The 144,179-nt window shown below is 43.1% G+C and overlaps 2 protein-coding genes across 9 annotated transcripts; both read right to left on the bottom strand.

Moving 5' to 3' along the window:
* Nucleotides 1-14,919: 14,919 nt before the first annotated feature.
* LOC117347433 (polymeric immunoglobulin receptor-like) lies at nucleotides 14,920-56,868 on the bottom strand. Its single transcript, XM_033918378.1, has 11 exons — nucleotides 56,697-56,868; nucleotides 36,950-37,085; nucleotides 34,194-34,535; nucleotides 33,421-33,750; nucleotides 28,760-29,086; nucleotides 24,760-25,077; nucleotides 22,386-22,476; nucleotides 21,254-21,363; nucleotides 19,496-19,621; nucleotides 17,960-17,982; nucleotides 14,920-16,131 (listed from the first exon to the last, which is right to left on the bottom strand). Exons 2-11 carry the CDS (start codon nucleotides 37,005-37,007, stop codon nucleotides 16,057-16,059), a joined length of 1,800 nt encoding a protein of 599 aa, XP_033774269.1. The 5' UTR covers nucleotides 37,008-37,085; nucleotides 56,697-56,868; the 3' UTR covers nucleotides 14,920-16,056.
* A 12,941-nt stretch (nucleotides 56,869-69,809) lies between these two features.
* Nucleotides 69,810-106,249, bottom strand: LOC117347432 (polymeric immunoglobulin receptor-like). Of its 8 annotated transcripts, none has more exons than XM_033918370.1 (14): nucleotides 105,228-106,249; nucleotides 99,123-99,254; nucleotides 93,002-93,343; nucleotides 88,175-88,504; nucleotides 87,508-87,837; nucleotides 86,694-86,834; nucleotides 84,211-84,339; nucleotides 82,840-82,950; nucleotides 82,351-82,491; nucleotides 80,957-81,094; nucleotides 79,938-80,067; nucleotides 74,893-75,008; nucleotides 74,645-74,773; nucleotides 69,810-70,437 (listed from the first exon to the last, which is right to left on the bottom strand). In XM_033918370.1, the coding sequence occupies exons 2-14, from the start codon at nucleotides 99,157-99,159 to the stop codon at nucleotides 70,400-70,402; spliced, it is 2,112 nt and encodes a 703-aa protein (XP_033774261.1). In that variant the 5' UTR covers nucleotides 99,160-99,254; nucleotides 105,228-106,249; the 3' UTR covers nucleotides 69,810-70,399. The 8 variants fall into 8 exon arrangements, with proteins under 8 accessions (XP_033774261.1, XP_033774263.1, XP_033774260.1 ...); XM_033918372.1 differs by lacking the exon at nucleotides 105,228-106,249 and adding an exon at nucleotides 104,935-105,111 and having other exon boundaries at nucleotides 74,645-74,770; XM_033918369.1 differs by lacking the exon at nucleotides 105,228-106,249 and adding an exon at nucleotides 104,935-105,103.
* Between the last annotated feature and the right edge of the window lie 37,930 nt (nucleotides 106,250-144,179).

A 144,179-nucleotide genomic window follows, 5' to 3' on the forward strand; every position in this document is an offset into this window, starting at 1 on the left:
TAGCTGTCTCCAGCATTTTGAATATCAGGTGGTATTTGCCTAGATTCCAGCAAATTAAACCGGTTCAAATATTCTTGCAGCTGTACCGCCATCAAGGATTCAGCAGCTTTGTCCCAAAAAGGAATGCTATCAGTCTATAGTTTGAACAATCACTGAAAGATTTTGAAAAACATGCAAGTTTCGTGTTTATAGCAAATTTTCTGACTGACTTACAATGTGCGTTAAAAGGAACAAGTAGTGCAAATTCAGTAGCTCCACCGCCCTCCCCACCCCCACCCATCAGTTACCTGAGACCCAGTGAGGCAAAGAACTGGGAAGCAAATGTCAATGAAGTCTCTAATGCATCCTGAAGCAGAAATGCTTCAAGGTCAGTCTTAAATGTGGACATTCTTGCATCTAGCCTTAGAATGGAGGGAAATATGGTCCAGTAACATTAAAGATACAAGTCCATAAGTCCATCTTGTATCTAAACAGATGCATCTAAAGTAGGGGTTAAACAGACCGTTTTGGGGAGTGGAACATAACGTTCTAGAAGGCGAGTATGACATATTTAGGTAGGATAAGTTCAGCGGTTCACCAGAAAGAGTCAAAATAACAGATCCAGTTGCCAGGGGAAAGAGCCAGACGAGCCAATCCAGAGGCAGAGAATCTTGAACTCTGCTTCGGAGAATTTGGCCGGACATAAATGTGGGGCAAGGGTCCAAGACCCGGGTATCTCTTACTCAGTTTACTCCTATTCTGAACTGGCAGGGGAAGAGGGAGAGGTGCTGATCAGAGCCCTCTTCCGACCCCCCTACCCCAGCACTGCACTGATTCTAGTAGTGCATGAATACAGCACGGACAGGTGAAAAGAGAACTCAGGAAGGAGATTCTTCTTTATAAAAGTGTGCACATTTTATTCCTAAAATACTATAAGTGAAGAACATAAGAAACAGGACTAGTGAAGCAAGAAGTGAAGCTAAGGTTTTCAATTCACCTGTGATTCTATTGTAGGGATATATAGACTAGCAGTGGCTTAGTGGGGGGTGAGCAGTGCCTGGGGCGGTGATGCCCTTCCCCACCCCCCTGCCATGCATGCGCCACCTCCTCCGTACCTTTTTAACTTCAGTGCGAGCAGCCACTAACTGGATGCCCCGGTCCCAGAAGTGATGTCAGAGAGATCGCCGAAGCCAACGTGGGCAGCAAATTGGTGGCTGCTCGCACCAAAGTGAAAAAGATACGGGGCAGGGGGGAGGGGCAGAGAGGAGAGGGAGTGCTGGTGCCTTGAGTAAGACGGCGCCTGGGGCGGACCGCCCTCCATCCCCGCCTTCCCCTTCCTACACCCCTGTAGACTAGCACAGAGTGGAAACAACGTGTTCACTCCAATCCATCCTTCTATCTTGCAGCATTCTGAGCACTGTTGCTTCCTCCATCAACTCTTGCGGTTCTATGTGGGAAAGATCTTTCGACAATACAAGGATAAAGATTCCCACACCAGGCACCTGGCTAATGCCCTCCTCAGAATCGAGATGGAGCTGTGGAAATGTGTAAGTACAATGACCTACCGGGATTGTAGGGCCACAATGTCCCCTCCCCAAAGAGCTTAGGATTCTGCCAAACCATCGTGCAGTGAGGTGAGTCTCGCTTTAATCACCGTGTTGCAAAAGGCACATACAGTACTGCGAAAACCAGCAGAGTTCACCGGGGTCGGGTACTGTCAAGGCAGAATTAAGGCATAGGTTATCTGAGCACGAGGATCCCTCTCTGGCACGCTCTAGTCCCGCAAACGAGTTGGTGCAGTGGCACACTAAACCCAGTGCCCTGGCCAGAAAGCCTCTGAGATCTGCACATGCGCAGAGGCCCTCCGCGACCCTGAATCTCTCACTTCACTGGTGGGGGATCCAAAGGGAGAGGAGGAGAGTCATCAACTCTGTCTAACTGCCTAAGGACATGCCTCTCGCTGTAGTCAGCTGGTGCTGGCACCTCTCCTCCTTAGGTCACAGCTGGAATCTGCCGCGGCACACAATTTGAGATTCACTGCTCTAGGATGTAAGCTGCTGGCCGAGAACCGAAGCCTCCACTGTCTGCAGAGGTCTATTTCCCCTCACGCCCCACTCTCCCCACCCTCCACTGTTCCTCCTTGCTTAGGACCCACTAAAAGGTTAATCCTTTCCTGGATACTGTGTGAAAAGTAAAAGTCCACAGCTTCAGTGTGTCCAAGTTTGTAATCTTTTGTTTCGTTTTTGGTGTTAGCATGAAGATATGGTTTGCCAGTGTGAAATGGAGCCCACAAAGGGTTTTCAGCTGTTCCTGGAGCAGTTTAAAAAGGTAAATCAGATTTTGTGTTGCGTCAGTGCTTCAGTTTGCTATGGAAGGTACTTCTTGTACAGTCATGTGTTAACAAATATGTCCACTCAGTGGTGTAGCAAGGATGAGAGGCATCTGGGGTGGTGGCATCCCTCCCAAGGCCTCGTTTCCATCCCTCCCGCTCCTTCCCTGATTCCCCCTGCTGTGTGCTGAGCCCCCTTCCCTTGCCCTGCGAGTAACAACTTCCCCTCGTGACTCTGCCGGCTCTCCCTCTGATGCCACTTCCTATACGCAGCACCTGGAACTGACATCAGCGGGAGAGACGACGCGGTTGCAAGGACACGTTAAAGTTGTTGCTCATGGCAGTGAACAACCAGAGGTGCGAGAGAAGGGGCGCACGCATGGTGAGGGGTGGAGTGGGAAGAGGCGATGGGGGTGCCGGTGCCCCCCCCAGCATGGCACCCAGGGCGGGCCTCCCCCTCCTTTATCATGGCACTGTGTCCACTGGAGGGCCACTCATTCAACAGGTCAACTGAAATTGCATTTTCCCACTGGTGCGTGTACTGAAGATTGCTCTGTCTCAATCCGCCATGAAGAGATTGTCGGTGCATGGTGTGTTATGTTAAAACACAAAAAAACAAAAAGGGAGACCCAATGATCCACAGTAAAAACAATCCAAAGTTAAAAACGACAGACTGTGGATGTCCTGAAAGATGATTTTATTCACTCTTCACAATAAAAATACAAATAAAAGTCTGAATTAGTAATACAAGTATGATTGCCATGACGGACCCTACACGGTCCGTTTTTCAGCGAGACCGCCTTCCTCAGGGTTTCGGATGATGTTGGGTACAAAGATAAAAATATGAGCAAAACAATGTACGTGTCTTTGAGCATCAAACCTGAAAATGGCTTGAAACAAGAAGAGTGGCATGTAAAATCACAGTGAGAAACCACTCTGCTTGTTTCAAGCCATTTTTAGGTTTTATGCTCAGACACGTACATTGTTTTGCTCATATTTTTATCTATGTACTCTACATCATCTGAAAACCTGAGGAAGGCGGTCTCGTCGAAACTCGGACCATGTAGGGTCCGTCAGGGCAATCATACTTGTATTACTAATTCAGACTTTTATTTGTATTTTTATTGTGAAGAGCGAATAAAATCATTTTTCATGACATTCACATCCACAGTCTGTTGGTTTTATCTTATGTTAAAGCACCCCTGAAGCAGCTGAAGAATCGGCGAAACAAGGACCCTTGTTGGGAAGTTATGGATTGTAGCATTTTTCTGATGACTTTTGGAGTATATGAACACAAGTACGTACTGAGAAGCAGATAAGTTGTGTCATTTTGAGACGTATATCACAGTTTGTGAGTGGAGTCTTTTTACACCAATGATCTTAATTAAGACAGATTTTTTTTTTTTTTTACTAAGTGTAAGATGCTGTCACATGTCTGAGGCTTTTTTCTCCACTATGACCTTTTGAATATGTGTGGAGTCTAATGAGTGGCCCTCTAGTGGACATATTTGTTAACACATTTGATTGCTTCCTCTGTGTAACTCTTACACAGTGCCATAAATATGGAGTTGGCAATCATCCATCATCCCTTTTCTGCAGCAATTACTAAGGAAACGGCATAAGCCAGTTTATTATTTATATTCTGCCTTCAAACAAGGTGGATTACAACCATACATACATAAACAAAAACAAGCAGACATGTCAAAAGATGTCAACATTATCAGTTCATATAAAACAGTCCAATAAAAGGCAAGGTAGACGTCTATTCAACCAATGAGAAGATCTTTATTCAATAAATGTAGTCCCAACTAGGATCCAAGTTTCGGCAGAATCAAAATGCCTTCATCAGGGGATACTCATATAAAACTCACAGAACGTGCTAAGGAGCTATAGCAGGCAAACTTGCATCAGCTCCTCAACGCATTCAGTGAGTTCTATACGAGTGTCCCCTGATGAAGGCGCTTTGTTTCCGTTGAAACTTGGATCCTAGTTGGGACTATATTTATGAATAAAGATCTTCTCATCGGCTGAATAGACGTCTACCTTGCCTTATATTGGACTATCTCTATTCAAGGCGAGGTGTTCTTCTTTCTGCCTGCAATTCATACACAAGGCATCAGCCATCATACTTCATTTTACAAAATAGATGATGTTTTAACAACTGTCCAGGAGACCTGGGAAAGATTTCTAAGGCAACAGTCTTCCATTTCATGCTAGCCAGGGCTAAAGATGTTACAGAGGGAACAAGAGATGCCATTTTAGACAGCTTCCCCAAACCCTCCCTACATTTCTAAACTCAATTAACAACAATCATTGGCTTTGGCTATCTTGGTTTTCCACGTCTTGAGCCACCCAGACTACTGATGGTTACACATGTGTCTCTTCCTTATTTTAGCTGGACCTTGAGGCAGCCATCGTCAAGGCCATCGGGGAACTCGACATTCTTCTGGACTGGATGAGAAGTATTTCTCAGAACCGACGGGCAACAGTGTGAATTGAACAAACAAATAGGAACAAAGGGAGAAAGCTGTCATAGAGCGCAATTTCCTCTGCCTCTTTCCTGTATTGTATTTAAGTGGCATTAGCTCCTGGCCATTTAAATAACTTGGTCAATTCAAAACTATCAAGTTTTGAATGTAGAGATCAAAAGTAAATCTATGACCCGTATTCAAAATTCTATGTTGTTAAATTATTATATTTAAAGTAATAACGTGCTCAGAGATGTGTAGCCTTGCCAAAGGCTGAAGCCCCTATAGCAAGACCCACCACCCAATCATTGCATATGTAATAATGTGCTGAGAAAATGCTTTCAAATATATATTTTTTTAATAATTTGATTAAATACAATGAAGTCACAATTTGAAAACATTTTCTCAGTACATTATTACATATGCAATGATTGGGTGGTGGGTCTCGCTATAGGGGCTTCGGCCCTTGAATATAGTTATTTAACAAAATAGAATTTTGAATAGGGGTCATTATACCATACATTTAACTAACTTGTCCAGGGTTAACTGGGTGCATTAACTGCTGAATATACCCACTTAGCACTTAAGCAGTTTAGAATTTGTTTTTGTCCTTGGGATCTTGCCAGGTCCTTGTAGCCTGAGTTGGCCACTGTTGGAAATGGGCTTGATGGACCTTCGGTTTGTCCCAGTATAGCAACTCTTATGCTCTTATGTGGGTGGTCCAGATGCAGAGCCATCACTTATCCAGTTAAGTTAACCAGATAAATAGTATGTCTGTCAATATTCATCAAATTTCTTCAAATATTCAGCTTAGGAAAGACTTAAAAACCTGTTTTAAAATCAATATTGTTAATTTTAATTGAAAATATTTTTTTCTTTTCTTGTTTGTCTTTTTAAAAAAAAAAAAAAAAATCAGTTTATGAATTGTAGAATCTCTTCATATGAGAAGGTTGTCTTGATGTAATCTGCCTTGGAGCCTTGATTTAAGTGTGGAATAAGACAGAACGATAGAATAGAATAGACCCCATAAAATACAGTCCAATCTTTATCTGGTTTTCTGAATATTGCATTTACTAAGCCCTGGAGAAATTCTATGAGCATCGGAGCATTTCACACTCTACCACGGCTTAGTAAAAGGGGCAGTTAACTCGGTGCCAAGACGTGGCTCAGCAATGGATATCTAGGGATATAGCGATGGTGACCAAAAACATGGCGATCGCTGCTAGCTGAATATCGACCCCCCCCCCCCCACAGGTCCGTGAAAAGCATGTGTGTAATACTGGGTACTGGACTGTGATCTCTCATGATATCCAGAGTTAGGGGACAATCTGAAAAATGTGAGTTGAAGAAATCCTTGTGTTCAATTTCTACCTAAATAATTTAAAAATATTTATAGTTTATTTATGGTTTTAAATATACAGATGTTATGCTATATGTAACTTATATTAGGTTAGGGATCAGAAGAAAGAAGATTAACGGGTGCCATCCTTTGCCCCATTTATTATGGAGGTGGGATGGGGGGGGTTCACCATAATTGTACAGCTGGTCTCTGGCTGCCATTCCAGAAATCTCCTTTTAGAGCCATCTGAAAAATATGACAGAGATTTTCAAGGACCCAAAGGGTAACCCCTGTCCGACCAGCATTCTTCGGATCGTGTGCCTGGTGATGCTGTTGTAACACTTATTCCATTGCGCTCTATTATATATGCCATTATTTATTTAATTTACATCTTTGTATTTATAGAGTATTTATTTATCACTTTAATGTTTTTATATGTACAATTTAATGGATTTTTACTGTTTGGCACAACATTCACTGTAACTGCTGCTGTATTAGTTCCGTTCAGATTACACAGGGAACCGGACCATAGGCTTGATCCATCCCCTCCCCCCCCCCCCTCAGCCTTTGGCTAATGAGCTGCAGTTAATTTCTTTTTGCTTGCACTCCGATGTATGGCTTGTGGCCAGTGGATCTGAAATTGTGCAACCTCTCTCTTGCGCTCTGATTTGCAGTAGAACCTCAACGTGACCATCTCTGATACCGAGGAAACCTCGTACTTGATCCCACTAACGCAAGGCTTTGACACAGCCAGCCAGTCAGGTTTTCAGGATTTCTACAATGAATATGTATGAAACAGATCCATATGCATTGCCCACCCTTTGTACGCTAACCTATCTCATGCTTGGTCATCGTGGAGATCCTGAAAACCTGACTGACTTTGAGGACTCCTGCAGGGCTGGAAATGGCTTTTGTAACTCTGATATACTGTTGCATTGTTAATTGTCTATTTAAAATATGTTGTGGAAGGTTATATTTATTTGTTGAAATAAAGTTGATTTTGATTAGTAAATAAACCTTTGCTTTTGCCTGTATATTTCTTTCATCATAGAAACATAGAAACATAGAAAATGACGGCAGAAAAGGGCTATAGCCCACCAAGTCTGCCCATTCCATTTATCCGCCCCCCAGAGTTCACTCCCCTAGAGATCCCACGTGAATATCCCATTTCCTCTTAAAATCCGTCACGCTGCTGGCCTCAATCACCTGCAATGGGAGGTCATTCCAATGATCCACCACTCTCTCGGTGAAGAAGTACTTTCTTGAGTCGCTACGAAATTTCCCTCCCCTGATTTTCAGCGGATGCCCTCTGGTGGTTGAGGGTCCCATGAGACAGAAGAGATCATCTTCCGACTCGATACGTCCCGTGATGTACTTATACGTTTCAATCATGTCTCCCCGTTCTCTTCTTTCTTCAAGTGAGTACAGCCGCAACTTTTTTAGTCTTTCTTCATACGTGAGATCCTTGAGCCCCAAGACCATCCTTGTCGCCATTCGTTGAACCGACTCGATCCTCAGTATGTCCTTACGGTAGTGTGGTCTCCAGAACTGAACACAGACTAATGTGGATTTGTACTCCAGGTCACAAGTACCTGGCAAAAACCCAAATGATAACAACATCCTACCGATCCAGGATAACCAGTGTCTTCCCTCAAGTCTGTCTCAATAGCAGACTATGAGGGGTATAATCAAAACTTTAAAATGTCCAAAAATCTACCTATACAATGTTGACCGGGTTGCCCTTGTCTATCTGCCTGTTTACTCTCTCGAATAAGTGCAGCAAGTTTGTCAAACAAGATCTGCCTTTGCTGAAACCATGCTGGCTGGTCCTCATCAGACCGTGTCCGTCAAGGTGATCAATGATGCCGTCCTTTATCAGCGCCTCTACTATCTTTCCCGGTACCGAGGTTAGACTCATCGGTCTGTAGTTTCCCGGGTCTCCCCTCGAACCTTTTTTGAAGATTGGCGTATCATTCGCCACCTTCCAGTCCTCCGGAATCTTTCCTGATTCGATCGACAGATTGGCTATTAGTTGAAACAGTTCAGCTATGGTCCCTTTCAGTCCCTTGATGACCCTCGGATGGATGCCATCCGATCCCGGGGATTTATCACTCTTAAGCTTATCAATCTGCCTGCATACCTCTTCTAGACTGACTGTTAACCCTGTCAGTTTCCCGTTTTCACTTCCAGCATATAGCATGATGGGTTCCGGTATGCTCTGTATGTTCTTATGTTCTATACATATCAAAAGAATCATGACCAATTGCTTACCTTTTTTTTATGTCAAATCACTAAAAGTCATTTCTAACCACAAAATAAAATTACTACACAAATATTTCCAGTAATGCTTATAAATAATCAATAAAAACCAATTATTACATGGTAGCTGGTTGGTTTATGCTGGTACAAAAAATCACTATTCTGTATTAAGGATCTTCAGGGGGGACGAGTCAATGCTGGAGCAATATGATGAAGCTAAGTCTTTATTTTGCACTTTAAAGTAATGGTATTATAAGAATTTTTAAAATAAGATAAAAGAAAAAAGTAAATGAATTAAAGTTTGAAACACTGTGAACAAAGCCATGGGACTGGATAAACTGCATCCCAGAGTACTTAGGGAGTTGAGAGATGTCCTTGCAGAACCGTTAGCTACGCTCTTCAATCTTTCCCTGAGTACAGGAAGAGCCCCATTGGACTGGAAAACAGCTAACGTCATTCCGCTGCACAAAAAGGGATGCAGGACGGAGGCTGAAAATTACAGACCGGTAAGTTTCACATCGATAGTGTGTAAACTTATGGAAACATTGATTAAACACAAATTAGATACGATCCTAAACGATGAGAGACTAAGGGATCCCCACCAACATGGATTTACTGGCCAATCCAATCTGATCAGTTTCTTTGACTGGGTAACAAAAAAGCTAGATATGAGAGAGTCCCTAGATATTGTGTACTTGGACTTTAGTAAGGCTTTTGACAGTGTCCCACACCGTAGGTTATTGAACAAGATGAGTTCTTTGAGATTAGGGGAAACATTGACAGCATGGGTTAAAGACTGGCTCAGCGGCAGACTTCAGAGGGTGGTGGTAAATGGTACTCCTTCCGAAACGTTGGAAGTGATCAGTGGAGTGCCGCAGGGCTCGGTCTTGGGTCCCATCCTATTTACAGGACCTGCCTCACAGACTTCAAGGTAAAATTGCATTATTTGCCGACAACACTAAACTGTGCAACATAGTGGGCAAAAGCACAATGCCCGACAGTATGACGCAGGACCTACTCTTACTGGAACAACTTGGCAACTGAGTTTTAATGCCAAAAAATGTAAAGTTATGCACCTTGGCAGCAGAAATCCATGCAGTACTTACACTCTGAATGGTGAGACCTTAACAAGAACTGCTGCAGAACGGGACCTAGGAGTAATCATTAGTGAAAATATGAAGAGTGCCAATCAAGTAGAGAAAGCTTCATCCAAGGCTAGGCAAATGCTGGGATGCATCCAAAGAAGTTTTGTCAGCCGGAAGCCCGAAGTTGTAATGCCGTTGACAAGATCCATGGTGAGACCTCATCTGGAATATTGTGTTCAATTTTGGAGGCCACATTATCAAAAGGATGTGCTGAGAGTGGAGTCGGTTCAGCGAATAGCCACCAGGATGATCTCAGGACTCAAGGATCTCCCGTATGAGGAACATCAAGGTAAGTTGCAGCTATACTCTCTCGAGGAAAGCAGAGAGAGGGGAGAAATGATAGAGATGTTCAAATATGTAACTGGCCGTATTGAGGTAGAAGAATATATCTTTTTCCTTACAGGACCTACGGCAACAAGAGGGCATCCGTTGAAACTCAGGGGTGGGAGATTTCATAGCAACACTAGGAAGTATTTCTTCACTGAAAGGGTAGTTGATCGTTGGAATGATCTTCCACTTCAGGTAACTGAGGCAAACAATGTGCTCGATTTTAAGAAAAAATGGGATAAGCATGTGGGCTCACTTCATGGAAGTGCTTAGAGGGGAGGGTCCTTAGAGTGGGCAGACTTGTTGGGCCAGTGGCCCTTTTCTGCCATCATATTCTATGTTTCTAGGACACTAATGAGGATTGCAGCCGTCAGGCGTTAAGTTACACTCATGGCAATCTGAAGATCCTCAATACATAACAGTGATTTTTTTTGTACCAGCATAAACCAACCAGCTACCATGTAATAATTGGTTTTTATTGTGTTATACTTAAGAACTGTGAAACTGATAAAAATTGTGGGAGTTGTTTAAATAATCAAAGAATGCTTATAAATAGCATACACTGTAGGATAGTTCAAAGAAGCGTGGGACGAACACAGAAGATCTAGAATCAGAAAATAATATTAAATATTGAACTAAGGCCAGTACTGCACGGTCTGTGTCTGTATATGGCCATTTGGGGGAGGATGGGCTGGGGAGGGCTTCAATGGCTGGGAGGGTGTAGATGGGCTGGAGTGAGCTTTGACAGAGACTTCAGGAGTTGGAACCTGAGAACAGTCCCGGGTAGAGCTTTGGATTCTTGCCCAGAAATAGCTAAGAAGAAAAAATAAAAAAAAATTTAAATTGAATCAGGTTGGGCAGACTGGATGGATCATTCGGGTCTTTATCTGCCGTCATCTACTATGTTACTATATGTTATTATGATTAAATAAGTAACTGGAGAAACAGTTGATTAAAGTTCTGTGATCTCAAAAAACTCGAAGTGTTTCTGTAATTTTGGCCACTAGGGTATGTTAAATTCTTCATACACTTAAATGGACATTCACACACAAGGTGCCCCTTATGCAAAGCCTCGGGAGCAATTCCCCTGTGGCAAATGCACGGAAAACCATTCAATTCCTATGAGCTTTGGTGCATTTGCCGCGGGAGAATCGCTACTGCAGCTTTGTAAAAGCGGCCCAAAGTTACTGTTGCTTTGGAGTGGTTAAAATGCTATTTTATAAGGTAAATGTGCATAAGCATATCTTGTTTTTGAGGAGATGTCTTGGTGAATGGAGACATTTTGAATTGAGCGCAGGGTAGGGATTTGGAAGAAGTTTTCCTGCTGAGCCGCTTTGAATATTAATCAACATGTCAAGCTGAAGCATCTGTTTGCCTACAGTTATTCAGATAAGTGCCTGGCTTCAACTTAACAGTGACATTTCAATATAATTTCATTTATAGTGGGACCTGGAAGTGTGACAATGGACCCCATGAAAACTTACCAGTGGCTTATTTAGGAGTTCTGGGTACTGAACACTTTATATGCACAAAGGGATTGTTTGTGTTAGTTTGTTTTTAAAAATATTGAAATTTTAATGGGAATACATCTTACATTGAAAGATTTGTTTTGTATCAAATAAATGCAACATGGGCAACAATGTCCTTTCCCTGCCTAGGAGCTTTCTTTTAAAAATTACCCTCCCTTTGCAATGTTTTCTGTGTTTCAGCACCAGGGTCTGGACAGCTCCTGAGCTCACGCAGCAATGCAATGGGGAGTGTGTTATCAGGCTGGATTTTGATTTTTTCAATTTTAATACAATATCGTTTTTACACATATGAGCAAGCAAATCAGCCCCCTGCTAACGATTAATGCGCGCTAAATGCTAATGTGCCCATTATATTCTATGAACGCGTTAGCATTTAGCGTGTGCTAATCATTAGTGTGCGCTAAATCAGTTAACGCACGGTAAATCAGTTAGCGCGCCTTGGTACAAGGACCCCGTGGTAACTTAAAAATTCCAAAATCAATAAAAACAATTCACATACATATTGTGACACAGACCACATCATGGGGTCCTTTTACTAAGGCGTGCACGCCAATTTTGCATGCGCTAAACGCTAATGCATCCATTATTGAATTCCATTCCATTCCATTGGTGTCTTCTATCCCGCCAATACCTTTCAGTTCAAGGCGTTTACAAGAGTTGGCCTGGGCATTTCCAGGGAGAATACATGGTTAATAGATGTAGTATGCGTCAGGATCGGTGGAGGGTCGATCAGGTTTAGTTAGATCATTTGACAAATTTCTCGAATAGAAAGGTTTTAAGATCTTTCTGGAATGTTTTGTAGTTGGGTGTCATAGTCAACAGATTGGAGAGGTGGTGGTCTAGTTTCACTGCTCTGGTGGCTAATAGACCGTCGTATAAGGAGATGGGGAGAGATGAAGGATATGGTAGAGACATTTAAATATCTCAAACTTATAAATCAACACTATAGGTGGTAATTCTTTATAGCTTAAAGTTAGGCATAAGGATGATGCTCACTGGTGTAAACTCTGTATCTGAAATTATGCATACAACTGCTTAAGTCCGCAGTTAAGTTTGTAATTTTAGGCACGAGTTCATGGGCTAGCTCAACGGATGGTGGAATTGCTCCCTCCATAGGCTGCCCAAGTAAGTGCTAAGCCTGCCCCCTGACCCTCCCGCTGGGGAAGATGCAGCGATAACATTGTCTATGGCAGTGGTTCCCAGCCCTGTCCTGGAGGACTACTAGGGCAGTTGGGTTTTCAGGATAGTCCTAATGAATATGCATGGAACATATTTGCATGCCTGGAACTCCATTATATGCAGATCTCTCTCATGCATATTCATTAGGGCTATCCTGAAAACACGACTGGCCTGGTGGTCCTTCAGGACAGGGTTGGGAACCATTGGTCTATGGAATCATGTTTGCTAGAGCATTTGAGGATGCTAAAGAACAGATAGGAAAAAATACGAGTGTGCTAATAAATCTTCGCAACAACAAAGCTGGAAGAAAGGTTTACATTGACTCCTCCCACAGGCTCCGTTGCTGAAACATGGCCAAATCAAGTATTCCTTATTTATTCTCCTCGCGAATAAAAATTGGCTGGTTATTCTACTTCATTACTGTCTGGAGGCCTCCTGTTCACCTTTTTGGTCCGCCCATGCCATCTTCCAAGCCACTCTCCTTTGCAGTTGTGCACTATGGATTTGGCTGCATATTTTGTAGAATAGCAATCCAACGGCAGTTCCATGCTTATCTTATAATCAATGCCAATTAGCACCAATTAACAGTGATTATAGCTAATTACTTCTCACTAACATCAATCAACAGTTTATTGTTACATGAAGTTGCAGGCATAACTGCCACTGTTCTAGAAGAACATGAAAATGAGTGCGCAAGTGTATAGAATTAGGGGCTATATGAATAAGTGGCCTGTCTACCACTTTTCAGTGGCACTGTCTGGATCCTGCTAGGGTGGAACAAGAGACAAGGGTGGACATTCCACCTAAATCTATGGATAGCGGTGAAATATTACCACAATCCGTACAGACAGCAGTTACTGCAGTCCACGTATATTCACAGTCAAAATAGAGGTGTTGATCCTACATAATAGATTTAAATGCTATAGCCAGCTTGAAGTAAATCTATTTTCCAAATATTTTCATAGAACTAATTTGCCACAATTTGTGTGTTTCAGCCGGAGAATGTGGTCATTTGCTGGGTTTCAAATGGGAATGAGATTCTGGAAAATAATGACTGTGCAATGCTTCTCCACTAGATGGCCTCACTTCATTACAGCAGCTACAACTGGAAACTCACTCGAATTTGGGTTTCTGCCAGGTATTTGCAAACTGGATTGGCTATTGTGGAAACGGGATACTGGGCATATTCTTTGGGATTTATATCCTGTCCTCCTAGAAGAGCTTGTTATAAGGCAGATCATTTCATATTTGCACTCACTTTATTTGTCTTCCCATCTGCTAAAAGCTATTTATACTGTATATAAGGTGTCTCAGGAGTTGCATTAGACAGTTTAGAAATGGCCTTTTACAATTAACCATTTCAGTTACTTCAGGGTCTTGGTACAGAAAGGCTTTTTGAAGTTTTCTGAACCTGAGACAGTGGTCACAAGATCTTAGTGTAAGCGGTATTGGTTCCAGTATTTTACTAATTGATGTTGGATGGATAAGCTAGACTTTATATTGTTGCATGCTGGGAATTTTAAGTGGAAAGGATTCCTGGTGGACTCCCTGGAGTAGGCGGGACAATTCCCTCTTAGGATCTTAAAGGCAGTGAGGCCTAGTTTAAACTTGATCCTTGCGGTCATGAGCAGCCTAAGTAGGGCTGTTCCATTGCATAATCGTCCTCTCTAGCCACTTAAGTCACTCTGAATATCGGCCCCTTAGATTAGGGTTACCAAAACCGGACCCTTAGACCTGTCCCCCCCCCAGGCCTGCCCAGTTCCACCCATCGCCGCCCTGTCACGCCCCCATCCCGCCCCAGCCCTGCACCCCCAAAGCCTTCCAGACCCCCGGACATGTTCTCAACAGGAGGACGTGTCCGGTGAAATCCGGCCGTCTGGCAACCCTACATTAGATCCTAGGTGTAGGCCTTAATCCTTCCTGCTACTTTTTATCATTTCGATAGCTACTAGACATTTGCAATGCTGTAGAGCACACACGTCAAACTCAAGGCTTGTCTGGCCATTTTACGTGGCCCGTGGTGACTGCCGCATCCAAGTGCCTGACCGTTCAGCCCCAGTCCCAGTGACGATCCAAGCGCCTCCCCGTGCTGCCTCAGTACTCATTTGCAGACAGAAGGACCCAGTCCCAGTGTAAGAGCTAGGGCGCTCCACACAAATGCCTGACTGCGCTGGTTGTTCTTTTCAGAGCATGATTAATGCATGAGGATGGCAGGTGAGGGTGAGGAAGGATCTATACTTCTACTAAGACTAAGAATCTTAAGATAAAATTCGGCCCACAACTTAGCCTGGGTTTTGTGATTTCAGCCCCTTATGTGATTGAGTTTGATTCCTCCACACACAAGATATGTCCAGGAAGCAAGTTCTGCTGCTGGAATCAGGACTCTTTATTAGCAGTTAATCAGCTCACTCGGTGTCATTTCACAGAAAAAACAATAGAGTTTTAAAATCAGGATCACAATCAGATCAGCAGAGGTTAATGTTACTGATAATAACACAAATAATCACCTTTCATTGGCTGCATGCTAAATGTTATTGCTTATATTTTTGTTTTTTAATATAGATTAGCATATTTTGGGATAATATCAGTTCTTCGGTCCCCTCACACTTTGGTATTCCTGTGGTTATGGAAGGAATGCTTATATTACAGGAAAAAAAAAATTCATTTGTGGATCTAGAAAACCAGATTAAGGCAGGCAGATGTGCGCTTACCACCGCCTAAAAACGGCGCTAATGGGCTGCATTCAGGAGCCATGTGCTAACTGCAAGTTTGATGTGCTACAAATTACATTTTATTCTTTAGTGCGAGGGAGGGTTTGGGGGCGGAGAGTAGACATGCCCTGCATGAATTAGCATGTGGGCATTAGCGCACACTGACCAATTAGCAAAAGATTAGCGTCAGAGCCCTTATCGCCTACAAAATAGGTGGCAATGAGGGCACATGCGCTAATCTCGAAATGAGCACGTCACCATTAATAGGGAAAGTCGAACTTCAGCCATTTTAGAGCCAAACTAAAAAGTGGCCTTGGCGTGTGGGCAACCCACATGCTACAAATAGCACAGGACACTTTTTAGCATAGTCTAGTAAAAGGCCTCTAGGCAAGACTCAGGGAATATCAGTGGGACCAGGACGTCTCCTAAATCATAGGCCACCACCCTGGCTACACTGAGCTCCTGTTGCACAAATAATGGTGAGGTCAGGGCTAAAGTTATGCACTGAAATGTCACTGATATTAATCATCACGGTTGATTTTCTAGGTGTAAGACAGGCTAAGTCCTGTGTAAAGTCTAAGAAATCAACCTTGCCCATCAATTACACATTAATAATCCTGCTGATTGTAACACTGTATAAACTGTGTGAAAATCAAAATGGAGAAGATAATTGTGTAGAGAACATGGGAACAGAGCCCGTCCCCCCCGCTCCTGCTGTGCCCTGTTTCCAAGGGCACGACTTGCTAGGCTGTGGTCTTCTGAATTAGAACTTGGTCCAGGCTAATTACTCCTTAGTCAGTGGTCTCCTGAGGACCTCCGTCACCATGAATCAGGAAAGTGGTATAGGTGAGGTCTTCCTTGGAACCCTGTGGGCAACAATGGGACAGGTTTTGTTCTTTTTGCATTTTATGTACAGGAAGAAGTTAGCCGACCCTCTCTCTCCTATTTCTTAATTCAGGAATGCATTACATTACACTAACCTCCAAAATGCAATGAGTCTGGGTAAATTAATTCAGATTACATCAAGTTCTTGTCCAAATCTCTTTTGGCACTCTCATTTTTCCTCTTAAAGCAGAGGAGAATGGAGGGAAGAAAGGCTGAATTCATCTCTGAAGGTTAAATCCCATTGGGCCGCAGCAGGGGACTTGAGTGCTGCTACTGCTGCTGGAGGCCTGAGCTCTTCTGGTCTGCTACAGAGTGTAACTGCCTGTGGCTGCAGGGAAACAATTTACCAAGGATCTACAAAGCAGCCACAGGAAATGCCTGCACAACTTTGGAGTGTTCAGTGCGGTGGTTAGAACACAGCCCCAGCCCCGCTGTTCACTTTCTTCTCCAATATTCATTGACCCTTCCTATCCCCTCCTTAGTCCATCATCTGCCATTCAGCCCTTTCTTCTCTTCAAACTCCTGCATCTGTCCTTGCTTCATCTCCCCCCCCCCCAACAATATCTGTTTTCCTTTCCCTTCTCACCCCTTACCCCAGTCTCAGCCAGCATCAGCCCGTTTCTATAGTTCTTTAGTCTAGTCTAGTCTAGTCTTTGGTTTATATAGCGGGTCATCTCCTAACGGAGCTCGACTCGGTTCACAAATGATTAAAGACCAGAATGCATAAAAATGAGAGCATGAAAATGTAAATTTTACAGTGCCACCAATTCGTTAGTTCAGTAGGTAAGCCATTTAGATATTGTGTAAACAGCAAAGTTTTTAGGACTTTGCAAAATTGTTGTAGCTGACCTATCAGTTTAACAGAATTAGGAAGTCTGTTCCAAGTTTGAAAGCAATGGATTGGCTAAGCTTCCCGACAGATTTGATTCTCCTAAAGGAGGGGGAGCAATAGTTAATATTTCTGTGTAATCCTTGAATGGCAAGATCTAGAAGTATTCCAATATAAGGGGACCAAAGGTCAAATATTGCATAGAGAAGCATGAAGATAACACATGCACATTTAAACTGGATCCTAAAACGAACTGGGAGCCAGTGAAGCTTTCTCAATAGAGGAGAAACATGATTGTACTTTCTTTTCCCGAAAATGAGTTTAGCTGCCGTGTTTTGTATTAATTGTAGTCGTTTTAGACCACCCTGCTTGATGCCCATATAAACAGAATTACAATAGTCCAGCTGGGCACGCACAATGGACTGTACCAACACTGAATAATGTTCTTAATGGAATAATAATCTCACTTTTCTCAACATACGCAGACTAAAAAAGACTAAAAAAGTTTATTTGTTCATGGAATGTGAGTGATGAGTCCAGGATAATACCCAGAATTCTGGAAGAAAAATCTTTATGTACCGAAATACCTGTTTTCAATGTGACAGCGGCAGGGAGTTTTTCCAATCTAGGTCCGAACCAAAGCAATTTCATTTTAGCAGCGTTCAATTTCCTTTGAATGGACAGCGCCCACATCTGAAGTTTAAAAATGAAGTAATCTATACCTGAAACTAAATTGCTGAGGTCGGGGGTCGACTTCCAATAAAATAAAAATATCGCCTGTGTATTGTCTTGGTGAAAAGAGCGTTAGCTCGTCAAAGCTAATCAGCAATGGTGGTTTTAGTCCAACACAAGCATCTCTCAGCTATAAATTTCTGTTGACTTTTTCTTTTTTTTACATATGGAAAAGGACATATGGCAGTCACACTATTTTCTCCACATTAAAAAAGGGAACGAAGAAATACAATTACAGAGTACTTCACCTTTTTGGAGCTCTTGGAAGCATCTGGAACGGTAGAGGACAGTCCATTCAAAAAAGAAAGAAAGACACTTCTTAGTACATAGAAGTAATGCAAATTCCACTGTATTTTCTTCACTCACACTCTACACAGTTCACTGAAAGAGAACCGTTAACTTCCTATCCAGGTTACCCTTGCAAATGACTTATGATCTGCTCCTGAGCTCCACACAGGGGACTCGATTATGCATCTGGCAAAGTGGATTCTTATTCTTGAAATCTCATGGTTTGTCTGTAATGTGCCACCAGCCTATAGAGTAACATGATCTCCAAACCCCTGCCCCCCCCCCCCCCGGAAATTTTCATCCTCATGGCAGATACTAGACCGGTCACAAGAAATGGAAATCCATCAACCTCATTGGTCACCATGAGAACGGGCTACTGGGCTCGATGGACTATCGGTCTGACCCAGTAAGGCTATTCTTATGTTCTTATAGTCTGTTATTGAGAAAGACATGGGGGAGGTCATTGCTTGCCCTGGATCGGTAACATGGAATGTTGCTACTATTTAGGGTTGTGGAATCTTGCTTACTCTTTGAGATTCTATCTGGAATCTTGCTACTCTATGGGTTTTGGCCAGGTACTAGGGACCTGGATTGGCCACCATGAGAACAGACTACTAGGCTTGATGGACCATTGGTCTGACCCAGTAAAGCTATTCTTATGTTCTTATAGTCTGTTATTGAGAAAGACAAGGGGGAAGCCACTGCTTACCCTGGATCGGTAGCACAGAATGTTGCTACTCTTTGGAGATTTCACATGGAATGTTGCTATTATGGACCTGGATTGGCCATAATGGGTTAATGGGCTTGATGGACAACTAGTCTGACCCAGTAAGGCTATTCTTATGGTCTTATAGTCTGTTATTGAGAAAGTTATGGGGGAAGCCACTGCTTGCCCTGGATCGATAGCATGGAATGTTGCTACTCTTTGGAGATTTCACGTGGAATGATGCTACTCTGGGGATTCCAGAATCTTGTTACTCTCTGGGATTCTAGGATGTTGCTACTATGTTGGATTCTAGAATGCTGCTGTTCTTTGAGATTCTGTTTGGAATATTGCTGCTCCTTGGGTTTTGGCTAGGTATTAGGGAATTGGATTGGCCACCGTGAGAACGGGCTACTGGGTTTGATGGACCATTGGTCTGACCCAGTAAGGCTATTCTTATGTTCTTATTTGATGAAATGGATCTTATCCTCAAAAACCTATATGTCAATCAATCAGTTTAGTCTAAATTAAGGTGACACCTGCCTTTTTGTTATTTTTGCTGCTACAGACTAGCATGGCGCCCCCTCTGGATGGTATAAGTAATAACCAAGGCTACTGTTTCCCCTTCAACATGTTTTCTGTTAAATAAGGTGTTCTCTAATACAGTACTTGGGGGTATTTTTTGTTTCTTTACTCATTTACTCATTTCTTGCTTTTATGTTTCAGTTTTTGTGTTTCATGCTGTCTTAACTGATCTCTGAAATGCATTTTTATCTGTTTCCTGTGACCCGACCTTTGGTGGAAGCCATTTCGGTTTCTTGGGTATGTTCAATGTCTATATTATCCTTCCCAGCACGTTGCGAATTGTCCAGATCTGCCAGGCTGATGTCAGTTCTGTAACTCCCAACAGAAACCAAATCTGTAAAAAAAAAAAAAAAAAAGTGCAAAATTAAAGAACTTAGAAAATATAAAGGCACTTTTTCTCTTACACGTTGGTCTTAACTTTTAGTGATTTTCACACAAAATTTTGACTTGGAAAATATAATAGTGTTTCTTATTATTGAAGCCTTTTTCTGACACAGGCTGAACATACCAAAAAGATTTTCTCATTTGGAGAATAATTTTATAAAGTCATTTTTACACATGAGGTCACAGACATACATAAAAGGGCTCATAATATATCAGCTGGTGACACATACTGTAATGATTTAGCTCTGTGGATATGATGGATCTTGTACAACTTTTTATATTTTTTTAGATGTTTGCATGTAGTAAGAATGTAATCTAGATGGATGCAAAAAATAAATTGAAAAGGAAAATGAGGGAAGAAAGGGATTGCAGAAGAGAGGTGTGGGAGAGGGAAGGAGAGGAGAGAGATGCCAGACCAATGGGGGTGAAAGGAGAGATGGAAGGGGGAGGCATACAGTTTCTGGAAGGGGCATAGAAGGAGAGAAGATGCCATATAGGAGCAGAGAGATGGCAGACAGTGGATGGAAGGAAGAGACTAACAAGAAGATGAGGAAAGCAGAAACCAGAGAAGACAAAGGTAGAACAAAAATTTTCTATTTATTTATTGCTTTAGGAGACATGTGTCACTGTTTTTGTGGTGTTGCATTGTATGCAGAGTCCAGCTTCTTGCTGGTTCAGTTTAACCTTTGTCTATGTATTTCTATTTTATCCCCCCTTTTACAAAACTGTGGAGCGTTTTTTAGCGCCAGCCGTGGTGGTAGCAGCTCTGATGCTCAGAATTCTATGAGCGTCAGAGCTGTTACCACCGTGGCTAAAATCCACACTAGTTTTGTAAAAGGGGGAGGGGTTAGTTTGTGATGACATATTCCATACTAGGCGAAGGTGTTTTCTGTGTTCTGTGTGTTCAAAAGACATGGTTTTCTGTTAGGATTGACAGTGTAGGATTGATCTGTACTAGTCTGGCTTGTTTAGTTTTACAATGGGTGTATTGATGTTGTACTGTTCACTGCAGTATGTAAGATGCTGCCTTTTCCTAGGTACTCATGTGTGACATGTGGCTTGTTACTAAAAATTATGTTTTTTGTACAGATGTGGGGGGGGGTACCAAAAAAATGATGGGCCCCAGGTGTCACATATGCTAGGTACACCACTGCTTTTGCTAAATTTTAATTTCTAGAGTGGTGCAGTGGTTGAAGCTACAGCCTCAGCACCCTGAGGTTGTAGGTTCAACCCCCCCCCCCCCACCCATTGCCCCAGGTACATTAGATAGATTGTGAGCCCACCAGGACAGGGAAAAATGCTTGAGTACCTGAATAAATTCATGTAAACCATTCTGAGCTCCCTGGGAGAACAGTAGAGAAAATTGACTAAATAAATAATTCACATGGGAAAACGGCTTCATAGAACTGATGCTAAGGTGTGTTTCCAATTTTTACTGGCGGAGTCTAGCACAAAGCATCATCTGACACGTGACTGTTCTAATAAGTGAGTAAACGCTGCAGATTTGTAGGTGCTGAGCTTCTGATTCCTGATAGTTCCCATCTAGTCTCTTCATGCTTTTGACATCAGGGTCTGCACTTACCCGAATTCTTTTTCAACCTAATGAAGAGGAAAACCGCTGCAGCCAATAGGATCACAGCACAGATTGGCAGGACAATTGAGAGCACCAGTTGGGACCGAAGCTCCGAATGGCTGCAAAGATAACAGGACATTTCCTGAGGCGGTAACAATGATCAAATCCCTGGAATCTTATCTGTATCAATGACTGGGGAATCATTCATCAGACAGTGGAGGGTTAAAGTCAGATGGACGACTTCCCTATGAGGAAAGGGTACAGCGGCTAGGGCTCTTCAGCTTGGAGAAGAGCAGGCTCAAGGGTGATATGATAGAGGTCTAGAAAATACTGAGTGAAGTGGAAGGAGTAGATGTGACTCACTTGGTCACTCTTTCCAAAAATACTAGGACTAGGGGGCATGCGATGAAGCTACTAAGTAGTAGATTTAAAACAAACTGGATAAAATATCTCTTCACACAATGTGTAATTAAACTGTGGTTTAAAAATGGTTTGGACAATTTCCTACAATAGAAGTCCATACGCTATTATTGAGGTGGCTTGGGGAATTCCACTGCTTATTCCTAGGAAAAGCAGCGTAGAATGTTTTGCTACTTGGGATCTAGCTAGGTACTTGGGACCTGGGTTGGCCACTGTTGTAAACAGGACCTTTGGTCTGTCCCAGTATAGTAAGTCTTATGTTTTTATATGAGCCAATTATAGGACAATCAAACCATTGCAACATCACTGATGAGGTTGGCTCTTAGGCATTGGGGAATGAGGCTTTATGACATCACAATCTCAGCTCTGGAATGTTACTACTCTTTGGGTTTCTGCCAGATACTTGGGACCTAGGTTGGCCACTATTGGAAACAGGATACTGGGCTTGATGGACCTTCGGTCTGTCCCAGTATGGAAGCTCTTATGTTAGCCAAGTATAGGACTATGAAGCCATTGTAACATCATGGATGAGTTTGGCTCTTAGGCATTGGTGGAATGAGGCTTTATGACATCACAATCTCAGCTCTGGAATGTTGCAACTCTGGGTTTCTGTCTGGTACTTGGGACCTGGGTTGGCCACTGGTGGAAACAGGACACTGGGCTTGATGGACCTTCGGTCTGTCCCAGTACGGCGATTCTTATGTTCTTATTGAGATCTGACCTTGATGTAGGTGCTTCTTGTTGCCAGTCATTCTGGTCTGCTGCTCTGTTCCCAGGGATGCTTTTAGATCGTGTCCCGTCCTGTGGCACAGCTGAGGAAAAACAAATATTTGGCAATATCTTCAGATAAAGTCATGAAAGAAAATGGCGAGACTAAAGGTTAACCTGCTGCCCCTCTTGGTGGAAATGCCTATTTCAAAAGGGTTGATTCGGTCCTGGTTTTACCCCATTGCATTAAGGACTTGTGGTCTTCCTTTGCTTAGGAAATGCAATGGTGAAATCAGAACTACAAGTCCCAGCATGCAATGGGACTGCATTTCTTTAACCTTGGGCAAAAACCCTACCACATCTATATCCTGCTGAACCAGAACGTACGTAGATAGGGCTAATCTCAGTCAGGGCACTGGTCTTTGACCCAAGGGCCACCGTGGGAGCGGACTGCTGGGCACGATGGACCACTGGACTGACCCAGCAGCGGCATTTCTTATTATCTTCTTAAGTACCATTATCGATTATCTGACAGCTGTTATTTGACAGAGTGATTCATAAATGCAATAAATAAATAAATTCATAAAACTTAAGAACATTGAAGGGGAAACTTATCAAGATGTGGTAAAGGGTGAGCTTTTACCTCATCTTGATTTAAAACAGGAGGTCATAGAAACATAAGAGTGGCCTTACTGGGACATACCAAAGGTCCATCAAGCCCAGTATCCTGGAAGAAACCCAAAGAGTAGCAGCATTGCATGCTACCAATCCCAGTCAACAACTTTGGTGTCTTGCATGCTGCATTAGTCCATCACACCAGTGCAATGGGGCTCAACACCCCCCCCCCTAACAAAATGCCCCTCTAGGGCACCATTACCAATCCCACCCCTCAAAGTGACCCCAGAACAGTCCCCCCCAATCTGACTAGCCCCCTTAGTGATAGATCCCGCCATGAACCACCTCCCTGAGGCCTGAACCCCCCACCTCAATCCTTCCTCTAGCATTCTATAAGCCCCCCTCCCAGTAGGTCCAGAATGATTCATTGTAACAAATTCATCGCGGCCAATTCAGCATGTTTGTTTCAATGAATCATCCATGGCAGCGTGAGCTCTTGTGGGGAGGCTATGGCCCCCCATCCTCCAAAGTAGTAGCACCCCTAGCACCCCTTAAAATAAGAGCCACCCCCCCCCCAAGGTAGGAGTGCTTCCCTGGCCCACATACCACCCCCTGCATCCCCCCAAGGTAGGAGCACTCCCTGGCCTGCATACCTCTTGAAAAGTTTGCCAGTGCGAGTAGCATCTTCCAGCCCATGCTTGAACCATTCTCATCTCACCTCTGACATCATGTCCTGCTCCCATGGTGTCAGAGGAAGTGATGTCAAAAGGGAGCCAAGGCCACCAAGCAGGGGATGGAAGATGCATCAGCAAATTTTCAAGAGGTATGCAGGGGCGACATAGAGGAGGAGAAGCACTAGCGGGGAAAGGGGGTAGAAAAGAGGAGAGGCAGGCATGATTGAAGAGGGGTCAGAGAGGAGGAGAGGCACTGGCGAGGGGGGGAGGAGAGAGGAAAGGCAGGCATGATTGATCGCGATTGACCATAGAGAGGACAATTCATTGCAGCCGTTTCATTGCAGCCATGTTGAAATGTCCCGTGATGAAATGGCCGCGATGAATTGTCCCATTCTGCTCCCAGCCTATTGCAGATGAAATGTTGGTGGGTAATGGTCAAGTCAGGAAAGATGCCCAGTTGCTCCTGCCTTCACTGGTACCACAATCCAAAATGGTGCTGGTGATCTCTAGTGGTAGTCTCACAGTACTACCAATAAGGACATGCTTTTTAATTTACTCAAGAGTCTCTTAGGAGGGATGTTCTCAAAAGCCTTCTGAAAATCTTTAGCCACTATAGCAACCAGCTCAACTGTACCCATGTATTTATTAACACCTTCCAAATAATCTAACAGATTGGTAAGGCAAGATTTCCTTTTGCTAAATCCATGCTGGCTCATCCCCACTGAGCCATGTGACCTGTGATGTAAATTCCACCCAAGCAGCTCCTGCCATGTTGAGAGGTCGAGGGAAGAAGAGGGTTCATTTATAGTCACACCTGGAGCTTTGGACATGGATCACACTCACATTCTGGGAGCCCTTTTAGCCATTTCACTTGGGGATTCCTAATTTGATCTTCTGCCATTGCATGTGACTTAACTTTAAGCACTTGGATGTGGATTATTATTTTTTTTTTTTAACTAAACCTTGATTTATCATCATTCCACTGTGAGAAAATATCAGTTTCAATGAAAATAAACACAACAGTACATTACGATCTCATCCCATACGCCAGCCCTCAGGTATTGTAGTTCACCGTTTGACACAAGAAGAATGGCCTACCTTCATGGCCTATTTTCACCAGCACTGCCAACGTTTCTCCATAGCGACCAGCCTGCTTGACGCCACACCAGTACCACCCTTCATCTTTGGGTTTGATCTGGTCTATTGAGAGGGTGAGAACTCTCTGTTCCTTGTCACAGTTGACTGAAAGCCCACTTTCGTCGTCTTCTGATGAGGCCACAGGTGTACAGATAGAATTCTCCCACTTACACCAATATTTCTGATACCGGCTATACTTGCAGGGGTAGTAGCACGGTAGTTTTACCGACTTGCCAGCCGGCACAATCACAGTTTTTGAACCATTTAAGCCCGGTTGCCCTAGTTTTGGAGAAGACAAGATCACATGTGATTGACCAGACATACCAAAAAAAAAAAAAACCCCAACACAGTCTGCTTTCAGAACAAGAGCTTTGTCTTTTTGGTTCTCTGATCCCCCACCCCAGATTCCCTTCTGGTCCTCTGTATTTCTGGCCTGATCAGAACCAGTGCTGGAAGTTGTCACATTTATTTATTTATTTATTTGGCTGGTTTTATATCCCGTCCTCCTGGGAGAGGTCAGAACGGGTTACAAGTTTACATATATATCTTAAAGTGTATTTGTACAAGCTGATGGCAAACATGGCATGGCAGGACATTGTCTGACAGAGATGGCAAAACACAGTTAACAAAGCACGGTTAAACATAACATCGCAAAACATAGCTACATGTATTATTTATTTAAATAAAGCATATTTTACAACTCTATGTGGATTACAAATGATTCAGGTGCTCAAGCATTTTCCCCTAACTGTGCTGGTGGGCTCCCACTCTATCTAATGTACCTGGGAAAACTGGGATTAAGTGACTTGTCCAGGGTCACAAGTAGCAGTGTGGGATTTGAACCCACAACTTCAGGGTACTGAGGCTGTAACTCTAACCACTGTTCCACACACGCCCATGTATAATAAAATCTTTGCCATGCTAACATAGAATAACTAAAAAAACTGGTGGAACCTATCTATAATCCAAGAATGTCCAAAAGACCAATAAATATCAGATAAGATATTATCTGTTATTATTGCTTCTGATATTACTTATATACCAGAGCTATCCCAGAAAATACCTCAAGACGCCCAAGTGTTTGAAGTGCTATATGCAAAAACACTTTAATGGGGCTACGAACATCATGATTGGTCCAAAAACCGGGTTTACTTTTTTTCTTTTTTTATCGTGTTAATCAAAACTAATTTATGCGCACTGGAAAACATTAACTGTTGTAGTTATTAAAGGCAGTGTCAATATGATTGTCAAAAATTCTTTCTTGATTTAATGTCAGCCAAATCACGGAAAAGCCGACTGAATGTGAAAGGGCAGTATACAGAGTGCACTAAAAATTAATATACCGATTGAATACGCAGAGTCCAGCTTGCAACATCGAATAAGCACAACCCCCGAAGAAGCCGTCCTGAAGTGAAACGGACTGGCCTAAGTTCCATTGGAAGCAAGCTAAGTGCTATTCTTATTAATTCTTGAGGTTTTAAATATCTAACATTAGATCAGGGGTGGGCAACTCTGGTCCTTGAGGGCCAGAATCTAGTCGTGATTTCAGGATTTCCCCAATGAATATGCATTGAAAGCACTGTATGCAAATAGATCTCACACATATTCATTGGGGAAATCCTGAAAACCCGACTGGATTCTGGCCCTCAAGGACCGGAGTTGCTCACCCCTGCATTAGATACTAAAAGCAAGGCCTCTGTAATGTTCCTGGTGCAACCAGCAATCCCCAAGCCACTGTTGCGGCATCGCACAAGCATCGGCTCTTCCTCTGATGTCACTTCCTGGACCCATGCCTAGGAAGTGATGTCAGAGGAAGAGCTGACGGCAGCATGGGGGTCGCTGTTCGCGCCAGGAACATCACAGAGGTATGGAGGAAGGGAAGCGTTGCAAGCGCGGTAGGAGGGGGCGTGGAAGAAGCATGTGGAGGTCGGGGATGGGAGAGGGGCACCTCTCACCCTCACTAGGCCACTGCGCTCAGAGCCAATATTCAGAGGTATTGCCCATTAAGTATTGCTGAATATCAGAGGTTGGGCGGTTCCAAGAGCGATTTTTAAGCAGGGAGAAGCCTCTCCTGACCACGTAAATCACTTTAACTATCAGGCAGCATTTGAATACACTTCTCCCTCCGGATCCACAAATACTGAAAAAACGCAAATAACTGTTTTATATGTTATTTGCTGTTTTCTATTAAAAACCATCGTGAATATGGTGAAACCGCGAATAACATGGTGGGAGACCTGGCCTGTTCCTGAAGGAGAGGCAAAACACGGTGGGAATCAGGGATTTGCTCTGTAAACGCTTGGAATCAGCGATTTCTCTAAGCAAGCTGCTGTAATGGGGGGAGGAGCCAGCAAGCTAAAAACCGTGAATAATCAAAACCGCGAATACTGAAACCTTGAATACGGAGGGAGAAGTGTAGTTGCAAGGTCTGAGTATTTATGAGAAATAGAATGCAAGAGACCATGAGGCTCATTTTCAAAGCACGACGTACCATGAGGTTTCTACGGTACTTTGTGTGTCTAAGTCAGTGTCCGGCAAACTTTTCAGCCGGCGGCACATTAAAGCCAGTGCCCCGGCCGGAAGGCACCTGAAAGTGTGTGGATGTCACCGTGATGATGTCACATGCATGCATGATGTCATCACGTTGATGTCCACGCAAGCATGGAGAGGCCATCCGGCTGCACCCCTGAACCTGTCCCTTCGCCGGTGGGGGGGAGGGAGGTGCAGGGAGAGGAGGAGAGTCGTCCTATAAGCAGTCAGCCAGCGCCTTTCCTCCTTACTGGCGTCTCGTCGGGGCATATCTGAAATCTGCTGTGGCCCACTGTTAGCGATACATTGTTCTAAGTCAGGGGTGTTCAACCTGCGGCATGAGGGCCACATGCGACCCCGGGAAGTATTAAGTGTGGCCCCGGTCGAGGGCGATGCAGTGTTTTCCTCTGCTGCCCTCAGGTGTTTACCGTCTTGCCGGCTCCCTCATCTGTCTTGCTGCAATGTTTTGTGCGGCCCCAGAAACTTTTTTTCGGCCAATGCGGCCCAGGAAAGCCAAAAGGTTGTCCAGTGCTTTGAAAATGAGCCTCTTTGTGTCAAGACTTCATACACAAGAGATTTTTTTGAATAGATTGAAAAGCAACATTTCTTTCCCGATAATAAATCAGTTCTTGTTGATGCACAGCTATGAGAGAATAATCCAGTGGTTTCCAACCCTGTCTTGGGGGACCAGCAGCCAGTCGGGTTGTCAGGATATCCCTAATGAATATGCATGAGAAATCTGCATACCTGTCACTTCCATTATATGCAAATCTGTCTCATGCATATTCATTAGGGATATCCTGAAAACCCGACTGGCTGCTGGTCCCCCAGGGCAGGGTTGGAAACCACTGGAATAATCCATAGTCTGTCATTGAGAAAGACATGGGGGAAGCCACTGCGTGCCCTGGATCGGTAGCATGGAATGTTGCTACTCTGGAGATTCCGGAATCTTGTTACTCTTTGGGGATTCTATTTAGAATCTTGCTAGTCCTTGGGTTATGGCCAGGTACCAGTGACCTGGATTGGCCACCGTGAGAACGGGCTACTGGGCTTGATGGACCATTGGTCTGACCCACTAAGGCTCTTCTTAGGTTCTTAAAGCTATGAAGCAAATTTTTTCTAAGATTTGAACTAGTTTGATCTCATCTTGTATTGTAGCGTTTCTCAGACTGTTTGGCAATGGATCTCTTCCGCACTAAGAGTATGTGGTGCAGTGGTTAGAGCTACAGCCTCGGCCCCCTGAAATTGTGGGTTCGAAACACTGAATCCCCATTGCCCCAGGTACATTAGATAGAGTGGGAACCCGCCATGCTCGAGTACCTGAATCATTTGTAGAATATGTGGACTATAAATTATTAAAGAAAACAAAAGTACTGTAAGTGGCCTAGAACCTATTTAGACAATGTATGACGCATAGATTAGAACTCCTTACCTTCTGTAATTTTCACTTGGACAGTGGTAGTGTAGTCAGTGGTGCCATCACTGGTGCCGCACCAGTACCATCCCTCATCCTCTTTTTTCAGCTGGTTCATGAGGACAGTGAAAGTACCATTCTCCGGGCTGTCGTATATCATGATTCTCCCTTCAAAGGCATCCTTTATAAATCCGTTCGTGTCCATTAAGTCGGTGCAGCCATGTTCCCTCCACTTGCACCAGTGTTTTCTCTCATAGGTCACGTTTGGTGTGTAATGGCACTCTGCACTGATTGAGCCTCCCACAGCTGCGGTCAGAACTTTCTGCGTGTTGGCGATATCCGTCTCTAGTGGAGTACAAAACAGCGCATCATGCTTTCAAAGGACTGGAGCGCAGATACGGCTTCTGGGTCCCCAGAGCAGGAAAGGCAAACTGGAAATCACAATGTCACAATGGCAAAAGCAAGCAAAACTGTCCTGACGTAATGGTGTCAACGCATGGCATGAGTGTGAAGGACATTCCTATTATACCGAAGGCTTGTGAGTGCCTTGTGAAGTTCTAGTTCAGAGTTAGGATAGTTGCATAACAGCCTATGGAGCAGGTAGGACCAATGTCACAATGCACAGAACTGTAAAATAGAGAATGACATGGGGACAAATTTTTCCCCTTCCCTGAGGGAACTCATTTTCACGTCCCGGCGAGTTCTTTTCCTGTGCAAGCTCCGTCCTCATCTGCACAAGCCTCAGACCCTTTAAAATCCTAAGTAGCAACATTCTAGAGCTGAGATTGTGATGTCATAATGCCTCATTCCACCAATGCCTGAGCTCCGTCCTCATCTGCACAAGCCTTAAACACATTAAAATCATAAGTTTTCAAGGCTTGTGCAGTTAAGGCAGAGCTTACAGGAATGGTGCAGAGACAGGGACAGGGACAGCGATAAAACTTGCAGGGATGGAATGTGGAAATTGAGTTCCTGCGGGGATGAGGACAAATCTGTCCCCATGTCATTCTCTACTTGGAAACCACCTAATGTTTAAAGTACCCATGAGATCTTCAACTCATACAAACTCAGTCGACAGAAGATCAGCCTATGGGCACACCTATATGGTGTTTGAATAGCATGTAAGTGGCGTTGAAGTGCCCTCTCCATATTCATTGCATTGCACAAGGCAGTGCGTTTAGTAATTGGGAAGATTTTTATGCCGATGACGTTCACTTGATCCCTGTTTCTGCACTGCCCAATCTCTGCAGGATAGTGATGGGTCTCTGAGGCTTTGTCCTTCCAATCTTTGGCACTTGGCCTTGTGCCCGCTCAGAGATATGCGGTGAGTAATGGACTTCAATCGACGAGAGCGGGCAGTGGGGGGGGCGGGGCTAGGGTGGGATTAGGGCGTAATGGGACGGGGATGGATGGAACTGGGCAGGTCTAGTGATCCGGATTTTCCAAACCCTATACATGGGGTTTTGGATAAAGCTGTGTAACCAGTGGATATTCGGGGGGAATGGGATTTTTGAAGGGAGTCGGAATTAAGAAGAATGTGAAGGGTCTGACAGCAGTGATGGTGTGGAGGTGGGAGCAGTGCCTGAGAGGATGCCTGCACTTGAGTAGAGGACGTCCACGGCTAGAAATGTACCTGTGTGCGTACCAAAGGAAGGGAATTGACCCAACTGGCTATTATGCTTCCTGGACAGATTCCTTTGAACACTGTCCTAATACAGCCTTCTCTCTGTCTAAATCCTTTTTGTTTATTTTTATACATATCCAGGACAAGGTGGGGGATATCTTTTTGGTTTAATTCTTGATGAAATTGTTGGATGGGAGGGGAGGGATATTTTTCTTCCGCATTGTTATTGATGGAATTTAAGTGCTTATGTTGATTATTAATGTCTGTATAATTCCTGGCACTTTGTATTAGTTTTGAAAATTAATGGTTTCAAGTTTTATTTTGTTTTAATGAGTCACTTATTTAAATTTACTAAGCGAGACACAATTTTAATAAAAAATATAGGCATGTCGTTAAATATTCCATTTAAATTTTAAAATACTGGGTTAGACCGACGGACTTACAGACTAATTGGTACACATGATAAAAAAGGGCAGAACTACAATTCAATTTAAAAAAAAGAAGAAAATGAATTAAAAAAAAATTTTGTTGCTTCCGTTTGAGAAGCTTTTCTCACAGGTAAAACTTTGTAAATATATACCTGGGACGCATCATCCCTTGGCAATGACTTAGCTGGTTCTTGACTCTCTGCTGAAGAGCTACCAAGTTACCCAGCTCCTGGAGGGAAACTTTTTGGCCATGCCAGTGGTTGAACTTACCTCACAATTCAGTGATATCACCCAGTGAAAGCAGCACTTCATGTCCCATAATGCAGCAGGACAGGGTTACAGAAATCTTCCTCCTGGAACTGGGTAACTTGGCAGCTCTGACCCTTAAACCTCTCTGTCTGAGGTGTTTTCTTGCATTGTTTTCTCTTCATCCACGAAGCATTACTGCCGCCATCCCCACAGACAGGCTCTGCACCCTCTCTGCTGCTTCTGGAGAAGCAAAATGTTGGGGGGAGGGGGGATAGGGAAATCATGGTAGGGCCTAGGCCCTAATAAATGTTCAAAGAGACCAATTTATGAGCATTAACTTTCAAAGGTAGGAGCATAGGCCTGAATTCGGTGGCACGTCAAAAGCACGTCAGACATTGGTACGCTGACATCTGCCTGCAGGACCAATGCATGCCGCCGGTTCCACCGCTTTCACGCCTTGCTATTAGCGTTTTGAGGGGGTGGGAGAACTCCTCCCACTACACTTAGAACTGCTCACACTCACGCTGTGGGGGGGGGGGGAACACCCCCCCAGTTCACTGAAAACTCCCGAACAGTGAGAGAACGGAAGTTTTCAGTGTACTGGGGGGTACCCCCCCCCCCCCCGAATGCTACTGCTAAGACATGAAAGCGGCGGAACCGGTGGCATGCATTGGTCCTGCATTCAGATGTTGGTGCTCCAAAGTCCTGCGCGCTTTCGTCAGTGTACCCTGAATTCTCTAACTGGCGCCATTGTCAGTGGCAGCCTTAAAAGTGGCCGCCAATCGCATGTCAATCACGTGATGATGACGGTTAGAGAATCGCGGCTCCGGCAGAGGTAGGCACCAGAACTGTAGGCCAGGGGTTTCCAGGCTTACATTTCCGGTGCCTACTTTTGATGTCAATCGCGCCTCCATAGGCGTTTTACAGGGCCTATCGCCGCCTCTGACATTAGCCACGCCTGCAGTGGCCTCAGGCACCGTAAAACGCCTACTGAGGCACGGTTCTGGCACCGCCTTTTTAGGCTCCAGTAGGTACCTTGAAAATCAGTTTAAAATGTTGCTTAAATGGCGTTTTTCAATGAGCTTGGGCGCCATTTAAGCGAAACTAAAACTTAGCTTTATATACCAGGTCATCAACCAGAGGAAGCTCGACTCAGTTAAGAATAATTAAAAGCAATGCTCAAATTGCAAGGAGATTAATTTTCAAAATATTTAGCACATAAAAGTTTTTCATGATTTGCGGAAGAGTTAGAAAGGTTAAAGGGAGTTCATTCCATAATTGAGAAAATTTAAAAGCCAAAGAAAGGCTAAAGGTCTTGACTCCTTTAATTCATTTCCTAAAGAATCCAGGACGCAGATCCTATTTTACCATGTTACATTCAGATACAAAAGGCAATAAATATTACCTGCATGTCCTCACCAGGGCATTATATCCTGAAAAGCTTTAGATCAGGAGTACAAGGACCAGCCCTCAAGGGCCACAAACAGGCCAGCTTTTCAGAATACACTTCTCCTTCCGTATTCGCTGATAGGGGATTAACAGAACCGCAAATACAGAAAAACCGTGAATAACTTTTTCATATGTTATTCGATGTTTTCTATTAAAAACCATCGTGAATATGGTGAAATCGCGTGGGAGACCTGGCCTGTTCCTGAAGGAGAGGCAAAACACGGTGAAGAAAGTGCTGGGAATCAGCTAATTTCTCTGTAAAATCTTGGAATCAGCGATTTCTCAATGCAAGCTGATATAATTTGGGGGGGAGGAGCCAGCAAGCTAAAAACCGTGAATAATCGAAACTGCGAAATCGAGAATACGGAGGGAGAAGTATATGAATAGAGATTCATATATAGAGGTCTCTCATGCCTATTCATTAGGAATAACTTGAAAACCTGACCTATCTAGGGTTTTCATATGGCTCCAGAAAAAGGAAGACAGATTGACAGATTGTGTTCAATGGAAGTAAAACCTGGATGTCTTAATCCGTCCTCCTTTTTCTGGAGCCATATGGTAACCCTATCAAGGACTGAATTAGAGAATGACACAGAGACAAATTTTTCCCCCGTCCCTGCGGGAACTCATTTTCCCATCCCGACACGTTTTTTTTCCTGTCCCATTCCTGCAAGCTCCGTCCTCATTTGCACAAGCCTCAAACACTTTAAAATCATAAGTTTAGGCAGAGCTTACAGGAATGGGGCGGGAACAGGGGCAGCGACAAAACTCATGGGGACGGGATGGGGAAATTGAGTTCCTGTGGGGACATGGAAAAATTTGTCCCCGTGTCATTCTCTAGACTGAACATGTGCTCTCCTGCTTTAGATGGAGTAGGAGGGATTCAAGCCTCTGGTTGGGTCACTGATTCCCCACCATCTTGCTCTTACCTTCAGAAATCCGTAGGTCAATCACTTTGGATTCTCCAGGTGCTCCATAATTGCCAATTCCACACGAATAGTACCCAGCATCCTCTTTCCTCAAGTGAATCAGCCTGATTTTAAATGTTGCTGGGTTTAGATCATTGTGGAGCATAGTTCTTCCCTTGTAAGCTTCACCAACCGCACCATAGCTGTCTATTACTGTCATACAGTTGTGTAGACCAATTTTGCACAAGTACTTTCTTGAAGATGAAAATTGCCCGTCAAATTTGCAGGTAATTAGCACGCTTGACTTCAGCTGTCCAAAGATAAGGTCAGCGTCCTCAGGCACGGTTGAATCTATTGGAAAATGATATCATTTAACAATAATGTCAGGTCTAGGGTTGCCATATGGCTCTAGAAAAAGGAGGATGGATTAAGACATCTGGGTTTTACTTCCATTGCTTTCAATGAAAGTGAGGAGGACAGACTGAGACATCTGGCTATACGTCTAGTGAAAGCAATGGAAGTAAAATCCGGACGTCGTAGACGTAATCCATCCTCCTGTATCTGGAGCCATATGGCAACCCTACAAAGCAAATTATGTTTGGGCGTTTATAGGTTATAAGCAAAGCTCCAATTCTTAAAACACAGAGGAACAGTGTAAACGTTCATTTGTTTCTCTGCTACGTATTTTTTTAGAGAATGGGGAGGTATAGGTGGGAGGTAAGGGGAGGGGGAATGGAGAATTAGGCAGTAGAGGTTAACTGGGGCATGGTTTAGATTCCACAAGCAAAAGTTACCTTCAGTAACACTTAAATATATCGAAGAAAAGAGGCCGAAACTGTTGAGACCAATTCCACACTTGAGGTTGCCTTGGTCTTCATGTTTTAGCGCTTTCAGCTGTACTATAAAGACCCCTTTATCGGTTGAATCCTGGATTGTAGCTCTCCCTGCAAAATTTGGACTGACGTAGCGGTTCGTAGAAATGATGGTGCTGCAACTCCTTTGATGGGCGGTTTCCTTGCACAGGAACTTCCTGTCATACTTGTTGGCCTTGGTGACAGTAGAGTAGAAGCATTGGATAGTCACCTCTCCGTTGAGAATACCGGTCACCTGTTTTGGTCCAGCAATATCAGCAGATTCTGGCCAGAACCACAAATCCGAGCAAATGAGAAGAAGGAGGTGGCCATTAGTCAAGTTTTGCAACATAATCTTCAGTTGAAATGAAACTGAAGCTTTTAATAAAGTCCTCTAGTTCAACTGAGCTCAAAAACACACATTTTAAGCTAGTCACTGCTAAAAGTCCCCTGTGTCTTTTTCATTCTTAAAAAAAAAAAAAAATCTTTATTCATTTTCAAATCAAACAATAAGTGCACAAAAATATATCATAAAAGTAATTTCCATATAGCACTATAATATCTAACACATAAAATCTAATAGTGTAAAATCCCCATCCACCCACCCTTCAACACATTCTCAACTAAAATGGAATATACTATATTATACAACATATTATAACATATTGTATTAAATTACATGCCAAATCCACCCTCCCCCTTGAGTGTGCTAGATAAAACTAAGAATGAAAAAGAAAAGGAACAGAAAAGAAATGATGTCTATTCATCACAATACTTTTCCAATGGCCCCCATATCTTTACAAAGTTATTATATGTCCCTTTTTGTACCGCTATTGCTCTTTCCATCTTAAAAATATGGCCTAACGAATTCCACCAGAATGTGTAATTAAGATTCTTGTGATTTTTCCAATTTTTCATTCTAAAGAACCCCCTTGGCATCTGGATAACTCTGGAGGCTTATCGAGTCCCCCATCTAGCCTTATACTCTCATCTATGAATATTCATGAGAAAGGAGAAATCGCCAGTCCCTCCTATCTTGACATTGCTGTTTCTCACAATGGAGCCACCCAATCAGCCAGTGCCATTTTGGACATTTTGCTGCATAACAAAATGGTGCCAACCTACCTGTTATTACACTGCACAGCGGATTTTGAAAATGGCACCAGTTTTAACTTAGTTGGCACAGTTATGAGAAATAGCACCGACGGAACAGGAAAGACCTGAGATTCCTTCTGCCCTTGAATATCTCATAGATGAGAGAAAGTGTATGGATTGGAGGGGAGAAGGGAGAAGGGAGAAGGGAAGGGGCAGCCTAAAGCCCTGGGAATATTTTTGCAAATATAGAAGTGAGGTATTTTCTCCCACAGAAAGAACATTTTCTTGTTTTTCTTGATCTATTTTGTAAGTAGCGGTTGTTAGCGCAGTGAGCCACATCGAATGCTCCACGCTGCTCCCGATGTTCATAGGAGCTCTATGAGCGTCGGGAGCAGCGCGGCTCCCTGCGCTAATAACTGCTATCGTGGTGAGTGAGGTAGGAGCGTCGGCACTGGTTGCAGAATCCGGCCCCCTTACTGTCTGCTTCTGCAGATGAAACTTCAGGTGATATATAGGGGCATTTTCTTTTCTTTTTTTAAACTTTATTTAGTTTTTAATGCCAACAAAAAGTGCAATACAATTTACATATAAATAATAATAATCAAATAAGCACTTATAAACAATCAGAATCTATACAAAAGATAAAAATTCCCTCCCTCATCCATCATTACCATCAGGAATAATACCAGAACAAAAGATATACCCCCCCTCCCCGGATGTGTGGGTGCAAAACAACGGAAAATAAAGGTAAAGGACAACTATAGCAAATCTACAAAAGACGTCAATGGATCCCAAACCAATTTGAATATCTTATTATGCCCCAGCATGTCAGCATTTATTTTCTCCTACTTATAAGTTAAGCATAAGCTCGCCCACCAGAAAGGAAAACTAAGGCGATCCCAATTCTTTTGAAAGAGCACAAGCTATTGACGACAAACAGGAACATATGACATTTTGTGTTTGTTTTCTTTTTATAATGCCATAAAATTATATGGGACGTAGGAATTTGGAATGTTGTTGACAGTCCCTAAGTCATTTCAAGCAAATGGCCCTGGAAGAGAGTGGCATAGTGGTTGGAGCTACAGCCTCACACCCTGCGGTTGTGGGTTCAAACCCACGCTGCTCCTTATGACCCTGGGAAAGTCACTTAATCCTCCACTGCCTCAGGTACATTACCCTGTTTCCCCGAATATATGACACTGTCTTATATTTTTAAAAACTCCAAAATATGCACAAGGTCTTATTTTCAGGGGGATGTCTTATTTTTCCATGAAGAATACAGTACACATTTATTGCCTGTCGGCGATTACGAGTTTGGGGGGAGGGGGCTCGGGGTTCCGACAGGAGGAGTTAGGCATTCTCCTGTCGGTGATGGGACAGGCGGCTGCAACAACCGCGGCCGCTATACATATTGCAGCAGGGAGATTCCTTGCTGCCATAAGTATAGCGGCCGCGTCTAATTTAACCCGATTCCCTAAAAACGCCGGTTACAGAATCGGTGTTTAGAGAAAACTGGATTGTTTGCATGGTGTGAAATTGAAGCTGAAAGCTGAGTTTTTCAGAAGTTTACCCTTTTTGTCATTCTGGCTTATTTGAAGACTCACCCCATCCTTGTAGTAGTGGAGCCAGGCTTATAATGAAGAAAAGCTCGAGAGATGCCATCGTAGCAAAATAAGCATCACATTAAGGCCAGAGCAAACAGCAGTGATGACAGACAACTCTTCTCTTTTGTCCTGCAACCTGGAAAAGAAGAATGCTATGAAATGCAAACTTTCCTTGGCATAGGGTGATTTGATCAGGATTATGGTCTCTAAATGGGGTTTTTAAATACATTAATTAATGAATAAAAATGTAGTGGAATTCTGGGCTGATATTAAAAATATTTAACCAGGCAGGAAAGGTTCCTGTTTGGCTTAATTTGGTCATTTACTCATACAAGAGGCCATATCCCACTAAATGCGAGAAATACAAGCAAAAAGTATTTATTAATCCAGGAAAAGGCCTCAGAATTGGAGCCTACGCAAAGTCCTATCATGGACTAGACTGTCAGCGTAGTATTACCCCCTCCATGCTCCAATCATAGGCCAGAAAAACCTGGAACTTGTAGAATCTCTTAATTTATTATTCTTTTTAATTTTTTAATATTTTTAATTTTATAATATAGGTTTAAACCTTAAAATCTATACTTAAAACTTCATTTTAAATTTTATTGTGGTTGATCTTAGAATTATTTTTCATAAATAGAACCTAAGAAAAATAATCTACTGTTACAACCCTGCTGTGACTAAATATTGTTTAACATTGCTATACTTGCAAAGGTAGAGAAGTTAAAGGTAACTAAATTACTTATCTTAAGCAGTTTTCATTATAGCTTGAAAGTCCTATAATGACTGTGCAATGGCTATGCCGCCAACACGGCCAGCGTTTCGTGGGCAATAAGTACATCCACTGCTTCAGGGCTAATGGCCAAAAGACATCAAGGCATTACAGTCTTTAAAACTGCAAAACTTTCTCTGCCAAATTTGATCCCCAGATTTTCAGGAGCACATAAGCAGACAATGCCACCGAACATCAAGAGACCATCTGGTGAGTGCCAGGAAAGTCCAGAGCAGAGTCTGAGCAGGTTGCAGGCACCGGCCAGCTCTCGGGTCAGGCACCTGCGACCGGGGCTCACAAAAAGATTCAGTGGAGAAGGAAACCCTTTTTCTTTACAGGGCTGTTCTGGTAGAAGGGATGTAGGCAGGATCATGGTTATTGAGTTTAATTACCCAAATTTGGGGACGAAGGGGGGGGGGGAACCTCGAGGTCTGAATGTTAATGAAAGGTGACAAAACGCTGAAAGTTTGCACAGGGTGTGCAGCCAGATAAATTTCGTTTTGTGTCATTTTCCATTTCATTTAAAGCAGGCATTTACAGTCAGGTTTTCGGGATACCCTCAATGAGGGGGGAATTCATCCACGAGCGCTAAGGAATTTAGCGCATATTCTAAACTCATGAGCTGGTCTTGGGCCGGGGCTGGATGAAAATCAGTACTAGAGCTCCAGTGGGAGAATCAGGATAACCAAAATCGTAGAGCGTTCTCCTCACTCACCTTTTATACTCTTCCCCCCTCCCACTCAGGCAAAGGGCCTCCAACTTCTCCCATAATGTTCTGCTATCCACAAGCACGCACTCAGGGGGAAATTCTATGAACGACGCCCTAACTTAGGCTCCTAAGTTAAGATGAAAACACAATTTCAAACAGTACTTAAATAAAATTTCACGGCGCCTACCGACACCTAAACAAATGGCACCGGAATCGCATCTCCAGAGGTGCCAACTGGCATCTAACGCCACTGTAGGTGTGGCATTAGGCGTGATTCTTGGCAAAGGTAGGCGCTAGAAAACCCTGGCCTACATTTGCAATGCCTACTTTTGCTGGAGGGGTGATTCTCTAAACAGCGCCATCACGTGCTTGGCGGCTGCCTTTAAGGTGGCCGCCGACAACAGCGCTGTTCAGAGAATCCAGGCCTCGGTGACTCCCCCCCAATCCAATAGCCTCTGCTCTTTGGTGGTGGTGGGGGGGGTCACACAGGATTTACCCAGTTTGCTGACATTTTCAGACCATAATTTATATAAGTGCCCAGAGCAAAAAGGTCGACATGACTTTATCTAGCCAGTTATCCAGATAAAGGTCTGAAAATGGATTGGTACCTGTATATATCTTCCAGCCCAACTAATCAGCACCGGAGCTTGCACTAAACCCAGCACTACACATCCGGCTCTGGCAATCAGCTCCTTTCAGACCACACTGGGCTGAATATCACTCCATCTGTAGTATTTTGGTTTCCAATGTGTGGATGCATTTAAAAGGTTAACTAAAAACCTCCGTAGTTCTCAAATCAATCCTCAGGAGATTCCAGCCAGTCAAGTTTTCAATTCAATATGCATGAGATTGATTTGCATGCGTTGTCTTCATTGTGTGCAAATATATATTTCAAGCATATTCATTTGAATATCGCAAAAACCTGACTGGCTGGGTGTGTCCTGAGGAGTGGATTGAGAACTAGAGAATGACACGGGGACAAATTTTTCCCCGTCCCGTCCCCGTGAGTTTTGTCGCTGTCCCTGTCACCGCCCCATTCCAGTAAGCTCTGCCTCAATCACACAAGCCTCGAACACTTATGATTTTAAACTGGTAGAAATTTGGAATAGACTTCCAGATTCTTTAAGACTGTTAGGTCAATTGCAGTTTTGAAAAAGCTTAAAAACTTGGTTGCTTGCACAATAGTTATCCAAGATATTAGCTGACAAACAAAAATTAAGTAATTAAATATATTTTATTTTCACCTTTAAAACATCTGTCTAATCTTAACTAATACTGTACTATTATTCTTTCTATACAGCCAATTAGTATGTTTTTTTTTTGTTTTTTTTTAATGACCTGTAAACCGAATCGAGCTCCTTAGGGAAATGATCCGGTATATAAATTGAAGATTAGATTAGATTAAAGTGTTTGAGGCTTGTGCGGAAGAGGAAGGATCTTGCAGGAACGGGGCAGGGACAGCAAAAGAACTTGTGGGGACAGGACGGGACGGGAAAATGAGTTCCCGCGAGGATGGGAAAAAATTTATCCCCGTGTCATTCTCTATTGAGAACCTCTGAATTAGAAGGAAGGAAAAAGAGAGTTTCAAAAGTTTTGGCTTATGTATGCCGTCTGCACGCAGAGCAGGCCCTGACAACATCCCACGCTCAGAACATTTGGAGACAGTGCGGTAAATTGCTCTCATTCAAACCACAGCATTTGGAGCCATGGGTGGGCTTGAGTGAGCTAAGGCCCCATTTGGAGTCAAGCTCACCCAGTGAGTGGCAGAACGGAGAACTGGGGTTTGTGCCCAGCCCTGTTAACCTCAGACCCTACCAAAAATCGGTTCTGGCTGCAGCACTGATTGAAGAGTTTGTATTAATGTTTATTGAGAGTTTCTATACCACGACTAATGACCGGAGAGTCAATTCAGAGCGGTTTACATGAGCTTCTGCAAGGTGTTACAACACATGGGCTCTATATTGAAATAGACGGAACTCTGTGGTGGTCTTTAATAACGGCATGATTAGGCCTCGCTGTCCATCATCCGACTTATAAGCACACGTTTATACCAAATCAATCATCCTCCGTATATACCAGGGGTAGGGAACTCCGGTCCTCGAGAGCCGTATTCCAGTCGGGTTTTCAGGATTTCCCCCAATGAATATGCATTGAAAGCAGTGCATGCAAATAGATCTCATGCGTATTCATTGGGAAAATCCTGAAAACCCGACTGGAATACGGCTCTCGAGGACCGGAGTTCCCTACCCCTGGTATATACACATATCATACTAGGTTTACTATTGCAGCTAAGTAGACAACATTTATACACTTCCTAAGGAGGTTGGCCATTTCAATGAAATATAATCTATTTACAGTTTCCTCTTTCTGTCAGCTTCATCTGAGAAAAGGATAGTCTTTATCTTCTTGTGAGTGTCTGTAGCCCTTTAAATGTAAGTGAGGAGCAATAAAACCTCACAAGAACCAGGTCAGAAAGATGTATATTAGGCAGATGTGGAGACTAAGTTGAAATGGGGAACCAAGGATAAGGGGGCCGAATCTAGAATGGATTTGAAACAGAGGCAGGCAAATTTGAACACGAGGGGCTGCCAGTGGAGTTTTTGGTAGTAGGGAGTTAGGTGTTCCCATTTTTTTAACCCAAAAATCAATCGGATTGCCGAGTTTTGGATGATTCGGAGTCTTTGAGTGATGAACAGGAGGGATGCGGTCACTTTCATTTTCAGCCTATTTCTACTTCTTACTATGGCTGTTCTCTAGCTGTATGGGAGCTTGGAGTTTATCCAAACCAGTTCACCTATAAGAATTACCGCTGCTGGGTCAGACTAGTGGTCCATCGTGCCCAGCAGTCCGCTCCCGCAGCGGCCCTTAGGTCAAAGACCAGTGCCCTAACTGAGACTAGCCTTACCTGTGTACGTTCTGGTTCAGCAGGAACTTGTCTAACTTTGTCTAACATCCCTTGAAAGTAGCCGGTTTCAAGAAATCTCCATCACATATCATAACGAGACTTGGGGGTAATCGTCAGTGAGGACATGAAGTCTGCCAATCAAGTGGAGCAGGCTTCGTCCAAGGCAAGACAAATCATGGGTTGCATACGAAGGGGTTTCGTCAGCCGTAAGGAGGAAGTCATTATGCCATTGTATAGATCCATGGTGAGACCCCACCTGGAATACTGTGTGCAATTTTGGAGGCCACATTATCGCAAGGATGTGCTGAGACTGGAGTCGATGCAGAGAATGGCCACCCGGATGGTCTCGGGACTCAAGGATCTTCCATACGAAGAACGGCTTGACAAATTACAGCTATACTCGCTCAAGGAGCGCAGAGAGAGGGGAGACATGATTGAGACGTTCAAGTATCTTACGGGCCGCATCGAGGCGAAGGAAGATATCTTCTTTTTCAAGGGTCCCACAACAACAAGAGGGCATCCGTGGAAAATCAGGGGCGGGAAACTACGAGGTGACACCAGGAAATTCTTTTTCACTGAAAGAGTGGTTGATCGCTGGAATTGTCTTCCACTACAGGTGATTGAGGCCAGCAGCGTGCCTGATTTTAAGGCCAAATGGGATCGGCACATGGGATCTCTTCACAGGGCAAAGGTAGGGGAGGGACATTAGGGTGGGCAGACTAGATGGGCCGTGGCCCTTATCTGCCATCTATTTCTATGTTTCTATAATGACTGAGTTTAAATTCTTATTCAAAAGATCTCCAGCAGTGAAGATCTCCCTGCTATGACTCTGTAAAACTTGCTCATTAGAGGGATCCATCACCACAACAAGCTAGGCAAGTCAATCCTTTATTGCCCCAGGTACAAAAAAGTACCACTTTGAGTGTGGTTCTATAATTACAAAAAGGCGATATACAAGTCCCAACCCTTTTCCCTTTCGCTAAATATTCATTCAGGGTCTGCCATTCCTCCTATCGCTGCCTTGGTCTTTCTGGGATGACCAACCTTACACAAACAAGTGCCTCAATAAAGAGTCTTCGATATATGTGGTTGTGGCTTTCTGCTGGGTCGGAAACTTTCTAGACGTGTTTTCTTACCCCCAGTGCAGCTGGAGTGGAGGGTGGCCCCCAGCTGCTGACATCCATCTGGTACTTTTTTTTAAAGAAAATGACTACTGATTTGACTTCCTTGTAACCATGCTTACAGCGTGAACTAATGTAACAACGCTGGAGAACTTTTCTCTCAAGGCAATCGGCTTTTCTGAAGACGCTCTGCAGAGCTCCCTGTATAGTTCAGAAAGAGATTTTAGGATAAATAGTGATGGTAACAGTATGGGAGGGAAGGCAGTAGTTGGTTAGTGTGGCTGGTCTCTAATCCCCTCCCTAAACATTAAGAAGAGTACCTGGCCCTGACGTCTTTTTCAAGCACAGAACAGATCTTTGATCTTATTATTGTGGATTTTTTTTTTTTTTTTTTCGGAAGTGTTGGGTTTGCAGAGTTTTACAGAATAGAGCCAAGAAAAGTTAAAACAAACAACTTTTATATGGCATCAGCAGCATTACACGGTAATTCCCCCTTCAAAGATTAGAATTTATTTCCTCAATTGCCTTCCAACAGAAACTGTATTGTTAGGTTCTGAGTTTTTGTCTGCCACTTCAGTTGCTCAACTTCATCTTACTTTTGGCCAATTATTAACTGCTGTGATCATGCTTCACTTAAGAGGTGTCTAGGTAGTATGTATACTTTGCAGACCTAAGAAACCTTTACCTTCTGAAAAGAAATTTTTGTGGTCATATTGTAACCCAACTGTTGTTGAGAAATTGTCTAAAGACTTCTTTTGTTTGCCTTTTCTCCTTCAGAGGGAATGGGCAGCTGGAGAAAGAAGTCAAGAAGCACTTCATCAGCCACAGGCTACCCATTAACAAAGATTGTATCTTCAAAGGCCTAGTAATAACGCACAAGTCTCTAAACAATATGGCAGCCAGCTACATATCAACCAAACTTCCTCCATACGTCCCAAACAGACCACTACGCTCCCAGGAGGAAACACGTCTGCAAATACCGCCTGGTCGCGCCCTCCAACTTCAGAGCGCCAGACGCCCTACCTACTCCCACTTCCTACCAAGCTATTGGAATCAACTGCATTCTCACATCAGATCCCTCAAAGAGCTTCTGAACTTTGGGGAAAACAATAAAAACTTAACTCTTCCCATAAATCCAGTCTCTCCCTTCCAACTATATGTATTCTAATGTACGCTGAACTAGATCCACTTTAGTTGTTAACTGAAGATGGAAATAACCGTTTGTTAACTTAAAAAGACCAAATTGTATGCTAAACTTGACTCTGTGCACATGTAAATTCATAATCTATCTATGCATTATGCATGGCAACCTAATTACCCATTTTGAGCTCATTGGGGAGGACAGGATATAAAACTAACATAATTGGCTTCTTACTCAACACACCCAAATTTGAGCACGCAGTTTTGAGCCCCATATGTAGAATCTGGGGGTTGTAATTTTTGACATGTAAATCATAGCGTCTTCTGTATAGCAATGCCCCCTAAATGGGTTCTGTCAATTCTAAAGGTAACCCCCTCTCCCTCCATCCCCCCTTTTCTGCCGTCATCTTTCTATGTTTCTATAAGAGGGCATCCGCTCAAACTCAGGGGCGGGAAATTTCATGGCGACATCAGGAAGTATTTCTTCACAGAAAGAGTGGTTGACCGTTGGAATAAGCTTCCGGTGCAGGTGATCGAGGCCAGCAGCGTGTTGGACTTTAAGAATAAATGGGATGCCTATGTGGGATCCCTACGAGGGTCGATCTGAAGAATTGGTCACTAGGTATAGACTTAAGAGGATGGGTCAGTAGAGTGGGCAGACTTGATGGGCTATAGCCCTTTTCTGCCATCATCTTTCTATGGTTCTATGTTTTCTATGTTTCTATCTGCTTACAACAGAAGCCGTACATACAAATCAACCTCCTATGTATGCAATGTGGAAATCTTGAAATTTGGACTGGGTTGTGGCTCTTGAGGACTTTGGTTGCCCATCCTTGCCCACGTCCGAGCCTTGCAATGAAGTGATCCCAGAGGTGATCGGCAGAGTTCCAGTGAGTTTCTGGTAACATTTGTGGTGGGGAATTTTCACAGAGAAGGTCTAGCAGATACTTTCCTACTCAAGGAAAGAAATCCTGGTTTCCCAAGAGAGGAACAAGGAGAGAATGTTAGAACATAAGAATAGCCTTAATAGGTTGTTAGACCAATGGTCCTTCTAGCCCATCTTCACGGTGGCCAATCCAGGTCACTAGTACCCGCAAAAAACAAATAGCAAGATTCCAACCAGAAACCCAAATAGCAGCAAGATCCCAAAGAATAGCAAGATTCCAGAATCCCAAATAGCAGCAATATTCCATGCTACCGATCCCAGGGCAATCAGTGGCTTCCCCCATGTCTGTCTCAATCGCAGACTATGAACTTTTCTTCCAGGAACTTGTCCAAACCTTTTTTAAAACCAGCTACATTAACCACCTTACCTCATCCTCTGGCAACGCATTCCCCTATATGCACATTGCATATGCAATTTACAGGAAACCCACTTAGAGCGCCCAAAGTCAGGCGTCGTTAAGTGCGATTTGTCAATAACTTAAGCCCTAAAAACCCTGGCCTACATTTCAGGCACCTATGTTTGTGATGTCATAATGCCTCATTCCACCAATGCCTAAGCTCCGTCCTTACACTTTCAAATCCTATGTAGCAACATTCTAGAGCTCAGATTGTGATGTCATAATGCCTCATTCCACCAATGCCTAAGCTCCGTCCTCATCTGCACAAGCCTCAAACCCTTTAAAATCCTAAGTAGCAACATTCTAGAGCTGAGATTGTGATGTCATAATGCCTCATTCCACCAATGCCTAAGCTCCGTCCTCATCCTCACAAGCCTCAAACCCTTTAAAATCATAAGTGTTCTAGGCTTGTGCAGTTAAGGCAGAGCTTACAGGAATGGGTCAGGGACATAAATTGCGACAAAACTCATGGGGACGGGATGGGGAAATTGAGTTCCCGCGGGTATGAGGACAAATTTGTCCTCGTGTCAATGTCTACTTCATGGAGACTACATTTGTGAACTGCTGCTCAGTCTGTTTATTTTGGACTTATCGGAAAAATGTTGCAGTGGGACAAGCCCCATCATGCGCTATTCGGTCATTGGATTTTGTTATTTCTATCTTTTTTTTATAGCCGAGATGACTAAAGCTGCAATCAGTTCTCCCTATATTCAGCTTGTGTGCTTGGAAAACCCCAGGGCTACTTCAGAGCCAGACAGTCACAGCATCAAGGAAGAAGTGGCAGCCATCAGCTCCACAGCATTACAGCAAGTAGCATTCACGGATCTCCATTTGATGTGGATTTGGGTTTATCCAGCTTTGTTGCCGAACGTCTCTCCACCCTGCACTGCCACGGGGGTGATGTAGGATTCTCATCAGCACAGCACACTAAGGAGGTAAGGAGCTGAAAATGGTGTCCATGTTAACTTCTGAGGCATTCATCTGTGATCTCTGCTCCACAAAAGTCCTGAGCTGTGGAAGTGGTCAAATCTCTGCAGAGGATTCACAAAGATATTTGGGCCAGCTTGTGTTAGGGAAATATGCAGCCATGTCCTAGGGCAGGGGTGTCCAATGTCGGTCCTCGAGGGCCACAATCCAGTCGGGTTTTCAGGATTTCCCCAATGAATATGCATGAGATCTATTTGCATGCACTGCTTTCATTGTATGCTAATAGATCTCATACATATTCATTGGGGAAATCCTGAAAACCCGACTGGATTGCAGCCCTCGAGGACTGACATTGGACACCCCTGTCCTAGGGCAAGGGTAGGCAATTCCGGTCCTCAAGAGCCGGAGCCAGGTCAGGTTTTCAGGATATCCACCATGAATATGCATGAGATGGATTTGCATGCACTGCCTCCTTGAGATGCAAATTTATCTCATGCATATTCATGGTGGATATCCTGAAAACCTGGCCTGGCTCTGACTCCCGAGGACCGGAATTGCCTACCCCTGTCCTAGGGAGACTTACCTGTACTTCAGGGTGATTTTAAAGTCTGTCTAATTCTTTCTGAACAAAAAGGAATGAGCAGCCCAGAAATTTTCATTTCCCTTAATTTCCCATGTTGTGTTTGTTTTGTTAGACTTTCATTTCAGGAGCAGTAGTAATTAAGATTGTGTGCTCTTTGCAAAAAAAACCCCAAAACTGTTCACACTCTTTTCCAATATTATTGTTCACAGACGAAAAAACATAAAATGTGTTTTTCTGTTCATTTTCATCTAACGACCCACCATGCCACGAGATCTATGTTTCCAAGGATCATCACTTAATGCAAATCTTTCCCCAATATGTTATAAAGGTTTTTCAAAACCGTTTCTATAATGGTATATCGTGAGCCATCAGAATCAGCACCCCAGACCCATCAAGTATTCATTCAAGGGGCTAAAATGCCGCTAATCCTTCCTCATCGGCTCTTGGACCACAATAATATAATTTAGTAATTTCATACTTTTTATCTTGTTTAATCAATAAATACTAATAAATATTTCAGCTTAGCATGAACTTATTTATTTATTTTTTTTTTTTGCAGTCCTGGTTCTGAAAAAACTAACATCAGGAGAAGCAACGCCAACGCCGAAATGCGTGTTTCGTGCGTTACTACTGCATCAGGGCGTGGCAAAAGATGATTAGTTAAACAACTCTCTAAACATGGCGGGCATCCACACTGCTCCAACGAACAGGAATCTTTCGCCACGCCCTGACGCAGTAGTAACACACAAAACACGCATGTCGGCGTTGGTGTTGCTTCTCTTGATGTTAGTTTTTTCAGAACCAAGACTGAAAAAAAAAAATAAGTTCATTCTAAGCTGAAATATTTTTTAGTATTTATTGATTAAACAAGATAAAAAGTATAAAATTACTCAATTATAAAAATTCTATGAAGTATTATTGTGGTCCAAGAGCCGATGAGGAAGCATTAGTGGCATTTTAGCCCCTTGAATGAATACTTGATGGATCTGGGGTGCTGCTTCTGATGGCTCTCGATATACCACTATAGAAACGCTTTCGAAAAACCTTTATAACATATTGGAGAAAGATTTGCAAGAATTGATGATCCTTGGTTTGATTGCAAATCTATAATAAAAATCTCAGCTAGTGTAATTGATGAGATCTATGTTGGCATTTCCCGTGTCTTGCTGCAATTGACAGCCCATCCCTACGGCTCAGGTTTTCCTTTTGCTGAGTCTCGGGAATTTATGGCAGCTTACAGATGAAGATGGCCCAATTATTTTGGAGGGTCCAGCCTGGGTTTGAAGAAAAGAACACTCTGCACTATGCCACATTTTCATAACCCATTCTTTGTTCTTAGGGAGTTGTTGCTAAAATGTAAAAGCCCTGCGTAAACTTTCACTTGGCGAAGCGCAACATGTCTCCAGCTGCCCTTTGAACAGTTCTTTCTGCCAGGTCTCCTTGGAAAGAGGAGGTTCAGCACTTTATTCTTGATAAGAGCTCCCAGCTCTTTGTATGCAATTTAATTTATCTTTTTCATTTTGCAATGACTCGGCTTTGATTCAATTCGCATGGTATCTTCCTTACATTTATTTAAAAAATTTATATGCCACCTATAATCTAAATGGATTCCGTAAAATAAACATGCATAATTATAAATTCAGAACATAAAATTGACAGACTCCCAGTCACTCCTAACCTAAAATGACAAACTTCACTCACTCTCCACAGACAACTAATTCACAGCATAAAAATGTATAACAATGTCTCGCAAACTTTTTCAAGCCGGGGCACACTAAACAGTATTGGGGTTCAAGAAAGGATTAGATAATTTCCTGAAGGAAAAGGGGATAGAAGGGCATAGATAGAGGATTACTATACAGGTCCTGGACCTGATGGGCCGCCGCGTGAGTGGACTGCTGGGCGTGATGGACCTCTGGTCTGAGCCAGCAGAGGCACTGCTTATGTTCTTAAACCTAGTGTCCCCGGCTCGAGACACCCAGAAGTGCGCTGGCATCAGCATGATGGTGTCACGCGTATGCGCAAAGGCCCTTCAAGCGGGCCTTGCGCCGAGAGGCGAGAAGGGCCGGCAGAGAGAAGACATGCTTACGGGAAGGACACGCCTCTCCTTGCTAGAATAAATTACACTAAAGCACACACTTTTACAAATCCAACTTGGAATGAGACCATTCAGCATCAACTAATTGTAGAACAATAAGTTTTTGTTCCACCTCCAGTTCTCATCCACACAATTTTTCATGTGCGTTTTTATGACCCTCAGAAACACCACCTTCTACTCTTATAATTCATTGTCTTAGGCTTTAAGTGTTGTTTCCTCACCGGATCTTATTCATTTATATTAACACTATAATTTAAATATATATATATAAGTGATTTAGCATTGGTTGAATAAATAACTTATCTTATATGTGGTCTTCCTTTCAGGGATAACTTTGCCAACATGTTTCACACAGACGTTTTGTCAAAGCCGTTCATCATGTATTGACATGTATTATGTATTAACATGTACTAACATGCTGTGGTCAGTCGGAGTAGCGCTGAGCTTTCTTAAGGGATGAACGGCCTTGAGAAAACTTCTGTGTGAAACATGTTGGCAAAGTTATCCCTGAAAGGAAGACCACATATAAGATAAGTTATTTATTCAACCAATGCTAAATCACTTATATATATATAGTTCAATTATAGTGTTAATATAAATGAATAAGATCCGGTGAGGAAACAACACTTAAAGCCTAAGACAATGAATTATAAGAGTAGAAGGTGGTGTTTCTGAGGGTCATAAAAACGCACATGAAAAATTGTGTGGATGAGAACCGGAGGTGGAACAAAAACTTATTGTTCTACAATTAGTTGTCTCTTTGCGAGAAGCACGTCCTGTAGACAATCAGCTGGCACCGGCATCTCTCCTCTTCTCCAGTGTAACGTGGCACTCCTGAAATCTCAGGAGTGGCACACCGTGTGTGATACACTGATTTATAACATAGATCAAGAACCGCCTGCTTGAGGACTTATTCCATGAGGAGCACACTCAACCTACGCTGGCTTGGCTCTACAAATAAGCGTCCACAAACAGCTTTGTTTCTTAAAACTTAACGATCAGGACATAATCTTGACTGCTTATTCCAGAGAGACACTCCAGCAATTGAAAACGTTTTCGATTTTGTGGTCACATATCTTACACCTTCTTCAGTTTTTGCTAATAGTGTCTAATCTTAGAGCTCTGTTTGGCCTTTAGACCTCCCAAAGAAACTGAAACCAGTAAGGGGCTGATTGATACCAAATCTGGTAAACCAGAGATAACACTTTGGACTGAACCTATTGTTGAATAGGTAAGTTTCAGATTGGGGGTAATGTGTGCTGTCCTCGTAGCAACACTGATCAGTCTAGCTGCCGAATTCATTAATACCTGTAGTTAATCCCAGAAATAGAGAATTGCAATAATCCAACCTGGGAAAAATCAAGCAATCCCCTGGAACTGGTTTCCAACAGGTTTTGCAAAGTAGCACAAGATAGCTGGAAGCACCTCCAATTCTCGTAATTTTGAAGGAAGTCTCCCAGTCTATAAAGGGTTGAATCATATTGGTGTGGTTTGTGTATCAGTTCATGCATTAAAGGAACACTGGTTACAATATGGCCCTGTCAGTCAATAAGGTTTGTAGGAGGGGGTGCTGAAAAGTTCTCAGCCCCACCAAGAAGAGAATGGTGTGGATACGCGTCAATCAATGATCTGAAACAGGGTCAAACAGAGAATTGTGTTCCTGCAAATTGGCCCTTCATGAAATAAGATAACACTTTTCAGCTCCAGTGGCAAAATAACGCTCGGAATTTAGGAAGTTGGACCCCATCATATAAGAACTTAAGAACATAAGAAGTTGCCTCCACTGGGTCAGACCAGAGGTCCATCTCGCCCAGCGGTCCGCTCCCGCGGCGGCCCATCAGGTCTATGACCTGTGAAGTGGTTTCTGACCCTTTCTATGACCTACCTCTAGTCCTATCTGTACCCCTCAATCACCTTATCCTCCAGGAACCTATCCAAACCTTCCTTGAACCCCTGTAAAGTGCACTGGCCTATCACATCTTCCGGAAGTAGGTTTGAATGAATGAGCTCTTTACCAAAGGGTGTCACAATCTTTGCTTTTATCCAGGACCACACAAACCACTTTCGCTGCACCTATCACCCTATCTTCAATACCAGCCTCACATGTCACCTCCATTAAAGTGATCCTAGGCTCCATTTTGTCCTTCATTCCTCAGATCAGACTAGTCTTTCAGCGTAAAATCTATAAACTTCGATTAATTCGTTCAGTACGAAATCTGCTTCAACCTCCAGCCACTAACGCTCTCATCCATTCTCTTGTTATAAGTCACCTCGATTATTGTAACTCCCTATACAAAGGCATCAAACTCAAGGACCAGAAACACCGCCATCAAATTAATCCCTGGGCACCACAAATATAGCCATGTCGCTCCTCTTCTCAAAGCTACCCAGTGGGATCCCCATCGCACATCGTATTACCTACAAAATCCTTAGGCTTGGGTTTAAGCTTCATGCCATTAACACCACTTCCTACTGATCTAAACTCCTCATTTCACAATGTCCATCCAGAACACTCAGATCATCATATCAAAACTGCCTCATCTCCCCCAATTTCTGCGAGATTCCCTTTGATACTGTCTGCTGCTCAATCTTCTCAGTAAAAGATCCCTAACTATGGAATGCCCTCCCAATTTCTCTTCTCTGGAAAAGATTTGATGCTATATTAATGCCTTTGAAATATTGAAATATTGAAATGTCTGTATCATATCACTCCTATCTCTCCTCTCCTCCAGAGTATACATGTTGAGGTCTTCTAGTCTCTCTCGTACTTCTTTTGATGCAAACCTCTACCATTTTTGTTGCTTTCCTCTGGACTGCTTCAAGTCTTCTTATATCCTTGCGGCCTCCAAAACCGAACACAATACTCCAAGTGGGACCTCACCAATGACCTGTACAAGGACATCAACTCCTCATTTCTTCTGCTGATTATACCTCTCTCTATACAGCCTAGCATCCTTCTGGCTACAGCCACTGCCTTGTCATACTGTTTCGTCACCTTCAAATCCTCAAGCATTTTCCCAGTCTGTCCTGGTGGGCTCACAGTCTAATGTACCTGGAGTAGTGGAGGATTAAGTGACTTGCCAGTGTCATAAGGAGCAGCATAGGGTTTGAACCCACAACCTCAAGGTGCCACGGCTATAGGTAAAAAAAACTGCACCACATCCGACTCATGACAGACCCACAAGACACAAGGTGGCTGAATATATGGAGCTCATGAAGGGCTACAGAGGGAAGAAGCAGACATGGAGGGGCATTTTCAAAACCTACATCTAAGTCCAATTTGGATGGATGGCGCTAGACATCCAAAGTTGGCAGTAAGAAAATGCCCATTTTCGAAAGGCAAATCACCATACATCTGAAACTAATTTCTTTTGAAAATCCTCTATTTGGACGTCCAGATCGCCACTACATTTATCTTTAGACCACATTTTTGACCAAACGCCCAGAACAAGACCATTTGGAAGTGGGTGGGGCAATCCTGTAATGGCAACAGAGCAGTGGATTACCCTAGAGGACACTGCTGCGAATTTCACAAAAAGGGTGCCAGATAAACATCTCACCACAACTCCCTTATAGGTCATGGTGAGCCCTCCAAAACACCCCCAAACCCACTCTCTACAACCCCAATAGCCCTTATGGCTGCAGGTGGCACCTATATGGCAGTAGAGGGGGGGGGGGGGTTGACGCACATGTTCCACCATAAATGTAGTGGTTAGAGTGACTTATGGGCCTGGGTCTTCCTCTATGGTTCACTAGCCCATGTTCCAGGCTACTTAAGACACCTGTGTGCAACTCTACTAGGCTTCCCCTTACCAGATGCTGCTGTTTTAGAGACAGGTATGTACCTTTTTATTCTCATTTTTGTGTGATGGAAGGGGGTCAGTGAGCACTGGGGCAGTGTGGGGGTGTCTTACTTTGATGCAGTCAGTTTGGGCACCTTTGTGGCACTTAGACCCTTCTAAAACAGGTCTAGTTCGAAACATAAAAGTTCCGTCCAGGATGTCTTGCAAAATGTTTGATTATCGTTGCAAGATGTCCATGTCTAACTCACCTTTGACACTGCCCAAAGCCCACCCATAACACGCCTCCACCACGCCCATCTTGTGCTCTGAACTTAGAGGCTGGAATACCTTGCTTGATGTACAAAAAGATGATTTTGATTATCGGCACATGGACATCCTGGCAATCAGGATGTCCAAGTGCTGATTTAGAATGCTTTTTGGACATTTATGTTTTTTTGATTATGTTTTTTGATTATGGGTTTTTGATTATGTTTTTTGATTATGAGTTTTTTTATTACAAGTTGGAGGCATTGGGACCTAAACACAGCGTCGAAAAAGTGGGCTTCGAGCCTGGATTTGAATACCACCAGAGACAGAGCCTGGCGCACTGATTCAGGCAGGTTGTTCCAGGTGTATGGCACAACAATTCAGAAGGGGCGGAGTCAGAAGTTGTCAGTAGAGGAAAAGGGTACCCAAAGAATGGAGTTCACGTGGCTGGGGTGTAAGGAGAGATAAGAGAGGAGCGATATTGAAGAGCTGTAGAGAGGGTACACTTGTAGGTCAGTAAGAGGAGTTTGACCTATATGCAGAAGCGGACAGGGAGCCAATGAAGCAACTTGAGGATTCATGAGCATAACGACCCTGGTGAAATACAAGGCATGCAGCAGAATTCTGAACAGATTGAAGGGGGGGAGGGGGAGAGATGAGTTAGTGGGAGACCCGTGAGAAGCATGATGCAGTAATCTAGGCGAGAGGTGCCGAGGGCATGGATAATGGTCTTGACAGTGTGCTCAGAAAGGAAACTCTGGATTTAAGCAACGTTGTATAAAAAGAAGGACCTGAAGCCGAATGGTTTTTCTAGAGGCAGGTCTTATCAGATGAATCTGACTGGATAACCAGAAAACTGGATCACGAGAAAAAGCTAGATGTGGTGCATTTAGATATCAGCAAATCCTTTGACACAGTTCCACATTAGCAACAAATAACTAAATGAATGACCTTTGATATGGGCCTTAAAGTGGCTTCCTGGTTAGAAACTGGTTGAGTGGAAGGTGACAAAGTGTAGCTATAAATGGAACTCATTCTGAGGAAAGGGACGTTACCAGTGATGTTCTTGGTCCAATTCTTTTTAACATTTTGGTACGTGATATTGTGCAAGGTTTCCCTCTTTCTGGACGATACCAAAATCTACAACAAGGTAGACATTCTGGCTGGTGTGGCTAACATCAGTGGGGATCTAGTTAATCCTGAAGCTGTAGAATTTGGCAGCTATGATTTAAGACTGTGTGAACTGAGGAAATTAAATACTTCAGTACGTGAAAGAGGAGCAGGACTTGGGGGGAGCCTATCTGATGATAATGGATAGAGACTTGTACACTGCCTTTTTGTAGTTACACAACCACATCCAAAGCTGTTTACTTACAGGTAGTTCAAGCGTTTTCCCTATGGACTCACAATCTATCTAATGTACCAGAGACTCTTGAGGATTAAGTGACTTGCTGGAGGTCAAAATGAGCAGTGGGGGTTTGAACCCACAACCCCCGGGTGCTGAGGCTTTTGCTCTATCCACTGCACCACACTCTCCTCCTGGAGCCTACTTGACTGTCATTTATTTTTCTATGGTGCTATTCTGGGATTCAAGGGCAAGTTGGATGTATATCTTCATGCAAAGCACATTGAGGGACACGGGTGAACAAGGTGTCCATTAGAGAACACCTAGCTTGGCCTCTGCGTGTACGGGTCGCCGGACTAGATGGACCTAGGGTCTGATCCGGTGAAGGCATTTCTTATGTTCTTGTGTCTTAGACATCCATAAACTGGCATTTAGATGTTCATAACACATCAACATCTAAATCCCCAATTTTATAAAATCGAAATATGAACATCTCAAGCTGAAGAATGTCGAAATGGCAAGTGTTCTAGGCATGTGTTGGGCAGGACCACAATATAAATACTCCCCATTTCAGAAGGAGAGTAAACATTTATATTCGAAAGACGGACATCAGGATTTAGACTTGCTACCCAGGTTGTCCAGGTTTCCCAAAAAACGCTGATATACAGCAGTGCAGTGGTTGGTGTCCAGCAAGGGATTGTTCATCTGTTTGCACTATGTATTCAAATTAAAAATAAATAAAGAATTAAAAAAAAAAAAAAAAAGACTGGGTACATACTTGGGAAATGGAAGATATGTGTCATTTCATAACAGACATTCATGGCTGCCATGGAGATGGAAACATTGCTGTGACACCCTGTTGACATTATGAATGAGTGAGACCGGTGACGGTTAGATACTTAAATCCCTATTGGCAATGACATTTTGAGTCGTTTAGTATGATATCGCTGTGGTCTCTGAAGACGTTAGAAGAATTAGATTCACTTTGAGGTAGGAATCAAGAGTTTGGCTTTGCTACCAGTTTTCTACATCTGAACAGCTTAGAGAAGATCCAGTTGGAGTACACTTCTCCCTCCATATTCGCTGTTTTCTATTAAAAAGCATCCGCGAATAACATGGTGGGAGACCTGGCCTGTTCCTGAAGGAGAGGCAAAACACGGTGAAGAAAGTGCCCGGAATCAGCAATTTTTCTCTATAAATGCTTGGAATCAGTGATTTCTCTATGCAAGCTGATGTAATTGGGGGAGGGGGAGGAGCCAGCAAGCTGAAAACCTCGAATACAGAGGGAGAAGTGTAGAGTATCCTATATATATTTCTAGAATGAGCATTATTGATGCGTAAGTGCCTCATTTTCCATGTCCCCTAAAACTCAAAACCCTAGCTATCAACGCTGTATCTTCATTACAATTACTCGGAGTCACTTTTGATAGCAAATTCAATTCTCACCTTCATATTAGTACAGTGGTCCAGCGTTGCTTTTACCGGCAGTGCATGATCAAAGCCCTGTCTAAATTGCTAGAACCAGCCTCTTTGAACATTTTGATTCACTTCCTTGTGATCTCTTGTATAGATTATTGCAATGCCCTTTATAAAGGCATAACAAAAATGGAAATCAGAAGACTTCAGATAGTACAGAAAAATCATATTTAATGCAAAAAAACATGACCATGTTACTCCCCGTTTACATAAAGCTCACTGGTTACCAGAACACAAAATCACCTATAAAATACTTCTGTTAACTTTCAAAATCCAACAAAATAACCAACCAGAATTCATTAATAATCTTCTGAACCCCCATAACCCTTCTAAGACCCTTCAGTTATCAGCCCAAAATCTTCCCTCTGTTCCGTCACTACAGTACATAAACACAATGAGATGTTCCATTTTTTCCATGACTGCTCCTTCTCCCAGCTTACTTACGCGAAGAATCAATCTTAATCAATTCAAGCCAAAGCTAAAGACATTTCTTTTCATCGATGCCTTTGAGATTTAACTGCCCTTTTAAGGGCGACTTAGAATGATTTTATTTCTACTTCCCCTCCTACTGGTTTTCCCCTAAATTGTTATCTTTTACCTTCAAAATTGTAGTTCTTGCCCATTTTCCTCTTGTTCCCATTCGTTATGGTTTTATGTCTCCAAAAGTCTTTGTCGCCCCCTGTCTTCTTAAATTTGTATTTCAGCTATTGTATACTTTTATGATTTTGTACACCGCCTGGAAGGCTGATTAGGTGGTATAAGAAATTTTAATTAAACTTGAAACTTGAAAGGGTTATATATTGACAGATCTGATTGTAAGACACTAGTGGGCTAAGAGAAAGCTTTGGCACCTCTTTCTCTTCCTGTATCTGCACCCCCCCCAACTTCAAACTCAACATGCTGTTAATTCAGTTCCTCATAAAACTTCATCTGCCTTTACCTGTCTTCCCTAGATCCCCATCCAAAAGGGATATTCTATGTTAGGTATGGTGTCCCTTTCAATGTTGCGACACGGTGTTTCCATATGCCTCATTTAAGCATAAATGAACAAAACCTGGTCTTCTGAAAATTTAAAAAGTTCTTAGAATGGGTTTTTGGGAAAGAGTGTCAGGGACAATATTAGCTTAGGAGACACTGAATTCAAGAAACTTTGCCAGAGTGGAGACATCAGCTAATTAAATTCTTTTCTCATCTGAGATCCAGAAGCTCCCATTGCTCTCTCCTCGGGTTTCTTTACAGCTGAGAAATGATATAAGGTGAGTGTAGCAAACTCTCTTACCTGGAAGGCACTTTGCATGCACTGATAAGTTTCCTCAAAGTTCAGGCAGCCAAAACTGTACCGGGACTGGCAGAAGACTGACACCCTTCTGCTGTTCAGTGTTTTATGGGGATAGCAGGGTTGGCAAAAAGACATGCACCTGGAGGCAAAAATGAAACTAGTTTGCAAAGCTCTCAGCCCTCCTCCCTCCCTCCCTTCCTTCAAAGCAGGTTTGAGACTAGTTTCAGTTCTGAGATGCAAGCAGTGCTTGGGCTTCTTCTGAAGGAAATGATTTCCATTTAATCCCCTCCAGCAGGTCCACTCCCCATTCTCCTCCTCTGGCTCCCTACTTGAGTCTGAATTAATTCAAGGTTTTGGCCTCTTTCTTTCTCCTCCACCATATCTCAATTGAAAATCCTAGGAATATTAATTGATACAGATCTTTCATTTCATAGTCATATAAGTGAAATAGTTAAATCTTGCTTTTATAGATTGCGGCTTCTTCGATCTATTTCCTCCTTTTTAGATTCCAAATCAATCAATATTCTAGTTCACTCACTAATTATCTCAAAATTAGACTATTGTAACTCTCTTTTGATCAACATAACCCAAAAAGAAAAGAGACGGCTTCAAATAATCCAAAACACCACAATCAAACTAATTCATAAAGCAAAAAAATATGATCATGTAACCCCATTTTTTATTAAATCATACTGGCTCCCTATCTCTCATCGAATCACCTTTAAAGTTATATTCTTGGTTTATAAAACATTAATCTTTAATGAGCCTCAATTCATATCAAAAATGATTGTCCCATATAATTCTTCTCGCTCTCTTCGATCGTCTTCATTGAATCTGCTTTCAATCCCGTCTTTGAGGGTTATCGGCACAAGACGAAATGATATGTTCTCAGTGGTGGCACCTTCCTTGTGGAACGCCCTTCCAAATTTTATTAAACTTGAAAAAGATATCACTTCTTTAAAAAAAATTTTAAAAACATATTTATTTCAAGATGCATTTGATTTATGATAAACATACTCCAATTTCCTGCATTCTTATAATAATCAACTAAAATTTCCATCTTTTACCTAATGTGCTTCCCGTTTTATGTAATTTCACTAAATATTACAATTGTAACTTTTTCCCCTTTTACCTACTCATTCATGTATGTCCAAATCCTCTGTCTAATGTCTTGTCCCACCATATTAAATGTAATACCAAAATCCGTTGGTTTTTAATTTGTACATCGCTTAGATATTGTAATAAGCGATCCATCAAATGTAAATAAACTTGAAACTTGATACCCCTAATCTCTGTCTCCGGTGTCCTCGTGTCCCTTTTTCAACCATTCTCTTCATTCTCTCACATCTCCCCAGTTAGGTCCCATCAGACCAGATGTGCCCCATCCCCACAGGAACTCAATCTCCCCATCCCATCCCAATGAGTTTTGTCCCTGTCCCTACCCCATTCCTATAAGCTCTGCCTTAACCACTCAAGCCTCGAACACTTATGATATTAAAGTGTTTGAGGCTTCTGCAGATGAGGACGGAGCTTAGGCATTGGTGGAATGAAGCATTATGACATCACAATCTCAGCTCTAGAATGTTGCTACTTAGGATTATATAGTGGTTGAGGCTTGTGCAGATGAGGATGGAGCTTAGGCATTGGTGGAATGAGGCATGATGACATCACAATCTGAGCTCTAGAATGTTGCTACTTAGGATTTTAAAGCGTTTGAGGCTTGTACGGATGAGGACGGAGCTTAGGCATTGGTTGAATGAGGCATTATGACATCACAATCTGAGATCTAGAATGTTGCCACTTAGGATTTTAAAGGGTTTGAGGTTTGTGCAGATGAGGACGGAGCTTAGGCATTGGTGGAATGAGGCATTATGACATCACAATCTGAGCTCTAGAATGTTGCCACTTAGGATTTTAAAGTGTTTGAGGCTTGTGCAGATGAGGGCGGAGCTTAGGCATTGGTGGAATGAGGCATTATGACATCACAATCTGAGCTCTAGAATGTTGCCACTTAGGATATTAAAGTGTTTGAGGCTTGTGTAGATGAGGATGGAGCTTTCAGGAATGGGGCAGGAAAAGAACTCACTGGGATGGGACAGGAAAAAGAGTTCCTGCGGGGATAGGGAAAAATTTGTCCCTGTGTCATTCTCTAGTCTCCAGCTTCATCTGTTGAAATTCCCCTCCTCCATTTTTTAATTTGTAGGGTAGAAGTCTGGGTGCTTTCATTGATGTTACTAAACAGAAAATCACCATAAAATGATTTATTCTGACAGATGTTGAGGTTCGAATTCCAAGCTTATGGACATAGCTCTCCTCACTTAGGATCACACGACCTTCAAGGTTCTTATTCCACTCTAGGTTCATATAATCTGAGAGGACTCCAATCACGGCCTGCATTAACAGTGTTGCTGGGTCACTGGAATTGTATTTGTCACAATATCTGTATTATTATTATTATTTCTAAATGGATAAGAACCTAAGAGCTGCCATACTGGGACAGATCATAGGTTCATCAAGCCCAGTATCCTGTTTCCAACAGTGGCCAACCCAGGGTCCTAAGTAGTAAAACAGATTTAATGCTGCTTATCCTAGGAATTAGCAGGGATTTCCCCAAGTCCATCTTAATAATGGCTTATGGACTTCTTTTTAAGGAAATTATCCAAAACTTTTTTAAACCCCGCTAAACTAACTGTTTTCACCACGTTCTCCAGAAACGAATTCCAGTGTTTAATTACACATTGAATGAAGAAATATTCTGATTTGTTTTAAATCTATTCCGTAGTAGATTTAGCATGCTCCCTAGTCTTAGTATTTTTGGAAAGAGTAAACAAGCGATTCACATCTACCCTTTCCATTCCACTCAGCATTTTATAGACCTCGATCATATCACCTTTGAGCAGTCTCATCTCCAGGCTGAAGAGCCCTAGCCATTTTAGCCTTTCCTCATAGGGAAGTCGTCCCATCCCTTTTATCATATTTGTTGCCCTTCTCTGTATCTTTTCTAATTCCGCTATATCTTTTTTTGAGATATGGCAACCAGAACTGCACACAGCATTTGAGGTGCGGCCATACCATAGAGCGATACAAGGGCATTATAGCATTTTCCTCTTTGTTTTCCATTCCTTTCCTGATCATTCCTAACATTCTATTTGCCTTCTTAGCAGCCGCTGCACATTGAGCCGAGGGTTTCAACGTATCCTCAACGATGACGCCTAGATCCTTTTCCTGGTCAGTGACTCCCAACACAGAACCCAGCATCATGTAGCTATAGTTCAGGTCCCTCTTTCCCACATGCATCACTTTGCACTGGCTCACATCAAACGTCTTCTGCCATTTTGACACCCAGTCTTTGATGCCACCAGAGTAAGCAAAAAGTTTAAGAGCTGAAAGTAAGTTTGTCCTGAGTTGTGAGGAGAATTTTGTAAGACATGGGCGGTGGACTGTTGAATTGGCAAAGAATGATTGGAGAACACAGCATTCAAGAATACAATGATACTGTAAGTACAGCTTGTTCCCTGCATTCCTTGCTTAAGTTATTAAAAATGGCATGTTTGTGAAGGAATCACTGATTTGTGACTTTGAAAGAGAGAGGCGTGACCAGTAGAAGAATGTGGTGGTGGAGAGTAAAACTGTGACTGAGTTCAAAGAAGCGTGGGATGAACACAGAAGATTTAGAATCAGAAAATAATAGTAAAGATTGAACTAGGCCAGTTACTGGGCAGACTTGTACGGTCTGTGTCTGTGTATGGCCATTTGGTGGAGGATGGGCAGGGGAGGGCTTCAATGGCTGGGAGGGTGTAGATGGGCTGGAGTAAGTCTTAACAGAGATTTTGGCAGGTGGAACCCAAGCACAGTACCGGGTAAAGCTTTGGATTCTCGCCCAGAAATAGCTAAGAAGAAAAAAAAAAAAAATTTAAATTGAATCAGGTTGGGCAGACTGGATGGACCATTCGGGTCTTTTTCTGCTGTCATCTACTATGTTACTATGTGTTGATTCCACTGTACAGATCGATGGTGAGGCTCCACTTGGAGTATTGTGTTCAATTTTGGAGACCATATCTGACAAAGGACATAAAAAGACTTGAAGCGGTCCAGAGGAAGGCAATGAAAATGGTAGGAGATTTGCACCAGAAGACGTATGAGGAGAGACTGGCAGCCCTGAATATGTATACCCTAGAGCAGGGGTGTCCAACCTGCGGCCCCGTGAAGTATTTTTGTGGCCCTGGTTGAGGGCGATGCAGTGTTTTCCTCTGCTGCCCTCGGGTGTTTACCGTCTTGCCGGCTTCCTCCTCTGTCTTGCTGCAATGTTTGCGCATTTGTGCAGCCCCAGAAACATTTTTTTTGGCCAATGCGGCTGAGGGAAGCCAAAAGGTTGGACACCCCTGCCCTAGAGGAAAGGAGGGACAGGGGAGATATGATTCAGACGTTCAAATAATTGAAAGGTATTAATGTAGAACAAAATCTTTTCCAGAGAAAGGAACATAGTAAAACCAGAAGGAATAAGGTTGAGGGTGGTAGACTCAAGAGTAATGTTAGGAAATTCTTCTTTACATAGAGGGTGGTGGATGCCTGGAATGTGCTCCCGAGGGAGGTGGTGGAGAGGAAAACAGGGACAGAGTTCAAGAAAGCATAGGATGAACACAGAGGATCTAGAATCTGAAAATAATGGTATATATTGAAGGAACTAAGGCCAGTACTAGGCAGGCTTGCACGGTCTGTGTCCTGTATATGAACATCCAGTTGAGGACAGGCTGGGGAGGGTTTTGATGGTTGACATGGTTAAGATGGGCTGGAGTGAGCTTTGATGGAGACTCCAGTAGATGGAACCTAAGCACAGTACCGGGCAGGGCTCTGGGTTTCTGGCCCAGAAACGTCTAAGAAAAAAGACCATTTAAATTACCGGTAAATCAATTTATGGAGCATATATGGTTGGGCAGCTGGATGGACCATTCAGGTCTTTATCTGCCATCATTTACTATGTCATGTTACTATGAACTATGACCTAATGAGTATGCATGGAAAACACTCAAATAAGGAGGTTTTTTTAAGCTGGTGAAGTAGTTTCCCTCTCTAGTACTGCCTGCAAGCTAAGCTCCGGTAGCATATGGAGATCTGAGGCTTTTTTCCTCCCGTTAAAGTGTTTATTAAGAGTTCCTTTCATGGCATGGAAAATTACTAAACAGTGAAAGTATATTTTGAGAGGTTTATTTTTGTTATATTGATCGGTCCTCTCAATAATCTGCCCTAAGACTTATCTACTCACTGAAAAAATACGACCACATCACAGAGGCGTATCATGATTCACACTGGCTCCCTATACAAGCCAGAGTGCAATTAAAATCCATCTGCTTATTATTCAAAGCTATAAACGGAGACAGCCCAACCTACTGGAACAATAGATCAACTCAATCCACCTCAACCAGACACAGAAGGACCCACACAATAGTCACATGCCCACCTATACCAAAAATGTCAAACGAAGAAAAACGTATGACAACCTATTGGCCTCCAAAGCAGCAAAACTGGACCAACAACTCACCAATCTGATGACTTTGACCACAGACTACAAAACCTTCAACAAAGAAACAAAAACTCTACTTTCAAAAAAAATACATAAAACCAATATAACTCAACCAAACATGCTCCAATCTCCTTCTACAATACCAACTACCCATCAGCAAACCAGGAAATGTTCAATCTATTCCCTAAATAGTTCTTCTATCTTAATTTCTTAACCCTATATACTTCTTAATATCTTAATCAATTCTTATGTAATCCGCCTTGAACTGCAAGGTAAAGGCGGAATAAAAATCACTAATGTAATGTAATATTTGTTGCTTAGATTGAACCCCGCTATTTACCCTTCTCCATTGAGAATATTAAAATGGATAAATTCTCTGCTTTTCTTGTCCCAGCAAAGCCACGTTCGTGAGATCCAGCTCTGTGTGTACTCAACACTTGCAATATTGAGCAAGATCCTTCATGGTGTCAGAAAGAGTAATTAAATTGTATTTGGCACGCCTAACCATTTTGAAATGCTGGTGCCTACAGCAATATCACACTTTTAAGCTTTGCACTCACTCGGGATGCAGACCTAGGCACTAACCAGAAGGCAACCAGAGGATCTTCTGGTGTCTTAGTCCAAGATCACAGGATTTCATTCCGCAGCTGCTGGATTTGGATATTAAATCTAATTTCTGAACTTTTCCTAATCCAGACTTTAAGGAATAATAATAATAGTAATAAACTTTTTTCTTATATACCGCCCTGCCATAAGTTCTGAGCGGTTTATATAATAAGAACACTGAACATTCAGGAATGCATACAAATAATTAAAAAAAAAGAAAAACCCATCAAATTTACATAAGAATGAACGCTATACATTCAATGAAGGATACAAAACAGTTAAAAAAAAGTTTGTCAGATATCACATTTTTCAAATAATTAAGTTTTTAATACCTTCCTAAAAGAATAGTAAGAGTTCATTTTCCCTGCCTGGAAAACAAACGTTCGTTCATGAAATCTCTTATATCGAACAGATTTTAAAGATGGATCCATAAACATGTTGTTATTTCGAGTATTCCTGTTAAAGTGAGAGGAAAGATATTCAGGAGCTAAGCCAAATAATGCCTTGAAGCAGATACATCCAAACTGAAACAGAGTTCTGGCCTCAAAAGGCAACCGATGCAGCTTTTGACAGAGAGGGCTCATATGATCGAACTTTCTCAGACCGAAAATCAGTCCAGTAATATCCAAAGTCTGTGCTTGAGGATCATCAAGTACTGTAGCTGGATTTTTCAGGATACCCAGTCAGTCTGGTTTTCAGGATAGCCCTAATGAATATGCATGAAAGAGATTTGCATGTAATGAAAATGATAGGAATGCAGATCTGCCCCATGCATATTCATTAGGACTATCCTGAAAACCCGACTGGCTAGTGGTCCTCCACGACAGGGTTGGGGGGGACCACTGCCCTAATGAATATGCATGACACGTATTTGCATATAATTGAGGCAGTAAATCTAGATCTCGTGTGTATATTTATTAGGGATTTTCTGAAAACCACACTAGTCACCAGCTCTTGAGGTCTGATTCTGGACTGGTTCCCCTGTCCCAGAGGGCTTATCCTCAAAAAAGTGTCAGTGTGAGGAGGACGTGAACTTTGGTTTCCCTGGTTGTCGGCCAGCAGCTCTGGGCTGTTCATAGTCACTTGTGCTTGTACATTGCTGTGTATACTGAAAATTTGATACAGAGGCTAAATATACAGGCCATTAAATCGAAGCACTAAAAGCAAACCTCCCCTGAAAGGGTTAAAGCAGTAGTGCTGTGTAGCAATCATTTCAGAATGCAATTCATTTGCATAATTTCACCACCAAGGAAGTGCTTCTGGAGTCAAAAGGACAATGGGTAAAGCGAGCCAAAGGCTCTGCCAACCTCAAAGAGAGCCAAGGTCCTGTAACTCAATATATGAGATCATGAACCCAATAGGCAGGCTGTCGAAAGCAGAATCCCTTCTAATCCTCCAGATCCATTTTCCAGTGACGTAAAACCAGCCTCTCCTGGCCGCAGAGAATACTGAACTGTAATGCACCTTGAGCTTGGCTGGAAAGGATGAACAAGTCAACACAGATGCCAAAACACATTCAGGGCAAGTCTGTGATTGGGCCCCCGCATTAATGCACCTCGCACACGAGTAAATGGACAGGTACCTGCACATTCGTGATAAATGTATAGTTAGGCATATAAGTGGCAGCAAAGGAACTATATGCTGTCCTGAAAAGGGACATACCACGTAAATGTGAGGAGATGATCGCATGGGTGGGGCAGATCACATGGCTGGAACTACTACCACCGCTATCTATTCAGTCATGTCCAACCCTTGGATACTCTGTAGGCCAGTCCTTGCCATGCTTTCCTGTTTTCCACGGCTTTTGTTATTTGCTTGATGTTCACTCCTGTGTCATTCTTGATGGTATCCAGCCAACAAGCCTTTGGTCTCCCTTGCTTCCTTTTACCACTGACCATTCTGAGTAGCACCTCCATTTCTAGTGAATTCATCCTCATGACATGTCCAAACTAGGTCAGTTTCTATCTGGTAATCTTGCCTTCCAGGGACATCTCTGGGTTTTTATGATCGAGACCATCTTTGTGGGTGACCCTAGCTGCCCATGAGATTTGTAGACGTCTTCTCCAGCACCATAGCTTGAAAGCGTCAATTTTTCTTCTATCTGCTTTCAAGAGTGTCCACGTCTCGCAGAAAATAAACAATGAAGGTGACTGATAGATGTTCAATTTCCTTTATTTGCAATGACTCGACATGATCATGTTTCGGCCCCAATGGGCCTGCCTCAGGAGTCTGTATGTGGATAATGCAACAGTCAACATAAACTGTTCAAGGTCTTCAAACGTAAATACTTCCAAGAAATGTTCTAACATCCAATGTGGAGGTAAAAAAAAGTATGCCGCTGTCTCTGAGAAACAAAACTTAGCCATAGGTTGCGATTGGGAACACAATGGCCCTGGTCGGTGGCTATTTGGGCTCCTGTATGGGACACTTTGACCCCTAGAGCTCGAAGTACTCTATTGAATTTTTGACATTGGATTGCTTGGGAGGGTGGGAGGGGGTGGGTGGGTGGAGGGCGGCAGGTGAATTCTTGGTTTGCTATTGTTGATGCCTTTCCCCCTGTTTTACGAAGCCGCTCAGCAACGGCCCTGAAGCCCTTTAAATCTCTATGGGCTTCGGGGCCGTTACCGCAGCACAGCCGCTAGCGTGGCTTTGTAAAACAGACCCTTTGACTCTCTGTGAAGAAACCACATGGTAGACTTTCTTGTCTGTTTGGTCTTGTGGTACGTTGAATATTGTTGTGCTCATTGTATGATTTACTGCACTATAAAAATTTTCGTGATTTAAATCAAGGGAAAAAAGACCTCAAAATACCCCTAAAGTGTGATCAATGAAGTCACAAATATTTTGGGGTTAGGTATCATCACTGGTCAAAAACCCTTGAAGTATTTTAATATTTTTACTTTTAATTGATTTTTAATGTTTTTAAAATATTTTTTCTATTAATATAAATATAGTGTATATCTTTTTTGTATTAGCGTTTTCTTTCTCTGAACAAATGAGCATATAGATGACTAGCAACTATTGGTTCAATACCAAGATAATTATCATGCTTATATGTGAATGATAATAAGCACTTATCTTTGATAACCCAACGGGGGCCCAGTCCGTTTCGCACTGATGGGCTTCTTCAGGGGTAATGAAAAGGCTTGTTAGATTGCCAGTTAGATTTCAACTTTGCTCAAAAATCGGTGGTGAGACTTTCATCGACTCCTCACTGAGGAGCCTTTTCATTACCCCTGAAGAAGCCCATCAGTGCGAAACGGACTGGGCCCCCGTTGGGTTATCAAAGATAAGTGCTTATTATCATTCAGTAAAAATATTAAAATACTTCAAGGGTTTTTGACCAGTGATGATACCTAACCCCAAAATATTTGTGACTTCATTGATCACACTTTAGGGGTATTTTGAGGTCTTTTTTCCCTTGATTTAAATCACGTTATATACATCACTAGTGCTTCATCTATTTTTGTTACATTATATGATTATTTGGACACTATTTTGTTTTCCATTCTTCCATTCAGTTGATACTATAAAAATTTTCAAAATAAAAATGATTCTATTAAAAAAAAAAAAATATATATATATATATATATGAAAACCCCCAAACCAAATGGTTACTGTAGTGAACTGAGAATCAAGGGACCCAGGTTCAAGAGCCACTTCAGCTTTTTTTTAAATTGTGAACTCTCTGGGTACTGAAAAATACCTGCTGCAAGCCTGAAGACCATTAAGTGGTGGACATTCAAGTAGAGTAGGTATTTTTAATTTTTTTTATTTTTTTTTTAAACCCCAGCTGAAGTGGAATTTGAACCTGGATTCCCTGATTCCTAACTTACTCCTCTAGCCATTAGGCTGTCAGTTCAGCCACAAAGCCTGAGATGCCGTTGGCATTACCACAATCCCAGTACCGTGTAAGGCCTTGTTGACTATCTCAAGAAGACTTTGAATGCTTGAGTGTTTGGAACGTCATTGTTAGATGACTGCAACAAAGTGAACGTGTTTGGCTGTTAGCGAAGTGTGTTAAATTGATTTTATTTATTTAAAACATTTTTAATCCGCCTTTACCCAAAGCGGTTCACAGTAAAGTGCAGATAATGAAGGTTCATTTAATAAAATATTGCTAGATTTTTTGCATAAAATGTCTTTCTGTCGACGTATCATTACTGAGTGTGAAAACATAAAAGTTATAGCTACAATAATATTATAACTCAAGAACACAGGGAACCTTCTATTAAGGTGCACTAACTGATTTAGTGTATGCAACATTCATTCAGTTTTCTATACCCTTCTCCCAGGGGAGCCCAGAATGCTTTACATTTATTCAGGTACTAAAGCATTTTTCCTTGTCTGTCCTGGTTGACTAATGTACCTGTGGCAATGGGGGGATCAAATGAGTTGCCCAGGGTCACACGGAGCAGCGAGGGTTTGAACCCACAACCTCAGGGTGCTGAGGCTGTGGCTTTAACCACTGCGCCACTCTAGAAATCAAAATGTAGCAAAAGGGATCCAAGTGTAGGACAATCGAGACATTGTGACATCAGTGATGAGGTTGGCTCTTATTGGCGGAATGAGGCATTGTGACATCACTGATGAGGCTGGTTCTTATTGGTGGAATGAAGCCATTGTGACATCACTGATGAGGTTGGCTCTTATTGGTGGAATGAGGCATTGTGACATCACTGATGAGGTTGGCTCTTATTGGTGGAATGAGGCATTGTGACATCACTGATGAGGCTGGTTCTTATTGGTGGAATGAGGCATTGTGACATCACTGATGAGGCTGGTTCTTATTGGTGGAATGAGGCATTGTGACATCACTGATGAGGCTGGTTCTTATTGGTGGAATGAGGCATTGTGACATCACTGATGAGGCTGGTTCTTATTGGTGGAATGAGGCATTGTGACATCACTGATGAGGCTGGTTCTTATTGGTGGAATGAGGCATTGTGACATCACTGATGAGGTTGGCTCTTAGGCATTGATAACCAGAGCTAATATTGTGACATCATAATACCTCATTCCACTAGAGGCTGAAACTTTTCACGCTATTTATTCAAATTTTCTATACCGTTCTCCCAAGGGAGCTCAGAACAGTTTACATGAATTTAGTCAGGTACTCAAGCATTTTTCCTTCTCTGTCTGGGTGGGCTCACTATCTTATGTACCTGGAGTAATGGGGGGGGAGGAGGGGGGAGGGATTAAGTGACATGCCTAGGGTCACATGGAGCAGTGAGAACTTGAACCCACAACCCCAGGGGGCTGAGGCTGGAGCTTTAACCACTTAGCCACACTCTCCCCACGCTAAATCAGTTAATGCACCTTAATAAAAGGATCCCACAATACCTTAAACTAACCTTTCCATCTCCGCAACAAATTCAAAGGAAAAAGCTTTTCAAGTCTACTTTCAAATTCCAGGCACTCAAAACACGGAAAAGCCTATTATATATTTGCGTCAACTCTCTTATTACAATTTCAGGAAAATGTTAAAGACGTATCTCTTCTCCCTGTGTTCCTCATGATCTCTGAATCTCATAAATGTAAAGATAGATCTTGAAACCTTATTGTAAACCACAATGAATCCTTGCTGAAATTTTGCGGGATATAAGAAACTTTATGGTATGGTATAGTAATAACAGAAAATTTTATTTATATATCGCTATACTCCTGGGAGTTCAATGCTGTTAAAATTATCTAAAGCACAGGTGTCAAAGTCGGTCCGCGAGGACCGCAATCCAGTCGGTTTTTCAGGATTTCCCCAATGAATATGCATGAGATCTATTAGCCTATAATGAAAGCAGTGCATGCAAAGAGATCTCATGCATATTCATTGGGGAAATCCTGAACACCCAACTGGATTGTGGCCCTCGAGGACCGACTTTACACCCCTGATCTAATTGGTGAACAAAAGTGGCACATAATCCTGGGCTTGATGGACCTTCGGTCTGTCCCAAGATGGCAATTCTTATGCTCTTATGATCTAAAGCAGGGCTGCCCAAGTCCGGTCCTTGAGATCTACTGGCAGGCCAGGTTTTCAGGATATCCACAATGAATATGCATGAGAGAGATTTGCCTGCACTGCCTTCTTGGTATGTAAATCTCTCTCATGCATATTCATTGTGGCTATCCTGAAAACCTGGCCTGCCAGTAGATCTCGAGGACCGGACTTGGGCAGCCCTGCTCTAAAGGCTGGGCAGAGTCGAAGAAATACCAAGAAATTTGCTCCATTAAGCAAAAATCATTGCAAATTTTAAGAAATCTGGAGCTTTATATAATCAGTGGTTTTGAGGGACCCCAGGATGGGCTTTAAAAAAATGTTTTTAAATTATTCTCAGATCAAGCACAATCAAATGTACAGGAAAAACTTCAATTTGCAGTTATTCCAACTTTAGATTTTTCTGGTCAACCCTAATGTCCTTTCTTTCCTACCTGTCTGTTTATAATTTATACCTTTCAGTTTGCAAAATGGATGCTCATGCTGCATGTTTCTAATACATGGATGTCCATCTCATGTATCTTAGAACTGTAAGAACATAAAAGTTGCCATACTGGAACAGACTGAAGGTCCATCAAGCCCAGTGTCCTGTTTCCAGCAGTGGCCAACCCAGGTCCCAAGTAGTAAAACAGATTTTATGCTTCTTATCCTAGGGATAAGCAGTAGATTTTCCCAAGTCATCTCAATAATGGCCTAGGGACTTCTCTTTTAGGATGAAGGTCCATTTGCGATGTTCTAACTTGGATGTCCTTTCCCAAATGCCACTACAAATTAAGCCTTCCAGCACAGTGTGAAGAATCAGAAAATAATATTAAATATTGAACTAAGGCCAGTTACTGGGCAGACTTGCACGGTCTGTGTCTGTGTATGGCCGTTTGGTGGAGGATGGGCAGGGGAGGGCTTCAATGGCTGGGAGGGTGTAGATGGGCTGGAGTAAGTCTTAACAGAGATTTCGGCAGTTGGAACCCAAGCATAGTACCGGGTAAAGCTTTGGATTCTTGCCCAGAAATAGCTAAGAAGAAAAAAAAAAAAAAAAAAATTTAAATTGAATCAGGTTGGGCAGACTGGATGGACCATTCGGGTCTTTATCTGCCGTCATCTACTATGTTACTATGTTACTCAGAACATCAAGCTTTTCGGATTACCCACACTGATGGATGGATCTCCTCCTTACCACTGAGTGAGCAGGAGAACTAGTCTTTGTGCCGATTCTTTGGAAATTCATTTCTGATCGTTCCAAAAATCCCGAAGCAGAGGTCTGTCTGTTTCAGATTTTTTTCAGTTCTCACTCCGAGATTGCTCTGGCAAGTCCATTGGGAAAAATCCAATAGAATCTTCCCCAAAGAGTCAAGGAAAAAAAAAAAAATCTGATTTCTGCCAACAAACCGGAAAGGTTGAAACCCACATTGGTCCTCATTCCATCGCAAATTGTTTGCACACCGGTAGTGGTGATTTTAAGTCATGAATAGTACAGATCTGAGCTGTCACATGTTGTGGAATCATCCCCAGGCAAATACTGCGACATCTTCTATCATGACTCGGACATGGAGATGTTCTGAACCTTCTGGTGCAGGAGAGTCAAATTTACGGACAGTCTGATTCCTCTGGATCTTTTAATTGTCCTGCAGCAAAGAAAGAAGAGACCCATGTAATTATCAAGGCACATTCTGAAGGATGAGTGAACCTAGGGTTTCCAAATTTTATGTTAGTAAAATCCGGACCCCTAGACCTGCCCCCAGTTCCACACATCCCCGCTCCACCCTCAACTCTGCCCCCAGGCCGGCCCCGTCTGTTCGGCGGGAAGGAAAGGCATCCACGCATGCACAGATGTAACATGATGACATCACGCTCATGCATGTGTGCCCGTGACATTACCGCGTCGCATCTGCGCATGCAAGATGCAATGCGATTTCTTTTCAAAACCCAGACAAAGTGCTGGGTTTTGAAAAGCCACCCAGACCCCCGGACATGTCCTGAACGTCATGGTAAGCCTAAGCCGAATGCTTTTCAAAGTAGGTGCATTGGTTTTGCTCAGAGCCCGGAGAGGCATCTGTTAATTGTGGATGTCAGTCGGGAAAGAGAGTGAATTCTGGCCCACCCAACAAGGACAGTGAGACCTAAGCTAGACTCAAACATCAGTTGAGCTCAATTAACCTTCAGTGCAAGCTTGATCGGGGAGCTCCAGTTCAAAGAAAGACGCTGAAAGGCAAAGAAGTATTCAGGGGACACAACCTTGGGAATTAGAACAGTGAAAGCCTAGTTTTGGTTGAGATTTTTGAGTGATTTGACAATTAAATTGCCTTTTTGCCTTTGTTTATTGTTTGTTCTTACTTATATCTAGTTTTGGGTTGTTGCTTTTTTTTTTTTTTTAAGAATTTGGTTCTATTATTTTTATTTACTATTCAACAGCCCCACCCCCACCCCCAAATTAAATAAACTCCTGTTCAGAAATGTCTTACACCACAGCAGAAGAAAAGGAAGTAGACTCAAGAGGTGAGGGCTCTTCAGCTTGGAGAAGAGATGGCTGAGGGGAGATACGATTGAAGTCTACAAAATCCTGAGTGGAGTAGAACGGGTACAAGTAGATTGATCTTTCACTCCATCAAAAATTACACAGACTAGGGGACACTTGATGAAGGTACAGGGAAACACTTTTAAAACCAAGAGGAGGAAATCTTTTTTCACTCAGAGAATAGTTAAGCTCTGGAACACGTTGCCATAGGATGTGGTAAGAGCGGATAATGTAGCTGGATATAAGGAAGGTTTGGACAAGTTCCTAGAGGAAAAGTCCATAGTCTATTATTGAGAAAGACATGGGGGGAGCCACTGCTTGCCCTGGATCGGTAGCATAGAATCTTGCTACTATTTGGGTCTTTGCCAGGTACTAGTGACCTGGATTGGCCACCGTGAGGATGGGCTACTGGGCCAGATGGACATTGGTCTGACCCTGTAAGGCTATTCTTATGACAGCAAAATCAAATGCACAGTCTTTATTAACCGTGAAGGGTGGAAGGTGTAACTAGGAGACTCAATACGGCAGTGTTTCAGCTGGTCAGCCTGCGTCAGGAGTCGTTCAAACCTTCAAATGTAATACGAGACAACTTAAAGAAATCGTCAATAAATAAAATAAATACAAATCTGGACTTGCTGAAACAATCCAGAGTATTGCCAATGTGGAATATCTAATCCTTTTCTGGTCTCCCACTAAAATCTCCTCTTCTTAACCATTTCTTGTAGGACCAGCCCTTTGCTGCTACCTCCAAAGAAACCTTAGATGAGACAAGTGGTGCCTCTGCTGAGCTTCATCTTGCAACACCATCTTATTGTACAATCAGTCTCCGTGGACTTCATTTTGCAACTTTTCAAGTACTCGGCCCATACCAATTGCATTGTGTCTGGTGCTGCGCAAGGCGGACCTGCTCATGGCATGTAGGAGGCAATTAAAAATATATCCGATTAAAAATCTATGCAAGACTTCTTGTGTATTGCACTTGAATTCAAATTCTGAGAACGAACGTGTAGGTTGTTAGCCTTGTTTGCTTATTTTTATTATTTGTACGATCATGTGTTACATTTGTAATCCACCTAGAACTGTAAGATTGTATAGATTAGAAATGTTATAAATAATTAAATAAAGAGATGTCGGAGTCCTGAAGAGAAGCCACCAATGATACTCCAAAAGACTGAAGGGAGCCCACTCTGCCTGGCCCAAGGGCAAGACAGCTAGGAATGCTAGGGAGTTTTTCTTTACCCAGCGTGTGGTGGACACCTGGAATGCGCTTCCAGAGGGCGTAAAGGGCAGAGCACGGTACTGGGGTTCAAGAAAGGATTGGACAATTTCCTGCTGGAAAAAGGGATAGAGGGGTATAGATAGAGGATTACTGCACAGGTCCTGGACCTGTTGGGCCGCCGCGTGAGCGGACTGCTGGGCACGATGGACCTCAGGTCTGACCCAGTGGAGGCATTGCTTATGTTCTTATGCTTATGTTCTTATGGGGGATGAAGGAAGGAAATGAGAAGCCCAATGTCATAGGGGAAAGGTAGGAGAGCATGGGGGACAAAGGGGAACAGGATCTAAGGACCAGGGAAGAAAGGAAGGGCTTAGAATTGAGGGAGCGAGGACCAGGCTGAGGAGGAGAGAGGGTCAAATATGGAAAGGAGAGGATTGGTTCTTGGGTGGGAGGCAAGGAGAAATAACCCATGATGGAAGAATGGTGGCAATAGAGAAGACTGGGGAGAGAGGACCAATGAGGGGAGGGCAGGAGTGATCCTGGAAAATAACTTAAAGAGAAAAGGATATGGAGTGGAGAGCATCAGAGAAAAGAGGAGAAATAGAGAAAGGGGAGGGAGAAAAGAACAAAGAACATGACAGAGAAAAAGAAAGTAAAAAAAAAAAAAAAATTGAGAAGGAAAAAGGACATCAAAAGAGAGAAAGAGAATAGAAAAGGTTAATAAAGATGAGGATAAAACATACAGGACAGGTTTAGCAGGAAATTTTATATGCCGTAACTAATCATTAAATATGTCTCTGAGCTGGACATGTTGGAAATAGTTGGATTTGTTTATTGATTTTGTCTTTCTGCTAGGTAATTCATTCTTTTACACAGGACATATCCAGTAGCCCAAAGAAATTTTTATGCTGGGTCCAAAATGTTCTGTATTAAACTTGATGTGGATTTAGGTGTATTTTCAGAATAAATGACTACAGTTTTCCATCAACTAGGGAGGTGATTATGTATATAAGTAAACCACTTGATCACAGCTCTAATAAATGCTATTCACTAGAATAAAAGTGAAGTGCTTGGACCCTACAACCCACTGGGACCATCACTGCCTTTACGGTCCCACTCCGCCCTACATCTCTGGCATTGATCAGTACCAGCACTTTCAAATGATTTTCAGTCTGTGGCTGCCACACCTGTAAAGATCGAACTACCTGCCCGATTCAAGAGATAGGGCAGGCTTAAGACCTACTATGCTTGAGTTGTACATGTGTAGGAGAGGTGAAAGGTCAGGACTAATATGAGGAAGAAGCAGCTTAGTGGTTAGAGCTACAGCTGCAGCACCCTCAGTTTGTGGGTTCAAACTCCACACTACTCCCTGGGACCCTTAATCCGCCACTGCTCCAGGTGCATTAGATAAGATTGTGATAGGAAAAATGCTTAAAGTACCTGTCGTAAACCGCTTTGAGTGTGATTGCATAACTACAAAAAGGTGGTCTACAAGTCCCCAACCCCGTTCCCTGATGTCATAATGCCTCATTCCACCAATAAGAGCCAACCCCATCAGTGATGTCACAGTGGCTTCATTGTTCTATACTTGGCTCATTTCTGATCTTGTATTGGAGGAGAGTGTGGTGCAGTGGTTAGAGCTACAGTCTCAGCACCCTGAGATTGTGGGTTCAAACCCTCTGCTGCTCCCTGTGATCCTGGACAAGTCACTTAATCCTCCACTGCCCTAGGTACGTTAGAGAGACTGGACAGAGACAAATGCTTGAGTTCCTGATTGCAAACCACTTAGATCACCTTGATACGCAGTATATAAATACCTAATAAGATTTTAAAGTAAAATCTGAGGAACAGACTAGCTGAAAACCGTCTCTAAAGTGCAAGACAAATTATGAGCCACAAGTTGCTTTGCTGGTAAGCAATATGCAGGCACAGGTTGTTGTTTTTTTTAATTTGCCGCAGTTAAGTGAATTTAAACATATCCTGTTGTGTTCTGGAACCAATATTAATCACTCACTACAGTTAAGTGTAAACAATCTCTTTTATGACAATCCAAAATAAGGTGAACTTTTTAAAAAATATACCCAGGCAGGGTACTTACTCATCTCATGGGCGACATCTGTTTCCTGCTCTTCCCTGCAGTCCGCACCTTCTTCCCTGTTTCCTTCACGTAAGCTCTGCACTTCATCCATGGCCATCTTGGTCCCAGTGCTTTCGGCAGGTCTCTCTGCTGTCACACAAGCACGCAAAACATAGTTAATCTTGGAGAAGGGAATTCCTTATCCATGTTTTCTCTCTTAGACGTGTGCTGACCGGAGAGAATGAAGACGCTTCGCACAGCTGACCTACCTCTCTGCTTCCACAGCTGTAACTTGGCCAGCAGCACCAAACCAGCAGCCAGAAGTAGCGTCAGCACCAGCACCGGAACCAGAATTGAAAGCAGGTCCGGTCCACTCCTCAAAGACCTACAAAGACACTGTCAGTTACTTATAAGACTCAGGCTCCACATTCAACATTCAACAATTATATGAGAAAAGGCTCATAAAATCCAAATTTACCAGGAAGTCCCTGTCCAGAAAAATAAGCCTCCTTTTTCTCTTTTTAAAGCAAATAGTTCCTCTCTGTAGAACTCTGTGTAGTCAATATTTACAATGATTTCACCCAATAGAAGACAGTCCTGCATACAGAAGTCACCCTGGCCTGGCCTGGCCTAGAACAAATATTCAGTTGGAGTAACGCTGTCTATCTGTTCTGACCACCCGCAGCTCTAACTGGTTAGTGCCAGGACGGCATAGGAGCAAAGTCAGAATAAAGCTAGAAGTTACCCGGCAACTGACAATATTCACTAATGGTATTCGGATAACGTAGGAGAGAGAAAACACTGTCCAGCATTATATGGGTAGCTATCCAGATACTTCAATGAATATCAGTGGTACTTGGGTAACTCCTGGTTGCTGCCTTATGCCCCAGATATTCAATGCTACTACCCAGGACATTTGGGTCTAATTTAGCCACCTGGATAGAGAGATCCAGAGCAGCCACGACACCCAGATCCAGGAGGGAAACTTCTTAGGCAATCCTGGCTTTGAACTTACATTCTACAGCAGTCTGGTTCTAAAGCAGACTCTGATTCTATTTATTGAAATCAGTGCTATGGGTCCCATAATGCACCAGGTTGAGGTCGCCAGAAATCTAAGACTGAAAATCTTAACTAGGTATTTTGGCAGCTCTGTGGAACTAGGTTTGGTAGTACACCGGGAAGGGCCTGTAATACAGGCCAACAATTTTTTTTCTTGGTGCCTTGGGTTTTTGACGTGTTCTTGGGGTTATTTGGGGCACTGATTCAGAAAATTGCATTGGATAAACCACATCAGCTCTAGTTTCTTAGATATGGTTGAATTTATGTCTTTGGTATACTAGAGCCAAACATGAACATTGGGCAAAGAAAGATTAGCATCCAAGGGAATATATGGTGGTTGGAGGACACAATGTAATCAATGATGATATAGAATCATATTGCCACCACTACATATAAAGCTAGGCCTGATGAAACAATTTGAAAAGGCTTTGAATAAAGACGGTTCATGCACTGAATACATAGCTCATATGTTACCTGGACTTACCATGGAAAAACTGAAGGCAGGAATTTTCGATGGTGCACAGATCAGACAATTTATAAATGGCCCACATTTCATAGCATCAATAAATGAAATCAAATCATGTGCCTGGGCTTCATTTGTTCTTGTTGTGAAAAACTTTCTTGGCAACAAGAAGGCAGACAACTACAATTATACAATTATGCTCTTTCATTTCAACAGGCTTGGCTGTAACATGAGTGGTAAAGTCCATTATCTGCACAGTCACTTAGATCGCTTTCCAGAGAACCTTGGCGACTTAAGCGAAGAACAAGGTGAAAGATTTCACCAAGACATAAAAACAATGGAAGCCAGATACCAAGGAAGATGGGATGCACACACGATGGCAGACTATTGTTGGAATCTTATGCGGGATTGTCCTGGCAGATCCCTCTCTCGGAAGTTTTACAAAAGGAGCTTCTTGGATGTCGAATGACTGGAAAGTTTGTATCATAAACTTGTGCTTTTAGTATGAAATAAGTAGATTTTCATGTTGTACACTTTTCTTTTAATTATCGCGCAGCCGGTACTGGGCCCTGAGGCGGGTACCCTGGCTGAGCGCAATCACTGATCTTGGCGTGCCCTCAAAAGGTGAAAGCACTGCTTGGGTGATAGTCTTTAGACTGGCAAAGTTCAAAACATCAATAAGGCTGCAGCTCAGCCACCGGTAAGATAAAGTAGGCTTTATTTGTGTACTCACTCAGCCAATGTTCAAAACATGTAACAACAAAAATTAGAATTAGTCCAGTGGTCTGGCTACTTCCATTCCCTGTAAATCAGGGTTTCACAGTCTCTGTTACAAAAGCATCCAAAATCAAGACAAAAACCATACAGCACGTTTTCTGGCGAGTTGCCCTGCAGCCCCTCTAGCTGCCGGGTCAGCACATGGCTGGCCACACTCTTGCTGCAGGGTAAGTCCAGGAATCTAACTTGCCTGCTTTCCAAGTTAAAAAAAAAAAAACATAAAAATTCAAAACAGGTAAACTATTCCACAGTCTATTTAATCACCAACTTTTCCCTACCAAACTCACTGTGCCTGTTTGGATACAGTCAGGCTCCCCGACCAACCCTAGTAAGTCGGTGGGGGTGGGAATTGCTGAATCCACTATCAAAACAGCTTTGTAGGCACTGCAATCCCAACCCTTTGGATCTTATGTGGATTCTGCCCCACAATCCCCCCTGTAGCAATCAGTAGCTTGTAGCTTCAAAACAGGGGGGAAACCCCCCACAATACAAAGTCCTTTTCAGGCAGGGCAGCTTTTCCCTTCAATTGTCTTTTAAATTCTCCCCAAAATAGCATTTGGCTGTTTGGTTCCAAAAGCAGCCAACAAACACACAGTTCTTTCTTTCAAAACACAGTGCAGTTAATAGCCTCTCCAGCCAAGGGAAAATTTAACTCTCATCCATCCTGTCACAAATTGGTTGCAGTACAAAGTCCATAGCTTTCTCTGGCCTCAGGCAGTCTGGCTGGTTTACAGGCAAAGATTCCTCCCAATCCTATATTACAACCTCATTATCTTGCCTTACCTCTGGAGCACCTTGCCATATGTCTGTTTCCTCTGCTTGCTCAGCCCTATCTCTCCCTGGCTTGCACTGTTCAAACTGCCTTTCTCTGTAGGAACCACGCCCAAGTCTGTGTGGGAGATGGTCAGGCTTCAGCTTTCCCTGGGCTTTCTCCTGCTCTGCAATTAGCAGGTGTGTGCTTACAGGGGCTAGAGCAGGGGTGTCAAAGTCGGTCCTCAAGGGCCACAATCCAGTCGGGTTTTCAGGATTTCCCCAATGAATATGCATGAGATCTATTTGAATGCACTGCTTTCATTGTATGCTAATAGATCTCATGCATATTCATTGCTAGATCCTGTTTCTTAGGCTGTGTCCTAACAGTGACTGGCCTAGGTTTAACAGAGTTTTTGTCCTCATAATGTCCCGACTCCTCCCAGGGCTTCTACTCTTGGGAAACCGTCCCAGAATCAGTCTTGGTCCATGCTAGTGGGAGAGCTGCTGCACTGATCATCTCTCTTCAGTTTCAGGGCTATGTTTCTATGCTTTCTAGCTGGAACAAGGCTAGCTGTAATGCTGGATTTGTGACAATATGTTTCCTTCATGCTTAAAATATATTAATTTAAACACTACATTAAAATATTCTGATTTTTTAATGGGCGGCAGAGTGAAGAGTGGTATATGGCACGTGTTCAGTATCTTAAAAACTAGAGCTGATAGAAAACTGGTGCCATTTTTTGAATAAGGAGGTCAAATATACCCTGAAACAGGTCAAATATTTGAGGCACCAAAATGAGTAATTAATCCAGTGTAATTAATCCAACAATCATGCTCATCCTAATACCATCCTAGCTCCCGCCCACATGCACACACATGAGGGTAATTTCCAAAATCATGTACCCCTAGGTAAATGGGCTGTTTAGCTATCTTTCTTATTTATAATCCACTAGTTTAAATTAAAAACTGCCCATCCTCCCTGCAAGTCACCAGATTTGCTGATGATCTTTTCAGCTGTCTGGCCGCTGCTCTTTTTGCTTTTCAGAAGTCCCCCCCCCCCCCTTCCACGTGATTGCCTTGCTTTGCCTAATGCTTAAGCCGGTCCTGTCTGGAGGAGAGATCCAGACGGTGCTGTTGATGACACTGTTCTGATTTTCACATATATCAAAGAATTCAGTTTGGCAGCTTGGGGAATGAACTGTGAAACCAAAGTGAAGCATCAGACTTCCTTCTGAGCCCAGTTCAGCTGAGATGACTGGACCTGACTGCTTTTTATCCAATTGCGCATAGAGACATTATCTTGATTTTTTTTTCCCCCAGGGAAAATCTGAGTTTACAAGTTTCTTTATAATTTGATATACCGACCATCGACAAGTATCTGGGCGGTTTACAAAACTAAAATTTAAATTATTGAATAAAAATAAAGTAGGGCAAAATGTGGACAGGTCAAAGACAGAAGCATTGACAAGATAGATACGAGAGGTACTGGGAGAAGGGAAGATTTAAAATTACATCAAAAAATAAAACTTAAAAGGTGGGAAGGGAATAAACAGAGAGGGAAGGGAAGTAGCTTCTTAAAGGCAGTTCTCATTATATGTGGGAGATGGCTGGAGAAAGGATCTTATCTGGTATTTTGGGAAGCATCTTAAAGTAGAAAAGTTTTAAGTTTGGCTTTAAATTTGTCGAGAGAGTTTTCATGGCGGAGATGTGATGGCGTTGCGTTCCAAAGGGCGGAGAAGATGGATAAATTCAGTGGGATAAAACTAGAACTGGATCAGCCCGTTCTGCTGACTTGGGAATGTTCAGTGGCATAGTAAGAGGGGGAGGGGGGCAATCTACCTGGCCACCTTGTTGGTGGGGGCACCGGCATCCCTCCTCCTCTCCGCCCCTTCACACTCATCCCCTCACCATGGTCCCTTCCCCCATTCCGCTAGTTATTCACTGCCATGAGCAACAACTTCAACGCTCTCCTCATGACCGCGTCAACTCTCCCACTGATGTCACTTCTGGGTGCCGCGCACAGGAAGTGACGTCAGCGGGAGAGATGATGGGGTCGTAAGGAGCACGTTGATGTTCTTGTTGCTCCCGGCAGTGAACAACTAGAGGCATGGGGAAGGTAAGAGGGTACGCGTGCGGCAGGGGGGAGCGGGGGAGGGGCACCACTACCCCAGACACCTCTCATCCTCACTATGCCACGGGGGTATTGTGTCACTGAGTAAAGCAGTGAACTGCAAGAGCCATATACCGCTTTTGAAACCTCACCTTCCATCATGTCTCGCTCCCTCTCGCTCTCTTCTGTCTGTGACGAAATCGTTGCTCTCAAAGAAAGTTGGGGACTGTGTGCGCCCTCTGGTGTTGGCATGGGGGGATGCAGCATGACTTGCAGGACCCACTGTAACAGAGGCAAGTGGGATTAAACATGAGGACCGAGGCAGGGCAAACAGAGAGTAATAACCCTCCGCCCCAACTCTATGTGTCCATAATTTTTATACAGTCCCTTTTATAGCCCATCCTTCATTCCATTTTTTTTTCCATGAAATTTTATTGAAAATGTTTATCAAAATACAAAAGAAAAACCAGAAAAAGGCCAGAAAAATTTACATTATAATGGATGGAGGTATATGGAACATAAAAGTGATAACATATATATCATAAATTGAACTCTCCTATCCGTTTAATACAAACATAGGGGGAAAGAAAAAGAAAGAAAGAAAAGAAAAGAAAGGAAAGAAAGAAAAAGAAGGAAAGGAAAAGAAGGAAAGGAAAAGAAAGAAAGAAAAGAAAAGAAAGAGAGGAAAAGAAAGAAAGAAAAGAAAAGAAAGAAAGAGAAAAATTCCCTTTCTCACCCAGACAGTTAAGATACTTAGCAGTCAATATTCGTCTGACATGGGAGCGTTTTGGAAGCTCCCACCACCAACAGCTAACGTAGACCGGGATATCTGGATTAGCCACAATACCCAGAGGCAGTGGCGTAGCAAGGGAGGTTGGTGCCCGGGACAGTAGCAGGTTTTAGTCCACAACGTGGGCAGCAGTAGCTTTTGATGTACTGTCTTTAAAAAATTTTATATGTTGACTGCAAACTGCTTGGTTTTGTAAGCGGTAAATAATTTCTTTAAATAAATAAATAAATGAATGATCTGAAATGTCAAACACAATCTCTTCCTGCCTTGCATTTATCCAGCAGCTGCAGAAGGTTCTTGTCTTACTTTAATGCATATTATTGTGGTTCCAATTTGGGCACAGTGAAGAGTTGATGGTGCAGTTTCCCAGAATGCACTCACCTGTCCCACTGCTTCTACCATATTGCCAGGAGGGGGCCTCGGTAAGCCCGGTGCTGCCAACATGTGGCACAGAAGAACCTCCTTCTCTCTGACTCATGCTTGAAGGTGGGGGTATCAAACCCAGGGTAGAAAGTCTTGCTAAGGGACGAGAGAGGGATAGAGCAAAAAGAATGGTATGATCTGAGCGTAGAACTGGATCTTACGTGTGTCCAGACTTTCCATGACTCTTTATTTCCTAGAGGAAATGAAATCAATAACTTTCATTGTTGTTCTTCTCTCTGCCTTTTCCTCCCAGGACCAGACGGAGAGATGACATTGGGAGAGAAGGGGTGGAAGGAGGTGGAAAGTAATACCAGAGTTAGAAGAGGTGAGAATAAATATATCCAGTGTAGGTGCATGCTCACGTGATCGCGAATGTCTGCCCCACCCTTGTGATGATTCTGATCATCAACATGAAAGTCCTAACTGCAAAAATTAGAGGGAGCACTAAAGAACACTTTTAAGTTCAAGTCTGACCTCTTAGCTCTGTTTTCACTAGAACAAAGAAATCTAACCAGTGCAGATCATAGGCTGCTATTACATCTGTTACTTGGAGATTGGGGGGGGGGGGGAAGCGTGGGAGCTTTCTTTAGCAGGAGTGACAAGGGAGGATAACCACTAGAACCACGCTGATTAATATTATCCCTCATACTCCAGCAGTGGAGTAGGTGCCGGATGGACTTCTACAGTTTGTGTCCGTGTGCAGCAAGACGGATCAGGAGCAAAGGTGCATATTTTATACCACATTCATTTCATCTGAGTACAGGTCTTGCCCATCTGGGGGTGAGGGTAAGATCCCTTATAGTGGAACTTACTAAGTGGATTGTATAATTACAAGACTGTTGGTTTAACATTGCCTTGAGAATGAAAGAGACTGTTTGGTGGACTGGATGGACCTCGCAGGTCTTTATCGTCCGCCATTTACTATGTTACTATGACATACTCCCCCTCTCCTCTATATGTTACATAATTCTCTGGGAGCCATCAGGGACGGGGGTGGGGGGGTGGATAATTATTGAGAACCTAACATAATGGGTTTAATCTTGATATTAGCAGGTTGGATATATTCCTTTCATTTACACAATTAAGAATAATTCCAGATTCCTTTCAAATTGTCTAAAATTTTGCCATGTATTGAAAACTTGGTCATTTCCATCTAAATTAAGGGCATGGTAGGGTGGCTCAGATAAAGGCTCTGTATTTTTCATGGTTTATCTTTTTCGTGTTATTTGGGGGGGGGGGGTTAAATCTTGAATAATTTCTGTGTGTTATGTTTTATTGTTTCACGTGATGCAAGAGTAAAACAGAGAATTTTAAATTAAATTATTGGACACTAAGAAATGCTGAATGCCCACCTGACTGTGATTTTTCATGAGTGGTAGAGCCAAGGCTGGGTCTATGGCTCAGGGAGTTGGTTTGGTTAAAAGAATCGCCACTGGTAGAGAGATGTTTTGACCTTGATGTTGTTTGAGTTGGAGATGTGGGCAGAGTTGAACCTAATGAAGAAAGAAAAGCTCAACAGGTTCACGGATTCATTGGTTTTGCTTTCACTTGGCGTTTCTAGTACAAGCCTTTACGTAGGACCTCCATCCCACTCTAAAACCTGAGCCCAAGCTATGAAGGAGTCTGTTCATCTCTGAGTAGCCTCATATGCCATCTTTTCACCCAGAGATCAGACAACCATTCTCCAGTGTGTGGGATTGACAACAATGATGAAGATGTCTCTATCCAAACCGAGCCTTAGCTGGTCAAAATTGTTGGACATCAATGTGTCTCCATCCCTGTCAGAGGCCTGGACGTCATGCATTATCCCACATACATGCACATGCAACACACGCACACACCTGCTCTGATGGTTTCACTAGGGCTGCCTTTGGTAGTTTTTCTGTAATCTGAGGGACCGGGGACAGTATATCTTGGTTCGGTTTGATTCTCAGCCACAGAAAGGGACAAGCCTGTGGAAGGAGGTTATAAGCCAAACAGATAGAAAACCAACAAACTGAAAAGAAAATAGAATCATACACAAATTTAACCAAAGCTTGTTAAAACAAATAAAAGATTTCAGTGATGATGTTGTATGTCTCCAATCCAATGGAAGATTATTCCAGAGAGTTGGACCTATATTAAAGAACTTACACGAGTAATTTCCCTCTAAATAGATGTGATGAAATAAGCTGGAATGCAACAAACATTTTTCCTAAGATATCAACAAACATATCAAATCACAAATTTTCAAACTTGATACAATACTCAAAGATGAATAAGGCCTTGCAGATAACAATTAACTAAAATACAACAGGTTTCCTAAAATATTCAATTTAAAATTTTGATTAACAATGATAACCCCAATTAGGAAATACATTGTCTTAATTAATTTTCAAAATGCACCATATGGCAACATAGCTCCACCAATAGACTTGCCCCACCAGGACTGCTGCTTCCTTGCTTGAAATGCCAAAAAAGTCTTATATCTGCAACCAGTAATTTTTGGATAAGCAAATAAATTGGCATTCCTAGTTATTCTCATTGGGCTGTATAACACAAAGTGAGAGAAAAGGTAATTGGGGGCTAATCCCCAAACCAGCTTAAAACAGATGCAAGCAAATGGCAACCTGTGTAGCTCTTGTAATATTGGAGTAATGTGGCTTGATCATGAACACCCTCCGCCCCTCCCCGTCCCCTCCATTATACAGGTATAAGCAGCAACATTCTGCACCACCTGAAGGGCTCACAACAATGTTTATTGATAGACTGCTATATAACACGTTACAATAATCCAAATATAACACGAGCAATGATGACAGCAAATGACGTTATTATATGGATCGGAAACAAATCATTTTCTATCATCTTTGATTTCGCTATTTCGTTCAGCTCCTGTCTTAATGCCATTAATCCTTTCACTGCAGAAGATTCATTTTATAATTAATGCATCATATTATTCTCATGGCATAATTGGGATCTGCTATTATTTAAAAATGATACAGAAAGAGCAGCAAAACTAGTTGTCTTATGTTTTGCTATTTTCAATATGAAATAATAGAATAGATGGTTGTATACAGTATAGTTATTTTGTGTTGTGTGTGTAATTTGGTTTTACACTAAAATGAAAACAAAACAATAGAAAAAACATACTAAAAAAAATTAAAATAGAAAAAGCATAAAACAATTTTTAATGCATGGCTTTCTCAGAACATTTAAATGATAGCACTCACCCATTCCTGTGCTTCTGTCATACTGCCTGGAGGGAGCCCTGGTGCTGCCAACATTTGGGACGGGAAAGTCTCCTGCTCTTTGGATCACATTTGAAAATGGAGTTGTCATTCCCAGGGTAGAAGGTGTTGCTAAGAGATCAGAAAGGGATGGAGAAAGAATAGTTTGATGGTGTGACTGTAAACCTGGATCATAGAGTAGGTTCAGAAAATCAATGGCTGTTTTCTTCCCACAGATAGTAAAGGTTACCAGATTTTTAGATAAAAAAAGAGGATGCATGCCCCCACCCAGGGCTGCCATCAGGGCAGTACTACCAGTCCTGCATTCAGGGGCCCGGAGCTGACAGGGGGCCCGGGCTTCCCCAGGGTCCTAGGCCACAGTTCTTCAACCGCTGGTCCGCGGACTGGTAACGGTCCGCAGGAAATTTTTGCCCGTCCGCGCAGGGCCGGCAAGATTGACTCCCTTCAATTTCCTGCCGGTCCACGCAGGGCCAGCAAGATCAACAGCTGAAGTCTGCGCTGGGCCGGAGAGATCTTGGGGAGCCTCCGACAGTGGCTTTCTCCCCTCTCTGCAGCTCTCCTTTACTTCCCAGTGCAGCAATTCACGAAGGCAGCCTCGGGGCTTTTGCTGAGTTGCGGCTGCCTCTGATGATGCAACTTCCTCTTTCCTCAGAGGCGGCACGACCCAACAAAGGACCCGAGACTGCCTTCCTGAATCGCTGCGCTGGGAAGTAAGGAGAGCTGCTGGCAGAGGAGAAAGCCACTATTGGAGTCTGGGAAGCTGCTGGGCAAGGGGAAACAGGGACAGCTGCTCCTGGAGAGGGAGAAGGAAAGATGCTGCTGGGAGGGGAGGAGGGAAAGGAATCTGGGAAGCTGCTGGGCAAGGGAAAAAAAGGGACAGCTGCTACTGGACCTGGAGGGAAGGAGGAGAGATGCTGCTGGGAGGGGAGGAGGGAAAGGAGTCTGGGAAGCTGCTGGGCAAGGGAAAAAAAGGGACAGCTGCTACTGGACCTGGAGGGAAGGAGAAGGAGAGATGCTGCTGGGAGGGGAGGAGGGAAAGGAGTCTGGGAAGCTGCTGGGCAAGGGGAAAAAAGGGACAGCTGCTACTGGATCTGGAGGGAAGCTTGTGGGCAAGGGAAAAAAAGGGACAGCTGCTACTGGAGAGGGAGAAGGAGAGATGCTGCTGGGAGGGGAGGAAGGGAAGAGAGTTACTGCTGGACAGGAGGAGGAGGGAAGGGAGAATGAAAAAAGGAAGGAAACAGCTGGCAGAGAGATTAGAGGAGGGGAAGGGGAGACACAGGCATGAGAAAGTAGAGAGATTGATGATAGGAAGGGGTCAGCAGAAAAATAAGCAGAGAGGGACAACGATGATAGATCTGGTGTAGGAGAGATAAAAATGAAGAGAGCAGTGAAGCTGGAATTGGTAGAGAAGGGGTGGAAGGAGGTGGAAAGTAATACCAGAGTTAGAAGAGGTGAGAATAAATACATCCAGTGTAGGTGCATGCTCACGTGATCGCGAATGTCTGCCCCACCCTTGCGATGATTCTGATCATCAACATGAAAGTCCTAACTGCAAAAATTAGAGGGAGCACTAAAGAACACTTTTAAGTTCGTCTGACCTCTTAGCTCTGTTTTCACTAGAACAAAGAAATCTAACCAGTGCAGATCATAGGCTGCTATTACATCTGTTACTTGGAGATTGGGGGAGGGGGAAGCGTGGGAGCCTTCTTTAGCAGGAGTGACAAGGGAGGATAACCACTAGAACCACGCTGATTAATATTATCCCTCAGACTCCAGCAGTGGAGCAGGTGCCGGATGGACTTCTAGAGTTTGTGTCCGTGTGCAGCAAGACGGATCAGGAGCAAAGGTGCATATTTTATACCACATTCATTTCATCTGAGTACAGGTCTTGCCCATCTGGGGGTGAGGGTAAGATCCCTTATAGTGGAACTTACTAAGTGGATTGTATAATTACAAGACTGTTGGTTTAACATTGCCTTGAGAATGAATGAAACTGTTTGGTGGACTGGATGGACCTCGCAGGTCTTTATCGTCCGCCATTTACTATGTTACTATGACATACTCCTCCTCTCCTCTTTATGTTACATCATTCTCTGGGAGCCATCAGGGATGGGGGGGGATAATTATTGAGAACCTAACATAATGGGTTTAATCTTGATATTAGCAGGTTGGGTATATTCCTTTCATTTACACAATTAAGAATAATTCCAGATTCCTTTCAAATTGTCTAAAATTTTGCCATGTATTGAAAACTTGTTCATTTCCATCTGAATTAAGGGCATGGTAGGGTGGCTCAGATAAAGGCTCTGTATTTTTTATGGTTTATCTTTTTCATGTTATTTGGGGGGGGGGGTTAAATCTTATATAATTTCTGTGTGTTATGTTTTATTGTCTCACGAGATGCAAGAGTAAAACAGAGAATTTTAAATTAAATTATTGGACACTAAGAAATGCTGAATGCCCACCTGACTGTGATTTTTCATGAGTGGTAGAGCCAGGGCTGGGTCTATGGCTCAGGGAATTGGTTTGGTTAAAAGAATCGCCACTGGTAGAGAGATGTCTTGACCTTGATGTTGTTTGAGTTGGAGATGTGGGCAGAGTTGAACCTAATGAAGAAAGAAAAGCTCAACAGGTTCACGGATTCATTGGTTTTGCTTTCACTCTACTTGGCGTTTCTAGTACAAGCCTTTACGTAGGACCTCCATCCCACTCTAAAACCTGAGCCCAAGCTATGAAGGAGTCTGTTCATCTCTGAGTAGCCTCATATGCCATCTTTTCACCCAGAGATCAGACAACCATTCTCCAATGTGTGGGATTGACAACAATGATGAAGATGTCTCTATCCAAACCGAGCCTCAGCTGGTCAAAATTGTTGGACATCAATGTGTCTCCATCCCTGTCAGAGGCCTGGACGTCATGCATTATCCCACATACATGCACATGCAACTCATGCACACACCTGCTCTGATGGTTTCACTAGTAAGGCTAGTCTTATATTCTTAAGATGGGCGCCCTTCTGACCCTATTTTCTTACTGCTCACTGTTTCTAGTGAAATGAAGTAAAGAATTAGACAACTATTCAAGTACATGAGAAAACTAAAAAACAGGTAAGAAATTTTCTTTCTTATGCTTTCCAGATATTTGCATTCCCTTATATAGTCATCCAACCATCGCTTCTCAGAGAAGGAAACTGATTTGGTCAGTGCGCATAAAGTAATTGAAATGCAGGGAAATACCAGGAATTAAGAGATGTCTATGAGTAATGAGTTGCTTCCCTACCCTTTAAAATGTGCAGGTTCATGGAGAAGGTGTGTTCCTGGATCCCATCAGTGATGCCACACCAAAACCAACCAGCATCGGTTTCCCTTAACCGCTTCATGCTCACTGTGTAAGCCCCGATGTCTTGACTATGCCGAGTCATCGAAATCCTCTCTGCAAATGTGCTGTTAACATATCCACTGCTGTCAATCAAGAGCGTACAACCACCATGCTTCCATTTACACCAGTACGTAAGATTAAAAGTCCCTCGTAGCTCCTGATAGCAGTTAGCTGATACTGAACCTCCAAGAAACGCCTGAAGGAAGATGGGTCTTTTGGGCAGAGCAATATCTGAAAAGACAGAAAAACACTCCAAAACATCTGTGCTTTCATAATTAGTAGCACCAAACTTTCAGTTCTATCTAGGGTTACCAGATGTTACTTTACTCTAGACTCGCCTCCAGGCCCGCCCAGTTACACGCATCCCCGCCCCGTTATGCTGCAATCCCGCCCCCCAATTCTGCCCCAGCCTCGCCCCAGTCCCGCCTTCCCGCTGCATGCTCTTGTCGGGCACATGTGCAGATGCCCTCCTTCCTGATGCAATTTTGAGGAAGCTTTTCCAAACCCGGACAATCTGGTAACCCTAGTTCTATCTATACTTAAATAAAAAGCGAAATCTGTCATTTACCTTCTGACACATGCAGATTGACATCCTTCAATATTATTTTGTTGCCAGATGTTTCCATCCCACACCTGTACCAGCCAGTGTCCTCTTTCTTCAGGTAATTAATTAAGACTTTGAATATTCCAGGATCTCTGTCTTCGGCTATCACGATTCTTCCCTCATAATAAGCGTCCACATAACCATTTGAATCGGCCACTGTGTAGCAGTCTGCGTTGACCATTCGGCACCAGAATTTATTTATGCTGGTGACGTTCTTCTGCAGTTCACACCTGATGGTTACAGATCCCCTCAGCTCACTGGAGATCAGCTCTGGTTGGCCAGCTTCACTTGGATCTGTTAAGATAGGCCACATCAGAACCATATGTCACAAGGGTGTTATTTAAACCTTTGTGCTCTGTCATGACACTCATGTGTCCACTTACTTCTAACTAAGGAGTCCTTTCACTAAGCAGTGGAAAAGTTGACCTTTATAACAAGCCCATATGCGGGGGTTTTCCTGCACACGTGGAGGGGCATAATTGAAAGTAATGTCTAAGTCTGATTTGGACGTATGGTGCTTAGTGCCCGTAGTTGGCAGGACATAAATGTCCATTCTCAAAAAGTACATCTAAAGTATACATTTTTTCAAAAATCGTCCATCTGTATGTCTTAGGCGTTTGATCATCCAGACCGCCACTAAGTCTATCTGTATACCATATTCTCAACCAAAATTACGTCCAAGTCAAAAACATCCAAAACAAGACCTTTTGGATGTGGGAGGGGCCAGCAAAGTGATGGACTAGCTATCCAGACATAACAAGAGAGCAGTGGGGCACCTTACAGGGCACAAAAAAGGTGCCACAGGTATATCTTACCATAACTCCCTTATAATTTTTTAGTGAGCTCCCCCCCCCCAAACCTACTAGACCCACCTATCTACAACCCCAATAGCCCTTATGGCTGCAGGTGCCACCTATATGGCAGTACGGTAGGGTTTTGTGGCCTCACATTTTGCACCATTAATGTAGTGGTTTGAGTAACTTATGGGCCTGGGTCCTCCTCTCTGTGGTTTAGTAGCCCCCCCAGACTACTTAAGCTACCTCTGTGCAGCTCTACTAGGCTTTCCTATGCCAGCTGCTGATTGTTCCTGAGGCAGGTCTGTACATTTTTATTCCAATTTTTATAGCAGTGTGAGGGGGTCACTGAACATGGGGGAGTATGTGGGGGTTTGTACTTTGTCCCTGCAGTGGTTATCTGGTCACTTTGAATGCCTTTTGGGCACTTAGACCTGTGTTTATATCGCCTAAGTCACAACGTATAAGTTCCATCTAAGCGGTCTCGTCAAACTTTTGATTATCCCAGCAGTACGACTAAGACTAGGTCAGCCCACCTCCCACCCACACCACTCCTCCAAAAACACCCCTTCTGCTCTGGGCACAAAGCAAGATTCTAAAATGTCCCTGGATACGTCTAAAAAGCCATTTCAATTATCAGCCTTGGATGACCTGCCCTTTTATGAGCCCCTAAGGCATTTTTTTCCCATAGCTGGAAAATGGCCAATTTCCTTTTTTTAAATCCAAAGAACAAGGCGAACACCCCAAAAGAATTATAGCAAAAAAAAAAAAAAAAAGTGGAGGAAAGGACTGTACACGCTGAAATGGCACTGTCTTGCAGGTATAGCGCACATAGCAGGGCATGAGAGACCTTTTCAAGTTCTGGACAAAGTGTGTATATAAGCAAACATAATTTAAAAATCCTTTTAAGGATAATTAACAAAATATCAGGAAATTATAGAGAGAGAGGGAAAAAGGGAATTGATAGCAAGAAAATCATAAGAATAATAATGTCTATAATTGTGTAACTTGCAGGTTAAGCAGGATTTAGGGAAAGACTAAGTGCACTGACATTTATATAAGGTGAGGTAAAAATCCTGAGTTCTTGCTCTTTCTATTTGTTTTCAGGCTTTGAGCTAAAGGATACTTTCCCGCATTTCTTTTGTGTTCTTTGTTTAAACTACTATGTCCAGAACATAAGAACATAAGAATTGCCGCTGTTGGGTCAGACCAGTGGTCCATCGTGCCCAGCAGTCTGCTCACGTGGCGGCCCTTGGTCAAAGACCAGCGCCCTAACTGAGACTAGCCTCTAGGCTTCTGGACTCATTGTAATGAAGATATATGATCTTGCATTCCATTACTGATAGAGAAGGAAGCCTGTATTTCTTTTATGTGCTTTAATAATTATTGAATATGGGAAACATGAATGTTTAAATGTATGAGTGAAATTTGGGATCCCAAAGAATGAACTGATTATGTGATTGTGTGTGTGATATTCAAACATAGTAACATAGTAAATGATGGCAAATAAAGACCTAAACGGTCCATCCAGTCTGCCCATAAGTTATACCCATTAAAAAAAAACAATAAATGTTCTACAAAATTTATAAATACTATAAGGTTTAAACCTTGACAAATCCAGAGAAGGAGTTTGACCTTAGCTGACCTTTAGCAAGTCTAGGGGAGGTTGCTATAGAAACTCTCTGGTCCTTGACTGGACAGGAGGCCCAGGATGGCGGATAGGTCAACTATTTGACCCCCGCCTGGCTCTTGGGGCAGAGAAATTAGTTAATTTTGTGATTCTTTAAGATTATATAAGAAGGGTCCTAGTTAAGGAAAGGAAAAGATATATCATTTCTTTCTAAAAATAAGTTTTGCATTAAATGGTGCTAAGAATATATACATTATCATACGATTTTATGCAATCCTAAATAATCTAACAGAAATATATATTTAATTTTATACTCTATAAAACTTTTTTCTGTTCAGAACCTAAGGAATGTCTTTGTCTAAAATAGAGCCGCCTTTTAAGAGAATGTGGTAGCTGAACATTGTAAGACTGAAGTGACGTGTCACCAGTCATTGCAAAAGTATATAAGCAAGCCCCAGCCTCTGATCTGGGGGGGAGAACTGCTCTCCACAAGGACCACTTAGTCCTTGTGCAAGACTCCCCTCCCCCATACACAGACTAATCACGGGGTTATGGTTTATGGAAATGCATATAATTAATTGGCATTTTCATTCTAATTTTAACCTCAAGTTTAATTTGATATAAATTGAATAAATATTATTTTTATGAAAACACATGTCTGTATATGAATTATTGGCATAAGGTACCCTATATGTTGGACCACAATGCAAGAACAACCTGAGATAAATGCGAGTTTATTAAATACATTAGAACATAAGAATGGCCTTGCTGGGTCAGACGAATGGTCCATCTATTGTGGCAAAGAACATACATGATAATCAGTCTGTCCTTGTTATATTGTTAGCCTTCCAGACCCAAAACGGTCCATGTTTCACATCGGTGCAGCTACGCAGCTCCAGTAGCGATCAGAGATTTCTACCATATTTTTGAACTGTTATTTAATTTTGTGCCGTAAAGTATTTTTCCTTCTGATGATAGGTGTTTCAGCGCCATCTATTGGATTTTCATCTGTGCCCCCTGAGGCAGGCTTTGTTTCTGACGCCAAAACATGGACCTTGTTGGGTCTGGAAGGATATCAAGGAAAGACTGATTATCATATATGTTCTATGTCACTGTATTTAAGAAGAACTGGAAAGATAAGTTCTCTTCTTAAATATAGTAGCTCACCATATAAAAATAAACAAAAAGTAATTGAGCCCGCATTGAATAATTCATGCAAAGACCGATGATGACCCCAGCAAGGGCACAAAAATTATACAAGTGGTGTCTTGGGTGTTTGAGATCTTGCGATAATTAGAATTGCATAGATAGGCTGTTCATATTAAGCACGAGTTATATTAGTTGAACAATCTGATTTTCCTTTTTGTGGTTTGGCATGTGCCAATGTTGCCATTAGCATGCAGCCAATGATTCTATAAATGGAGCCTAAGTTCTAGACGTTGAGGAGCGCAATTCTCAATCATCCACTGAGTGCCATTTAAAGCAGTCTTAGCACCAGTAGGCGTTGAAACCTTGGACACACTCCCATTTATGCCAGGGTTTTCTTGGCCTGAATGAATGCTCCTATGTCCAAACTCCACCCAGAGTTTTCCCCAACCACATCTACTTTCTGGTAGGCGCCTTGGAGCCTACTGAGTTAGATTCCTGCCAGCTAATTATTTTTTTGTTTTATAATGGTGCTTTTCAATTAATGGTTTCGACTAAGTCATATTGAATAATTAAGTTAGACACCTAGATTGGTTAGGGGTGCCAATCTAGGGGCCTTACTTTAGGCATCTTTTATGGAATCAAAGCCTTACTGCCGTCCATTTTGCAGTAAGGGATCAAGTGCTAATCAGTTAGCACACGGTAATGTATTTTCTCCCCTCTGATAAAATCCTCTTTTGGACAAAGTCGCGCGCAGACAATTGAGCGCAGTGTGGAGACGTGCGCCGCAGAAAATTACTGTTTTTAGGGCTCCGACGGGGGGGCGTGGGGTGGAACCCCCCCACTTTACTTAATAGAGATCGCGCCGCGTTGTGGGGGCGTTGTGGGGGGTTTGGGGGGTTGTAACCCCCCACATTTTACTGAAAACTTCACTTTTTCCCTGTTTTTAGGGAAAAAGTTAAGTTTACAGTAAAATGTGGAGGGTTACAACCCCCCAAACCCCCCACAACGCCGATGCGATCTCTATTAAGTAAACTGGGGGGGCTCCCCAACAAAAACCCCCGTCGGATCCCCTAAAAACTGTAATTTTCTTCGGTGCGCGCCTCCGTCTTCCGCTCAGTTGTCAGCGCGCGCCTTTGTCTTTCGCGGGGTTGTCTATGAACCATGTACCTCTTTATCCTGTGTTAAAAATGCACCAATTTTCCTATCAGAAGTGCTAACCTTCCGAAATACTGAGATTCACTGGGAAAAAGAAGCCGTTGTTGTTCCGTCCGATTCCACATCTGTACCTCCCTGCATCTTCCCTCTCCAGATGTTCTATCTTCAGCATAAATGTTCCATTCGTGGGGAAGTCGGAGACGGACGTTCGGTTCAAATAGTTTGGAGCAATGAAGGGAGTGGTGGAAGCGATAGTGTCACACCCCGAACAGGTCTGTGACATTTTGCACCAGAATTTCCTGCCATGGACATTAACGGACGTGACTCTGTAATGGCAGGTGATAGCGACCGAGCTGCCAAGCTGTCCGATCACAGTGAAAGGTCCAAATAAGGTCACAGAAAATGCTGGAAGAGAGAGACAGATTAGAGATGAGATTGCGTTTAAGTCTTATTCATGTTTATATATGCTAAGAGGGCCTGAACCCGTATCTGCTACATATGGACCACCTTACATTTCACATTCGCCCTCCTCCACATCATTGGGACATTAGTTAAGTACAGACTAGGAGCAGGCCCGGATTTAGGTACCGCCAGCATAGGCAACTGTTTAGGATGGTGAACTTTGGAGGCCAAATGGGGCCTGCCTGTGTTTCACTTTAGGGACCTCTATATTTTTTTGCTTCAGAGGGGCTTCTGCTGATTTTCTTGTGGCTCTCCAATATTTTAGGGATCTCCAAAATCTTAAATCTGGCCCTGACTTGAAAATGAGCGCCTCCTGTGACTCGCTGGGACATACCGTATATACTCTAATATAAACTGAGATTTATGGGCCACAAAAATGGGCCAAAAATGGGGGTTTCGGCTTATATTAGGGTCATCAGCCACCTGCCCCCCGCCCCCTTCTGGACTTGTTGCAGGCCTCCATCGGGCCTGTCGTATGGCCTGTTGGGGTTGGCTGACACAGGAGGAATCCCTCCCGTCTCCTGTCCTGGCCAACTCTGCCATTTTTTTTACTTCCCTTCCGCCTCCCTTGTGTACCTTTTCAAATCCCTGGTGGTCCAGTGGTATACCAGGCAGGAGCAAGCTTTCTGGGCTCCTGCCCCATGCTGAGCCCCTCCCTAAATGACTGCCTCGAGTTCTCGTGACCCAGCAGTGTACTGGGCATGAGCGACCTTTCTTCGCTCCTGCCTGGTACTGAGCCGCTCGCTGAATGGCTACCCTGAGTTCTCACAGGACTCATGAGAACTCGTGGCAAGGTTCCCTCCTGTTCCGGCCCACTATGTCATATGGCAGGCCCAGTGGAGGCCTGCAGGGCAATGGGAGAGAGGGAGGACAGGATACAGGGCAGGGAGGGGGGCTGGGTGTAGAGCCTGGCAGGGAGTGAGGGGGGACAGGGTGGAGAGTCTAGCAAGGCAGGGAGGGAGGGGGACTGGGTACAGAGCCTGGCAGGGAGGGATGGGGGCTGGGTGCAGAGCCTGGCAAGGCCCATGAATATTAACTCCTCCTCTCCCCCTCCCCCATCCTATATTCGAGTCAACAGTTTTTCCTCTTTTTGGGGGGAAAAAGAGTACCTCATCTTATACTCAGATCGACTTATATTCAAGTATATCTGGTAAGTTAAAGGCTAGCTGAGGGAGATAGGTAGTTAAACAGGATAGTGAAAGAAGTATACCAACTCTTATTCAAACAAGGTACTACAAAAGGTTGATAATAATAGATAATCCTAAAAGGAGGAAAAGATCTCAGATACACTGAAAATTATTTCATGTTTGATGGTGACTTATATCTACAGAGTTCAGGTGTGGCAATGGGGGCGGCTTTTTCCCCCTCCATTGCTAACCTGTATATGTCTAATTTCAAAAAAGAATGGATTTCTCAATCACCTTTCGCAGAAAAAATTTTGAGTTGGCATTGTTTTATAGATGATACTAGCTGATGCCCCGGCGTTGCACGGGTATTTAATTATAGCAATAACACTGTAAATGGATTCAAATAAAGATACTTTATAGTGGTGAATGAAAGTATTTTTTTACAGCTTAATAAAAAGTACAATATTCAAATTATAAAGTGAAATATTTGACAAAATGAATACAATACAACTAACGCAAAACGTGATTATAAACAACAATTTTAGTTTCACCTCCTGGAGCAAGAACATATAAATTCTTGGGTGAACCCACCCTTGAGCAAGCAAAACAAAGTTGTGGGCCATGAGACCCCCAGAACATATCACCCCAGGTAGTGAGGGATCTGCATACCAAGTTTCGTCCAAATTGGTCACAGTGAGAATGGCAGCTTTTTACATTTTTTCCATTGACATGAATGGATGAAATCTGATTTTCTGTTTGTAGCTCCGCCCACGTGTGCAGGAGGGCCGCAAGACCCCCAGAACATATCACCCCAGGTAGTGAGGGATCTGCATACCAAGTTTCGTTCAAATCGGTCAAGCCGTTTTTGAATTACTGTGAGAATGGCAGATTTTACATTTTTTCCATTGACATGAATGGGTGAAATCCGATTTTCTGTTTGTAGCTCCGCCCATGTGTGCAGGTGGGCCGCGAGACCCCCAGAACATATCACCACAGGTAGTGAGGGATCTGCATACCAATTTTTGTTCAAATCGGTCAAGCCGTTTTTGAATTACTGTGAGAATGGCAGCTTTTTACATTTTTTCCATTGACATGAATGGGTGAAATCTGATTTTCTGTTTGTAGCTCCGCCCACATGTGCAGGTGGGCCGCGAGACCCCCAGAACATATCACCCCAGGTAGTGAGGGATCTGCATACCAAGTTTCGTCCAAATTGGTCACAGTGAGAATGGCAGCTTTTTACATTTTTTCCATTGACATGAATGGATGAAATCTGATTTTCTGTTTGTAGCTCCGCCCACGTGTGCAGGTGGGCCGCGAGACCCCCTGAACATATCACCCCAGGTAGTGAGGGATCTGCATACCAAGTTTCGTTCAAATCGGTCAAGCCGTTTTTGAATTACTGTGAGAATGGTAGCGTTTTACATTTTTTCCATTGACATGAATGGGTGAAATCCGATTTTCTGTTTGTAGCTCCGCCCATGTGTGCAGGTGGGCCGCGAGACCCCCAGAACATATCACCACAGGTAGTGAGGGATCTGCATACCAAGTTTCATTCAAATCGGTCAAGCCGTTTTTGAATTACTGTGAGAATGGCAGCTTTTTACATTTTTTCCATTGACATGAATGGGTGAAATCTGATTTTCTGTTTGTAGCTCCGCCCACGTGTGCAGGTGGGCCGCGAGACCCCCAGAACATATCACCCCAGGTAGTGAGGGATCTGCATACCAAGTTTTGTTCAAATCAGTCAAGCCGTTTTTGCGTGATCGTGGCACATACACACACACATACATACACACATACATACCTCCGATTTTATATATATAGATTTTTAGGTTATGGGGAGGAACAACTTTGGAATTAAAATCATTCCATACTTGGTTAAGTACCTGTGATCCCCATATTCAATTTACTATGAATTCAGCTACTCACAATATTCAGTTTTTAGATGTCGACATTTCACTTGATTCTGAAAATAATTTTTCAACTAAAGTATATATCAAATCTACTGACCGTAATACCTTTTTGAAGTTTGATAGTTGCCATTCCAGAAAATTGAAAGAAAGCCTTCCTTTCTCCCAAATGGTTAGAATTAGGAGAAACTGTTCATCTTTAAAGGAATACAACATACAATCTAAAGCTTTACAAAATAAATTGGAATCAAGAGGTTATCCAAAGAAAATTCTTAAAAGAGCTCGCAAACGTGCAAAATTTTTAAATCGAGAACATTTGTTACATCAACTTAAAGGAATCTCTTCCGAAGTAGAACAGGATGACTATGAAACTTTTGTTATGAGATATTGTTCTAAAAGCAAGATAGCAGTGGATATCATCAAAAGAAATTGGGATATAGTGAATTTACATCCTTTATTTGAACATAAACAACTAAGAAATTTTAAGTCCATCTTTTATTTCTCAGAGATCCATTAAACCTTCAAGAGGTGATGTAGTGTTAGGACATTATAAATGTGGTTGTTGCAACATTTGCAGTATTACCAAAGAATGCAAAGAATTCACTAACCCACAGGATCAAAGAACATTTTACCAACTGTAAAACTACTTACATTGTTTATTTGATTATGTGTCCATGTGACAAGTGTTATGTTGGCATGACATCCAGAGACTTGAGAACTAGAATGCGTGAACACAAACCTAATTTGAAACGTGAACGGTGCTCCGAAGTCATAGTTGAACATTGCAAATTATTGACTCATTCATTTCAAGATTTAAAAAGTTTAGTCATTGACATTGAACCAAGATCTACTAGAGGTAGTGATCGATTCCGCCGTCTACAACAACGAGAGTCCAGATGGATCCATAGATTAAATAGCTCATATCCCCATGGACTTAATACCAAAGTCGGGTGGTCAATGTTTATTTAGTTTGTTCTTGAACATTACAAATACATCAATGTGTGGTCCTAGAAATGTCCAACATTACTAAAGTGACTTAAATCTCTCATATGAATCAGTTTTATAAACAAATACAGATGAATTATTTAGTTAATACGCGTTGTTTTTTAAAAAAGCCATGAGAGCTCAGCCTGGCTTGAATTCAATCGACGTCATAAATGAATTTACATATTTACCGCGCATGTGTCGGCGTGCTGTAGGGCTAATAGCGCCATTTTGAATGAAATGAGATGTGAATAGAAAGGATAGAAACATAGAAAAAAGCGGCAGAAAAGGGCTATAGCCCACCAAGTCTGCCCATTCCAAGTATCCCCCCCTGAATTCACTCCCTTAAAGATCCCATTTTCTCTTAAAATCCGCCACACTACTGGCCTCAATCACCTGCAGTGGGAGTCTGTTCCAATGATCCACCACTCTTTCTGTGAAGAAGTACTTCCTGGAGTCGCCATGAAACTTTCCTCCCCTGATTTTCAATGGATGCCCTCTGGTGGTTGAGGGTCCCATGAGCCAGAAGATATCATCCTCCGACTCTATACGTCCCGTGATGTACTTATACGTTTCAATTATGTCTCCCCGTTCTCTTCTTTCCTCAAGTGAGTATAGTCGCAATTTTTTTAGTCTTTCTTCGTATGTGAGATCCTTGAGCCCCAAGACCATGCTGGTGGCCATTCGCTGAACCGACTCGATCCTCAGCACGTCCTTTCGGTAGTGTGGTCTCCAAAATTGAACACAGTACTCCATATAAGTAGTAAGTTTTTCTATGCTTTTTAAGTCATGTGATTCATATGTGAATATGTCAACTTTATGTATTATCTTTGAATGACTTTAATATTTTAAATTTAATATAGCTCGTTTCCTGATGAAGCCCTTTATTGGGTGAAACGGGACCCGTTGAGAGAACTGAGAGAGGGTTTTGCAATGAGCGGGCTGTGTAATATCAGTTGATACGTTATCGAGCACACAACGCTTTATATGCTCTTCAGTAAAGCACTGAAATCTGCTTCTTCAATCGCAGATAAGTGTTCTTTTCTGTATGTTTTATAAACACCAGTAGAATTAACATTGTGCAATACTAACAAGCACTTTGCACTTTATCTTTTGTGCAATATCTTTTTCAGCATTGGCATTTTGCACTTTCATTGGAGCACTCGAGCACTTTAACCTGTCTCTTCAGCTGCAGATATGTAAAAAAATTTTCTGCATGTTTGACTATTTAGTGGTAAATACCATGAGTGTCATTTCAAATGATAAATAAGCTGCCATCGATCTAAGTTAAAAAATATAAAAAATTAAGAAAAATTTTCATTAATGGTTAGCAAATTCATAAATAAGTGGAGGTTTTTCATCGATGAAAGAAACCCAACACCACATGATTACAGGGAGAAAAAACATATGTTCCCTTAGTGGTGTATCTGAGATCTTTTCCTCCTTTTAGGATTATCTATTATTATCAACCTTTTGTAGTACCTTGGAGATAGGTAGTTGCCACTGAGCCTGCATCAGGCCCTGTAGGTACAGTACTTCATGGACAGGCTCCTACTTACAAAGAGATTGAGCTCTGCTCTACGACTGCAGAGGATCGGACCCCAAGATGGGTCAGTGATACATTGTAACATTACTGTACAAAGAACTTTTTGTCCAGAGTTCTTCTTTTGCTTTTCTGGAAAATGATATAGAATTTACCTGGCAATAGAGACAACACCAAGATCCAGAGGGTCATTCTTTCTTTTCTCTATAAGCAGTGGAAGATAATAAATATTTGTTTTAAAGTTGTAAATTGATCCTTCTCTTCTGGGTCCAATGAAATCAGATGCACTGTGGAAATAAAGCATAATATCAAACTGTGACATTTGAAAACACTTATTCGTCTTCCAAAAAGTATAATAATTTACAATCATTTTAATTATTTTTGGCTTTTCCATTGCAAATGCAAGCAGTGTCTCACTTCTGGTTCACCACACAATTGTTTCCCACGTACTCACCTTTATAGGACCCCCAGGGACCCCTGAAGAAGTCTTTTTGTCGAAACGCAGACCATGTTGGGTCCTGTATCCCTAGCGGACTAGGTCCTTTAAGGCTCTTATGTGGATGATTTTAGTGTACCTTTGGAACTTTGATACTTTCAAATAAAGTCCATTTGGGAACATCGTCACTCCACAGAGCTTTTTTGGTTTTCTCTGGATTTTCTTCTTTGTGGATATTTTGGGGTCAATTCCTTTTGTTTTTTTGCTACTTATGATTTTAAAGTGTTTGAGGCTTGCGCAGATGAGGACGGAGCTTAGGCATTGGTGGAATCAGGCATTATGACATCACAGTCTGAGCTCTAGAATGTTGCAAACACAAGCAGTGTCTCACTTCCGGCTCACCACACAATTGTTTCCCACGTACTCACCTTTATAGGACCCCCAGGGACCCCTGAAGAAGACCTTTTGTCGAAACGCGGACCGTGTTGGGTCCTGTATCCCTAGCAGACTAGGTCCTTTAAGGCTCTTATGTGGATGATTTTAGTGTACCTTTGGAACTTTGATACTTTCAAATAAAGTCCATTTGGGAACATCATCACTCCACAGAGTTTTTTTTGGTTTTCGTTAATTCTTTTGGCATTTACATAGCTCCCTAACTCAGGTACAATGAGTCTCTGTGCCCTTGAGCTGGGTTCCTGAGACAATAAAAAGTCCAGTTAGTGCATCTCTGCTACACTGCCTCTAGTTTGCGGGAAATATCATCAGGTTAAAATGTACTGGTCTATAACCCTAGTCCCCTAGCAGATTAACAATTCCCCCTAACTCTATCCATGACAACAGGAGCTTGTCTGTTTAGATTGTAAGCTCTTTGGAGCAGGGACGGTCTCCTTCATGACTCTGTACAGCGCTGCATACATCTGGTAGCCCTATAGAAATAATTCATAGTGGTAGTGTGAAGAGTTTCAGTCTTTGGGAAGCAGAGGGATTGTGATGTCATAATGTCTCATTCCACCAATAGGAGCCTTGCGCAGACTGAGAGAACAATGAAATTCATTCCTAAGACTTTAGTCTCTCAAATTTACTGCTAATGCTCACCGTAAAACTTGCATTGTGCAGAAGAGAGCTTCCCTCTGGAGTTCATAAGATGCAACATGCGCGGAGGGCCATTTTCAAAAAGGACATCTAAGTCTGGTTTGGATGTTTGGGTCAGTCGAAGGGCAGGTGGGGTAGGATGGTGAGGACACGGGGGCAAAAATGAGTGAAATGTTGAGAGATGCTCCGAGGCTAAACTGAGAGGGGGGCAGTGTGCTATCCGTTTGAGTCTTGGCCAAAAGCAACCTTTACTCTGGGCTGGAGATTTATTTTTAGCTACTTCAACTCGTTAAAGTAACCACAATTTCTCTTCCATTGCACTTTTTTCATTTCATGTTTTTGTAACATGACGGTTCTTAAATTAATTGCAATTCTTCCTTCTGTCAGCATGTTTACTTCCCTTCTGTGCTTCTGTTTTCTCTCGGGGCAGTTTCTCTACATGGATTAGTTTTGCGCAGACTGAGAGAACAATGAAATTCATTCCTAAGACCTTAGTCTCTCACCGTAAAACTTGCATTGTGCAGAAGAGAGCTTCCCTCTGGAGTTCATAAGATGCAACATGCGCGAAGGGCCATTTTCAAAAAGGACATCTAAGTCTGGTTTGGATGTTTCCAGCAAAAAGAAGTTTCTAAGTCAAGGTGTGCACAGGGACTTAGGGCTAGATTCTTAAAACTTTGCAGTAAAATCTGATGGGCTCCTGTCGCAGCCATTATTGTAGTGATTTCAAAAAGGTGAGTCATTCTCCAAACACCCCCCCCCCCCCCCGCATGAAAATGATGTTGGTGGAGAGTAGTGAAGATTCGCTAAATTTGCATATGCCTATCGCTGGTGATAGCAATGTGCACATGTGCAGAATAAACGCAAAAAAAAATTTAAAAACCCAAATCGAAGATCAGCAGGAGGGATGACCACTCACTCCCACCGCCGAAGTCAAGGAATCCTTCCCCCCCCCATACACACTGCAGTGGGAGAGATGCCCATTCCCTCCTGCCACCAAAGTCAAGCACCCTCCCCCCCCCACACATATGTCAGTGAGAGAGATGCCCACTCCTACCCGCTGCTATGCAATGCCCCCTAACACCCCACAGTGCCTCTGACGACCCCCTACTCCTTCCCCCTTACCTTATTTACGAAGGCTGACTGGAGGGATGCCTAGTCCCTTTGGCCAGTTGGCCGTCAAAATGATGGACCTTATCCTTCCTGGTGCATCCTGGGAAGCACTGGGGAAGGGCCTAAGGCTTTGATTGGCCCAGGTTGTTTAAGTCCCCTCCTATGGTGGGTGCTTGACTTTAGCGGTGGGAGAGAGTGCCATGGGAGAGGGGGAAGTTAGCAATGTTGGGTGGAGAGTGGGCATCTCTCCTGCAGATCTTTCATTTGGGGCTTTTTTAAAATTTTAATTTGTATGTGTGTGTGGGGTTGGGGTCTAAGCTGTCAAGCCTTACTTTCCTGTTAGTGCTCAAGCCAATCAGCACTCAGGCACTGATCAGAAAGTAAGGCAATGACAGCTCAGGCCTGTTGACAAATTTTGGCCACAATTGTGGCATAACAAGGTTAGAAAATCACTCAACAATTATAGAGAATCGCTTGGCGTGCTCATTTTAATAGTAATGACCTTGTTGTACTACATTTGCATGGCAGTAATGGAGACTGCCAGAAACTTGGAAAAGACCACAGTAAAACCATTTTAATAAACAGCCACTAAACTCGTACATGCATGCTAAACTGGCTGGCCCTTAATCTGGTTCCTGTCCCCTTCCATCCCCATTCACTTTTGATCCATCATCACAGTAGTAATGACAGTTTTGTCCTCATCGCCGTGGATTTCTATGGCTTTCCTTGGGTTTTTTTTGTTCCCATCCACACACACACAAACTATTTAATTGTCCAGGATTAGCTCCTGGCTGGTTAAATTTTAAACATACACATAATTTACCAATTTAATCCAAATCTACCTTTTCTCCTGTCAAATAAAGCTGATAACTCAAGTTAAGCTGAGTAGGTCTTTGGTGCAGAGTTCCTCAGTGACTACCTTGGTAGCCATCTTGAAAACACCTTGGACTAGGGCAATAGTCTGATGTGTGTTTTCAAGATGGCTACCAAGGTAGTCACTGAGGAACTCTGCACCAAAGACCTACTCAGCTTAACTTGAGTTATCAGCTTTATTTGACAGGAGAAAAGGTAGATTTGGATTAAATTGGTAAATTATGTGTATGTTTAAAATTTAACCAGCCAGGAGCTAATCCTGGACAATTAAATAGTTTGTGTGTGTGTGGATCTGTTTTCTAATGTGGAGAGGGGGGCGTTAAGGCGTTAATCCCCCCATTGCCCCAGGTACGTTAGATAGATTGTGAGAAATGCTTGAGTACCTGAATAAATTAATGTAAACCGTTCTGAGCTCCCTTGGGAGAACGGTAGAGAAAATTGAATAAATAAAAACTCCTGACCCAGCAGAAAATCGGCATTTATTAATTAATTATTTTTTTTTTTAAATTCTAGACCACACTATCTCACAGTTCTAGATGGTTTCTAATGTGACATACACAATTCAAATTCTACAAACCACAAAATTACATATCCCTACCCCCATTCGCTCCAGAAGCTTAAAATCTTGAAGTCCTCAAAAGGATGGTGTGTCCAAACTGATCCAACCCACAAGAATTCCCGCCTTCCTCACAAAAGTCTCACACTCTTTACCTTTCTTGAAACCATCCAACAGGACTTCACTAGAGTCGGTGTGCCTGCTTTTTGTTAGTGAATCCCCTCATTTGCATGCACAGATTGGAATCGAATCGTCGTAGAGGTTAGTGAATCAGGTCAGAGGAAAATCAGGTCGCAAACCAATCGGTACACGATCAGTTCGCTAAGAGGGTTACCCCAATTTTGATGGGGGAAAAAGAGGACACATGGCCCTGCCTTGTTCTGCCCCAGCCCCGCCCCATTTTGCCCCAGCTCCACACACACAAACCTCATCTGCTGTTTTCACAGTTTATTTTAGAGTTGGAGAACCTGATTTTTCAGCAGTTTTTGAACTTGAAGCCATGCACTCTATCATGCCTCTTGCTTCACGTGGGCCATGTGTCTGGTCAGCTTCCCCTTTCTCATTCTCTCCTCTTCCTTATAATATATATTTTTAAAATTTTTGTTTTGAATTAGAAAATGAATGTTCTACTTATTACACCAATATATTTTGTAATAGCATTTCTTTTAGATGTTTCATTGCCACAGCGCCACCTACTGGGTATGTTTGGAATTATTTTGATTTAAATGTCTATATTAGAGAGTTGCACTGAAAGGACATCAGCTATAGGCTCCATAAATCTTCACATTTCTGATCATGAAAGGGCACTAGAACCCCGAGACAGTAAATGAGCCTTCTGTCCCTCTCAATGGAAACTTATCTTTCCAGGATGACCTAAGCCCTTCCGCCAGAGGAAATCCTCCCGTTTGTGCAGGTTCAGTAGAATAATAATAATAATAATATAGCTTCTTATATCCCACAGTTTTTGACAGGGAATCATTGCGGCTCACAGCAAGAAAGAATACATTTATGATTCCAGATTAAAGTGGGCAGATTTAGCGTAGATAGTTCAGAGTATGGGGGAGTGATAAGGGGGGAGGGGGTAGTCATTACCTTGAGTGATGAAAATGAATCCTTTCTCACAAGTGAGGATCCACATCCAGGTTTGGAAGAGAAAGTGAGAACCAAGTTCCTGAACTGGCTATAAATGCCTCGTCCTTAGGACAATCCCAAGAAGAGATGCACTTCCTTCCTCCTTACAGGTAGGTTCTAAGGACATCCTGACAATAATCACAGCCCCCCACCACCACATTTCAAGTGTATGTGATACCCTGACTGTAATCACAGCCTTTCCTCCCACCCACCAACACCATCATCATCATTACAGGTTTCTATGGTTGCTGCCCTAATGGATCGATTTTTCACACCATCAAAAATTAGAAAGACTAGGGGACGCTCAATGAAGTTACAGGGAAATACTTTTAAAACCAATAGGAGGACATTTTTTTTCACTCAGAGAATAGTTAAGATCTGGAACGCGTTGCCAGACGTTGAGGTAAGAGCGGATAGCGTAGCTGGTTTTAAGAAAGGTTTGGACAAGTTCCTGGAGGAAAAGTCCATAGTCTGTTATTGAGAAAGACACGGGGGAAGCCACTGCTTGCCCTGGATCGGTAGCATGGAATGTCTCTACTCTTTGGGGATTCCACATGGAATGTTGCTACTCTGGGGATTCCGGAATCTTGTTATTCAATGGGGATTCTATTTAGAATGTTGCTACTGCTTGGCTTTTGGCCAGGTACTAGGGACCTGGATTGGCCACCATGTGAAGGGGCTACTGGGCTTGATGGAGCATTGGTCTGACCCAGTAAGGCTCCATTGACCTACTGCCCCACCCCAGTAGCTTTACAAAAAGTACACCTACCTGTTGCTTTGAAATCCAGCCGAGATTCTGATGTGATGGACTACACAAGAAAGATGTAGCCTTTTGTAGATGTCTTTAAATCATAACATCTCTTGGCAGGTACATTTCAAGTCAACCTGAATGGAAACTGAGCATTTCTCTTTCCTCCAGGTGCGGCAGGAGTGTGACACACTGTCCAGCCAAAGTGATACAGCCAGAGCCAGAACAAGGCACTGGGAAATTAGAGAACCAGATACAATGGAATTTCCCTTCCTGGGAAAGCGAGAAGAAGTCTAAACAATGCCACACTGTACCTATACTCTGGCACCAGCTGCTCCACTTCTTGAAAATGCAGAATGTGAAGTCCGCAGCCTTTTTCCTGTCTGCTGAGCTTATAGTAAAGCGGAATCAGCCCCTGGTGACTAAGCCCTAAGGAAAAGCAAAAGCAAAACAGGCAAGAAGGTCCCTTGTAGCATCTTCAGTCACTGAAAGAACCGAAACAAAGTGATTCATCTTAAAACATATATTTTATTGAAAATTTTGTTGATATTCAGAATAATTTTTGTGATTTTTGTGCTAGTATGTTTTGATTGCATATAATATTTTATTTGTATGTTTTTTCATAATCCACAGAGATGTTTGCAATTTGCGGAATATAAGTATTTAAAATAAATAATAATACAAAAACCACAGAATTATAGGGCTCGTCTACTAAAGTGCATTTGGATCTGGGCTTAACATGCCATAATACTGAATTTTATTGCACACTAAGCCCAGATTAATGTAGCACCTTTTTTGGGGGGGGGCGGGGGGGCTGTATTTTTTATTGCAGGTCGTGATAATGTAACCTTTAGTGATCTGACCCAGCAGCAGCAATTCTTATGTTCTTAACATAATATTTTAAATCCTTCATGGAATTTTTTCTCTGTTGGTCTCTGTCTCTTTTAATTCTATACGGTCGTTACATTCAAGAACTTCTCAAAGATATAAACTTGCTTTCCCTTCTTGCAAAGGGATTAAATCATTAGGTTATACAGTTTGCTCTTTTGCATTTATCTTTGCAAAAATTTGGAATGATCTTCCTTCTGAAATCAGAATCCATTCTTCACTTCAAAGTTTTCGTAAATCTTTAAAAACGCAATTGTTCCAGAAATCATTAATAGATTCTCCTCATTTAAATTAGAAGATTTTAAATAATGATGCTTTCCACTTTGAATACTTTAATTATAATGATCTATCTTTATGTGATGAATTAATTCTTGTAAAGCGAGTCGAGCCCTTCCTAACACATCGGGCTTTCTCAAGGTAAGTTGTCGGTCTACCCTTTACAGATAACACAGATCCCTTAGCGCCTCCTAAAGATCAGGTAATAAGTGGTTCTGCCTTTTTTTTTTTTTTTTTTTTGCAGTTGTCATGTATTAATGGGAATATTAACTATCCCACAGAAGCGGAAAACTTTTCTTGAAACACCGCTATACAATCAAATGTTGAAGATCAGTGTGCAGTATCTAGGGCTCCTTTTATCAAGGTGCGGTAGGAGTTTAACGCGTGGAATACCGCGCGTTAAACCGCCTGCCGCGCTAGTCGCTAACGCTTCCATTGATGAGGCGTTAGTTTTTTGGCTTAGCGCGTGATGAAATGCCCGATGAGCTAACCCCCGTAGCGCGCCTTGATAAAAGGAGCCCCTGGTTAAACCCACTTAAAGCCAGCTCAAAGATCTTCAGAAGTGCTTCTTATGGATTTTGTAACTTCTTCCAAAAGGCAACGTGCACTGACTTTGTCATGCTTTTATTTTTATATATATAATTGTTTTGTATAAATTTTTTTTTTATCCATTTCCTTTCGTAATGATCTTAATAGTTTATGTATTTTCAAAACGTAACCAAAGAACTTAGCTTATGGGAAAGAAAAAGAATACCTCCGAAAATCTGGGCTTAGCCCTCCTTTTACAAAATCAGAATAGCAGTTTTTAGCCCAGGCCGGCACGCCGAATGCTCTGCGCTGCCCCTGACGCTCATAGGAACTCTTAGGGAGCAGGAAAATCCTTCGTTAGAACTCACAAAGCCCAGATTTTACCGCGCGTTAGGAAATGCGCATACAGCCGAGCCAGTGCAAGAGTACTGGTGACCTTTCAGCCTTAAACCCCTCCTCAAGTTCATTTTCAAGCCCCTGTCTTAGCAGAATTTCACAAGATTTTGTTCATTAAACACTACCATCAAGGTCACCCTTCTTGATCTTAAATATTAAACTGTCTTTTGCAGGTAAAAATAGGCCCCAAGAGTTCTTTGAGCAAGTGTTGGTTGCTAGGATTTATTGTTTTGCTTTGACTGTTTTTTTTTACTGCTTATCTAGAAGCTGCCATCCTAGGCAACTGCATAGTCTTGCCTAGTGGCTGAGCTGGTCTTTTATCAAACAGCCACCTCTAGGGAAGGAAAGGACGCTGCAAGGAAGTTTTGCTGCAAGATGGCAGCTCTTCTGGGCAGGGAACTTCAGCTCCCTTAAAATACTGGAGTGGCCTAATGGTTAGCACAGCAGGCTGAGAACCAGGGAAGCTCAGGTCAACTTCCACTGGAGTTCCTGTTCACCTTGGGCAATGCACTTAACCCTCCACTGTCTAACTAGATTGTGAGCATCCTCCAGGGACAGAGAAATGCCTCAAGCTACTACTGAAAAGATGAAAACTAATAAGTTAATAATTCATCAATACCTCAGTCTGTATGCAGGTTTTATTTGCTCTTTATTCTCTTCCCTTTTCTCAGATTACTTTAAAGAGCTCCCTAAAATGATAGAAAATTTCCCGTACAGCACCCCATGTACCAGCAGCTTCCTGTTTTATGCATTTTATAGCTCAGATGAGAAACTGGTGACAGGATCTTAATCTGGCAAATGTCTATTTCTCTAGAAAATAAAAAAAGATTTCTGACCTCCTGACTCAGATGGGGAGCTTCTGGATGGCTCTGCTGATAAAACCCTTCTGCTTTGTCCTCCCAGGGTACGTGATCTCCCCCTGGTAAACTTTAGAACCTTTCTAACCAAGATAATTAATTAATAATGGCACACATGGGGACTTCATTGGCTCCTATCCTCTCATCCACATTCCACAACCCTGTCTAAGAGTCCCCAGTGCTCTCCTTAGGGACCAGTCAAAAGGGGCTTCTTGTATTCAGAGCCTACCAAGCATCATGCAGGAAAATTTAGGCCAGTCCTGGATTTCCCACCACCTCATCCTGATGCATGATGGAATATGCAATGGGTCCATCAGGGACTATAGATACCATACTTCTTTAGGATGTAAGTTAAAAACCAGGAGTAGCCTAAACATCTCCTCCCTGGAACTGAATAATTTAGCAGCTCTGCTTTCAGAGTTTAAACCATCAGCCCCTCAGGATTCAGCTGACAGTATCAGTGGTTTTAAAACCACTGACAACCACAGGCTGAATTAGCTCCTGTTACATTCTAAAGTTCTTTGTGGTATGACTTCCACTTATCTTCTCGATTCATTTCCCATTGTTGGTTCCAAACACCAGCGAAGGACTCACGGCTTGTTTAGCTTTCCTTCAACTAAAGGATATTGGTAAAAAAAAATAATGTCATTACCATTTGTTTGCTTATAAAGCAGCTCTCTGGGACGGGGAACTAGAACTCCGAACTCCTGTTGCTTTGTTCCAAGTCTTTTTATGATTTTAGAAAGCAATTGAAAACTCACCTGTTTAGTATTTAATTAATCTGTTCCTTTTGTATGGTATTTTTAAAATTTATGTAAACCGCGTTGAACTTCTTGGATATGCAGTATAGAAATGAATTATTAGATTCGATTAGAGAGACCTGGATAGTCAATATTCAAGTCATGTGTAGCCACCATCAGTTATCTGAGTAGCGGCCGATAACCAGACCAGTGCCTGGATGACTAAGCAGATAAAAGGACCTTCAAAACCGCCAAACAAGATATTTCATTTGATTTGCAAGAATTGCTCAGAGTTAGCAACTCATTCAAAAGTAAAGTTTTAATGACTGGTTTTTACTAACAACCTAATATATTTATGGACACATGATTTACATGATCGGAAAGCCTGCAAAGAATGGCTTAGATGGGCCTCTATTACTGGTACTGTATCAAGAAATAAGGGAAACAGAACTTGAAGACCAAAATTATGAGCTGACCAAGTGCTGCTGCCTGTCTAATGCATTTTACACTCCACATTCATGATTCAAGGAGCCTAACTAAAAAAAAAAAACCAAACACGTGAACTGGTCCAGTTGAAAAACTGTTCGTTAACAGAGCAGAGTGCATCAGACACCTGAGTCTACACTTATGTCAACACGAGGTCTTGTGCAGAGCTGACTCCCTCATTCCCTCCCCTCCAGACACTTCCAATCCCCCCAAAATCCCTTCTACATACTTAATCTCTGTCTTTTCCTGCCAATTTTGGGGCACAGACCCTGGTCTTTCTTCCCAACTGGTTTTTGCCACCTCTGAAGCTGCCATTAAAGCTCACTCCAGCTATAGTATAAGGTCGTTAGGTTTTGCTTTAATTGGATACCATCCTGTTTTATTTAGCGTTCCTGTGTTTATCCCACGCATTCTTGAATTCTGGTGCTGTTTTTGTCTTCACAATCTCCCGCGGGAGGGCATTCCAGGCATCCACCACCCTTTCTCTGATAAAGTGTTTCCTGATATTGCTCCTAAGTCTTCCATTCCTGCAATCTCAACCCCTATGGCTGCCCCAGTTTCTGAAAAAGGTTTGTTTACAAGTTAATCTCTTTTAAGGACTGTATTTAAATGTCGGTATCAAGACCCCCTTATCCCTCCTTTCCTCTAGGCTACGGAATACCTACTCAGGTCTTCAAGTCTCTTCCACATGTCTTTGAGCACAAACTCCATGTCATTTTTGTCGCCTTCGTCTGAACTGTCTTTTGATGTCCTTAGTGAGATACAGCTTCCAAACTGCACCTCAATCGCAACCTTACATTACATTATCATTTCTATACCACATAACCTCTTATAGTTCAATGCAGTTTACAGCAATATGATTCTGAGACAGTCTCAGGAACAACAAAAACATTTTAGTTGGTCATAATTAGGTTACAGAAATTATCAAATAAGTGAGTTTTCAAGAGTTCCCTGAAATGTTTGTATGATGTAGCGTTAGCTATTAGTTGACTATATTCCCCGACTCTGATCACAGCAAAAAAAGATTTTATATCAACAACCCTTTACAGAGGGGAATGTGAAATGAGATTAAAAAAACATTGGGACCGTTTTGATTTTGCCGGTTCAAAATGGTCCTTCAGGTAGTTTGCTGTAAGACCGAATTCTAAATCTAATCCAAACCTCAAAGTTGATCATCTCTTCATTAGGAAGAGGGGTACAGATAAAAGTAGAGATAGGTTAGGAAGAGTATAGATAGAAGAAAAAGGGGGATCATAGGGCTATGTCAAGGAACACCAGACAGGTCATAGACCTGCTGGGCCACCGCGGGTGCGGACTGCTGGGTGCGATGGACCTCTGGTCTGACCCAGTGGAGGCAACTTCTTATGTCTTATGTTCTTATGAGGCATAGAAGGATATAGGTGACTAAAAATTACGCCAGGTGTACACCTGGTAGGGCCTCCGCGTGTGCGGATCACTGGACTAGATGGACCGAAGGTCTGATCCGGAGATGGCGCTTCTTATGTTCTTATGTTCATTTCAATGTATCCTGGGATGTCCATTGGCTAAATATAGGCAGTGGCCTAGTAAGGGGGGGCGGGCTGCCTGGGGTGCCATCTTCGTAAGGGCACGTCATCCATCCTCCTCTCCACCCCCTGCTCCTTCCCTGCCCCCCACTGCCTCCCATACCTCTTTAACATTCCTGGCACGAGCAGCAACTCCCCGAACCTGCTATTGCGCCTGCGTTGGCTCTGAAGTGACATCAGAGGGGGAAACCCAGAAAGCCCAGGGAGGCACGACAGCAGGTTGGAGGTTGTTGTTCGTGACAGGAATGTTACAGAGATAGGGGGGAAGGGAAGTGGTGCGTGTACATGGCAGTGGGGGTGGGGGGGAAGGAGAAGAGGGTGGGGGAGGGCGCCTCTCACCCTCACTACTCTACTGAATATAAGGTTACCAGATTTCCTCTGCCCCATTCCGCCCCCAGCCTCTGGCTAACCTCTGCGCCTGCACAGACGTCAATTTCAACCGAATGTAATCCGCCTTGAACCGTAAGGCAATGGCGGAATAGAAATCACTAATGTAATGAAGGAGGTGTCATGCCTTAATCCCTCTGCTGGACGGCTGCTCAATCGGAAACAAGTGTAAATACGGATTTTCTTCTTTTTAGACTCGGAGGTTTCTTCCCCTTCAGTAATCACTGTTGGATGAACTGATTTGGGCCCTCTCTCTTCCCATCCAAAACACGCCCTCTTGCTATTTGGACATATGGTGGTGTCGAACGCCCAAATCCTGCCTTTCCAAAACTGGGATTTGGACGTTTCAAGCATGTGGGCATCCATTTCAACAATTTGGGACATCCGCGTGCTTTGAAAATAAGCACCAGAGCAAATGTTAGTTATATATTGTTTCTTTAAAAATGTTTTATTCTGCTCTATGATAAATTTCTAGGTGGAGTACAATTTGGCACACATAATAGCCACAAAACTGAAAGCAGAAGAAACAAACTCAACAATAAACAGTCATAAAGTAGATTACCACGGCCAGTTCTGTAAAGAATTCATTAAAACTGTTGATTCCCCCTCAGATCCGTATCTAAACAGCAAATGCTTCCATCTACAAAGCTGCCTTTTCTCTCTTTCCGATGCTGATACGCAAATTATTCCATTCAAGCACACCTTGACATTGAGAATAATCAGTTTTACGCCTGGAATGTAAAGTATCAGAATAGAGGCAGAGGAACAGGATAACTTTTAGACCCATTTATATTTATTTATTCAAGTTTCTATACTGTTCTCCCAAGAGAGTTTAGAAATGCTTTACATGAATCTATTCAGGCTCTGAGCATTATCCGAAGTTTGCGTGCTGAATTAAGAGCTTCTGAAGATGCGGCTCAGGCAGGAAAGGTCTTCTGTTCAGCTTCAAGTACGGAGTGAAGGCAAACGGGAAGAAGCAGGCGCTCGGCAATTCGTTCGCGAGCCACCTCCGAGTCACGTACTGGATGTCAACCATCCGGTATCTCCGGTCCGGCGCTGCCTCTGCAGCTGCAAAATGACAGCCGGGCGCTCACCTAAATTAGCTAGGCGGAGCGCCCGGCTAAAACACGCTAGGGAGAACACTGCAGGTCACCTCTTTAGTAACTGGTAATCTGGATTTCTGGTTGGAGGGGGTTCCCTTTTGATTTTCAGGCTATGTCCACGTTCCAGGATTTTCCTGGGTTTTGCAGTTTATAATGGTTACATTATGTGTTTGATTCCTATTGGCCATTTTTGGCAATACTTTTTGATATAATATGATACTGAGCAGAATTGATTGGTAGCGGGAGTTCCCGTGCCCTCTCTTTCTTTTCCTGTTTCCTGTTGCCATAGCTCTCGATGGCTTTTCTACTAACTGGGCATGTCAGCAAGCTCCCAGGCAGGTAGCCCAAAAGGGAGGGATCATCTTTTAGTTGCCCTGCAGCTGAAGCTATCAGAGATGTAAGATCCCATCCGTTCAGCCTCCAGGGAAGATCTACAAGAAGGAAGCTAGCAGAGCTAAGAAACCTAATCTTTCGTTATGTGTGCCGTTGCCCGTGAGGGGGGTGGAGCATGCAGGTAAGGCTAGTGTCAGTTAGGGCATTGGTCTTTGACCTAAGGGCCGCCGTGTGAGCGGACTGCTGGGCACGATGGACCACTGGTCTGACCCAGCAGCAGCAATTCTTATGTTCAAGCATTTTTCCCTTCTGTCCTGGTGGGTTCACAATTATCTAATGTACCTGGGGCAATGACTTGCCCAGGGTCACAAGAACCAGTGTGGGTTTGAACCCACAACCTCCCACAAGCAATAACTTGAAATCCACATATTCCAACCCTTGTGTTTTCTGGTTTATAGCGTCTCCTCTACTAGACATACAGCACATATACACTGTACATGGACACCTTTGGGCTATGAGGTGAGTCCTGTGGGAATAGGGTGCACTAGTTATGGCTGGATTGTCATCACAACTGTGACGGGGCTACATTGACTGTTCTGACATATTTGGCTATATTACTGCTATCATAAGGACTGACTCACATCCTCCGATGCTCACCACGAGTTTGGCTGGTTCCACTTCCCTTTTTACACCGGAAGAGATGGATTTTCTTGTGCCCAGCTTGACCCCAAGTGCAAAAACTTGATTAGCTGAAATTCATTTTAATGTTTTAGCTTTCCTGCCCATCAATCTACATAAGATCTTCCCAAACCTGCCATGAGGGACCCCCACAGTCTGTTGGGTTTTCAGGACATCCCTAATGACTGTGCATGAAAGAAGTTTGGATAGACTGGAGTTCCCTTATGTGCAAATCTATCTCACATCCCATAAATCTGACTGGCTGAAGGACTCTCAGGATTGATTTGTGACATCCTGGTCTACATGGTGAGGACCAGCATTCTTAGTGGTTTATGCTGTTCTTAGCATGGGGATATTTTAGGATCTAATGGGGGTCTTTTATATGTTGCCCGCACATCTGGGAGAAAATTAATAGATGGACTAGTTAACATAGCCATTGTGGAAATACCGTGGCTTCTAGAGTTGGATAAATAAAACATCCTAATCTCTTATTCATCTTGTTACTGTCCACCTTGAATGAACTGTAAGCTCTTTAGTATAGGGTCTGTTCCTTCTGCACTTGTGTACAGCACTGCATACATTTAGTAGCTCTATAGAAAGTATCAATGACACCAGGAGTACTGAACAGAGAAACAAACAGACATAGAAACATGATGGCAGATAACGGCCAAATGGCCCATTCACATCATCCGCTAACTCCTCCTCTCCCTATTGGCTAAGGCTCTTAACATTTGCATCTCCTCTTCCTATAGGCTAAGGTTCTTTACTACTGAGATCGTGATGTCATAATGCCTCATTCCACCAATGCCTAAGAGCCAACCTCAGCAGTGATGTCACAATGGCTTCATTGTCCTATAAGAACATAAGAGCTGCCTTAATGGGACAGACCGAAGGTCCATTGAGCCCAGTATCCTGTTTCCAACAGTGGCCAACCCAGGTCCCAAATACCTGGCAAGATCCCAAGGAGTAAAACAGATTTTGTGCTGCTTATCCTAGGAATAAGCAGTGGATTTCCCCAAACCATCTCAATAATGGTCTATGGACTTCTCTTTTAGGAAATTATCCAAACCTTTTTTAAACCCCGCTAAGCTAACTGATTTCATTACATTCTCTGGCAATGAATTTCAGAGTTTAATTACATGTTGTGTGAAGAAATATTTTCTCCAGTTTGTTTTAAATCTGCTACTTAGTAGCTTTGTCACACACACCCTAGTCCTAGTATTTATGGAAAGAGCGAACAAGCAATTCACATCTACCCTTTCCACTTCACTCAGTATTTTATAGACCTCTATCATATCACCCTTGAGCCCTCTCTTCTCCAAGCTGAAGAGCCCTAGCCGTTTAGAGAAGTCGTCCCATCCCTTTTATCATTTTTGTCACCTTCCTCTGTACCTTTTCTAATTCCACCATATTATTGTTTACATCATCCTCTGTGGTCTGGACTGCTTGATCTGGTTTTACCAAATCACAGTATCCACTGAGGTAAGAACATAACAATTGCCGCTGCTGGGTCAGACCAGTGGTCCATCGTGCCCAGCAGTCCGCTCACACGGCGGCCTCCAGGTCAAAGACCAGTGCTCTAAATGAGTCCAGCCTCACCTACGTACATTCCAGTTTAGCAAGATCTTGTCCAACTTTGTCTTGAATCTCTGGAGGGTGTTTTCCCCTATAACAAACTCTGGAAGAGCGTTCCAGTTTTCTACCACTCTCTGGGTGAAAAAGAACTTCCATACGTTTGTACGGAATCTATCCCCTTTCAACTTTAGAGAGTGCCGTCTCGTTCTCCCTACCTTGGAGAGGGTGAACAATCTATCTTTATCTGCTAAGTCTATTCCGTTAGGTATTTTGAATGTTTCGATCATGTCCCCTCTGTCTCCTCTTTTCAAGGGAGAAGAGGCCCAGTTTCTCCAATCTCTCACTGTACGGCAACTCCTCCAGCCCCTTAACCATTTTATTCGCTCTTCTCTGGACCCTTTCGAATACTACCATGTCCTTCTTCATGAAGGGCGACCAGTGCTGGACGCAGTACTCCAGGTGAGGGCGCACCATGGCCCAGTACAGTCCGATATTTTTTTGCCATGTGCTATTCCTCTGCCGTCCCCTTGATGGTGGTAGTGTTCAATTCAAAAATCAGAAACAAATTAAAGATGTCCTGCCTAGAAGAGCCATGTGGGGGCAAAGAACTTCCAGCTCACACGTTTGCAGTCTCTGCAGTGATGCCAGACTGAAGCCCAACATGTCACCTGTTGATAGGATCCCTCTGTGTTTTTATGTGCTTTCTTTTTCATGGTGCTCTGAGCAAGTTCTGGTGTTCCTGACGTAGCAGGTTGGGAGAATAATTGAGGCCCCCCTTTTATCAAGCTGCATTATAGAAGTCCTATGAGCGTCGATCAGAGTTGTTTTTGTGGTTTTTTAAAAAAATAATTTTTATTAATTGTTGTACTGCAGCGAATTGTGATAAACCCCCAAATGCAGCTTGATAAAAAAGGGAGGGGGGTGAATAATTAAATAGTTAGTAATCTCTCTCTTCATACATAATAACATTAACGTTAAACATTAAAGGAAATTCGTAGACTACCATAATACCAGATAGTTCAAAGTAGTTAACAAAAGAAAGACCGAACGACCATCAGGAATTGCATCAAATCCATATCAAACTACAAACTCTCCAAAACACAGCACTAAGACTCTTCTACTCATTAAAGAAACATGGCCACATTACAGAAGCATATCTCCAATCGCACTGGCTTCCGATCCCAGCAAGAATACAATTTAAATTCGACTGCCTACTATTTAAGACTTTATACGGAGACAGTCCAAACTACCTTAATAACCGCCTCATCCACAACACCGCAACCAGACATAGGAAAACTCACACCCCATTCTCATACCCCCCAATTAAGGAGGTCAAATGGAAAAAACTATATGATGGCCTCCTGGCCACTCAAGCAGCCAAACTAGACAAGCACATCGGCAATCTACTGACGGCATCCCTCGACTACAAGACTTTTAGAAAAGAAATAAAGACCATACTCTTCAAGAAAACTCTGAAAAAAGAAATAATACCGCAAGTCTCAAACTCCACCTCTCACTAAAGCCAACCACCCCAAACAAATAACCTTACCCATTTCTCACTCTTTTTGAAAATGACCAATTTTTTTTTTTTTTTTTTGTAAGTTCTTGTTGTAATACATCTTGGATAATTCTTTTGTAATCCGCCTTGAACTGCAAGGTAATGGCGGAATAGAAATCCCTAATGTAATGTAATGTAATCAAACTACTCACAGCACAAATTTCTTAAATAAATACATTTTTGACAATTTTCAAAACACAGGGAAACTAGATTCTTGTCTTAAAGAGAATGGAAGAGAATTCCATTTAGATGCTTCTTCTTAGGTGCCTTCGACTCGTGCTCGATTGGTTTTGGGCTAGTCTGGAAAGGTCCTCCAGCGTCATCCCCATGGTTCTTTTCGCCCGGTTCCTTCGAACTTCCCAAACATGATGTCCTTCTCCAGTGATCTCTCTCTTCTGACGGTGGGATCAACTTCATCATTTGGGCTTCAAGTGACATAGGCGGTTTGATCTCTACCAGAATCGATTTGTTAGTTCTTCTAATGGTCCATGGCACACATAAAATCCTTCTCCAACACCAAAGTTGATTCTATAAACTATTACTGGGAAACTTTGTCTAATAGTAACAAATAAGGGTGTCTGCATTCATGTTAAACAAGGCAAAGAATGCTACAGAAACGAGAACTGAAAGCAAAAGGATTCAGTGGTTTTTTTCACTTGGCCAAAAATAAAAGCAATGAAAACATCAAAACAAAACATGTCTGTCCTGCACAGCAAAGCTATTTGGTTCTGATCCAGCTGAATTTGTTTCGCACAGACCGATGAAAATAATGAATCTGTTTCCTAAACCAGGGTATAGAAACATAGAAATAGACGGCAGATAAGGGCCACGGCCCATCCAGTCTGCCCACCGCAATGACCCTTCCCCACCTAACTCAGTGAATAGATCCCACGTATCTATCCCATTTGGCCTTAAAATCAGGCACGCTGCTGGCCTCAGTGACCTGAAGTGGAAGATTATTCCAGCGGTCAACCACTCTCTCAGTGAAAAAGAATTTCCTGGTGTCACTGTGCAGTTTCCCTCCCCTGATTTTCCACGGGTGCCCCCTGGTTGCCGTGGGACCCATGAGAAGGAAGATATCTTCTTCCACTTCGATGCGACCCGTGAGATACTTGAACGTCTCGATCATGTCTCCCCTCTCTCTGCGTTCCTCGAGTGAGTAGAGCTGTAACTTATCCAGCCTTTCCTCGTAAGGGAGATCCTTGAGACCCGCGATCATCCGGGTTGCCATTCTCTGCACCGACTCTAGTCTCAGCACATCTTTTCGGTAATGCGGCCTCCAAAATTGCACACAGTACTCCAGGTGTGGTCTCACCATGGATCTATACAATGGCATAATGACTTCAGGCTTACAGCTGACGAAACTCCTGCGTATGCAACCTATGATTTGCCTTGCTTTGGAGGAAGCTTGCTCCACTTGATTGGCAGCCTTCATGTCCTCACTGACGATCACCCCTAGGTCACGCTCTGCTTCAGTTCTTGTTAGGATCTCGCCATACTGGGTGCAATCTTGATCTCAAATTCAGTGGGATTCTGTGTGAGATTTCCTGTCATCTTTCGACTGTAAGAGCCCTTGGAACAAGCTCCAGCTGTTACCTGGACATTCACATGTTGCCTGAAAGCAGGATCTCTGGCCATTACACACTATAGGAAATGATGCTGAAAAATTCTCAGCCCAACCAACCAACTTCCTAAATTCTGAGCGTTATTTTGCCACTGGAGCTGAAAAGATGGTTATCTTATTTCATTAAGTGTGAATTTGCAGGAACAAAATTCTCTGTGTTGATACTGTTTCAGATCATTGATTGAACCATATCCACCATTCTCTTCTTGGTTGGGCTGAGAACTTTTCGGCATTCCCTTGTAGTGTGAAGACTTTCAGTCCCTGGTAGCCAGAGCTGAGATTGTGATGTCATAATGCCTCCTTCCACCAATAAGAGCCAACCTCATCAGTGATGTCACAATGGCTTGATTTTCCTTTACTTGGCTCACTTTTATTACATGCAAGGAAGTGCTGAAAAGTTCTCAGCTCAGCCAATCAACTTCCTAAATTCAGAGCGTTATTTTGCCATTGGAGCTGAGAAGACTGTTATCTTATTTCATTAAGTGCTGAATTTGCAGAAACGAAATTCTCTGTGTTGATACTGTTTCAGATCATTGATTGAGCCATATCCATGTCATTCTCTTTGTGGTTGGGCTGAGAACTTTGCAGCAGCCCCCGTAATATGCGTGGCTCCTATTTTGTCTTCCTTAAATTTATAACAAACCAATAAATGGCTTCTTTTTATCAATAATTCCACTGGTTGAATACAAACAGCAAATATATAGATCTACAGCCAGAGATGTTTAGCTCATAGACCTCTGCAGTGATACCAAGGATTTCTGACAGCTGAAAGGTGCAGTCGTTACGCGGTTTCTAAGGGCAATATCAAATCTATCAGAAAACTTAGCTATTCTTTCTCCTACAAACTAACCGAGCTGTGGAATAACTCATGAAGACGCTTAGGCCACTTCTTATCTTTCAGAAAGGCTCTGAAGACAGTCTTGTTCGCCAGACATTTTGGAAATTAATTATTCTACTTTTTCCAAATTAGATTTCTTTGGTTCTGTTCTTTTGTATTACTCTATTCTTAATGTTAACTGAATCGAGCTCCAAATTGGTTGATTGGTTGATGACCCGGTGTATAAAACATTTTAGTTCAGTTTAGTTTAGAAATCCTTGCAAAAGCCAGTGGGTGAAACATGTCAGATAAAGTCCTCAACTGGAAAAATTTAAGCTAAGTGAAATTAAGAGCTTTTTGAAAGTATTTCTTGATGCTCTAAAGTGAATGTAAAGGTCTATAAAACGCATATTATTGCGTTTTGAGACCGATGAAGAATGTGGAGTGTAGCTTTCCTAGTGAGTGCTGTTAGCAATTCTGGGTATCACCGTTGAGGTCTTGGAGCTCAACATCTCTGGTTCTAGAACTATACGAGAATATTCCCTATTTTGTCTTGCCAGCTCCCCAGTCCAGTATACACCAAATCCCTTTTGCATGTTGCAGAAAATCTGTTAATTAAAAATAAAAATTTGTTTTCCGACAGTGACCTCACCAAACATAAAAAGTAAGGATGGAGGAGACTCGGATGTTTGAGGGCTTTGCACGAAATCTCTTGAAATGAGAGACGTCAACCGATACTTTAAAAAATTGGGGCTATTTGCTGCGAAGTTGTCAAGTGTGTCAAACTAATTTACAACCACACCTAAGTGAATAAGGACTAGACAACCAGTCAGTCTGGGAATCTGGCTAACCCCTGGGCCCGGCAAGCGACCATTCAGATTTAGCTCATACCCCAGAATTTACCAGACTAGCACAAAACCGATCTCTTTTGTAGATCTGTAATTCATCAAGTCGCTAGGACTCAAACGCGAGCCGACGGCACCTAACTAATTAATCCCCTCTTTTACGAACGCACGGTGCGGGTTTTAGTGACGGCAGCGACGGTAACTGCTCCGACGCTCATAGGATTTCTATGAGTGTCGGAGCGGTTACCGCCGCTGCCGGCGCTAAAACCCATGCACGCGTTCTTAAAAAGGGGGTATATTTTTTTTTGGCAGAGAAAGCTTCTAAGTCGTATGTCCAAACCACAGATTCTCAGTCACCACCAATAACAGTGAGAAATCCATACTGGAAAGGAGCTGAGGGTACCTTTTAGACCAGGGGTAGGGAACTCCGGTCCTCGAGAGCCGTATTCCAGTCGGGTTTTCAGGATTTCCCCAATGAATATGCATTAGATCTATGTGCATGCACTGCTTTCAATGCATATTCATTGGGGAAATCCTGAAAACCCAACTGGAATACGGCTTTCGAGGACCGGAGTTCCCTACCCATGTTTTAGACTATCTGCCCATGAGGAGCTGCAAAATTTGTAAGTTTAAAGGGGAAATTGGGGGTTCTCAAGTTTCAAGTTTATTAAAAATGTGATAATTGCTTATTCAAATTTCTAAGAGATTTACAAAAAGTAAAATTACAGATTTCAGGGGGGACAGAACAGTTTTGACTAACCAAACAGAACATACCAAACAAAAAGGGAAAAATGGGGAAAGAAATACAACTGTTGATAGTACAAATAATATAATATAATCTTCTATTTCTGCATCGCTCATACCTAGGTAGGCTCAAGGCGATTTAAAGAGGAGGGTGAGGAAGGAGAAGGGGGAGGAGAGGATACAGGTGATTAGGTGCCAAATAGATGAGCTTTCAGTTTCTTCCAGGTTCCATCCTGGTCATTTCAGTAAGGTCATTGCAAGTTTTTACGCCTAGAAAGGTGAGCATGGAGTGGAAAACACGCTTGTATTGCAGATTTTTTGTGGAAGGGAGATTTAGAAGTATTCTGTTGAGGGTTCTGCAGGAAGTAGATCATGCCTTGGAGAAGAGTTGGAATAAGGAAATAAGGAAAAAACAACAGGGAGGGTAAAAGCGGAAGACTTGAAATAAGTCAGAAAATCAAATTCATTAAAGGCTCCTAATCTAGCTTACTAACAGTCAAATGCATCTCTACGGGAAACTGCGCCTTCAGTTTCTAATTTCTATACAGAGGTACTTGCTGCAGTGAAAAACAACAGAGCCCAGTGCATCAATTACACAACCACCACCCCTTGAGGTTCCTGCTAATTAGCTTTAAGATGAGGAGATGAAAGTGGAAACAGGATAATAAGGCGGCCTTGGGGAAGGGCTGCTACTCCCGGGCGTGCAATAAGAGTCTTTAACATTCACAAATATACTCCAGAGTATAGACCTTTTAAACAATATACTCCAGGTCCCAATCATGGCTCCCAGGAGCATTGCGTAATATTTTTTACTAGTCATTTCACCTGTGGGGACTTGGATATTCGCATCTATGACCATAAATCTCATGACAAAATAGGACAGGTCACACTGACCACAGCACTGGACAGTAGAACAGTGCTATGGATAGTTAAACCTTCATTTGGAAATACTTTTACATAGAAAGCACCAAGAGTAGGAGCATATGATTTCCAATTTTCCTTTTCTATGGTTTAAAAACCAAAGTTCTAATCAATTTCCAAATCAACGGAAAAACACTCAAATTTAGCGGTGGTGGTTTCTACCGCAGCCCGGATCACTAAACGCTACGACGCTCATAGAATTCGTATGAGCGTTGGAGCATGTAGCGCTCTGGGCTGCGGTAGAAACTTTTACTATGGCTTAGTAAAAAAGGGTCTTTGTGATTGAAAATGTTCTACAATTCCATAAACATCTTCCGTAAACATCTGAAAACCTGGTTATTTTCAAAAATTTAACTCTTCCTCTCTCTGGTTACTCTGTCCTAAATTTTCTCTTCATTTTGTCTTTTCCCTTCACTGGAGTTCCTTTCTACCCTAACCCTTGTTAACCGTGTCGAGCTTTGCGAATGTAGAGATGATGCATTATACAAACCCAAGGTTTAGTTTAGTTTAGTTAAAATATAACCAAATCCCTGCTTATAGATCCACCCAAGTGTTTTATTTTTGAAGCTGCATTGGGGATTTGCATGCAGTTAAAACCCTCAGTTAAGGCTTGGGAAGAGGAAAAGCCTGCATGGAGGAAGTGAGAGGGGGAATACACTCAGAAGTATCCTCAGAAAAGACTTTTTTCACGGAAAGGGTGGTGAATGCTTGGATTGGCCTCCCGGAAGAGGTGGTGGAGGCAAAAAGTGTATCTGAATTATAAAAAGCTTGGGACAAGTACGTTGAATCTCTAAATCTCTTTTATCCCTCTATCCTGGAATTCCTCAAATCCAACCTCCACTAGATCCACTCAAAAATTAAAACTATCCTACCCCTCCTTAAAAGGCATCTCCCTTGTTGGTAAACTTGGCTCTTCCCTCCCTTTCAGAATCACTCAGCTCTGGAACAGTCTCCCTTCCCCTCTCCGCAATTTGAGCCCCCTTCTACCATTCCGTAAGCATCTGAAGACCTGGCTCTTCTCCAGAACGTAACCCCGTCCCGCTCCTGGCACTCTCACACCAACCTCTCTTCTCTCATACTTATATAATTCCACTGGAGTTCCGTTCCTTCCCTAACCATGTAAACCGTGTCGAGCTCCATCTGCGGAGATGATGCGGTATATAAACCCAAGATTTAGATTAGATTAGATTAGATTAAATAGGGTTATCAGACATCCGGAGATTTCCTCTTTGTCGAGAACTGTCTAGGCTCCCAGATAGACTTTCCAAAACCTGGCATTAGAAAGCCCCTACGAGCTAAGGCCACATCTAGAGAGCCTCTGAGAAAACGCAGATGATGCCATACACATCCGTACATGGCTGGAGCTCATCCAGAAGAAGAGAGGAGGCTTTGTGGGGGGCGGGGCTGGAGCAGAATGAGGCATAACAAGGCAGGGTCTTGTGTCTGGGGTTTCCTGTTGAAAAATATGGTAACCCTATCTTTAAAGGAGATGAGAGGATAGTAGATGGCGTGGTTAGGCAGACTAGATAGGCCACATGGTCTTGATCTGCCTTCAGTTTCTAGAAAAAGTACATAGAAGGGCAACCAAAATAGATTAGGGCTCTTCAGCTTGGAGAAAAGATGGCTGATGTCTCTCTTTGATTAGAGGACCATCGTTTTCACCCTTATCCATCTGACCTCAAGCAAGAATCATCCTGCGATCCTCTCTAGCTCTTGGATTTTTAAGTATGTGCTCAGCTTCTCCCCCTCCCCCCTGCTCTCCAAACCTCACCACATCTACATCAGAAGAAAGTCCCTGCCTGGGCTGTTTTGAGGCTGCCTCCTGCTGACCGGCTGCGCTCGGGTAAGGGAGGGAGAGAAGGAGGGAGCGAGGGAGTTTGCGGCTCAGGACCGCCACATGCTTCTGCCATTTCGAGGCTTGAGGGAGGGATAAGGGCTTTGCGGCTCAGGACCACTGCCTTGCTGGTGCTTCAGGGCGGGAGGCGGGGAGTTGTAGCTGCTATGGGGCTTGGGGGAGGGAGGGAGGATTTGCAGCTCAGGATGCTGTCGCTGGTGGTATGGGGGATATTTTTTTTCCCACCAGCGATTTTTATGCCAGTTGTGTGAGAGTCCCAGTTAACTGAGACCTGGTTAACTGAGACTTTACAGTAGTAATAAGGGTTGCCCAGGGAGGGTGGACATTGCACTTCCTCTGCCTGAGAAACCTCTCTGTGCAACTGCAGAGCTCAAGTCCATAGACTTCACACAGAACAGAGAAGACTTTGTTCTTATTTCTGCAGGTAAACAAATGAAAGTGACATATGCAAAGAAGAGACTGTGCTCCTAGCACCAAAAGAGAAAGCTACATCATTTCAAGCACCACTGAGACAGTCTAGGGCAGTGGTCTTCGCTAATTTTTAAGCGAGGGCTGTTTTGGGTCCAAAAAGGCTGAAGGAGAGCCGACAAATGTCTTCCTATTTGGGGCCATGACACCAATTATGCTTCATGACATTCATTCCTACCAGAACACCTGGCCTTGGGTCACACATGGAGAACACAGATAAACCCCATGCAAATACAGGACCACAAACTAAAAGTCCTAATATACACAAATGAAACCCCTTAGATGCCAGGCTCTGCGTACAACACGAGAAAGAGAAAGAGAAATAGAAATACGTTTCTTCCCGAACAGTGCAAAATATAGACAGCCAATGTAAATTCTGAAAACTGACACATTTCAATCACTAAATATATAAAATCGGAGGTATGTATGTGTGTATGTATGTGTGTGTGTATGTGCCGCGATCACGCAAAAACGGCTTGACCGATTTGAACGAAACTTTGTATGCAGATCCCTCACTACCTGGGGTGATATGTTCTGGGGGTCTCGCGGCCCACCTGCACACGTGGGCGGAGCTACAAACAAAATCAGATTTCACCCATTCATGTCAATGGAAAATATGTAAAAAGCTGCCATTCTCACAGTAATTCAAAAACGGCTTGACCGATTTGAACGAAACTTGGTATGCAGATCCCTCACTACCTGGGGTGATATGTTCTGGGGGTCTCACGGCCCACAACTCTATGTTGCTTGCTCAAGGGTGGGTTCACCCAACAATTTATATGTTCTTGCTCCTGGAGGTGAAACTAAAAATGTTGTTTATAATCACGTTTTGCGTTAGTTGTATTGTATTCATTTTGTCAAATATTTCACATTATAATTTGAATATTGTACTTTTTATTAAGCTGTAAAAAAATAATTTCATTCACCACTATAAAGTATCTTTATTTGAATCCATTTACAGTGTTATTGCTATAATTAAATTCCCGTGCAACGCCGGGGCATCAGCTATTGAAAATAAAATCACTTTTCCTACCTTTGTTGTCTGGTGATTTTATTTTTCTAATCATCTTTTCCCAGTCTCTGGTTGAACCTCCTTTTGTCTGTGCACTTAACTGTGTTTCCAGGGCCTTCTTAGCCATTTGCTGTTTTTCACTTTCTGCTCTAGATCCATCTTTGGCATTAACTTTTAATATTCAAATTTGTTCTATTTTTCTGCTTCCTTCTCAGGAATCTACTTTCCTTCTTAGGAATCTATAAATCTATCTACTTTCCATGTCTTCCCTTCCTATCTTTCCAAGTGCAGTATCTCCTCCCTCTCTTTACCCTTCCCCTCCATCCATGTGTGCCATCTCCTCCCTCTTTCTTCTCCCCTATTCCCATCCATCCAAAATCAGCATTTCTTCCATCTTTCTTCCCTTCCCCACCCCTCCCATCCTATGTGCTATCACCTCTCTCCCCTTCCCCCTCCCATCCCTGTGCACCATCTCCTCTCTCTCTCTCTCCGATTCCCCTCCATCCCTGTTTACCATCTTCTCCCTCTCATTCCCTCTCCCATGGTCCTTCTTATGGTCTAGGATCTTTCTCCTCTCCTTCATGTAGTCTGGCATCTCTCTCTCCTCCTTCAATTCCTTCCACCTCTCTTTGTGGTCTGGCATCTCTCTGTGTTTCCCTTCCCCTTTCCCCTACCTTAGTTTGGAATCTCTCTTCCTCCTTCCCTTCCCTGGTCTGGCATCTCTCTCCTCCCCCCTCCCCCATCAGTGGCCTGACATTTCTCTCCTTCCTTTCCCCTCTTTCTGTGGACAAATATCTCTCTCCCCTCTTTCCATTTCATCTCTTTGTCTGGCATCTCCAACCCCACATTAAGGGCATCTCAACAACATCTGCTAATGGACTCACATACCACCAGATACACTCACGTTTGACCAGAACACCCCCAACTCTGGAATATTCCATCAGAACTCTGGTTTCTAAAGTTTAAAGCTGTCTTTAGTGCACATTCTTTCTCTTCAACTAAAGGTCCAACCGCAAACAATTTGCTCTGATCTCTCTCCGCCAACAACTACCAGCTGGCGACCTCCTGGTACAATCTTCTGTAATGCCCCTCCATAAATTCCTAGGAATGTCCTCAAGTTACTGTACGGCCCAGCCTTGCCCTTTTATGACTGTATTGTATAGTATTGTATTACCAAATGTACTGTCCAATGTAACTTCTGTGAATGTTGGCTTGTAACCCGTTGTGAGATCCCGGGAGGATGGGATAGAAATCGAATCAAATCAATAAATAAAGCTTTCCCTCTCTAGTAAATGACATGAGCTGCCACGGGCTCACTTCTATTTATCTCTGCTTTCCTGCACGACTTCCCCACTTGTGCCTTACATAAGAACCTTAACTCTCTTTACTTCCAGCCTTTTTTTATGCATATCTAAAGATAATAATAATAATAACTTTATTCTTCTATACCGCCACAATCTTGCGACTTCTAGGCGGTTTACAATCAAGGAAGCTAAACGTTCAGCGAGTTACAATATGCAGATGATCAGAGAAAATACAGAGTGCAGAAATTTTAAGAGAGCAAAAGTAAAAATATACAGTTTGCTGAGCGAGAATATAGGTTATAGTTTCAAGTTTATTGAAAATTTGTTTGATCGCTTAATCCAACTTCTAAGCGGTTAACATAATAAAATTACACAAAAATAAATTAAACATATTAAAACAGGGGAGACAAATGACTTACTCAAAACATACTGCAACAGTAGGGCAGATGGGGAGGAACTACAATAAGTATAGGATAGATAAGTCATAAGGCTAAAACAGTAGGTTAGATAAAAAATTGAAAAAAAGAAAAAGAAAGAAGAGTGGCAATTTAACAAAAGGCGTCTTGGAATAGAAATGTTTTTAATGCTATTTTAAATTGTTTTATATCTAATTCATTGCGGAGATTTATAGGCAGTAAATTCCAAAGAGAAGGGGCAGTGACAGCAAAGTTGTTGGTACGTAAAGTATTTATTGATTTTAATGATGGTATAACTAAAAGATTTTGAGAAGTGGAACGGAGGGATTTAGTTGTTACATACGGGATTAAAAGACTGTTCATGAAATCAGTTTGCTAAGAAATTTCTGAGAGGACCTGTTAGGAAAAGGTAATGCATTTCAAAAAATACAGTGAAAAATGACAATATGATAATAACAGTTTATATAAATCGCTGAACCGTGACATTCTATGCGGACTTATGAGGGGGAGAGGGAATGGATGAGAGATCGGGAGGACCTTTATTGTGGAGAGAGAGAAGAGCGGATCAGTTGTCTAGGTATTTCAGGAACAGGTATGTTTTTAGGCGCTTCCTGAATTCCTCATAAGTGGTGGGTGAAAGCAATTGATCTAGGTCTTTACCCCATAGGGCCGCCCGGTGTGAGAGAAGGTGTTCGTGGTGTTTTTTCAGTTTGGAACCTCTAACTGGAGGGGAAACGAAGTTTGAATGTGTGCTTCTCTTGCGTCTGTTGGTGGAAAAGGAGGAAAGGTCTGTTATGTATTTGGGGGCTAGTCCATATAGTACTTTGAAGTAGAGGCAGGCGAATTTAAACTTTGCACGTGCTTCTGTCTCCTATTCTGGATTACCAATTTCCACCAATTAATAATTATTATGCTATAAACCACTTAGATATTTTTTTTAATTTGTAGTATATTAAATAACTGGTGTTTAAGCCCTCACATGTCCCCTATTTTCAGCCCCAGCTTCAAACCCTCTCTCCCCCATCCCCCTTCTCCCATCTTTTCATCAGGAAGGAGCAAAACTAGTTCAAAACTGTTCCACCCACCCGTGCTGCCGCTGGCCTTGGCGTCTTCTCTCCACTATGGCCAGCCCTAGCGGAAACAGGAAGTTGTCAGAGGGCGGGCCGCAGTGGAGAGAAGACGGCGAGGCCACTGGAAGCACGGCGCAGCGCTTTTCTTTGAAGTTAAATGCGGTGGGTGGGTGAGCAGGCGAGGGAAGAAGTAGATGCCGGCAGGGGCGCCTGTGCCCCCCCCCCCCCGTTCCGATGCCTATGGAGCTTTCTCTGGCGGTGAGTGAGGGTGGGAGGGGGGAGTCGCCGGCGTGTTTCCTGCCTCCATGTTCGAAAATGGAATTCGACACTGAGGGACACAGCACACTGTCAGGAAGCACGCCGTCCTCAGTGCGCATGTGAAATCAGTTGCCCCTCTAAAAGACATTATTGCTTCCACTCTCCTCCTCCAGATCCATAAGCGACTTGTCTTTGGCACTGCTAGGCTGATCCTTATCAGAGCCTTATGTGGGCATCGCATTGAAATATAGCATACCTAATTATGGAATGAACTCCCTCCTGCCATTAGGGCAATTGATAACCTACTGATCTACCGGAAAGCAGTAAAGACGCTTCTTTACATGGACCGGATCAATTCTGGTCTCAAACTTTGACCAACCTTGCTTCAACGTACCTGCGCCTCCAAACCAGTTCTTCTACTGTTCACTGCAGATATGATAATACCCGTTCGTGACTCTATGATTTATTTTCTTAGAGTCTGCAAAGCATTTGTTCTTAGTCACATTCTCTATAAGTTGAAAGTTATTGATTCTACAGCTTTGTGTCTTGATCCTGTAACATGTTATTGACTCTGTAGCGTACGTATGTCTGTCTGTTCCTGAAAACTTTGGCCTCTTTTTACGAAACTGTGATAGCAATTTCTAACGCTGGGAGCCACGCTGAATGGCCTGCGCTGCTCCCGACGCTCAATGAGTTCCTGTGAGTGTCGGGAGCAGCGTGGCTCCCTGCGCCAGAAATTGCTACCGCAGTTTCATAAAAGAGGGGGCTTGTGTATGGATCTTTGTAACCCGTTCTGGGCTCCTGGGAAGGATGGGCTATAAAAAGGAATGAATAAATAAATAGAACACACACATTTTCGCCGTTGCCGCACCAAAACTTTGGAACGCCTTACCATCGTACTTAAAAGAAGAAAAGAAACTAGACCGCCTCAAAAGTCATCTGAAATGCTTTCTATTCAAGGACGCTTACACTTTATAACTCCCCTCAGACTTATATTTTATTCCTATGCATTTAATCCCTTCCTTACTGTTCTGTACCTTAAATGTTCCTTTTTCTATAAAAGATTGTATTTCTTCCCCTCTTGTACCAGTCAGTCTGTGTTTTTGTGTTCTCTTTGTGACTATATGATATATGAAAATGTACCCTTTTTATTTAAATTGTACATTGCTTAGTAAACCAGGATAAGAGATCAAATCAAATTTTAATACAACTTGGAGAGATTAAAAAAAGAAGCAGGGAAAGATCTGGACCCCTTATCTCGCAGGAGAGTGTTGTAAACCAGGAAGTGAATGTTTTATTTCAGTCACCAGTGACTTGCAGATACCAGTATTCAAATGCTTTATCCCTGATGTGGCAATAATTACCTTTGGTCCAGAACGCCAGGAGGAGAGTGTAACGACACAAAATTCTTTACTCTTCACTATGTACTTGGGTATTATATATGTGCATTTGTCTGAAATAAGATGAGAAATATAAACAACATATTCCATGTCTTTTCATGTCGCTGCCAAACGATGATCAGAAAATGTCACCGTTTTTTCATTTGTCTATTTGCTCTGTCTTGATAGTGGGTGCATGACCCTTCACACGTGAACGTAATTTTTTTTTGTATGTACAGTATATACCACTTATAGCCTTATAATTTGCTGTCCTATTACAATTCGAGCTCTCTGCAGCTTTTGATGTCTTCCACCACGATATTCTAATTTATCAACTTTCTGAGATAGGCATCGACTCCACAGTCTTAAAGTGGTTCTTGAACTTCTTATGTTCCCGCTCCTACACGGTCAACACAAACGGCACAACATCCGCTCCTTGGAAACCGACTTGTGGAGTCCCGCAGAGATCACCCCTATCCCCTATCCTCTTCAACATCTACATGTCTTCCCTGAAAATCTTCCATCAATCTTCCCTTGAAACAATCTATACTTATGCCGACGACATCCTTGTCCTTCTCGAGACAGACTCGAACCTTACCAACCACTCTGAGAACATAGCAGCCTGCATAACGAAAGTCCAATCCTGGTCCCTCTCTGTTCAAATGAAACTGAACGAGTCCAAAATGAAACTTCTCTGGCTCGGTCCAAAACTAGAACAGTTGCCCACCCTCTTCGCACTGCCCTCTGGCGCCACGCTGAAGCTTGAGTTCTCAAGCAAAGTTCTAGGCATCATCATCGACTCTTCTCTTTCCTTCAGGGACCACCTCAATCATGCTTTTTCAGCCTCCATATGCTGAGGAAAGTGAGATCCTGCTTCCGCCAACAACATTTTGCCGTCCTTGTTCAATCCATAACCCTTTCCAAACTAGATTACTGTAATTCCATCTACCTAAGTATAACCAAAAAGAGTCTTCATAGACTTCAACTAATTCAGAACACTGCGGCCAAGTTGATCTTCGCAAAACGTAAATTTGACCATGTTTCCCACTTTTGTCCAAACTCCACTGGCTCCCAATAATTGCCAGGGTTCATTTTAAATGTTCCTGCCTAGCTTTTAAAATCCTCCCTCCTCTAATCCCTCTATCTTGGAACTCCCCAAGTCCCGACAAAACCAGGCCCACCCCTAAACTTAAACTACCCTTCCCCTCACTAAAAGGTATCCTCTCTGCGGGAAAATTAGGAAAATCTCTCTTCTTCAGAATCACAGGGCTGTGGAATAACCTTACTATCCCTCTGCGGAATCAGGTCTCCTTCCAACTATTCCGTAAGCACCTGAAAAACAGTCTTTTCACAAAAACGTAACTTTCTCCTCCCCCCTATACTCAATCCACCAAACTCAATGTGCTATTCTTTTCCTTTATTAAGCTCTTGTAAACCGTGCCGAGCTCTATATTCATGGAGAGGATGCGGTATATAAACTTAAGGTTTAGTTTAGTGTAGTTTATTTATTTATACAATTCTCTACACCCTTCTCCCAGAGTTCTAGGACAATTGTCCTGGTTGCCCTGCCCTGCAACCAATGGAGACACACAAGGCACATGGGCGGTAGGCTGCCAAAATTGCACCTCATGCATTGGCTTGCATTACTTGGTCACGATGCGATGGACAGAGTAGAGACACTTGGGGGCATTCCTGCCCTCCTCCCCCCGGGCTACCATATGGCTCCAGATAAAGAGGATTATAAGAACATAAGAACATAAGCGTTGCCTCTGCCGGGTCAGACCAGGGGTCCATCGTGCCCGGCAGTCCGCTCCCGCGGCGGCCCCCCAGGTCCATGACCTGAAAGTGTTCCCTACCTAACCTAAAATATCCATACCCTATTCGCTCAATGTCCTGATTGAGAGTGTTCACTTACCGCTGTGGCACAAGATTAGCGCTATTGCCAATTCCTTGCTCGGCCTCAAGAGGGAGCTGAAAATCTGTGTAAGTGACGTGCCAGGTGCAGGGAAAGGGACCAGATATGGAAAACCACAGAGCAGGGCTGCCCAAGTCCGGTCCTCGAGATCTTCTGGCAGGCCAGGTTTTCAGGAAATCCACAATGAACATGCATGAGAGAGATTTGCATACCAAGAAGGCAGTGCAGGCAACTCTCTCTCATGCATATTCATTGTGGATATCCAGAAAACCTGGCCTGCCAGTAGATCTCGAGGACCGCACTTGGGCAGCCCTGCCCCAGAGGATGAATTACAAAGGAGGACGGATTGCGATATCCAGGTTTTACTTCCATGGAAAGCAATGGGAGTAAAACTCTAATGTCTCGATGTGTCCTCCTTTTTCTGGAACCATATGGTAACCCCACCCAATACTGATCCTCCCTTAAAGAGATACCTGTGTCCTGGATAAAGTGAGAGGAAAGTTCTGTAATGTATTAATGCTAATAATTTGTATGAAATGCTTTTTAGAGGCTATTTAAGGGGAAAAAAAACCCCAACCGCAAGGCCAAGGGGCAGGGACATGTGGAAATCACTGCTTGCTTCATATCCTTCGGTCATTTCATCTCGGTGTTTTCACATTGATACTGTTTGGTTTTCAGATCTGTCGTGTTTATTTAACTTGTTCCGCTTTTGTCCAAAGTGTAGTTTTACAGGGTGTAAATTCAGAAAAATTTTATTGCAACGCACATAACTATCAAATGCATTGCACGAGATGTATACCGCTATACTCTTTAATCCAATGTACGTAAAGTTTCTCTTTATTGTATTTACATTTTCTTTCATTGTATTCACAGATTCTTTATTGTAAATCGCCTAGAAGTCGCAAGATAGCTGGCGGTATATAAAAATAAAGTTATTATTATTATTATAACTCACTAAGCATTTTATCATGAGTGTTAGTCATGAAAATATACTCTAACATACACCAACACAACAGAATTGCGTTAGTAATGACTTCTTGAATGACATTTGGCCCATCGGTTCAGTTGTGATGATGTGATGCGCGTTTTTTTTTGCTGTATTGCAAGACTTCTTATTTTGATACGTTTTTTGTTCTGTTCCGAGTGAGAAACACCACAACAACAATGCTACCAACAACACATCTGTAGAGACAAAACACGAGCTGGAGCTGGTATACAGCGCTGCGTACGCCTTTCAGTGCTATAGAAATGATTAGTAGGAGCAGCAGTTATGACATTCAATGCCTGAGCCCCAGCTCTGTGGGCAGGGTTGGAAGATGTCACCTTCCCAAGGCCTGTTGGAAGCTTGCCCAGCCAGAAGAGGTAGGACGCCCTGTACCCAGAATTTCTGGTAAGCGGGTGGCAGCTAATTGCATTCTTCACAAGCCATAAAACTCCAGGTATAGTCATATACAGACAAGGCCAATGAACCTTTATAGCATGGTTGTTAAAACATTTCCAACCTCTGAATAAGCCAAAAAATAAATAAATAAAAGGATTTATTTTTAAATTAACCCCTTGGGTTGCAGTCCCAGTTCAATAAAGCACTTTTCTCATGCTGCCTGTCTAAACTACCAGGTGAGGACTTGAACTTCCTGGAAACCTGCCAAGACAAGTGTAAGAGGAAGGGAAAAAATTTTTTTTTTAAGAGGCAGAGCTTTGGAGCTGCAGGGAGATCAAAAAGATAAGAGACATCATCTTAGGCAATGGTAAGTTAAGAGGGAAACACCATTTCAAACGATACTTAAATAAAATTTCAAAGCACCTACCACTGCCTAAACAAATGGTGCAGTAGTTTGATCTACAGCCTCAACCCACTGAGGTTGTGGGTTCAAATCCCACACTGCACTGTGTGACCCTGGACAAGTCACTTAATCCATCAAAAATTATTATATAGGATACAGAGAGATCAATCCATAATCTCACAAAAATACCTCTCTATTTAAACTCTTAAGTGCTTAAGATAGAAACAGTGATAAGTATTCTTCTGTTAGACTTCTCAGACAATCTTAAATTTTGAAGAATGTTTGATAAGAAGGGGGGCCTCAGATCCTCAACAACCGCACTGGACAAGAAAATAACCTCATTGGCCCCTTTCCCCCTCCTGCCTAGCAATTCACTAATTCTATTGCAGCAAAATTGTCAAAAAAAAAACTGAAAAAGTTAAACTTAGCTTAGGCAGAGAAAGTTTTAAATGTGATCCACCATTGCCCCAGACACATTAGGTAGAGAATGACATGGGGACAAATTTTTTCCCATCCGGGCAAGTTCTTTTCCTGTCCCTCCCTGCCCCATTCCTGCAAGCTCTGTCCTCATCCGCACAAGCCTCAAACACTTTCAGATCCTAAGTGGCAACATTCTAGAGCTCAGATTGTGATGTCATAATGCCTCATTCCACCAATGCCTAAGCTCCGTCCTCATCTGCAGAAGCCTCAAACACTTTCAGATCCTAAGTGGCAACATTCTAGAGCTCAGATTGTGATGTCATAATGCCTCATTCCACCAATGCCTGATCTCCGTCCTCATCCGCACAAGCCTCAAACGCTTTAAAATCCTAAGTAGCAACATTCTAGAGCTCAGATTGTTTAAGTGTTTGAAGCTTGAGCAGTTAAGGCAGAGCTTATAGGAATGGGGCAGGGACAAGGACAGCGACAAAACTCGTGTCATTCTCTAAGTGTGAACCCACCAGGACAGATAAGGAAAAATACTTGAGTACCTGAATATAAAATCACGTAGGCCATAAATGGTATATAAATAATAAAATAAAATACCAAATAAATAATCATGCCTCTGAGCTCCCCAACAAGCTCAGAACGGGTGACATTTTGCCATATACAGCATACAATGTGTTTATCCTATACAGAGAATCTATACAGAGAATCTGGTTCCAATAGGCAGGGAATTAGGTGAAGAGGGAAGATATCAGCATCCGAGTCAGTCAGAACTCCAACAGGAAGGAACCTCTCCTAGCCAGTTACCTAGCTCCGACTACCGCCTCCAACAAATCAATTCTGGTCTGCTTATCTCAAGAAAGATATAGCAGCACTAGAAAAGGTTCAAAAAGCGACCAGATGACAAAGGGGATGGAACTCCTCTCGTATGAGGCAAGACTAAAACGGTTAGGGCTCTTCAGCTTGGAAAAGAGACGGCTGAGGGGAGATATGATTGAATCCTGAGTGGAGTAGAACGGATGGAAGTGAACCGATTTTTCACTCCGTCAAAAATGACAAAGATTAGGGGACACTTGATGAAGTTCCAGGGAAATACTTTTAAAACCAATAGGAGGAAAAAAAATTTTCAATCAGAGAATCGTTGAGCTCTGGAATGCATTGCCAGAGGTTGTGGTAAGAGTGGATAGCATAGCTGGTTTTAAGAAAGGTTTGGACAAGTTCCTGGAGGAAAAGTCCATAGTCTGTTATTGAGAAAGACATGGGGGAAGCCATTGCTTGCCCTGGATCGGTAGCATGGAATTTTGCTACTCTGGGGATTCCGGAATCTTGCTATTCTTTGACATTCTGTATGGAATGTTGCTACTCTTTGAGATTCTAGAATCTTGTTACTCTCTGGGATTCCGGAATCTTGCTATTCTTTGGGATTCTGTTTGGAATGTTGCTAATCTTTGGGTTTTGGCCAGGTACTAGTGACCTGGATTGGCCATCGTGAGAGCGGGCTACTGGGCTTGATGGACTGTTAGCCTGACCCAGTAAGACTGTTCTTATGTTCTTCCAGAAGGATAACAGCTAAGGGCCCTGCGAGTCCATCCTAATGTTAGAGCAGCCCTTTAGTGAAATGAGGCCATGCCTTTGTTTATTCTTCTGCTGCAGCTGCTGGGATGAGGCAGCATTACTGCTGTTTAACAGGGTTTCTGCTAGTTCAGTAAAATTAATGATTAACGTGAAAAAAGGGCAGCAAATACTCAGTTCCAGCCAGTTTCCAGGTCCCAGTAAGTCACTTTCACTGGGTAAACACAGAAACCTGTTTAAATGTTATACAAAACCTTATCAGTGGTTGGAAGCTCCAGTATCCAGGACCAGCCCAGCCATTAGGAAAGACTAGGCAGTCAGCTAGGGCAACAGAAGAAGCTGCACTCGATAGAGGCCGACAGCGCAACCATGTGTGCTTTCAGCTGCAGGAAGGCTGAGTAATTTTCAAATAGCTCTCTTAACTTAATAAATTACTTTTGAAAATTGCCCTCATCTGTGCCACAGATACACTCATACATGGCATAATGGCTCCAGGTGCGGAGATTAGGGACCTGATTGGGGGAATCATGAAGCTAAAGCTTGACAATGACCCCCAAACACCTCCGCTAAGAAACACCACAAAAATATTTTTTAAAAACCAGGGTATAAGAACTTCTTCTAAGATCATCTTAAGCACCTGACCTTATTTAATTCGCCTAAGTTTTATGCTTCCTGTTCCCTTCCTCTCCTTCCACCCTAACCCTTTTCCCCTTCCTTTCCTCAAGTCGCCTAGAGCCCGTTTAGGTGTACGTGACACACAAATACTAGATTAGATTAGAATTAGAGAATTTACCCAGGTGCCAACCAGTCTTCGGACCAGGTAGCTCAGCAGCTGAAAGTTAGGTCAGCCATTTTGATTTTCATACTTTAGCCGTTGATAGCCCAAATATCACCCCTGACCGGTTAAAGAGTAGCTCTACCCACAGAGCACCCCGTACAGGGGCAATTAGTACCATTAATCACTTAAGTGTCACCAAATAAATGGACCATTGGTCTGACCCAGACAGGAAGCTCTCAGGCCGGTTCAATCTCTTTGAATAGTGACTAGTCGGCATTTTAAGAGCCGACTAAGCAAAACTGGAAGATGACTAGTATTAATTAGAGAATGACACGGGGACAAATTTGTCCCCGTCCCCACAGAAACTCAATTTCCCTGTTCCAACCCTGAGAGTTTTGACGCTGTTCCTCTCCCTGTCCCATTTCTGTTAGCTCTGCCTTAACTGCACAAGCTTCGAACACTTATGATTTTAAAGTATTTGAGTCTTGTGCAGATGAGGATGGAGCTTTCAGGAATGAGGCAGGGACAGGAAGAGAACTTGTCAGGACGGGAAAATGAGTTCCTGCGGGGACTGGAAAAAATGAGTTTCCATATGGCTCCAGAAAAAGAAGGGTGGATTGAGACATCCAGGTTTTACTTCCATTGCTTTCAATCTGTCCTCTTTTTTTTTTTTTTTTGAGTCATATGGTAACCCTACTAGTATGCAAATTTTCAAGTTTTCATCTCATCCCAGGAAAGGCTATAAAGTATTTCCAAAAAGGAATGTACAGCTCTAGTCTCACGTTGCAGCTGAGGAACCAGCAATCCCTGGCCTCTTCTCATACAATGTTGTAAAACCAAACATCCATGCATAATTTCACTTTATAAACCTCCTCCACCCTAAACTAACTCTCTCATCTCTTCCTGTCAAGCCTTATGTCCTGTGACCTCTATGCTTCTTTATACTTTGGCAAAAAAATATTGTAAAATTTAAAAGTTATGAGGTGGAAGGATAATGTTAGCAATTCAAGTCAAGACCTTTTTCTGTTTAAGCAAGCAGAAGATCTTCAGGAGCCTTTAGTTCTAGTCTTAGGAAAACTTCACCTTCATCGGGCGTCCCAACAATGAACAGGGTCAGGCCCAGGCTTGGTTTCACTCCAGCATGAACCTCGATCAGGCCCATTGGAATGTTATTGTACCTCTACAATGAGAAACTGAATCATTATATAAGCAGCTTTCTGTGCTCTGTCAAAAAGCAACACACCCATCAACTAAGAAGAATTTAGAAACATAACTAAAAGCCAACCCAGCAAAGCCATCTGGAAAATGCTACACTGCTTCCCTGCCTGCCACAGCCAGTATTAGGTGTAAAGATCCTTTGCAGGCACAAAGGTACCATCAAAGAGGTAGAGCCATCATGGTGTCCTCCCCCCCCCCCCTCCGAAAAGACAGTTGAGTGGATAATGGTATTGGATTCAGTACAGCATCCCCTCCCTTTGGTCACCAGTAGTACATAATGGGACAGACCGAAGGTCCATCAAGTCCAGTAACCTGTTTCCAACAGTGGCCAACCCAGGTCCCAAGTACCCAGCTAGATCCGAAGTAGAAGATGTTGTTACGCCAAAACTGCCACCAAACAGATTTGGACGGGGGGAGAAAGTTGAGTCTTTACAGGCTGCCTGTTACCCTCAAGCCAGTCCTACTGCCTACACAGGACCTACTCCTGTTGGAACACTGGTCCGCAACTTAACTTCAACGCTAAGAAATGTAAGATCATGCACCTTGGCAGTAGAAATCCATGCAGAAATTACACCCTAAATGGTGAGACCTTAACTAGGACTGCAGCAGAGCGAGATTTAGGAGTAATCATTAGTGAAGACATGAAAGCTGCTAATCAAGTGGAGAAGGCTTCATCCAAGGCTAGACAAATGTTGGGGTGTATCCGTAGAAGTTTCGTTAGCAGGAAGCCCAAGGTCATAATGCCGTTGTACAGATCCATGGTGAGACCTCATCTGGAATACTGTGTCCAATTCTGGAGGCCACACTACCGAAAAGATGTGCTGAGAGTTGAGTCGGTTCAACGAGTGGCCACCAGGATGGTCTCGGGGCTCAAGGATCTCTCATACGAGGAGAGGCTGACTAAATTGCAGCTGTACTCTCTTGAAGAACGTAGGGAGAGGGGAGACATGATTGAGACATTTAAATATATCACCGGTCGTGTCAAGGAGGAAGATGATATTTTCTTTCTTAAAGGACCCTCAGCAACAAGAGGGCATCCGCTAAAAATCAGGGGCGAGAAATTTCATGGCGACACCAGGAAGTATTTCTTCACCGAAAAAGTGGTTGATCATTGGAATGAACTTCCACTGCAGGTGATCGAGGCCAGTAGCGTGCCAGATTTTAAGAAAAAATGGGATGCACATGTGGGATCTCTAAGAGGGTAAATTGGGGGAGGGCAATCAGAGCGGGCAGACTTGATGGGCTAAGGGATATCTAGGAGGGTAAAGTTAGGGGGGTGGGTCATTAGTATGGGCAGACTTGATGGGCTTTGGCCCTTTTCTGCCGTCATTTTCTATGTTTCTAAGTTAAAAACGATTAATTGCTCTCCTTTCATGGTTGCAAACGTCTGCATCATCTCAAACCCTTACACCAGATGGTTTTAGAAGACCTGGTTCAACCCAAAAGGCCTGCATTTCTCACAGCCATGAAAGTGACTCATAACCAAGTCTGGTCCAACTTTTAACTAGGGACATTCTTGTCACCTGTTACCTACATTAACCAACACTTCTGAACTAGCAGCCAACATGCAGAATCCCATGTTTACCTTGAACAAATAGAATCTGACAATTTTAAATTGCTACAGATTGGCGAACACTGTGGAGATTAAATGGTAGGAATGAGGAGGGGAAGTTTGGAAAAAGCAGGGCAATGGTGCTGCAGCCTAAAAGAATTAAGTATTTTCCTGCTCTATAGACTTGGCCGGTGTTAATTATCTTAGCAAATTATTTTGTGTACAAATTCTTATTGCAAACAATTTTAAACCCTTGGCAGAAGGTGGTATAGCCAAATAAATAAATCCAATCCACTCCGAAATAGCTTTGTGGGTGCTTGAGTGCCCCCCCCCGCCCCCCATTGGAGAAACTCTTTGACTGTTTCCAGGGAGAGGTAATGTCCACTGGGTTTAGCACCTCCCAATCATTTTGAAAAATTGGCTTCTATGGCAACAGAAGGCTTATTTGCATCTGAAATCATGGCTGGCTTAACTGCCAGCTGGTCACCTAAGGGGGCAATTTTTAGGGGGGGGGGGCAGAAGAAACTGCTGCAGCAGTCACAGCAAAGCCACATGGTAACAGTCGCATAAATCAAGCCATTTTCAAAGAGCTCCATTGTCACATTCCCCTCTTAGTGGCGCAATAAGGGGGGTGTGGGAGGGGGACAGACCGCCCCAGGCACAATCTTCCTAAAGGCGCGGTGCACCTCTTACTCTCCAACACCCCCTCCTCCCCCGCTCCTCTCCTCTCCTTGCTGCACCCCTTGCCTTCCCCGCATCGGCATTGGCACTCTCTGACATCACTTTCGGGACCCACACCTAGGAAGTGACGGCAGAGGGCGAGCCGACACTGGACGTGGGCGCGCTGCTCACGCCGGAAAAGTTAAAAAAGGTATGGGAAAGGGAAGGGGGCACACATGCTGCAGGGGGAGGGGTGCCACCGCCTGGGGCTCCGCTCACCCTTGCTATGCCACTGTCCCCTCTGCTCACCACTCTAGCCAACAGTTTAACCACATCCTTAGGCCAGGGGTGTCAAAATCCCTCCTCGAGGGCCGCAATCCAGTCGGGTTTTCAGGATTTCCCCAATGAATATGCATGAGATCTATTTGCATGCACTGCTTTCATTGTATGCTAATAGATCTCATGCATATTCATTGGGGAAATCCTGAAAACCCGACTGGATTGCGGCCCTCGAGGAGGGACTTTGACACCCCTGTCTTAGACTGTAACCCCTACCCTGGCATCCTATTATTCTAGTCTTGTTTAGATCAGCATATCACACACTCGTGTGTCACAGCGAGACGCTGGCTGACTGCATGCAGGACGTAGCTCTTGTAGCGAGAGGCATGTCCTGTAGACAGTCAGCCAGGGTTGATGACTCTTCTCTCCTCTTGCAACACGCAGCACACATCACCACCCCCACCGGTGTAGCATTTGCAGGCTCAGGGCCCTGTCTGGAGGGTCTCCGCCCATACGCGTGACGCCATCACATCGACTTCCGTGCATTTGCAGATGCCCTCCAGCCGTGGCCCCAAGTTTAGTTTGCCGCAGCTGCAAAACCTTTCCGGAACACTGGTTTAGATAGTAAGCTCACTCAAGCAGAGAACGTCTCCTTAGTGACTCTGTACAGTGCTGCGTACATCTGCCAGTGCTCTAGAAATAATTAATAGCAGCTGTAGTAGCAGTGAATGGCTTTTCAAAATATCCCTTTCAATTAAGTGTGTATATCAGTGGTTCCCAAACCCTGTCCTGGGGGACCCCCAGCCAGTCGAGTTTTCAAGATATCCCTAATGAATATGCATGAGAGAGATTTGCATACCTGTCGCTTCCATTATATGCAAATCTCTCTTATGCATATTCATTAGGGATATCTTGAAAACCCGACTGGCTGGGGGTCCCCCAGGACAGGGTTTGGGAACCACTGGTGTATATGAAACAAAAGTACAAGACCGTTACATTTTTATAAGCTAGTTCTGAGGGAGGGGAGTGTTAGAGAGATCTCGATTGCTCAGTTTAAGCATCAAAGGCTTAGAAGGAAGGCAGGGGCCTAGACGTTAATTGAGAGGGTGCAAAGCCGGCCTTTAGCCTACTATGCCCCAATACTCTTGTCTTGCACCAGCACTGCCTGGGCTGCAGCAAAAGCAAGGCTAGAATTGAGGAACATCGTAAATGGATTGGTTTAGATCGGTGGTTCCCAATCCTGTCCTGGAGGACCACCAGGCCAAGTGGGTTTTCAGGCTAGCCCTAATGAATATGCAGGGAGCAGATTTGCATGCCTGTCACTTCCATTATATGCAAATCTCTTTCATGCATATTCATTGGGGCTAGCCTGAAAACCCGATTGGCCTGGTGGTCCTCCAGGACAGGGTTGGTTACCACTGGTTTAGATGGAATCCTAGTGGATGGAGTTAAAGCAGTCCACGCAATGTCCCATAGGGCTGGCACCAGAGGCAGAGAAGCCGCCAAGGACCAGGTTCCCCTTAAAATCACTTAGCCTAGCAGTACATGACCCTAAAAAAGGGGCTACGGATCAAGCTCGCACAGCTTTCAACCATAGCGCAAGGCCAGTTCCAGTCAGGCTCAAGGTCTTTCTCCAGGCCCTGTGGTTTTAGACTCTAAAAGGTCAGTCAGAAACTCTCACGGTTCCTGCACGGCAAGATTAACAAGAAAACATTCCACACCGCTGCTATGGGCAAAAGTTGCATGCTACATCAGAGAAAGCTGCCCAGCACCTTCACTCAACAATTCGGCAGGAAAAGCACCTTCACTGGGCACATGTCCAAATATGACAAATTCCAGGGCATGTGCAGGCCTTACAAAAATTTCTTCCACATCAAAAGTTTTGTAAGGCTAATTAGAGAATGACACAGTGACAGAATGTGTCACCGTCCCCAACGATAATTGCAGGAAGCCATCCCATGTCTGATTCTTATGAGCCAAGTATAGGATAATGAAGCCATTGTGACATCACTGATGAGGTTGGCTCTTAGGCATTATGACATCACAATAGCTGCTCTGGATACCTGAGGCTGTCATTCTTTAGTGTTCATCTCAACCTCAGTCCTTCTGCACCAGTATTCTTCAATGCAAGGCTTGAGGATCAGTGGCTGGGCCCACTCAGACTCTGCTTCTTCCCTCTCTCCTTGAAGAATGACACGGGGACAGTTTCCCAGTTATCCATAGGGACGGTGACAAATTCTGCCGACATGTCAGTTCTAGACTAAGACTAATATTTAATTTAATCTACACTTCTCCCTCCGTAGTCACGGTTTTGATTATTCACGGTTTTTAGCTTGCTGGCTCCTCTCCCCAAATGACATCAGCATGCATAGAGAAATCGCCGATTCCAAGCATTTACGGAGAAAATTGCTGATTCCCGGCCCTTTCTTCGCCGTGTTTTGCCTCTCTTTTGGGAACAGGCCAGGTCTCCCACCATGTTATTTCACCATATTCACGATGGTTTTTAATAGAAAACAGCGAATAACATGAAAAAGTTATTTGCGGTTTTTCTGTATTTGCGGTTCTGTTAATCCCCTATCACAGCGAATACGGAGGGAGAAGTGTATTTGGGAGTAGCTCTATGCCTAAGCAGGTTCAAGGCAACCGTACAATTTGAGTGAAGGTAGATGAAAGAGAGAGGGGAGTGGAGACAGAAGCAGGAGGAGGAGGAGAGGGAGGGAGAGAATCTTCTAATTGGGTGGCCATGAGGAGAATTTGCAGAACATTCCAGGTTAGGTGCAGATGTGTATCAACACTTTTGTTTGATCACACGGTCGGACGTTCTGTCTCAAACTTGCAGGTGCGATCTGGTTGCAGGAAAGATAAAACAAGGCATTAGATCCGAGAGACTGTGGTCAAATTCTTTCAACCGATCCGTATACGCTGCGCTCGCCCTGGCAAAACCTCTCTCACTGGGTGCGTGTTAATAACCCCCGTTTTCATACCTGCAACGGAATAAAGGTATTGGTAACACGCATTTGCACAGCTGTACTTTCCTGTATTACGCGTCCATTAACATCTGTGCGTGTACCTCACCGTAACTGCGCAGAATGGCTTTCCGTAGCAGCCCCTTTATGTACCTGATGTAATGGAGGGGTTAAGTGACTTGCCCAAGATCACGAGAAAACAGCACTGGGAAACGGAAAGCGAACCAGCCTTGCCTTGTGCGTTGTAGCTCATACTCGCCCTACTGCTGGGTGCCCCGCCCCCTCCCTATGTATGACCGCCACCAAGATGCGCCGGAAAGCGTCAACAGGATTTAGTATAAATTGTTCTATTTTTGTCTCCTAATTTTAAATTGGCATACGCATTGAAGTATTTGATACTGTGTGTACAACAAACTTTCAATAAACTTGAAACTAGAAGAGCCCACTAAAATCCCAGATGCCGTGAAAGAGTTAAAAAAAGGGGGGAGGGGGGAGCTCCCATGTAAATATAGGCGTTCAGCCGAGAGCGAGAACAAGTTTCTCTTGTCCCTGAGCAGGACGTTGTGGATGAAGGCATTGTTTCAGGAGCTGCTGACAGAGGCTACAGCACCCCTTCAAACCCCACCAGCAAAACAAACACCCACAAGTCCCGGCATCCAGCCACTGCCCACCCGACTTCACTTTGTGGCTTGGCAGTGAACTGCAGGCTTTCTAAGAGATCGTGCAGGGTAACTTTTGGCGGTAGGTCTGACAGATGACTTGCTCCTCCCCACCCTCGGAGCAGCAGCTAAATATTCTGGCAGGTTTTCGCAATCCGCATACCTTGAACTGGAATAATTTTTTGATAAGGAGATAGCTCAAGTCTTCTGGAAATTTTTGCTTTTATAAATCCTGGCAGTCGGTTTCAAATACCGACAACGCCATTCTTTAAGATTTAGGGCCTCTCCTATTAAACCGAGCTAGCAGTTTCTAGCGCGGGGAGCCGCGCTGCTCCCAATGCTCATGGAGTTCTTGTTGCAGTGAATTGCGCCATGTCTCACATAGGGCCAGATTCTGCAAACGGCGCCCAAACATGAACACCAAATAATGGCCCTCAGAGCAATTCTATAGGGCCCGGATTCTCTATACTGCGCCAAACTGGCTAGTGCACCTTAGCAACCAACAACCAAACAAAAAAAGTTCTCCATGGCTGGCTGAAGATTGGGGGGGGGGGGAATTTTGGAAGAAGTTGGAGGTAATAAAAACCCACACTTCCCATCCATTCACAACGCTTGCAAGGCTGGACTCGTATTACTAACACTCGTTCAAGCTACCTGAACCTCTCAGCTTATGCCCAGCAAGCCGAAGGTTTAACTCATTTCAAGTGGAATTGTATATAGATTAGAGGTCTGCATGGGAACGGGGATCGCGGGAATCCCCCCTAACCCACGGGACTCCCACGGGGATCCCCCTCTGGCCCACGGGACTCCCACGGGGATGGAAGGCTTTGGAAGCAGGGTTCGTCCATATAATATAATGGACACGTCAGCCTTAGTAAAAGAGGGGGTTTATAAGTTAATTACCTGAACAGAAAACAAAAAAGGGGTTCCACCAAAGAGATTCCACAAGGAAAACAGCAGCGCAAACACAAAAGAAACTGGAATTGATCATCCTGTCAGAAGTAATTGCTGCTTTTTATGGGGACAGGCGGGGATGGAGGTAGTTCCTTGCGGGGACGTGTGGGGACGGAGAGGATCCTGGCGGGGATGGGCGGGATTTCTGTCCCCGCACAATTCTCTAATATAGACCACTTCCTGTCCATGCTCGATTGCACAGGACCCGTTAGGTCAGCGATTCCCAAACTTTTTGCTATGGCAGAACCCCTAAAATATTTTTTCAGACACCAAAGAATCCTTACATTTTTGCAAACATCTATATGTTCATACAAATAGATTCATAAGAACATAAGAAATGCCTTCACCGGATCAGACCAAGGTCCATCTTATCCGGCGATCCGCGCACGCTGTGGCCCATTTAGGTACTCCTTTTTGGAG

The sequence above is a fragment of the Geotrypetes seraphini genome, chromosome 13 (assembly GCF_902459505.1).
Source record: "Geotrypetes seraphini chromosome 13, aGeoSer1.1, whole genome shotgun sequence".
Classification (NCBI taxonomy): domain Eukaryota; kingdom Metazoa; phylum Chordata; class Amphibia; order Gymnophiona; family Dermophiidae; genus Geotrypetes; species Geotrypetes seraphini.

Coding starts and splice junctions, on each gene's coding strand:
- LOC117347433 (XM_033918378.1), bottom strand. CDS start 37,007: ATGGCATCTCTCGAGCTTTTCTTCATTATAAGCCTGGCTCCACTACTA. Junction 29,087..33,420: donor TGACCTACGGATTTCTGAAG/GTAAGAGCAAGA, acceptor GTACTCCACTAG/AGACGGATATCGCCAACACG. Junction 19,622..21,253: donor TAGGTTGAAAAAGAATTCGG/GTAAGTGCAGAC, acceptor TTTTTTTTACAG/ATTTGGTTTCTGTTGGGAGT.
- LOC117347432 (XM_033918370.1), bottom strand. CDS start 99,159: ATGACCCTCTGGATCTTGGTGTTGTCTCTATTGCCAG. Junction 93,344..99,122: donor GGTGTTGTCTCTATTGCCAG/GTAAATTCTATA, acceptor TCTCTCTTCCAG/CATTTTCTGTGACCTTATTT. Junction 86,835..87,507: donor GAACCTGCACATTTTAAAGG/GTAGGGAAGCAA, acceptor TTTCTTCATTAG/GTTCAACTCTGCCCACATCT.